Here is a 144179-nt window from a genome sequence, read left to right on the forward strand (position 1 = left end):
CTGCAGCTCAATTCTGGTTCCTTTCCATAATCTGTGCTTGGCTGGGCAGTTTTCCCTCAATTTCCAACACCATCAGCTATGTCGCCCAGATCTCCAGTTCTTAATCCAAAACCATGTTGGACCTCCTCATGGGTGGCTGTCAAGAGTCTTTTTCACCCCTGTTTTCCCCACATGATTCTGCCAGCTCCCATATTATCCCCATCATCATGGTGGCCCACCTTTTTGTTTAAATCCTAGCGTGAATCCTCCTCCATAACCCCATTTCTGACTTCTTCCACAATTGGATACACCTGCTAGCACTGCATAGTTTCTGCATTTCTCAGCTGCCATAGTTAATCCAGGCAGGCCTGGCCCTGTAATGCAAAAGCTGCCTCTAAGCTGATATCACAGGCTCAGAAAGTCTCTCTGGTACATTGCATCATAGCTTAGAGTCATACCCATCTCTCTGGCTCTGCCAAGGCAAAGTTTTAATATTATTACCACACTGGTGAAGTTACCCTGTTATACTGGCACAACAAAATCTTCACCATAGACCCTGTCAAATGAGTAATGCTGAGAATTACCAGTGTGAAGTGTCCACACATCAGTCTCTTCAAATTATATGTAATAGATGAATGAAACACCTCCCTCTTCTGCGTTATTGAAGTCAGAATTTTTTTACAATATTAATAGATTTTTTTGGTTGAGGTGGAAAATCCTTAGAAGACCTTCACTGAATCAATAAATACTCAAAAATATGAGCCGACATTGTCAGTATTGTTGACAGTGTCAACAATAAAGTCATATTCGACACCAGATTTGGCCCCTGGTTCCTCTAAGATGATCTTCACTATGGCAGTGACACTGTTTCTCCAAGGACAAGCAGTGGTCTTGAGATGACTGGTAGGAGCACATGACAAGCTCACAGGAATCTGAGTTCAGACCCTCCTACTTGTGGATGTGTGAAGGGCACCTGCACACAGTTTTAAACAATGGAAATGGACTAAAGGAAATGGACTACCACTCATGTGGTAGTTACAAAGATCTTTGTCTCAATATTTGATTTCCCCTCCAAATTTTCTAGTCTGTCTATTTCTGTTTTCACAGCAACAGAATTATTTGAATGAGTTCAACATGACTCTGTCCTATTTGTTAATAGGATATAATTGCAAATTTTCTTAATACAACTAAGACTTTGGTTTCAATGTCCTAGTTAAGAACAATGGCCACATAATTACAAAGGACATCACCCTCTAAAAAGCTAAGATTGACCTGATTGGTATTTTGATGTCTCTTGGGAGAAGAGGGAATTCCCCAAAGCTATGGAGACTGCAGGTGAAGTGTGAGGGTACTTCTTCCTACCCTCAACAGTAAGTTAAAACTCCCATCTAAGTTTGCATAAAAATAAGTTCTGTCAGAGTACACTATAGGATGACTGTCAGTTCCTGTGTAGTTAAGTAACAAATCAGGGGAAATCCAGTGTCACCAGCCATGTTGTAGAATTAAAAATTCTCTTCTTTCTTGGACATGACATTTGATCAAAGGGAAAGTCACCATAAAACAAAATTTAGTGTTTCTATGAAAAACTTAAGAAACATAGCTTTCTGGAAGATCAGAACTTGCCTCTCACATATTTTTGAACCTGTTTATTAATGGCTGTGAATTTGCAACTCTTCATACATTGCAGGAATTCATGGAAATGCAAACTGGGTCTTGGCTGAAAGAGATTTAGTTGTGTTTTTCGACACTGTGTGAAAAGAAGTTTTGTTATGACCTAGAGGGCTTAATATTCTCTCAGATTCACTAATTGTTTGAGAAGTTCCTTCTGACTACAGGCCTCTGACTTCCTTTTTCAGAGCATTTTCTTTGGAAATGTACATGCAATCTGTAATTGCAGGCTCTTCTCTGTCCTTCTGAAGTGCACACAAATATCCTCTAAAGCTTCTTCCCAGTCTATCTGTCTAGAAGGTTTAGATTTATTCTTCTGAAATAAATTCTGCTGGTGACCCTGTGTCCCAGTCTCTGAAAAATATAGAAGCTTAAATTGTATGAGAAACTTTATAACCAAGATACAAAATGACCTCATGTCAGGGTTACATGAGAAATTTTATTTGTCTTTTGTGTAGAGCCAGTTAAGAAACACAGATGCCTATGCTTTCTCCTCTCCTTAAATTTATTCTAGGCTTCTGGTTTAGAAATTTTGAGTTCATTCTCACTGCCACATTGACTGGGCTTGAATAATATATTTCTTGCATTTTTTAAATTGGTTTTACTCCTGTTAAACTTGGGCAACACCTACCTGCAATTAGCTAATTCTGTCATCTTGCTCACTGTATCAATCCTTCCCATATTTTTCAAACTTCCAATTAATTATATTAACTGGCTACAATCTTTCAAATAAATAATTTCCATTTTCTTCCTTCACCTTTGACTTGGCATCCACATCAGGAGATATCCTGACTTCCCACATTCTTCTGCAGCCTAAGGTTTCCTCAAAGAAGCCTTGGTGCCAGAATCTGAGAAGAGGCAGATACTGTAAAAGGTGCATCTCCACAGCAGACTAACCATCAATAGTGTTCTCATTTGACATCCATGTTCACTGCACTTTCAAGGAGCAAGATTACAGGGATTTTAAACACTATTCTGTTGCAAAACTCAACAAATCTAGTAAACATGTATGTCCCTGTCTTGTCAGCTGTGCACATGCCCCAAGTGGGTGACCCTGGTTTGATTGCTCTCTCTCTCCTAGAGTTTAGGACAGACATCAGTGTCATTCTTTTGTTGGTGGTGGTGGTGGTGGTTTCACAAACCACATGTCTGTCCTTAGATAGTTCACAACCAGAACCTGGAAAATGGGAAATAAATCTCTCCTTTTTTTAATTTTCTTTCCTGCTTGTCATCACTTTGGGGCATTTGGATGAAATTCTTGGAGGTGCAGCCATAAGAGGATTGTGGAAAAGCAGAGGTGAGTAAAAATAGGGGCTATCGGTGGAATGACCTTCAGAGTCAGGATTAGAAATTGTAAAGCCTGAAGGGTTCAGAGATTTTAGGCATTGCATAGGTTCAATGGGATGAGGGGATGGTATGCAAGAGTTTTTCTGAGGGATCAATTCATGGTTGAAAAATATGAATGAGGAACTGAGTACCTGTTGATGGAGGAGCAACTGAAGCTGGTGCAGGAAAGTGGAGGAGCCAATCTTGCAGACTTGGATGGTGTGAGGGGTGAGACAGTTTTTAAGTACTCAGATAAGTGCCCTGATACTGGGTCAAAAGAAAACACTGAGTGTACATGGTAGCAAGCATCATGGGACAGAAGACTTAGGATAAAGGAGAGGAAGAAAAAATAGATGAAAATCCAGTGGGGATGAAGTACTAGTCTTGAAACTGATGAAAGGTTGTAAGATTGGAACCAACATGAATGCAGAAGGTGAGCTGAGGTACTGTAGATATTTGTGTCAGGAAGAAATTTTGAGTGAAGATGAGTCAGACTAGAAAAAGGGTAGAGGTGAAGCCTATGGAAGGCAAGAACAAAGGCCAATCCAGGAGGTAAAAACCACATGAATGGCTAGAATGTCCAGTCTCCTGTCCAACACAGTAAGGACATGTGAAGCTGACTTGGAAAGTGTACTCTGGAGAAACAGGTTCCACAGGGCCTGTGAGTGCTGTAAAAAGCCCAATTTAATTCCTGTACCACAAGGTGTGTGTTGGTTGAATCAACAATTTTCCCAGGTCTTAGGGAATTTGTGTGTCAGTGACTAGAGCTGACTAGAAATCTGGGGATAGGCAAGGGAGTCGCTGAAAGAGTGCATGTAAGAGGGGGTGTTGAGGGCTGTGATGAATTTGGAGTGAGTGGAGTCTTTTATTCCTTTGTTGACTAGTCAAAGGGAGCTTTCTCTGATTCCACAGATAAGGGCTGTATCACAGGGTACAGTGCTGCAGGAGTTGATGCCAAAAAATCTGGACTTCCTGTCCTTGTCTAATCCAGGATATATTATTTTTATCTGTGATGAATACTGCTCTCCCCACCTGATGCTATGTTAGTGGGATTGACAGCAGCCAGGTCATGATGAATAGTTCTAGCTACCGGGTCACATTACCTCCCCCATTCAGAATCTCTATCTTTCCTGAGGCGTAGAAACCAATCTGAAAAGAGGTTTTATTTTTGTAAAGGGCACATCTTTGCCACAATCCTAGAAACCTGCATGTAATTTTTTAAGTAGGTCTCACCAGAGGCTTCACAAATTACTTTCTATTCTTCTATCTGTGATGAGATACAGGTACAAGTACAGCAACTTGTTCTTCAGTCTGAAGGATATGTGCAGCATGACCCAGACTATTGTAGCCATAGTAGGCTCACAGAGGTGGCAGATGCTGGAATGGTCACAGACGAGGGAGTCCCCACAGCTTATGCTTGACTGAAATTGCTATCACTAGAGCTGATTTTATCACTGGTGTCACTGTCATAACTGATGTCATAGTTTTATCCCTTTGACAGAATCAGGCATTTGCTTGCAACTTTTGGAACACATGAGCCCTACTAATGCATTTAGATAACTTATTTTGTTCATCTTTAGTGGTCAAGTCTCTAGTTGTTTTTTTTTTAAGTCTGACCCTCAGGCTGGATGTGAAATATCTTTGATCTTCCTCCTCTGTCATTCAACTCTAAATAAAATTTTGAATTTTAAAATAAACGTGTTGATAAGGTAGAAAGTTTTCAGAATTTTTGCATTTACTCAATAAGCACTAAAAAGCGTAAGATAATTTGTCATGGAACTAAACAGCTCTAACAAATAAGCTGCTTCCTGTCACCTCAGCCACATGTGGGCCTGCACTTCAAAGCCCCTATTTTGGGGCCTCCATGCCATGCAGCTCAGGCCAGATATCAGTGTTTTATTCTTTGTTGTTTTTACACACTCCACATGCCTGTCCTTAGACTGTGCACAACCAGACCATGGTGATTGGAAAGAAATTTCTCCTCTGGTTCTGTTTTCACTTCCTTCCTATTGTGGCTTCTGGGATATTCAGTGGAAATCACTGAAGACCCAACCAGAGGTGGATTGTTGGTGAGCAGAAGTATTCATAGAGGGGAACTGTGGAAGGATGGTCTTCTACATAGAGTCAGGGAGGCTACATAAACACAGGGAGGTTAAGAGTAGTATGGGTAATGGAAAAGCCAAAGAACTTATATGTAGGACCCATGGACATGAACTAAGGTGGGGGAATGGTGGTGGGAATGAGGGTACAGAGTGGAGGTAAATAAAGGGGAGAAAAAATGGGAAAACTGTAATAGTATAATCAATAAAATATATTTTAAAAAGAAGGGCTATAGGGCTCTTAGAATAAGGCTAAAAAGTTGAGTGAGGGGCTGTCATTCCTGCTGAGGGAAGACCCATGGGGCTTGTGCTCTGAAGTGGGGGGAGCCATTTGTCCAGATTTGGGTGATCATGAGGGGTGAGACACAGTGTTGGGACAAAGCATAATTTCTTGAAGACTCAGATTGCTTCAAAGAATGGCAGTTTTGCACCTTATCTTGTGCATTGCAATTAAAGGAGAAAGCATAAAGGGTTACACGAATTTCATTGATTATACAATAGATTAAGGAGGTGGTATAGAGCAAAGCAGGAAAAATTCTCTTTTTTTCCACATTCTTTTATTGTTGTTCAAATACAGTTGTCTCCACTTCCCACTACCCCTGCCACCCAAAGCAGGAAAATTTCTAAGACTAGGTAAATAGTAAAACAAACAGACACATAATTGTTTTAGATTGGGTAGTAGAGGATACATAGTTAGCAGTTAACAATGAACATGAAACAATAATGGTGAGGGGTTTTGTGATATCTGCTCTGGTGCAGTGAAGGGTCTGGAAGAAAAATTACAGTGATATTCCAAAGGTAGGTTATTGTAGATACAAAAAGTCAATAGACAGACTCAGTTAAGGTAAGACAATAGACAGATTCAGTTAAGGTAAAGATTGACCTTTGTCAGAGAAGATACCAGCCAAGGACAGGACTACCTACCATAACTCACTTTTAGTTAGAAAGAATTTTGGACCATCCTGTGTGGTTACTTTTGGTCTCAGAATTTGCATGGCCATCGTGCAGGCCTTTCTTGGGCTTGTCAAGTATGATACATGGCCCCTTTGTCCACACTTTCTAAATCAATCCAAAAGATGCCTCAGTGACCAGACTTTTGTTTGCATAATGGACTCTCATGGTGAAAAGAAGACTCATTTATCAAAAGTCTTAGTGTCAGTGTTTGTCTTGCTGAACAAGGTACTATTGGGGGTGGGGTAAGACTATGACCTTGGACGGAAGTCAAGGCCAGGTTTTCTCAAAATTTCAGAGCAAGTAGATGGAAGGCAGTCAGGTCCCACAGGTCTTCATTAAGAAAAACACTCTGGACAATTTCTAGCCTATAAGCCATCAGGATCAAGGTTTTTCTCACTGTCTCATTTCCTTACATTCTATACCTAGTAAAATATTTACTTATAGTTTAGGGGTACACTATCAACCTCTTTACTCTTCATGATCGGACCATAAGATGAGTAACCATGTACCATGATTCATTTACATCCTGTTGGAAACAGCCAAATGTCGTTCATTACTAATCTGATCCTGCTACTTGTACAGTTTGGAACTGTAACCTGAACGTTTCTTTGGGGACAAGGCTGTAAGAAAACAATGTTGTAAATCACAATTATCATCTAAATGTTTCAGAGGCCAGGAGTTCAGCGAGAGACTCAGAAGTGGGTATCTCATGCCTCGGGAGAAGTTATGCAGGCCCATGTTTCACAGCTATTTCAACTTCCATTTGAATTAATGGAGTTAGTCTCCCCTTTTGGGTTTAGGTTTGAGCACATGTCCAAAATTAGGTTCTAGCATTTATACACAACATTTCTTTCTCAAAACTTTTTTCACTTACCTCCTTGTTTTTCTTAGTTTGTCTCTTTTTACTCATTCAAAAATGACCAAATTATGACAAAATACTTACTTTTTGTTTTCCTTAAAAATACACATGTCACTGTCCTTTCTGCAATAGCACTGCATTCTTCCAAATTTCAACAGAGAAACCATAAAATGAATATTATTGACAACACAAATGTATACACCTTCAGCAATTACGAATAGTTGGGCTATATATACAAAGTTAGAGAAAATCTCCCCAAACTAGTATACTTATTATTGTGACTAATAAGAGCAGACAGGCAAAAACTATCTCATTAGGCTCCACATTATTAGGCTCCACATCAATTGTGTAGGTAAACAGGCCTTGTTGATGTCTTTGGATTGGTCAGTAGCTTCACATCCTAAAGAAGTCCTTGATCACTATTCGTGGAGGCAAGTGTCAGAAACAAGGGCAGCTGTCCAATTGTGGCTGGGCACTGGATAAGTTGTTTTCTAACAATGTTGAAGAGAGTCTTTAATTGATCCCCTTTTCCAATGAACAAAGGAAGCCATGGTCTTTGAAGTGTTCATCTCCTGGAAGTGCACTTGTGAAATATCAGTAATTTCTCAGTCCCTATAAATTGGTTAATAAGTTCTTAATAATAATGCAGAGTTTTTAGATACGTTAAACACCTCTGGCCATGCTTGGAGCCAGGGGGATGAGAGTCACTCCCTGCCAAGATGTAACTGGGGGGCAAGTCCCTCAAGTTGCAGTGCCTGCGGGAGCTTAGAAAAGATTGGCTCTAGGACATGGGGCCATGCCTGCCCAGACTCATGATGGCAGCCCAGTAAACTCGCAATAACATAGAAATACTGGCAGGTGTAACTGATTGTGGGAGGAGTTGGAAATAGGGGTACAGAGGAAGATTGGCATGGGGATTTAGACCCAGACATGGCAGCCACTGGGGAGAGAGCCATACGGTTTTAACAGAGTGGGGACCCCTTTTTAGGAAGGTTGCTCCATTCCCCCCCCCATCTAGATGCATGGATGACCAGGAACTCTTCAATGAGGAGAAAAGCATGTGCTTACCAAGAGACGTAGATTTCACGTTGAGGAGCACTATAAAAAGAGCTTGGACAAGGGAGATTAGAAGCCTCTGAAAATTTAGCTGGTTGAGTGTTACTTGTACTATTTGCATGTGCCACAAATCCAGAAAACTCGGTTGATAGACATAATGAAAATACTTCACAACTGTGTCAAATACTACCAATGGATTGTATTATTTACCCAGCAAATGAGCCCCTCAGTCACTATAACTGAGAGGGAATCTCTGTTGGGAATTCGTTTGTTCCATTAATAATTTACCTTTCAATATTGTTGTTGATCTCCTGGAAACACTGCCTCAACTCAGCAGGAAAAAAAACATAACAATCATAACTAACACATATTTGTATTCTTGAAATGGTGACATTGATATAAAATTAAATGCCCGTACCTTAAATGTATCCAAAAGAACTGGAAAACATTTTGGGGGCATATCAAATGATTTTCCAGGGTTATATTTTGACAGAGAACATTCACTATACATTTTACCAGCTACAGTAAGAGGAAGTTCCCAGTAATATTTATTTTATGAAATTACTTACTAGGACCCCAGTCTGTCAGCTCATGTGCATGTTAAAATATTGGGACTTGTGTCCCTATAGATAAAATTGGTTTCTGATGGAAACTGTATCTGTCAGTCTGGGTCAAAGTTTCCCTTTTTTGTTGTCATAGCCTCATTTCTTCTTTTGAAGCTATCCATTAGAATTGTGAAAGCCAGTCTTTTCTTGCTTTAACGGGAAGAAGAAGCATCCCCGGGTCATGATAATTTGAGTGTTTACTACTCCAGCTGCCTCCTTCAGCTAAATGATTTCCTTTGGCTTTGATGTTTGCAGCTAGAGGATGTTCTGAAAGTTTGAATCATTGCCCATTGTTTCAATTTCTGTATGACATCTAATAATTCTGACACCTATTTTCTTTCTTTAATGTATTTTATGGTTGTGCTATTACAGTTGTCCCATGTTTTTCCCCCTTTATTTCCCTCTGCCCTGCACCTACCTCCCACCAGCATTCCCCCACCTTAGTTCATGTCCATGAGTCATACATATATGTTCTTTGGCTTCTCCATTTCCCATACTATTCTTAACCTCCCCCCTGTATATTTTGTACCTACCATTTATGTTACTTATTCCCTGTACCTTTTCCCCCTTTCTCCCCCCTCCCCTGCCCCACCAATAACCCTCCCTGTCATCTCCACTTCTTTGAATCTGTTCCTGTTTTGACACTCAGAATAAATCCATAAACTCACCACTTTTTTCCACACTGGTTCCACCACCTTCACCTGTCACCTGGTTGACTGCACTGGCCACCTCATTGGGCCCCCTACCCCCAACCCAGCAGCCACGTGGATCCTGGCTAATGTGGAAACTGAAAAAAAAAATTAATGCTTTTTTTTTCACCTCTGAATTCTTCTGGCTGGGCTAATTATTAAATTAACAGAGACAGATTAGCAGGAGAAAATCAGTGTGTTTTTTTTTCTGGATGCATAATCACAGACTTTAATCAGCTTCTTAGCTGTATGTATCTTTATTACATGCCCCTGTAATTTTCCTATAATTTTTCTTTAAAAATATTTTATTAAAATATTCTTTGTATTAGGGTTTCTTTTTGTTGTTGTTCCAGTACAGTTGTCTCCATTTTCACGTGAACACACCCCCACCCCACCCATCCCTGCCGCCCAACCTCAAACCTACCCTTTTGGCTTTGTCCATGTGTCCTTCATACATGTTCCTTGATGGACCTGTTACAGAACAGAGGTCCAAGGCAGAGCAATATTTGGCCCAAACAGGGATGCCAAAAACTGTTGCAGAACAGATACACCAGGGCCCGGACTCCAGAGGATGGTATACTAATACCGTATGGACCACCTACAGGGCCCGATCATCCGCCACCAGTTGGAAAGACATCTCTCAATGCCAGAGATTTGTGAAAAGGAAACAAAATGTTTATTTAATGCTATACAGACCTAACATAGTAACCTAATATCTTCATTAAAATATCAGAGTCCTTTAGGATATCCACCTACACACAGCGCTCCCATTCTCCCCCTGCCCTAATTTGGGATACCGTAACTCAGGAAAAGAGCACACATCTGTGTGCAGGCCACTGGCACCATCAGCTATGTCACCATCCAGGCAGAATCTCTAATTAATCCAAAGTCATGTGGCACCTTCTCACAGTCCACTGGCAAGAGTTCTTTGCACCCATTTTTCCAGGCAAAGTCTCTCCTGCTTCCCAGGCCAAAGGGAGCACCCCAAAACCACGTGGGCCACTTCTACCAAAGCTGCAGGGGTCCGCACTCTGCCAAAAGTGCGTGTCTTTCTTCTTCACCTGCCTGCAGGGGTCCCCACTCTGCTAAAACCGTATGGCTCTCTCCCCAGTGGCTGCCATGTCTGGGTCTAAATCCCCATGCCAATCTTCCTCTGTACCCCTATTTCCAACTCCTCCCACAATCAGTTACACCTGCCAGTGTTTCTATGTTATTGCGAGTTTACTGGGCTGCCATCATGAGTCTGGGCAGGCATGGCCCCATGTCCTAGAGCCAATCTTTTCTAAGCTCCCGCAGGTACTACAACTTGAGGGACTTGCCCCCCAGTTACATCTTGGCAGGGAGTGACTCTCATCCCCCTGGCTCCAAGCATGGCCAGAGGTGTTTCACGTATCTAAGCAACCTGCCAAAGGCTATAAATATGTTAAACGACCATGCCATGGATTAGGTTCAAGGCAGTGTCTGTACAAAACAGCCCTGCATGTTCCTGCTCCATGTGTCCCTTTCCCAACTCACATCTGTGGGGGAAGGGGGGAGAACATCTTATATGTCTCTCCAGTAATTTCTATACACTGTGAGCTCTGGACACCATTCTAAATCCCTTTTGGGGGCCCCCCTCTTGGCTGTACCCTGTAACAGACCTTCCTCTATTCCCCCCAATTTCCCTCTCCCGCTCCCCTCTGGTTACTGTCAGTTTGTTCTTTGTTTCACTGTCCCTGATTGTATTTTGCTTGCTTGTACGTTTTGTTGATTAGGTCTCCCTGTGTTTGAATTTTTTTGTCCTTTTTTTTCATTTAATTATTGTTCAAGTACAGTTTTCTGTCTTTTACTCCCATCCCAGCCCACCCCCCAGTGATCCCCACCTTCCTTTCATTTCCACCCCCCTTAGTTGTTGTCCATGTGTCCTTTATACTAGTTCCTGTAAATCATTCCCCTCTTTCCCCTGAAATTCCCTCCCCTCTGGTCACTGTCCCCCTGTTCTCTATTTCAGTGTCTTTGGTTTTATTTTGCTTGCTTGTTTGTTTTGTTGTTTAGCTTCCTGTTAAAGGTGAGATCATATGGTATTTATCTTTCACCGCCTGGCTTATTTTGCTCAGCATGCTTTCCAGTTACATCCATGCTGTTGCAAAGGGTAGGAGATCCTTCTTTCTTTCTGCTGCCCAGAATTCCATTGTGTATATGTACCATAATTTTTTGATCTATTCATTTACTGATGGGCACCTAGGTTGCTTCCAGTTCTTGGCTATTGTAAATTGTGCTGCTATGAACATTGGGGTGCATAGGTTCTTTTGGATTGGTGTCTTAGGGTTTCTAGGATATAATCCTAGCAGTGTAATTCCTGGGTCAAAAGGCAGGTCCATTTTTATTTTTCTGAGAAAATTTCATACTGTTTTCCACAGTGGTTGTACCAGTCTGCAATCCCACCAACAATGGATTAGGGTCCCCTTTTCCCCACAACCTCTCCCACACTTGTTGTTTGTGCTTTGTTTATGATGGCCATTCTGACCGATGTAAAGTGGTATCTCATTGTGGTTTTAATTTGAATCTCTCTGATAGCTAGTGATATTGAGCATTTTTTCATGTGTCTCTGGATGTTCTATATGTCCTCCTTAGAGAAATCTCTGTTCAAGTCCTTTGCCCACTTTTTAATTGGGTTGCATGTGTTTTTAGAGTGGAGTCATGTAAGTTTTTTGTATATTTTGGAGATTAAACCCTTGTCTGAGGTATTATTGGCAAATATGTTTTCCAATACAGTTGGTTCTCTTTTTATTTTAATACTGTTTTCTAATGTGAATTTGCTAATCAACAAAATCAAGTTTTTCATGTATGAGCATGGGCAGTTCACATAAACATTAAAATTCCAAAGACAGTGAGACAACATTTGGTATATGAGACATTTTGGGCAAAAAAAGAAAAAAATAGAAAAAATGGGGTCTTAAATTTCAGAAGCCAGAGTGGAGACCTTATAGACAGTTGAGAAAAGCAGAAGATACAAGGCAGGAAATTTTTTTCTAGGTGGTACAAAAGGTATAACTAGCTAGCAGGTACCAGCTGACGTTTTTTAAAAATACTTATGCAAATTAGGTTAAGACAACTATCCGGATTATTCTCGTGAAACAAATTTTTCCAACTGAATCTCTGGGCAGGGATATGGGGGGGGTCAGAATTTCTCTGTGAGTGTTGTTTCTGCATAAAGATCTTTGAGTCACCATCCCTGAAAAGGAACATCAGGGAGGCAGGCCCCCCTTCACTGAGCACAGATCACTCACGTCCCACTGCTGCTCCCAGCCTTCCAGGGGCTCCACGCTTCACTCAGAGGAGAGCTCAAGCTCTGGCCAGTGGTCCCTTTGTGTCTCCCTTCACCCCTTCGCATCTCCTGCTCTGTCTTCTCCATCCAGTTCTCCTCTTTCTCGCTGCTCCAACATTTTTTCAATTAAATGAAAACAACTTAAGCATGCTTTATTTTCATCCTGCTGCACTATAACACGTTATTATTATTATTATTATTTTATTATTATTATTATTCTAGCTGTTTGGTTCATTATGAGACTCCCCCAACAGTACATTGAGCCTATGAGGACATGGGTTTTGTCTGTTGTATGTCACAACCATGTCCCCAGTGCTTGGGACAGTGTCAAGAAGATGATGGGCACTTGTTTAGTGTTATTTGTTTGTTTATTTATTTTAAACATTTTATGTATTTTTTAGAGATGGGGGAAGGGGAGGAGAAAGAGAGGGAAAGAAACATCTATGTGTGGCTGCCTCTCAAGTGCCCCCTACTGGGGACCTGGCCTGAAACCCAGGCATGTGCCCTGACTGGGAATCAAACTGGCGACCCTTTGGTCTGTAGGCCAGCACTCAATCCACTGAGCCACACCAGCCACAGCTGATGTTTTTGATAAAGGAGTAATAAAATTACACATGTGGTAATGATTGAAAGAGTTTTACTACCTCACATAACTGGTATTCTGACCTAGACTAAAGAACAAAGGAAAACTTCCCTGAAGAGGAGCACCTAATAGAGAATGAGCCCAGACTACCCTAGAACTCACAAGGGGGCAGGAATGAGAGATGCAGGCAGAGGACACAGCATGTGCAAAGGCCAGGAGGTGGGAAAGTTGAGTGAAGTAAACAAGCTCAACTGACTCGTTTAGGTGATTAAATGAGCTAATGTGCTTGAAGTGCCCAGCACACAGTGAGTACAAAAAGAATAAAAAATTTTAAAGCCCGCTGTTGTCAAATAAGGAAATGTGTCCCCTTGCGATCAGCAGTAATAGAAGAACAATATTCTCTCCTTCTCACCACAAAAGTAACTCATGACATCAAGCCTTGACTACAGCTTGACTGGGTTTAAGTGACAGACAATCAACCACACATATGTGAAATGCACCAGCTGAGGAGTATTGACCTTCATACACACTCCATGTGTATCTTCCCACCCAGAAGTTTCTCTTGTGCCTCTGTGATCCCTCCCTCTGCACTGCACCCCACCCTCCCAGACCTCAGGCAATCACCTGTCTTCTGTCTTTCTCAACAGATTAGTTTGCATTTTTGAGAATTTTATTTGAATGAACTAACATAGCATGTCTTTTTCTGAAATCTGGTTTCTTTCATTTAGCATAATTATTTATATAAATTAGAGTCCATATAAAGTTAATCATTTTAAATATTTTATTTATTTATTTATTTTTAGAGACTGGAAGGGAAGGAGAGAAAGAGGGAAACACCGGTGCATGCTTGCCTCTCAAGTGCCCCCTACTGGGGACCTGTCCCACAACCCAGGCACGTGCCCTGAGTGGGAATCAAACCTGTGACCCTTTGGTTCATAGGCAGGCAGGCAGTCCATTGAGCCACACCAGCCAGGGCACAAGTTAATCATTTTAAAGTGAACCATTCAGTGGCATTTAGTGTAGTCAATATGCTGTGCAGACACCGCGTGTACCTAGAACTAAAACACTTTTATCACACCAACCCTGTGCCCACTGAGAGGTTGCTCCTCATTTCCCCATCTCCTAATACCTGGATCACCTCTCACCTGAATTCTGTCTTCTTCACTTCCCATCGTCCCCTGTTTTAGGTTTCTTGTCCTGTGTACCTTGCCTTGCCAGCCTGTACATCTGGTGCTTCCACTTGTCCCTCTGTCAGCAAACTAATCTGACTCTTGAAGACACTATTCTTTCTCCCAACACTGTGTTTTACCCCTCACGTCTACCCAAGTCTGGGAGAACAGTGCCCCCTTTTGCACGGCACCAGCTCCAGAAGCTCCTCCCTAAAATCGTAGGTCAACCCCTCACTCATATTCTTCAGCCTCATTCTGAGACTCTTTTTTTTAGAACTAAAACAAATTTTAATCAATAAATAGGGTTAAACATGAAGGAAAAACATCAATAAAGTTTGAGAGATTTAATGAACAAATAAAAGGAAATGGCATATTCTGTGCTGTAGAATATAAAACCTATGAACTATAAGTCTTAAAGAGTAAAATGATAATATCAAAATCACTTTCTGTCATCTAGATCTGAAAAAGCTGAGCTTTGTCATCAACTATTAGAAATAAATAATAAAATAATAAAACTTCATTCTGAGACTCTTAAAGGAGCCCTCCTGCATGGCACTCCCAGATCCTTTGGAATACATATAATGCCTAAAACCCTCCATAGCCTCAAGCTTTACAATTTTTTAGCCTTATTTTGAACAGCTTCCATTTCTCCAGGGCTTCCCTACAGGCCCACCCCTGCTTACACACAAGCAAAGTCTGACCAGGTTCCCGAAGATTTCAGACAAACACCTCACAGGATACAGAGAAGCAGGAGAGGAAACAGAAGCAGGGGAGAGATTTATTTCCCATTTTCCAGGTTCCGGTCTCAGGCTCTTTTAAGGACAGACACAAGGACTTTGGACAATCAAAAGGACCACAAAGAACAAGGACACGGGTGTCTTTCCTGAGCACCAGGTCACAGAGGGACAGAAACAGGTCACCCAGTGCAGGTTGGGAGGTGGCCAACATGGTGTCCGCCTGCTTGTTTACTAGAGTAGTTGAGTTATATGACAGCATAGTGTTAAAACCCCTGTGATCTCGTTCCTTGAAGAAACACTGGAAGCAGATGTGGAATGAGAACACTGACAACGGCTAAGCCTCCGGGAAGGCGCACCCTTTCACGATGATGTGTCTTCTCCGATTCCGGGACAAAGGCCGCTGCAAAACATCCTACGGCCCCTGAAAAATCTAAGCAGTCAGGTCACCTGCTGCTGTGGCTGCCAAGTCAGAAGAGACAGAGGAAAACATGGAAACATTTATTTGGAGGATTGTAGCCAGATTAGGAGAGAAAATTAGAAAGGTTTAAAATATATTAAGGATTCACACTGTGAGTAAGATGACCAGACCCACTCATTGGAGGTAGTTGATGTCAAAGTAAAACATGCATCACACAAATTTAAAAAGCCAAAAAAGACCATATTAAGGACCATGCAATAAGGCAGCAAGAATATACTCAGCACCCCTGAAACAAAAATCTGGTGAGATTTTACAAATAGGAGAAAAAGCATAGGTATGTATGTTTTCTAACTGGCTTTACACACAAAAAGTGAAACTTCTCATAAAATATGACAAAAGCTCATTTTTTTTTTTTGGTTGTAAATGTTCCCACCTAAGTTAGGAGCCTGCCTTTCCTCAGAGACTGGGACCCAGAAACATCGGGAAGATTAAATTTAGAGAAACCAGACCAAGCCCCTGAGGCAGATATTCCCTAAGAAATTAACACTGGCATAAAGCTCTCTTTTAAAATTTATAGTTACTTTTCAATTCCCCCCCCTTTTCCCCTTAAGCAGAGAACTAATGTATACTTCAAAATGCAGATAAAAGGATCTATCCTTACAAATTGCAATTGTGTGATTAAAGAAAATACTCTAAGGTATTTTCTGGAGGTCAAAGGTCTGCAGTCAGGAAGAACCTGTTTGAAGTTTAGCGACTCTGAGGGAACTTCAAGGTCTCTGAGTCATAACAAAATTGCTTTCTGCCCAGGGGAGGAAAATATAACCTAATCTCTTTCGGCCAAGAATCAGTTTGCATAGCCATCGATTCCTAAAGTGTATTAAAAAAAAGCACAAATTTCCAGCCATTTTGCAAAGCAGCTGGGAGTCCCCAAACAAGGCAAAGATCTCATCTCCCAGAAGGCCGTGCTTCTGAAGTTTTCCCTGGAGACATGACATTTCTTTCTAAAGTTACATCCCTGTTGATCAAACATCATATCCAAAGAAGAGTATTCTTGATCCTATAATATAACTGGTGTCACTTGGTTTGGCCTGATTAGTTAGGTGCAGAGGAGCTGATATTCACCTCATAGTTTGCTCTGATGAAGGTCTTTCTGTGAAACCTGAGATGAGGGTTTGAACAGCCTCCTGAGGCTAGGAAGCCTCACCTACACACTTCACCTGCAGTCTCTCTAGCTTTGGGTGATGTCCTTTTTTCCAAGAGACACCAAAAGACCCATCAGGACTAAATTAGCTCCAAAAAGGGTAAGGTCATTTCTAATTCTGTGGGCATCAGTCTGAACCGGGACATTTGAGTCAAACCCTTGGTTGTATCACCAACATTTATAGTTATGTATGATTAGCAATAAAAACAGAGTCATGCTAAATTTATACAAATACGCTTATCGATATGAAGTAAGAATACCCAAGAAAGCTTTAAAAATTTTTTGAAAGAAGTTGAACAAGGAAAAAAATAAGTGTTGTTATTCCCAACACTTATTAACTATTTGAGTGTCCTTCTGTTCATTCCTGTTGCCCACAACAGTGTCCAGGTGCCCTCCGCATGGCCTTTGGAAGAAGTACGGGGCTCGAATTGTTGCAAGTTCACCAGGTGCTCCCACGGGTCATCACAGGACCCCTACTCATCCTCTGAGGGATGAGGCGCCACCCACACTGTGGACACAGTGCAACTGGAACAAACCAGCAGTGGGATCTGGCAAGGAATGTGACCTTAAGTCAGCAATAATGACAATGTTAGTTCATATATTTCCTATTTCATAAATTTATTGACTCAAAACAAGCCTTCTATATACTTTTCACCTTCCAACAAATTTATTTTAAAAGTGCAAGAAATTATTCACAGTTTGGTAACATAGAGGAGGAGCAAGGGTCACTGGTATTTTATACCCAGCTTGATGGGCTTGCTTTCAAAGAATCTGATGGTGGTACTTACTTCAACTGTGGTCAAAAATGAGAAGATACCCGCTTTTTCATTGTTATGTTATTATGCCGCATTTTAATTCATTCATTTGTTAATAGATGCGTGAATTGTTTTTATATCTCCAGTTATTGTGAATAATGCTGGAATAAACATCAAATGCATATATGTTGTCAAAATAGGGTTGTTATTTTTTTTTAATTACTTACCCCTAATGTCAAAAAAGAGAGAGAGAACAGGTGAGTCTTCCTCATAGGTCATACGCTTAACGAGTCAAGAAGTTTGGGCTTCTTGGAGGAGTATTAATAGGTGCATAAGGCTTACACAGAGTAAGCATTTCATTTTCAGGTGAATCACCGAAAACCCGCAGAGGTTTTAACTCCCCCTCCTTCCTCCTATTGGGTGGGAGTTCCCACCTTCCTCCTGTTGGGTGTTCTCTCCTGTATTTGTGACAACACTAGGTGTTGCTGTGCTGAGCTCTGCATTTTGCCAGAGTCATGCAGAGAGCATCTGCCCCAAACAGTGGCAGTTCCTTCCCCAGGATGAAACTAAAGTCATCTCAGAATGGTTTGAGGTGATTTTTCACTGACCTTTCACATTACGTGTTACCTGAAATAATCTGTCTTGAAAGATGAGGACTCAGCTGGCTTCTACCTCATCACTACACCACACACACGTTCTTCCCATCCCATCTTGCCAGTATTTGCCTAAGACCAATATTTAACGTGGACTTTATCTCTATTTTAATGCTATTTACATTTGATCCAACAGGCTGTGATTTTTCCCATTTCCCTTGAATTGTGAAGTCAAAAAATTTCATCTCTGAGCTACATCAGGGCTGGAGAATATTTCCTGTCTAAGCTGGGGCTTTGGAGAAGAAAGTTACATAGTTCCCTGAGAACACAAACAAAATAGGAAAAGCCGATCTCCTCACAGACAGCGACCATGGCTCACCTAGTTACCCGGTGTCGTGCTGCCCCCTGGTGGCTAGAGTGCATATTGAACCTGCTGATGGCACACATTCCTTCCCTTTTTTTTTTTTCCGTTTCCCTGACATCTCCTTAGGCAATTTATTTTTTTATTGTTCTCAAGTACAGTTGTCTCCAGTTTCCCTCCACCACTCTCCCAACCCCACCCACCCCTACTTCCCACCCTCAATCCTTGCCTCCTGTGGCTTTGTCCATGGGTAAACAGGAGTCCAGCAATTATGCGAGGTCAGTCTTAAAGCCAGAAGCAGCTACATAAATTTCAGGTAGAAGCAAAGGTAATCTGGAAATTAAGGACACCATGTTTAAAACTAAGAATTAAAAGCAGAGCATTAACCCTAGCACAGGCCTCTCTGAGTGACGATGTGACCACACAGATTGCCAGCCCAGGAAGCCAGCCCAGCCTCAAGGGACAAATGAATGAGCTTCTCCTTCCTGTGAACTGCACATTGTCCCAAGCCATGAAAACCCACAGAAATGGAAATCTCTGAGTGACTTAAATACCCAGTTGAAAGGTTCTCTTTCTTTAAATATTTCATATTTGGGGCTCTTTCATTAAGTAAGTATTTTGCTCTGATCAAATCCCTGACAAAATTTGAGATGATTTTAGCATCAACATCAAATAAGGATTTACAGGAACAAGTATAAAGGACACATGGACAAAAACTAAGGGGGGTGGAAATGGGAGGGAGGTGGGGAGCACTGGGGGGTGGGCTGGGCTGGGAGTAAAAGACAGAAAACTGTACTTGAACCATAATTAAATAAAAAAAGATAAACTAAACACATTGACTGTATTAAAAATATAATAGCTCTACAAAAGAAACCCCAAAAACCATCCCCTGAACATCCCCCACTAGAGGTGACAGCACCATCACCGTATTCTGGAAGTCATGGTTTCCAGGGAAAGTGTCCGGCCTGGGTCCTGTTTCCTCAGCAGGAACCAGTGTCCAGGGGTGAGGAAAGCCCCTCTGCACAGGAGGTGTCACCATCTGAATGCAGGATGGATGAGCGAGTCAGGGACGGTCCTTGTGCACCAAATGAGCCAAAGGGGCTCAGACCAGAAACAGGGTGACCGATGCAGCAGTGGAACTGGGGATGTGACACCCCCCTGGATGCTTAGGTTTCTCCTCAATTCCCACAGGACCTGCAAGGCCATGAAGGTAGTACCAGGAGACAGAGTTGTCTGTACTGAAAGATGGTCTCTGTTGTCCTGAGGGGTCAGTGCATTACATTCCTGTGGCAGCCACAATAAATTTCTACAAACTAAATGGCTTAGAAGATAAGAAGCTCGTTCTCTGACATTCTAGAAGCCAGAGATCCAAATCAAAGTACGGGCAAGGCCTCATTTTCTCCACAGGCTCCAGAGCAGATTCTGTTCCTTTTTTCTTCATCTTGGGTGGCTGCCGGCATCATTGCCATCTCTGCCTCCCTCTTCACGTGGAATTCTCCTCTGTGTGTCTTCTCGTCTTCTGTTTCTTAGAAGGAACATATCATCAGATATTGGACTCATGCAGGTAACCCAGTATAATCTCATCTCAAAATCATTATCTCCTTCTTGTCCTTTTTTAAATTGTTGTTCACATCCCAAAATCATTATCTTAATTTCATCAGCACAGAACCTATTTCCAAATAAAGTCACATTCACAAGTTCCAAACGCTCAGATGTGAACATATTTTGGGGAGAATCTGAGCTCAGCCCTGTATGGGAAGCCTGAGTATGTTGCCCAGTCCCTGCTGTTTTGGGGTCGATTCAAGTGCTGCATCCATGGGAGCTCCCCTGAAGTCTGCAGTGACCCCCACTGAGTTTAGGCTTCACCTGCCATTTACAGAAGTGGGAGACATGGACAGGAGATGAAGAGATGCCAGGATAAAAATCCAAGAAATAACCAGACAAGGACCCTCAAAGACCACCAGCCTAGGCTCTACCTAAAGTCGAGTTTGCAGGAAAAGGACGGCTTTCTAGACTAATGCATGTGCACTGTGAGATTCTTGCTTAATCATGGCTGTAGAGATGTCACAAAATATATCGAGAACAAGCACAAAAGTGAAAAAAGATAAAGTGGACCTCATTAATACTTAAAAGTTTGCTTCCCAGGATGTCAATACAAAAGTAAAAAGAAAACAACCCACAGAACAGGCAAAAAATCTGCCAATTGCCCTGGCTGGTGCAGCTCAGTGGACTGAGCGTGGGCTTGCAAACCAGAGGATGGCGGTTCGATTCCCATTCAGGGCACATGCCTGGGTTGCAGGCCAGTTCCCAGCAGAAGATGCATGAAAGACAACCATACATTGATGTTTCTCTCTCTCTCCTTCCTTTCCTCTCTAAAGATAAATAAATAAAATCTTTTTTTAATTAATTTTATTTAGTTATTTTTCTTTTTTTTTAAATTTTTTTATTGATTATGCTGTTACAGTTGTTCTATTCCCCCTTTATTCCCCTCCACCCCTACCCCCCATCCCCACCATCACCCCCCTTTAGTTTATGACCATGTGTCTCAAGTCCTTTAGATTCTATATTTCCTATGCTATTCTTGCCCCCCCCCATCTATTTTCTATCTACTGTCTATGCTACTTATTTTCTGTACCTTCTCCCCCCTTCTCCTCCTCCCACTCCCCTGTTGCTAACCCTCCTTGAGATCTTCATTTCTATGTTTCCACTCCTGATCTAGCTGTCCTTTTAGTTTGCTTTCGTTTTAGGTGTGGTTGTTAATAACTGAGTTTGTTGTCCTTTCACTGTTCATGTTTCTTTAACTTCTTTTTCTTAGATAAGTCCCTTTAACGTTTCATAGAATAAGGGCTTGGTGATGATGAACTCCTTGAATTTGATCTTATCTGAGAAGCACCTTATCTGTCCTTCCATTTTAAATGAAAGTTTTGCTGGATAGAGCAATCTTGGATGTAGGTCTTTAGATTTCATGACTTGGAATACCTCTTTCCAGCCCCTTCTTGCCTGTAAGGTCTCTTTTGAGAAATCCGCTGACAGTCTGATGGGGACTCCTTTGTAGGTGACTGTCCCCTTAGCTCTTGCTGCTTCTAGGATTCTCTCCTTCATTTTAATCTTGGCTAATGTAATTACGATGTGCCTTGGTGTGTTCCTTCTTGGGTCCAACTTCTTTGGTACTCTCTGAGCTTCCTGGATTTCCTGGAAGTCTATTTTCTTTGCCAGATTGGGGAAATTCTCCTTTATTATTTGTTCAAATAAGTTCTCCACTGGTGGCTGTGCCTTTCCCCCTTCTGGTACCCCTATAATTCGGATGTTGGAGCGTTTAAAGATGTCCTGGAGGTTCCTAAGACTCTCCTCATTTCTTTGAATTCTTGCTTCTTGACTCTTTTCTGTTTGGCCATTATTTGCTTTCTTCTGGTCCACTCCATTGATTTGAGTCCCAGTTTCCTTTTCATTGCTATTGGTGTCCTGTGCAATTCCATTCATTTCAATTAGTTTCGCCTTCATATATTTGTCTAATTTGTCCGTATAATCAACCAGTTCTGTGAGGATCCTGATCACCAATTTTTTAAACTGTGCATCTGAGAGTTTTGCTATTTCTTCATCGCTTAGATTTATTTCTGGGGCTCTGAGATCCTCCTGCGCCATTCTTGGTCTGTTCGGGCCCTTTAAGTGTGAGAAGCGGTGGCTTGGATTCCCAGGTCGCTGGGTTGTGACGCTGTATGTGGGGGCGTGGTCAGAGCAGGGAAATGGCAACCCCCTCTGCCGCTTCTCACAGCTGGGCGCGGAGGAGCAGTGCCTTAGGTGGTTCACCTGGGCCGGGCCACTCAGAGTCGCTGGGTTATGACGCTGTATGTGGAGGTGGGGTCAGAGCAGGGAAATGGCGGCGCCCTCCACTGCGGCTTGCCGTGGGGACCTGCCAGCCCGGTCCAACCACCCACTCCCTCGCCTGTCTACCCTCGCACAAATGCGCGACCTCAGTCAACACGCAGCCCCGGGCCCGGCTGTCTCCCCCGAGGTCGCTCGCCTGGTTGCTCGCTGGGTCGCTCACCAGGTCCGACCCTGCGCCTGGATTCTGTGGGCCTGAGTGTGTCTGGCCGAGTTTTCCTGCGCAACCCCTGCTCCGCCAGCCGCTGGTTTCGCCCCTTACCGGTCAGGCTGAAGAATTTGTTGTTAACGGGCTTCCGAAAAGTTCAATTTTCCGTGTTCTGGCTGTGTTTTCTGTTGCTAATATTTAGTTTTCTCTAATCTTGGTTGTGGGAGAAGGTACGGCACATCCACCTATGCCTCCATCTTGGCGGAAGTCCTATTTTTCAAGTACAGTTTTTTGTCTATTTTTCCCATCCCAGCCTCCCCCGCCCCTTACTCCCCACAATAAATAAAATCTTTTTAAGAATCTGCCAATCACATATTGGATAAGGAACTTTTATCTAGAATATAGGGTAAACAATATACACAACTAGTAGTAAAAAAAAAAAACCTCAAATGTCTTGATTTAAATATGTGAAAAGCATGTGAATAGACCGATACCCAAATAAGATTTACCCATAACCAATAAGCGTGTGACAAGATGCTTTATGAGGATGGGGGGTGTCAGCCTTCATCCCATGGCCCACATGCAGTCCAGGTTGGCTGTGAATGCAGCCCAACTGGAAACTGTGGATTTACTTAAAACATTATGAGATTTTTTTGTGATTACATGTTGCAATGTATTTAACATGTAGCCCGAAACAACTTTTCTTCTTGCAGTGTGGCACAGACATGCCCAAAGGTTGGACGTCCCTGCATTCGTCAGAACTAAAATGCAAGTAAAAACTACAAGATACCACTGCATACCCTCTGAATTGGCCAGAATCACACACAGATCATAGGCAATCCTCCTTCACTTCCTGTATGAGCTGCTTAGATGATGTTCTGGAGGATTCTCTCACTGTTCAGCAGAGTCGTTATAGAATTCAGCAGCTCCCCCCAAGCATATGCCCAAGAGAAAGGAAAACAGATTTCCCTCCAAAACATGTACATCACACATTCATAATGGGCAGAAAGTGAAGAAAACCCAAGTATCCATCAACTAGTAAATGGAAAATGGAAAACCACACAGTGGAATACTATTCAATCACATAAAAATGGAAAGCTGTACATATTAAAACATGGGTGGACTTTGAAAACTACGCTGAGTTAAAGAAGCCACACACAAAGGTCACATACTACATACATGATTTGTCATAGGAATAGGCAAATCCAGAAAACAGAGTGAGGATTCATGGTTGACAGGAACTGGAGGGTGGGAAGATTGGCATGTGACTAACACTGGGTTTAGAGATCCTTGGGGGCCATGAAATTGTTCCCATCAAGGGCAGTGAGGGATTCACCACTGTGAATGTACTGAGATGATTAAATGTGCACTTTATGAGGTGAGCTATATCTCCCTCAAGCTGTTAACACACAGTCTAACAGTCTCTCGGCAAGGTGGATGTATTGGTTCTCTATTGCTGCTGTGACAAATTACCACCAACTAGGGAAGAAGTTTGAATGCGAACTGGGTGTGAGGTGACCTGAGCGAATGGCTGTTCTGTTAGGTGAGCGAGCGGAATGTGGTTATGCAAAGAGATTCTCACCTTCCAAAGACAAGCACGTGGAAGAACTAAGTACAGAGTTTTGTATGTCTGTGATTAATTTGTAAATGTTGCAGAAAAGACCTGATTAAAAAATTAAAAGCTACAGAGATATAAACAGATAGGTGGAAAATATAACCAAAAATATGAAAAAAATATCTCTGCGGTGAATATATAAGTCTTATTCTTTCTGTTTGTATGTTTAAAGTTGACATAATGAAAAATCAAAAGAAATATTTGTTTCTTATTTATATGAGGTAAACATATGTGTTGTATATGACTTAAAGACATAAACATCAGTTCTAGCGACTACAAAAACCCAAAGTAAATAAGCTTTGGGCACATCATCAGGTGCTAACACACACCTCACACTCGATGCAGTGTAGATACCCCAGAGTATCTGATACTCTTCTTAAAGAGGATTTACCTCTTCAGGAGAATCTGCAGGTGCCCACCTCAGACCCCTGCTCTGCAATGCGTGTTCGCCCCCTTCAGATGCCATGTGCTGAACAGGTCTGCCCTCTGCTGGCCAGCCCTTGAATTTAACTCAGTCAGGCTCATTTCACACTCAGATGCCCAGAGCGGTGACCTACTCCGTGGGTGTGTGGGTTTGTCACCACATGTGTGGTAGTTTGTTTAAAAAGCCACGGGAAACTAAGACTCCCCTTGATGAGAGACTTTGCAGAGTTTCCAAGGAAGCAGGTGTCTTACAAGGCGGTGCTTCCCCATCCAGTTGGCCCGTATCGAACTCTGGTCCAGAACCACAGCAGGGTCATTGTGAGTGTACCCGAAAATAGGAATTAGGGGTTGGCAAAAAAAAAGAAAAGAATAAATAAACCTCAAAAGAGCTACAGCATCCAGCTAATTTGCACAAATGGGGCCAAAGAGTATGTCTGTGAGCCAGATCAAAGGATTCTGGGGGTGATGGACCACAAACCTGAATCCGGGAGAGTGGGTCAGCACAGGGCACGGCCATGACACACGGAATCCGCCTTAGTGCAGGAGCCTTTGGATATTGTTCTGGGACAATGCTGACATGCCTCTTGGGTCACTGGAACAAATTAATCCCACATGGAGTAAAGAGACCCTGAACTGCAGATTTCGGGGTTGCAAAATAAAGAAACTCTCTGCTCATTGTCTCTGATCCCGGGTAAATGACATGAAATTCTGCAACCTTGGAATTTGCTATGTAACACAACTGTCTACAGTATTCGGGAGCTCCTTTGACCTACACTGACTTTGACTTAGTATTTCTCCCTTTTTCTGCTTTTTAAAATGTCTTCTTTTTTTTTAAGAATAAAACTGGAATCACAAGTGTAGCAATTTCCTGGGGTGTTTTTGTGTGTGTGTGTGTGAGTCATGCTAGCAAAAATCTAACCACAGTGGATATTAGGCACACCCAAACCAAGTGGGTTAGAAGCATGCAATAACTGGGAATTCCAAACACTCTGCAAGTGCTCGCTTTGAGGGGAGTGTCATGGACAAATTTGCCCTCCATCGGTAAAGAGTCTGTACTCACTCTCAGTGGGTCGGGTCAGAGTGGAGGCAGAAGAGAGTAGAATTGTGCTAAAAGACAAATGGAGACAACTGTCCTTGAACAGCTGTGAAAATAGTAAAAAGAAGACTGGGTTGGTGGCTCCAGGGAGAGAGCTGAAAGAACAGCTGCCAGGATCCCCGTGCTGAGTCCCTCCCCCACACCACAGAGGCCCTCATTCTTGGGTGGAGCCCTCCCCTCTATATGGAACCTGCATGGGAGAAAGCAATGGCCCCACCCTCTGGGCTCCCTGTAGTCCCCCATCTGTGGATCTGCACCCTGCTGAGGAATCAGCTTTCTGGGCTGGTGTGTAGAAATCTGGGCAGACTCAGGGGTATCAGTGACTGAGCTGTGTGGCTTTGAGGTGGGTGTCGCGCCCCCAACCTTTCCATGAACCTGATTGGCACCTGCCCACACACACAAGAGAGATCCTCTAGCACCGCCCTCTAGTCTCCCAGCAGTTTTACCTTCCTGACTCCTTGTGGAGATGCCCTGCTGAGGTCTGGGAAGAATCCACAACAGACAGTTATGTGGATCTAAGGCAGGGGCTATTTGTCCCATCTTCCCCCCAAGACTGGTGGTCACCTTCCTTTCATGGGAGCTCCACCAGACCCATCTGATTCTCCCAACACCTGGCAGCCCCACCCGGGTGAGATCAGTCTCCCAGCAGAATATGAGACTGACTGAGCTGTGTGGTTCTAGGATGGAGGTCGCTTTTCATTCACATGTCCAACTGGTTCACAGCCCCCCAGTCACACAGCCAAATCTTGATGTGTTAGACTCTGCTGGCCTCACCTTGATGATCTCTGAGATGCCCATCCCACCACAAAGGCATGTGTGCACCCAGCAGGTGGCAGCTAGACTTGGTACACCCTGGGACATTTGTTGAGTAACCTCGGACTCAGCACTGGAACAGAGTTTACACCTGTGTCAGTCTGGTATATACCATATGCCCCTACCTGGTGACTCACTAAGAACCTACCACTTGCAGCTTCAGTACTGCCCTAAGCTTTCAGCGACCAAGCCTCACAGATAGCCAAGAAGCACAGTCAGACAAAGGTGAATCTTGGGTGCTTTGGGAATTTTGCTGACCTGCCCCCACACCCACTTTTAGTAAAACCTAAGATTTAGACAATCTTGTGAATGTTAGAATACAACCCGACATACTGTTTTTATGAGGTGATAACACCCTGAAGAATTCAAAGAGGAGAGTGTGGCTCCCTCACTCCCAAGAAGTAGGGAATGTTAAAGTCCTGGTCTTAAGGAAAGCACACCATCTCCTCTTTATTCTCTTCCCCAGCTCACTCCTGCACTACACCTTCAACTACCAAGATCCATGGAATTCTGATGCTGAACTTAGATTTCATTGCCATACCAACTCCACCTCCCTGAAAAGAAAGCCACCTTGAAATGAACTGAATAGAAGATTTAGGCACCAGAAATGCGGTGTCCTTGAGGTTCTGTGGTGACTTCCTTTACATTTGAAGGACAAGTCCCTGGCTTAGGTTCTGAAAAGGGGTGGGGTCCCAAAAAGGAGGGAACCCCACAGGGGTCAAGAGAACATCTCATGGCCCAGGAGTTGTCTGAAAGGTGAGCCTTCTGGGGATTTAGCAGAAAGAGAGGTGTCAAAGTCAACTTCTACACTCCAGTTCTCAGGATGCTACAAAGACCTCATCCATCAAACAGAAACACAGGAATTGACTTTGAAAACGGACTGAGAGAATCCAGATGGGAAGTGGGAGGGGATAATGAGGAGAAAAGTTAAAAGGTTTTTAGGAACATGTATAAGATTCACATGCACTAAAACAAAGAGGTGTAGGGTCAGGCGGGGAAAATGAAGATGGGTGGAAAGTGAAGAAAAGGAGTTGTTCGGGATAAATGGAAACAAATAGACTGGAAATAAATTGAAAAAATGTGAGGAAAAAAACACAGCCAGCTTCTGTATGGAAAGCAAGGGGAGCTGGCCATAACTTCAGTTCCCTGCCCTGGGAAAGGGAATTTCCACAATTGCATAAGACAACATGAAATGGCTGCCTCCGGGAGGCAGATACACCCAGGGCCCTGAGCAGCTTCTTAGGAAAGTAAGTCTCAAGGGACAGGTGAGCATCAAGAAGGGGGGAACATGAAGCACTATGATTCAGAAACTACCATCAGACGTGTAAGCACAGACCTTGGCTGGGGAACACTGTGGAGCTCACAAGCCCCACTACCATCCCAAAGGGACCTTTCAGACCTTCATGTCTAACAGGGTAAGACTCCACTAACCCCACTTCTGGTCTGAGCAAAGAAAAGTGTGCACAAGCAATGTCAACCCCTGAAAAGTGACTCCTAACACTGAAATTCACCTGCCTGACTTGCCCTCTCTTCATCTTTCCCCCCTTATTTGACCAATTCTTACCCACCCACCCTTCCCAGGTTCCTCTGGGCTCTCCACTTTTGGGAACCACCCTGCCTGATTTCAGCAGCTGTAACCTCCCATGGCTATGACTCAGTGAGTTCCCTTAAGACCATAAGCCACTATAAGAACAAAGCTTATCTCCCTGGAAAGAGCTAAGCCTGCCAGGCCGCTCCAAGTCTCCCCACCCGAGGGACTAGCCATGCCATTCCTCTTCCTCCACAGGACTCAGTAGTCTGTGTGAATTTACCTCGTGGCTCATCAATGATGCCACAGGCACTGAGGGTCCATGTCTGTGTCACCGCACAGTCAAGAACACTTTGCCGTTTCTCTCACACCCACCTTATCTGCCTATATTCTCCTGGGCAGTGCACATCCCAAACTCTTCTTTCACCCTCAACACCCACCTCTTCACTCTCTGCCTTTTGCACAGTGATCTGGTTTCTCACAGCCCAAGATTTTTAGGCTTCAGCACCCTGCCCCAAACCACAAATGTTCTACAAGCTTGGAGGCAATGCACACTACACTCTACACTCATCCTTGGTTTGGGTCCACTGAGCCTGCCCCTGCAACCATTTTTAAGTTCACCTAAGCGCTGAACACTCCAAAGCCTTTCCCCCAGCACACCTGCCCTTACACCTCACCTTTCACAGGCCTTTTCTTCAGCCTTCCAACAGGGTCTCCGAAAGGTTTCCTTCCAGAGGTCAACATCTGCTTACATGAAATTGGCTGCACTGCTACTAGGAAATCGGGGTTTGACATTGCCTTTTTGACCCACAAAGAGAAGCATTGCAATCACCAGACCCAGACGCAGCTCCTAGCTGTTGTGCAGTCTCAGCCAGTGAAACACTGAAACTGGGACGCCTGCCCAGCCTCCTGAAAGAACTGTGTTTGAGGCTCCTTTCTGCCACCTCCCACAGCTGGTCATTGGCCATTCTCCTCCCGTGGCAGTTCAGGAAACCACTTCAGCTCCAAACAATAACACATGACTCACAGTCTGCTTTTAAAGTTTGCTTTTGCTTTTGTAGTTCTTTTTAAAGAAAAGCAGTTCAACTGCCTTTTAGTTTTTACATTTGTCATTGTTGTTCAAGAACAGTTGTTCCAATTTCCTTCCGCCACTCCCCACACAACAGTCATCCTAACTTCCCACCCACTGGTATTGTCCCTGGTACCTTTTCCATATTCCTGAAAAACCCTCTCTCTTTTTCCCCAATATCCACGCCCACCTCCACTCTTGTTACTGTCAGTTTCTTCTTCATTTCACTGTCTGGGATTGTATTTTGCTTGCGTGTTTGCTTGTTGATTAGGTTCCACCTATAGTTGTGATCATGTGTCATTTGTCTTTCCTGGCCTCGCATATTTCACTTAACACAATCCTCTCCAGACACACCTGTGCTTTCACAAAACATAGGAGTGCCTTCTTTCTTTCTTTCTTTCTGTTGTGGAGTATTCCTTGGAGTAAATGGACCCCAGTGTTTTGATTCATTCATTCACTCATGGGCACTTAGGTTTCTTCCAACACTTGATTATTGTAAACTGTAGTACTATGAACAATTAGACCTCCCGAGGTCATTTGGTCCGTGCATTTTTGACACAGACAGGGAAGAAGAGAAGGCAACATCAATGTCAGAGAAAATCACTGATGGGTTGCCTGACCAAGAATCATAACCACACAAACCACCTGTGCAACCAACAAACTTTTAGAATTGGGACAATGCTTCTACCAACTAGTCCACAGTGGCCAGGGTGACTCACTTCCTTTTCAGAACTGGATCACTCACTCAGCTCAAGCTGTTTGTCTCCCGAGACCTCATGTCATTTTTCAGACTTTGCTCAATCTATAAATCTCCAGCCTTGGCTGAATCACACTCCCCTTTTCACCTATGCTTGCTGATCTGCCTCATTTAGCCTGTCCATCAGGACCACCTGCCTGAGTCCTGAGCTTCTCCCTGTGCCCCTAGAAACAGCAATTTTTTGACGCGTGTGCCAAGGCACACTACAGTGCCGATATGGCCTTGGGAGCTCCTACCCAGCCAAAGGTGCTTTTCCACTTCTGGTCAGGCTAAATGTGAGACAAGATCTCTAACATCCTCACATGATGCTGACACCTGTTCATCTGGACACAGCTCCTTTCTCATAAACATAGCACTTGGATGAGAAAAACCATTGCACTCCACCTCTTGCTAGTGTATCCAAACACTTCAGCATGAACTGATGAGTCACTGAATTCTTTTTCATGTTTGGGAGCAATGGCAAACAGAAGAAGGCATCAGTGAAGGTAGACCATGGAGTTAGTACCTCCAAAACCATGAATCATTCGGTTCAAGAAAGGGGACAAATATATGGCCCACCAACAACCTTCACCTCAAATTCTATGAATTAGAAACAGTGTTGTTTTCAGTGAGACAAGTGACATGCCTTGGAAACACTTCAGCAATCTAATACCTACAGCAGGAACCAAGCAGTGTACTTCCACATGAGATTAAACAAAGATGTACTGAGTGAGGCATCACAAAAGGATTTGCCGAGAAGATTATTTCATCAGAGAATAGGTACTGCTGTTCAAGCATGAAAGTGTCTTGAAAACAATACAAGGTGTCAAAGAAGAGACTCTGACAAGATTTCATGTGAAACAGAGGATTTCGTTTCCTTCAATCCAGCTGATGCAGGACTTGAACAATTCCCTGAACTTCTAAAAGAGAACCCAAAAGCCAAGAGAGCAAGAAGTTGAGGTCTTTGGTTTTTGGCGTGTTTTCACACATTGAAGAAATTTAATGGCCACATGAGGAATTAGAGACAGAAATATGGACACGGAAAACAGTGTGCTTTTGAGGGGAGGCACGTGGGGGAGGCATAAAATAGGTGGAGAGGACACGAATGGTGGTGGGAGGAGACTCTGCTTGGGATGGCAGACACACAACACAACACACAGAGGACACACTGTGGGTTGGTAGACCTGACAGCCATGCTACTTTACTGACCAAAGTCACCTCAGTTCATCCCATTTAGAGACATGACATGAGTACCTCAATAAACAACGTTTCTGGAGTGAGAATTCTATTTTTCTAAACACGGCACAAATATGCGCCCATGAAATGTTCTGTTTCTAACAGTTATCACGTTGATTCGTGTATTTGCTGACCTAAGGAAGCTTAAGGGCTTCCTTGTCAGATACATGTCCCAAGAGATGAAAGCACCTCAGAGGAAAAAATTTAAGTACAGTCGAAAAGACACTGTATGTTTTCAGTAATTAAAGGTCTATGGGAAGGAAGCCCATGTGCATTAAGAAAACTGCAGATGAATTGCATAGCTCCCAATATGGCAAGTTCTGAAAGAGTTAAGTGGAGAGAGACTGACAAAGATGAGAAAATGTGTCAATGTTTGGTGGTGAGGAATTGTAAGAAACAAAAATTTACATATGGTTAAGTTGGATAACGCATATGATGATAAAATACAAATATCAAATACTCAAATATCAAAAAAGAACTGAAAAGACTGACGATTGCATTTTTCTTTTTTTTTTTTTTTCATTGCAGTGAGGAAGTTTCGATGTCCGTACAAGCTTAGAAGCCAAATCCTATGACCTCTGCAAAGAAAACAAATAAACAATGTTTAGAAACCTCTGTTCCTGAAGCAGTTTTAGAAAACAGCTCTCCCTGGGTGACGTGGAACACACACATTGCTCAAATTCTATGTTTTGTGAAAAGAATCCTATGTTTTGTGAAAAGAACCACGTGCCAGTGCAGCTAGGTTTAGAAAACCTCCCTTTCTGTGGGACGTGGCACACACACTTCCTCAACACTTCTGGTGAAGCATAAGTGCATCCACAGCTCCCCTCTCCACTATTAAAGGCTGACTTCCTCCTACAGGGAGGGCATTGCTTCCACCAAGAGCTGAGGAAGCAAGTGTTACATTGTTTATTGGAACCTGCTGAGTTAGTTTAAAATGGACCCAGGCATGAAGAACGAAGTGCGAGCCTTCATTCAACCTTATGCAAAGGAGATCTGGGATATTGTAAGACATAAATTACAGGAGAATGGAATGCACCGAGCCGTTCGTGTCTTGGACCCACTGGGTCCACGTCTAATCACTGAGTTAGTGCTTTTTGTCCTCAACAAGATAGCTGCAGCTGTGTCCAAGCTGGTCGATGTGAAAGCTTTAAAACGGAACATCAAGTATTATTTTAGAAAATGGATTCGGCAGTCCAACCCGGCACCAGTTTTTGTGGTTTAATCTCTGCCCGTGTTTTTACACAATCTTGTGACTACTTACAAGACAAAGGAGCACAACATTTTTATTCAATGACTCCCCATGAGGAATTAGACAGTAGATTGTTGCTTCCTCATCACATACAAATGTGCTATGTTACAATAATGGTCTTCAGGGGGCTCACAGTCTCCCTTTCATGGCTTTCCCAACCTGTTCCTGCCAGGCACCTTCAATTGCCAGGAAGCACAAAATTTTGCTACTGAACGAGGCTTCCTTTACCACACCACCTCCACCTCCCTGGCATGAGAGGCACCTTTGAAGCCAAGGAAATAAAAGAACGGTGCAAAAAGCCTGTGGTGTCCTTGCTGTTCTTGGTGACTCACTTCCCATTAGTGGGGTGAGTCCCAGGCCTGGGTTCTGAGCAGGGGATGGGTGCGGGTGCTGGGAGGGCTTCTCTGTGGGGCAGGAGGATTATGCACCGAAACCCTTCTCAGTATTTTTAAACTAGAGAAGTTTCAAACATTACGGTCTAGAGTCTAGTCCTCAAGAGGCTTTAGAAGCCTCCTGCTTCAGTGTGGAGAGCAGAGGGTGTGGCCAGGAGTGCACACCCTGGTGCCTGTGAAGGGGGATTTCCACACTGACAGGACCGGGACCACGAGATGGAGGGGCCGGCCCTAAATGGCCCCCATGGGGAAGCAGGAGACACCCATGGGGCCACGAGCAGGCTCTTGGGGCAGAAAAAATCAAGGAACAAGGTAAGGTCAGGAAAGGGGGAGCATGAGGCTCTGAGTTTCTCCACCGCCCCCTTCCCCTACAACTCTTAGGACAGCCCTTGGCAGGGGAACTTGTGGACTTGACAAACCCCTCTGCCCTCCTGAATGGACCTTTCAGACCTACCGTTTCCAAAGAGGGGGACTCCGCTGAGGCCCCTTTGTGAAGGAAAGAAACGTGTGGACAAGCAGTGTCAACCCCCGCAACGTTCCTTATTCCTACCCTTCAGATTCACCTCCGCGGGATTCTTCTGCGCCGCTGGCCCCTCTCTTCCTCGTCTCTTTGCCCCTCACTTCAGACAGCCTTCCCCTCCCGTCCTTTTCAGGTTCCCCTGGCTCCACCACAGCCAAGGACCCTCTGCCCCTCCTCTCACACTCTCCTCATCTGTCTAGATTTTCCTGGGCTGCACACTGCCCAAACTCTTTTCCGTCCCTCAAAACACACAACTTTACTCTCTGCCTCTTCCAGATGGATGAGGTTCCCTCACCCCCAGGACCTGTGGGCTTGGGCACCCTGCTGTAAAAATTTCTACCAAGGTCCAGGCTCTTCACACTGCACTCCACACTCTTCCTCCTTTTCCCCCCAGGGCACCTTCCCTCTCTCTCCATTTGGGGGTTACTCCTGGCACTGAACACACTAAGGCCCTTTACACATCGACCCCTCCCCAAAGACCCCTCACCTTGAAAGGGCATTTTCCTCAGCCTTCCTTCAGGGTCCCAGAAGGATTCCTCCCAGCTGTCAACATCTGCTTCCATGAAAAATTGGCTGCAATGAGGCTTGAAGCTCTGAGGTTTAATGGCCTTTCTGAGGCAAGAGTGGCACTGCAATCACCACACCCAGACCCAGCTTTGAGTAACTGTGAAGTCTCAGCAACTGAAGAACTGAAACTGAGAACCCCACCCCAGCTCCAGACACTGATATATAAGCCTTGCCACCACATCCTCCTGCTTCTCATTGGCCATCGTTTCCACGTGGCTTTTCAGGAGACCTCTTTGGCTCCCAAGAGTTACACTTTACTCACACCCTGCTTGCTACTTGAGCTTGGGTTCTGTTTTGGGGGATGGCAGAGCTCGAGCACTTCCCTCAAGTTCTTCAAGAGAATAAAATGACAAAGGGAAGGAGGAGCTGAGGTCTTTCCTTGATGGGCTGGAGGATTCTAGTGATAACGGAAGGACTTAGAGAGAGAAGCTGGGACTCGAGACAGCAGTGCGCTGACTGTGGAAGGACAGGCGGGTGGGCGAGGGCAGGCAAGGGTAGAGAGCACACAGGGTGGTGGTGGGAGGAGACTCTGCTCGGGATGGGGGACACAAAACACAGCCCACAGGGGACACACTGGGAACTGGTCACCCTGACAGATGTGCTGTTGTTTTGGCCCCTGTCACCTCACTTCATCCCATTCAGAGCAACTGAACAACCTTCTCGGGAACTAGAGTTTTAAGCACAAAAATTGTGTGTCTTTAAACCTTGTGCGTGTTTTGGCCAATGGCAGATTCTGTTTTGAAGAGTAATGATGTTCAGTCCTTCTTTTACTAACCTAAAAAATTTTCATTGCTTACTTGTTAGGTGACCTCAGAGACTAAAGGGCCTAAGAGCAAAGAATTTCAATGACTTCCAAAAGAAACTATACATTTTGAGTAATGGAGCTTTCTAACATGATTCTAAAACTTGAAGGGAAAATGGACTCTTCTGAACAACAAAACATCTCCATTAACTGAACAATAAACCACATGTGTTTAGCATAGAATTTTCAAACATTGTCTTCAAATTGTTTATTGTTGTTCAAGTACACCTGTCTCCACTCCCCCCCCCACAACTACTCCCACCACCCCCATGAAGCCCACTTCCCAGCATTAACCTACCTTTCTTTAGTTTGGCCCTCCTGTCCTTCAAACCTGTTCCTCAAACACCCTTCTTCCTCCCCACCCTTCATCTCCCCCCACCTCCCCTCTGCCTACTCTCAGTGGGTTCTTAAATTCAGTGTCTCTGCTCATACTTTTGCTTCCTGCTTCTCTTGACTCCGTTCCACTTATTTTGACTACTGGAACTGAAAATGAACTGTTAACATTGTTTTAGGGTTGAAGACAGAATGGACAGTTCTAAAGAAAAAAATATTCGTGAAGGTAATAAGACACCATATGTGGTGTCTTTTGAACAATATCCCTTTGAACATTTCTTTTTCCATTGAGGGGAAAATGGACAGATAACAGTCTTTGAAAAACTAAGGAAAAAGTGGACTGTTTGTTATAAAGAGTCCTGAATTTCAAATAAGTTAAATACACCCAGCATAATTTTAGTAATACAAATGTTTAATAGTTTTTTTTTAATTGAAAAACACACAGACAGTTAACTTTGTTTTAAAACTTGAAAAGAAAATGGACTTTTCTAAAGAGGAATGAATTTCACTTTACTTAAAAAAAACAATGCGTATGTATTTAGTGATAGAAATTGGTGATGTTGTTCTAAATATCTTATTGCACAGGTCAACGGGTCTCCATGTTCATCCCACCACGCACCCCCACCCCCATCATCTCCACTTCTTAACTTCCCTCCCTCTATTTTCTCCATGTGTCCTAGATAGATGGTCCTCAAAACCCTTCCCCATAACCTATCTGAGGAATCTTCTCCCATCTCTCCTCCAGGTTCTTTTGCTTTTTTCTTAATCTCAATGTCTCTGCTTGTGTTTTGCTTCCTTCTTGGTCTTCAGGATCAGGTTCTAGTAGTTTTGAATAATGGAAGGGAAAATGGATTATTAACACTGTCTTAAAACTTGAAAGATAAGAGACTTTTCTTTCTGTTATTGTTGGTGGTAGTAATAGCACTGTGGTATCGTTTTGATTTGTTTCATTTTTATTTTATTTTGCCAATATTTCTTTCTGTTTCTCTCCAAGTTCAAATATTTATCGTGCTAAAAACAATTTTTCTCACTTATTATTTAAAAAGAGGCTATCTTTCTATTTTACATATTTCCTCTTTTTGGTCACTACCTGTTTCTTCACTACTCAGTGCTAAATTTCATATATCTAAACTATAGTTAAGACTTGACTTGAATATGGGTGTATCTTTGAAGAAATTCCTAATGTGAAGTTTATTGTGTTGTACAATGTTCTACTTGACTTAACAATGGTTGACTTTATCCAGTGAAGTCTCAATCTCATTTTCAAAATCAGCAGCTCTTGCAAGTTGGTCCATTCAATCAAATTTTAGTACTATGGAACAAAGAAAAGTATTTAGTATCTAACCCTCCTTTTGAAGAACATCACATTTTTCTCAGAAATATATAAAAGAACAGAAGGAAACTTCCATTATAAGTAAATAAGAGGATGTCATACTTCTTGCATGAAACGATTGTGCTAGATTTTCTGAAGGGAATATTATAGTGCAGTGAAAGTGCTTGTTTCTCAGCTGTAATTATAAAAAGTTAGCATGAGTTTATGTAAGCTCAGAACACACGCATATAATATTCATACATATCTTATTGAAAATAACCACACCTAATCAAAGAATGATTAAGCAAAGCCATTCGAGTAACTAGGAAGCTTTAAAATCTAACAGGATAGGCTTTAAGAGTGTTGCTAGGGGTACAGCAAAAAATTACTGAGGGACTTAACTGCACTGAAAATTTCATTAACAAAAATCAGGTATACAAGTACAAGTTAATTTCAAGAAGCAAAAATATGACTTTGAAAATTGTTTAAATTCTTAATATCATCTTCTTACCCTGGATTTCTACTTACCTTGTTATACATTTTATACTTGTATTCAAAGTATTATTCTGCCATTACAAAAAAAAAGAAGAAAAGACACTCTTCTGAAGAGCAAAAAGTTTCAATTATGATAAAAAAAAAAATACACCATATACTTTTACGATTACTGTTTTTTAACATTTTGAGAAAAAGAAGGGGTAACGGACTTTCAGGGTTTTTTTGTTTGTTTGTTTTTTAATTAATTTTATTTAGTTATTTTTCAAGTACAGTTTTGTCTATTTCTCCCATGACTTTCAGATTTTGATTCCAAGAGGTACTTGACTGACTGCTCTATACAGCCCAAACCTTCAATTAACAAAAAGTAAAAAAAAAAAAAAAAAAAACCACAGAATGTATTAGGTAATAGCGTTATTGAACATTTTTTTAAACACCGCAGAAGAAAATGGACTGTTAACCTTTCTAAAAATTGAGGAGAAGTTTAGAGAATGTTCTACATTTGGTTATTTCTAAGAGATTGATGAAGAGACACACTGAGGAAGATGAGAAAAGCAGTGAAAGGGGTGCAGGGTTGCTGGCGAGAAATTTCAAGAAAGACAGTTTTCCCTGTACTCAAGCTGAATACTAACTTTGATAACATAATTTTGTGCAAATATCAAGAGTCCACTGAGAAGAATTCGACAAGGCTCCCCTTGCTTCCATTAAAAGTAGCATGTTCTTCGAGTACCAGCTTAGAAAACAGAGATTACAGGTTCTTCAGAGTTTTTGTCAGAGGAAACAGACTCAAGACAACAACTGTTCCTTGCTGACCTGGCACACACATTCATTGGTCAAGACTTCTAGCCAAGGAGGAGCTTGCCCAGGATTCCCCTATAAAATGGCCAACTCTCCTAGAACAGTCATTGCTTCCACCAAGAGCAGAGGAAGCAAGTGTTACATTAGTTTTTGGGATCTGCTGAGTTAGTTTAAAACGGACCCGGGCATGGAGAACAAAGTGCAGGCCTTCACTCAACTTTATGCGGAGAAATTCTGGGATATCAGAAGACATAAATTACAGGCGTATGAAATGCACTGAGCACCTTTTGTCTTGGAGCTACTGTGTAAATTTGTAATCAGTGAGATGCTGGGTTTTGTCCTTGACAAGACAGCTGCAGCTGTGTACAAGCAGGTCGATGTGAAGGCTTTAAAAAAGGAACATCAACTATTACCTTAGAAAACGGAATCTGCGGTCCCACCTGGCACGAGTGTGTGTGGTTTATTCTCTGCCTATGAAGCCAGCTTTTGTTTACACAATCTTGTGATTGCCTACAAGACAAACCCACATAGTATTTTTATGTGACATCTCCCTGTGGGGAGTTCAAATAGGAGAGTGTGGCTTCCTCATCACATATAGATTTGCTATGTGACAATAATGGTCTTTTGGAGGGCTCACAGTCCCCTTTTATCAGCTTCACTGACTTATTCCTGCACTCCCCCTTCATCTACCACGGACCATGGAATTTACAGTTCAACCTACCTTCCACATTTATACCACCTCCACCTCCTTGGCATGAAAGGCACCTTGAAGCCCATAAAAAAAAAAAATGGTGCTAAAAGAATGTGATGTCCTGGCTGCTCTTTTGTAACGTTCTTTCTATTTGGGGTGAATCCCATCCTGTGATCTGAGAAGGGAAGGGTTCCTGATCTTGAGTTATCTCCCAGGGTTGGGAAGCACACCTCCATTAGACAGGAGTGGTCTGAATTGTGAGTCTTCAGAGGATATAGGAGAAAGAGAATTTTCAAAGTCAGCTTCCAGAATACAGTCCTCAGGAGGCAATAAAATCCTCCTGCATCATAAGAGGTCCAGAAACATTAAATTTAAGAGAGACTGACAGTATTTAGTAGGAAGGTGGGAATGGATAATAAGAGGAAAAGGTTAAATTGTTTTTAGGAAATGTGTAAGGTACACGTGAATGAAGCCAAAGGTGGGTAGGATCAAGGGAGGGGGCTCGAGATGGGTGGAATGAGAAGGGGAGAGGATGTTGGAGAGGAAATGAACACAACTATACTTTTCAAAAATAGAAAAAAATGTAAAAAATAAAAAATCCAAAAGCTCCAGAATGCAGAGAAAAGCAGGTGGCCATGAGTCAAGATCCCTGGCCTGGCAAAGGGGATTTCCAGACTTGCAGAAAGACAAGAGCAAGATGGACAAGTGGACATGAAAGGGCTGCCTCCGGGAAGGCAGATACACCCAGGGCCCTGAGCAGCTTCTTGGGAAAGTAAGTCTCAAGGAACAGGTGAGCATCAAGAAGGGGGGGAACATGAAGCACTATGTTCGAGAAACTACCAGCAGACGTGTAAGCACAGACCTTGGCTGGGGAACACTGTGGAGCTCACAAGCCCCACTACCATCCCAAAGGGACCTTTCAGACCTTCATGTCTAACAGGGTAAGACTCCACTAACCCCACTTCTGGTCTGAGCAAAGAAAAGTGTGCACAAGCAATGTCAACCCCTGAAAAGTGACTCCTAACACTGAAATTCACCTGCGTGACTTGCCCTCTCTTCATCTTTCCCCCCCTTATTTAACCAGTACTTACCCACCCACCCTTCCCAGGTTCCTCTGGGCTCTCCACTTTTGGGAACCACCCTGCCTGATTTCAGCAGCTGTAACCTCCCATGGCTATGACTCAGTGAGTTCCCCTTAAGACCATAAGCCACTATAAGAACAAAGCTTATCTCCCTGGAAAGAGCTAAGCCTGCCAGGCCGCTCCAAGGCTCTCCCCACCCGAGGGACTAGCCATGCCATTCCTCTTCCTCCACAGGACTCAGTAGTCTGTGTGAATTTACCCTCGTGGCTCATCAATGATGCCACAGGCACTGGGGGTCCATGTCTGCGTCACCTCACAGTCAAGAACACTTTGCCGTTTCTCTCACACCCACCTTATCTGCCTATATTCTCCTGGGCAGTGCACATCCCAAACTCTTCTTTCACCCTCAACACCCACCTCTTCACTCTCTGCCTTTTGCACAGTGATCTGGTTTCTCACAGCCCAAGATTTTTAGGCTTCAGCACCCTGCCCCAAACCACAAATGTTCTACAAGCTTGGAGGCAATGCACACTACACTCTACACTCATCCTTGGTTTGGGTCCACTGAGCCTGCCCCTGCAACCATTTTTAAGTTCACCTAAGCGCTGAACACTCCAAAGCCTTTCCCCCAGCACACCTGCCCTTACACCTCACCTTTCACAGGCCTTTTCTTCAGCCTTCCAACAGGGTCTCCGAAAGGTTTCCTTCCAGAGGTCAACATCTGCTTACATGAAATTGGCTGCACTGCTACTAGGAAATCGGGGTTTGACATTGCCTTTTTGACCCACAAAGAGAAGCATTGCAATCACCAGACCCAGACGCAGCTCCTAGCTGTTGTGCAGTCTCAGCCAGTGAAACACTGAAACTGGGACGCCTGCCCAGCCTCCTGAAAGAACTGTGTTTGAGGCTCCCTTTCTGCACACCTCCCACAGCTGGTCATTGGCCATTCTCCTCCCGTGGCAGTTCAGGAAACCACTTCAGCTCCAAACAATAACACATGACTCACAGTCTGCTTTTAAAGTTTGCTTTTGCTTTTGTAGTTCTTTTTAAAGAAAAGCAGTTCAACTGCCTTTTAGTTTTTACATTTGTCATTGTTGTTCAAGAACAGTTGTTCCAATTTCCTTCCGCCACTCCCCCACACAACAGTCATCCTAACTTCCCACCCACTGGTATTGTCCCTGGTACCTTTTCCATATTCCTGAAAAACCCTCTCTCTTTTTCCCCAATATCCACGCCCACCTCCACTCTTGTTACTGTCAGTTTCTTCTTCATTTCACTGTCTGGGATTGTATTTTGCTTGCGTGTTTGCTTGTTGATTAGGTTCCACCTATAGTTGTGATCATGTGTCATTTGTCTTTCCTGGCCTCGCATATTTCACTTAACACAATCCTCTCCAGACACACCTGTGCTTTCACAAAACATAGGAGTGCCTTCTTTCTTTCTTTCTTTCTGTTGTGGAGTATTCCTTGAGTAAATGGACCCCAGTGTTTTGATTCATTCATTCACTCATGGGCACTTAGGTTTCTTCCAACACTTGATTATTGTAAACTGTAGTACTATGAACAATTAGACCTCCCGAGGTCATTTGGTCCGTGCATTTTTGACACAGACAGGGAAGAAGAGAAGGCAACATCAATGTCAGAGAAAATCACTGATGGGTTGCCTGACCAAGAATCATAACCACACAAACCACCTGTGCAACCAACAAACTTTTAGAATTGGGACAATGCTTCTACCAACTAGTCCACAGTGGCCAGGGTGACTCACTTCCTTTTCAGAACTGGATCACTCACTCAGCTCAAGCTGTTTGTCTCCCGAGACCTCATGTCATTTTTCAGACTTTGCTCAATCTATAAATCTCCAGCCTTGGCTGAATCACACTCCCTTTTCACTCTATGCTTGCTGATCTGCCTCATTTAGCCTGTCCATCAGGACCACCTACCTGAGTCCTGAGCTTCTCCCTGTGCCCCTAGAAACAGCAATTTTTTGACGTGTGTGCCAAGGCACACTACAGTGCCGATATGGCCTTGGGAGCTCCTACCCAGCCAAAGGTGCTTTTCCACTTCTGGTCAGGCTAAATGTGAGACAAGATCTCTAACATCCTCACATGATGCTGACACCTGTTCATCTGGACACAGCTCCTTTCTCATAAACATAGCACTTGGATGAGAAAAACCATTGCACTCCACCTCTTGCTAGTGTATCCAAACACTTCAGCATGAACTGATGAGTCACTGAATTCTTTTTCATGTTTGGGAGCAATGGCAAACAGAAGAAGGCATCAGTGAAGGTAGACCATGGAGTTAGTACCTCCAAAACCATGAATCATTCGGTTCAAGAAAGGGGACAAATATATGGCCCACCAACAACCTTCACCTCAAATTCTATGAATTAGAAACAGTGTTGTTTTCAGTGAGACAAGTGACATGCCTTGGAAACACTTCAGCAATCTAATACCTACAGCAGGAACCAAGCAGTGTACTTCCACATGAGATTAAACAAAGATGTACTGAGTGAGGCATCACAAAAGGATTTGCCGAGAAGATTATTTCATCAGAGAATAGGTACTTGTTCAAGCATGAAAGTGTCTTGAAAACAATACAAGGTGTCAAAGAAGAGACTCTGACAAGATTTCATGTGAAACAGAGGATTTCGTTTCCTTCAATCCAGCTGATGCAGGACTTGAACAATTCCCTGAACTTCTAAAAGAGAACCCAAAAGCCAAGAGAGCAAGAAGTTGAGGTCTTTGGTTTTTGGCGTGTTTTCACACATTGAAGAAATTTAATGGCCACATGAGGAATTAGAGACAGAAATATGGACACGGAAAACAGTGTGCTTTTGAGGGGAGGCACGTGGGGGAGGCATAAAATAGGTGGAGAGGACACGAATGGTGGTGGGAGGAGACTCTGCTTGGGATGGCAGACACACAACACAACACACAGAGGACACACTGTGGGTTGGTAGACCTGACAGCCATGCTACTTTACTGACCAAAGTCACCTCAGTTCATCCCATTTAGAGACATGACATGAGTACCTCAATAAACAACGTTTCTGGAGTGAGAATTCTATTTTTCTAAACACGGCACAAATATGCGCCCATGAAATGTTCTGTTTCTAACAGTTATCACGTTGATTCGTGTATTTGCTGACCTAAGGAAGCTTAAGGGCTTCCTTGTCAGATACATGTCCCAAGAGATGAAAGCACCTCAGAGGAAAAAATTTAAGTACAGTCGAAAAGACACTGTATGTTTTCAGTAATTAAAGGTCTATGGGAAGGAAGCCCATGTGCATTAAGAAAACTGCAGATGAATTGCATAGCTCCCAATGTGGCAAGTTCTGAAAGAGTTAAGTGGAGAGAGACTGACAAAGATGAGAAAATGTGTCAATGTTTGGTGGTGAGGAATTGTAAGAAACAAAAATTTACATATGGTTAAGTTGGATAACGCATATGATGATAAAATACAAATATCAAATACTCAAATATCAAAAAAGAACTGAAAAGACTGACGATTGCATTTTTTCTTTTTTTTTCATTGCAGTGAGGAAGTTTCGATGTCCGTACAAGCTTAGAAGCCAAATCCTATGACCTCTGCAAAGAAAACAAATAAACAATGTTTAGAAACCTCTGTTCCTGAAGCAGTTTTAGAAAACAGCTCTCCCTGGGTGACGTGGAACACACACATTGCTCAAATTCTATGTTTTGTGAAAAGAATCCTATGTTTTGTGAAAAGAACCACATGCCAGTGCAGCTAGGTTTAGAAAACCTCCCCTTTCTGTGGGACGTGGCACACACACTTCCTCAACACTTCTGGTGAAGCATAAGTGCATCCACAGCTCCCCTCTCCACTATTAAAGGCTGACTTCCTCCTACAGGGAGGGCATTGCTTCCACCAAGAGCTGAGGAAGCAAGTGTTACATTGTTTATTGGAACCTGCTGAGTTAGTTTAAAATGGACCCAGGCATGAAGAACGAAGTGCGAGCCTTCATTCAACCTTATGCAAAGGAGATCTGGGATATTGTAAGACATAAATTACAGGAGAATGGAATGCACCGAGCCGTTCGTGTCTTGGACCCACTGGGTCCACGTCTAATCACTGAGTTAGTGCTTTTTGTCCTCAACAAGATAGCTGCAGCTGTGTCCAAGCTGGTCGATGTGAAAGCTTTAAAACGGAACATCAAGTATTATTTTAGAAAATGGATTCGGCAGTCCAACCCGGCACCAGTTTTTGTGGTTTAATCTCTGCCCGTGTTTTTACACAATCTTGTGACTACTTACAAGACAAAGGGGAGCACAACATTTTTATTCAATGACTCCCCATGAGGAATTAGACAGTAGATTGTTGCTTCCTCATCACATACAAATGTGCTATGTTACAATAATGGTCTTCAGGGGGCTCACAGTCTCCCTTTCATGGCTTTCCCAACCTGTTCCTGCCAGGCACCTTCAATTGCCAGGAAGCACAAAATTTTGCTACTGAACGAGGCTTCCTTTACCACACCACCTCCACCTCCCTGGCATGAGAGGCACCTTGAAGCCAAGGAAATAAAAAGAACGGTGCAAAAAGCCTGTGGTGTCCTTGCTGTTCTTGGTGACTCACTTCCCATTAGTGGGGTGAGTCCCAGGCCTGGGTTCTGAGCAGGGGATGGGTGCGGGTGCTGGGAGGGCTTCTCTGTGGGGCAGGAGGATTATGCACCGAAACCCTTCTCAGTATTTTTAAACTAGAGAAGTTTCAAACATTACGGTCTAGAGTCTAGTCCTCAAGAGGCTTTAGAAGCCTCCTGCTTCAGTGTGGAGAGCAGAGGGTGTGGCCAGGAGTGCACACCCTGGTGCCTGTGAAGGGGATTTCCACACTGACAGGACCGGGACCACGAGATGGAGGGGCCGGCCCTAAATGGCCCCCATGGGGAAGCAGGAGACACCCACGGGGCCACGAGCAGGCTCTTGGGGCAGAAAAAATCAAGGAACAAGGTAAGGTCAGGAAAGGGGGGAGCATGAGGCTCTGAGTTCTCTCCACCGCCCCTTCCCCTACAACTCTTAGGACAGCCCTTGGCAGGGGAACTTGTGGACTTGACAAACCCCTCTGCCCTCCTGAATGGACCTTTCAGACCTACCGTTTCCAAAGAGGGGGACTCCGCTGAGGCCCCTTTGTGAAGGAAAGAAACGTGTGGACAAGCAGTGTCAACCCCCGCAACGTTCCTTATTCCTACCCTTCAGATTCACCTCCGCGGGATTCTTCTGCGCCGCTGGCCCCTCTCTTCCTCGTCTCTTTGCCCCTCACTTCAGACAGCCTTCCCCTCCCGTCCTTTTCAGGTTCCCCTGGCTCCACCACAGCCAAGGACCCTCTGCCCCTCCTCTCACACTCTCCTCATCTGTCTAGATTTTCCTGGGCTGCACTCTGCCCAAACTCTTTTCTGTCCCTCAAAACACACAACTTTACTCTCTGCCTCTTCCAGATGGATGAGGTTCCTCACCCCCCAGGACCTGTGGGCTTGGGCACCCTGCTGTAAAAATTTCTACCAAGGTCCAGGCTCTTCACACTGCACTCCACACTCTTCCTCCTTTTCCCCCCAGGGCACCTTCCTCTCTCCATTTGGGGTTACTCCTGGCACTGAACACACTAAGGCCCTTTACACATCGACCCCTCCCCAAAGACCCCTCACCTTGAAAGGGCATTTTCCTCAGCCTTCCTTCAGGGTCCCAGAAGGATTCCTCCCAGCTGTCAACATCTGCTTCCATGAAAAAATTGGCTGCAATGAGGCTTGAAGCTCTGAGGTTTAATGGCCTTTCTGAGGCAAGAGTGGCACTGCAATCACCACACCCAGACCCAGCTTTGAGTAACTGTGAAGTCTCAGCAACTGAAGAACTGAAACTGAGAACCCCACCCCAGCTCCAGACACTGATATATAAGCCTTGCCACCACATCCTCCTGCTTCTCATTGGCCATCGTTTCCACGTGGCTTTTCAGGAGACCTCTTTGGCTCCCAAGAGTTACACTTTACTCACACCCTGCTTGCTACTTGAGCTTGGGTTCTGTTTTGGGGGATGGCAGAGCTCGAGCACTTCCCTCAAGTTCTTCAAGAGAATAAAATGACAAAGGGAAGGAGGAGCTGAGGTCTTTCCTTGATGGGCTGGAGGATTCTAGTGATAACGGAAGGACTTAGAGAGAGAAGCTGGGACTCGAGACAGCAGTGCGCTGACTGTGGAAGGACAGGCGGGTGGGCGAGGCAGGCAAGGGTAGAGAGCACACAGGGTGGTGGTGGGAGGAGACTCTGCTCGGGATGGGGGACACAAAACACAGCCCACAGGGGACACACTGGGAACTGGTCACCCTGACAGATGTGCTGTTGTTTTGGCCCCTGTCACCTCACTTCATCCCATTCAGAGCAACTGAACAACCTTTCTCGGGAACTAGAGTTTTAAGCACAAAAATTGTGTGTCTTTAAACCTTGTGCGTGTTTTGGCCAATGGCAGATTCTGTTTTGAAGAGTAATGATGTTCAGTCCTTCTTTACTAACCTAAAAAAATTTTCATTGCTTACTTGTTAGGTGACCTCAGAGACTAAAGGGCCTAAGAGCAAAGAATTTCAATGACTTCCAAAAGAAACTATACATTTTGAGTAATGGAGCTTTCTAACACGATTCTAAAACTTGAAGGGAAAATGGACTCTTCTGAACAACAAAACATCTCCATTAACTGAACAATAAACCACATGTGTTTAGCATAGAATTTTCAAACATTGTCTTCAAATTGTTTATTGTTGTTCAAGTACACCTGTCTCCACTCCCCCCCACAACTACTCCCACCACCCCCATGAAGCCCACTTCCCAGCATTAACCTACCTTTCTTTAGTTTGGCCCTCCTGTCCTTCAAACCTGTTCCTCAAACACCCTTCTTCCTCCCCACCCCTTCATCTCCTCCCACCTCCCCTCTGCCTACTCTCAGTGGGTTCTTACATTCAGTGTCTCTGCTCATACTTTTGCTTCCTGCTTCTCTTGACTCCGTTCCACTTATTTTGACTACTGGAACTGAAAATGAACTGTTAACATTGTTTTAGGGTTGAAGACAGAATGGACAGTTCTAAAGAAAAAAAATATTCGTGAAGGTAATAAGACACCATATGTGGTGTCTTTTGAACAATATCCCTTTGAACATTTCTTTTTCCATTGAGGGGAAAATGGACAGATAACAGTCTTTGAAAAACTAAGGAAAAAGTGGACTGTTTGTTATAAAGAGTCCTGAATTTCAAATAAGTTAAATACACCCAGCATAATTTTAGTAATACAAATGTTTAATAGTTTTTTTTTAATTGAAAAACACACAGACAGTTAACTTTGTTTTAAAACTTGAAAAGAAAATGGACTTTTCTAAAGAGGAATGAATTTCACTTTACTTAAAAAAACAATGCGTATGTATTTAGTGATAGAAATTGGTGATGTTGTTCTAAATATCTTATTGCACAGGTCAACGGGTCTCCATGTTCATCCCACCACGCACCCCCACCCCCATCATCTCCACTTCTTAACTTCCCTCCCTCTATTTTCTCCATGTGTCCTAGATAGATGGTCCTCAAAACCCTTCCCCATAACCTATCTGAGGAATCTTCTCCCATCTCTCCTCCAGGTTCTTTTGCTTTTTTCTTAATCTCAATGTCTCTGCTTGTGTTTTGCTTCCTTCTTGGTCTTCAGGATCAGGTTCTAGTAGTTTTGAATAATGGAAGGGAAAATGGATTATTAACACTGTCTTAAAACTTGAAAGATAAGAGACTTTTCTTTCTGTTATTGTTGGTGGTAGTAATAGCACTGTGGTATCGTTTTGATTTGTTTCATTTTTATTTTATTTTGCCAATATTTCTTTCTGTTTCTCTCCAAGTTCAAATATTTATCGTGCTAAAAACAATTTTCTCACTTATTATTTAAAAAAGAGGCTATCTTTCTATTTTACATATTTCCTCTTTTTGGTCACTACCTGTTTCTTCACTACTCAGTGCTAAATTTCATATATCTAAACTATAGTTAAGACTTGACTTGAATATGGGTGTATCTTTGAAGAAATTCCTAATGTGAAGTTTATTGTGTTGTACAATGTTCTACTTGTCTTAACAATGGTTGACTTTATCCAGTGAAGTCTCAATCTCATTTTCAAAATCAGCAGCTCTTGCAAGTTGGTCCATTCAATCAAATTTTAGTACTATGGAACAAAGAAAAGTATTTAGTATCTAACCCTCCTTTTGAAGAACATCACATTTTTCTCAGAAATATATAAAAGAACAGAAGGAAACTTCCATTATAAGTAAATAAGAGGATGTCATACTTCTTGCATGAAACGATTGTGCTAGATTTTCTGAAGGGAATATTATAGTGCAGTGAAAGTGCTTGTTTCTCAGCTGTAATTATAAAAAGTTAGCATGAGTTTATGTAAGCTCAGAACACACGCATATAATATTCATACATATCTTATTGAAAATAACCACACCTAATCAAAGAATGATTAAGCAAAGCCATTCGAGTAACTAGGAAGCTTTAAAATCTAACAGGATAGGCTTTAAGAGTGTTGCTAGGGGTACAGCAAAAATTACTGAGGACTTAACTGCACTGAAAATTTCATTAACAAAAATCAGGTATACAAGTACAAGTTAATTTCAAGAAGCAAAAATATGACTTTGAAAATTGTTTAAATTCTTAATATCATCTTCTTACCCTGGATTTCTACTTACCTTGTTATACATTTTATACTTGTATTCAAAGTATTATTCTGCCATTACAAAAAAAAAGAAGAAAAGACACTCTTCTGAAGAGCAAAAAGTTTCAATTATGATAAAAAAAAAATACACCATATACTTTTACGATTACTGTTTTTTAACATTTTGAGAAAAAGAAGGGGTAACGGACTTTCAGGGTTTTTTTGTTTGTTTGTTTTTTAATTAATTTTATTTAGTTATTTTTCAAGTACAGTTTTGTCTATTTCTCCCATGACTTTCAGATTTTGATTCCAAGAGGTACTTGACTGACTGCTCTATACAGCCCAAACCTTCAATTAACAAAAAGTAAAAAAAAAAAAAAAAAAACACAGAATGTATTAGGTAATAGCGTTATTGAACATTTTTTTAAACACCGCAGAAGAAAATGGACTGTTAACCTTTCTAAAAATTGAGGAGAAGTTTAGAGAATGTTCTACATTTGGTTATTTCTAAGAGATTGATGAAGAGACACACTGAGGAAGATGAGAAAAGCAGTGAAAGGGGTGCAGGGGTTGCTGGCGAGAAATTTCAAGAAAGACAGTTTTCCCTGTACTCAAGCTGAATACTAACTTTGATAACATAATTTTGTGCAAATATCAAGAGTCCACTGAGAAGAATTCGACAAGGCTCCCCTTGCTTCCATTAAAAGTAGCATGTTCTTCGAGTACCAGCTTAGAAAACAGAGATTACAGGTTCTTCAGAGTTTTTGTCAGAGGAAACAGACTCAAGACAACAACTGTTCCTTGCTGACCTGGCACACACATTCATTGGTCAAGACTTCTAGCCAAGGAGGAGCTTGCCCAGGATTCCCCTATAAAATGGCCAACTCTCCTAGAACAGTCATTGCTTCCACCAAGAGCAGAGGAAGCAAGTGTTACATTAGTTTTTGGGATCTGCTGAGTTAGTTTAAAACGGACCCGGGCATGGAGAACAAAGTGCAGGCCTTCACTCAACTTTATGCGGAGAAATTCTGGGATATCAGAAGACATAAATTACAGGCGTATGAAATGCACTGAGCACCTTTTGTCTTGGAGCTACTGTGTAAATTTGTAATCAGTGAGATGCTGGGTTTTGTCCTTGACAAGACAGCTGCAGCTGTGTACAAGCAGGTCGATGTGAAGGCTTTAAAAAAGGAACATCAACTATTACCTTAGAAAACGGAATCTGCGGTCCCACCTGGCACGAGTGTGTGTGGTTTATTCTCTGCCTATGAAGCCAGCTTTTGTTTACACAATCTTGTGATTGCTTACAAGACAAACCCACATAGTATTTTTATGTGACATCTCCCTGTGGGGAGTTCAAATAGGAGAGTGTGGCTTCCTCATCACATATAGATTTGCTATGTGACAATAATGGTCTTTTGGAGGGCTCACGTCCCCTTTTTATCAGCTTCACTGACTTATTCCTGCACTCCCCCTTCATCTACCACGGACCATGGAATTTACAGTTCAACCTACCTTCCACATTTATACCACCTCCACCTCCTTGGCATGAAAGGCACCTTGAAGCCCATAAAAAAAAAAATGGTGCTAAAAGAATGTGATGTCCTGGCTGCTCTTTTGTAACGTTCTTTCTATTTGGGGTGAATCCCATCCTGTGATCTGAGAAGGGAAGGGTTCCTGATCTTGAGTTATCTCCCAGGGTTGGGAAGCACACCTCCATTAGACAGGAGTGGTCTGAATTGTGAGTCTTCAGAGGATATAGGAGAAGAGAGAATTTTCAAAGTCAGCTTCCAGAATACAGTCCTCAGGAGGCAATAAAATCCTCCTGCATCATAAGAGGTCCAGAAACATTAAATTTAAGAGAGACTGACAGTATTTAGTAGGAAGGTGGGAATGGATAATAAGAGGAAAAGGTTAAATTGTTTTTAGGAAATGTGTAAGGTACACGTGAATGAAGCCAAAGGTGGGTAGGATCAAGGGAGGGGGCTCGAGATGGGTGGAATGAGAAGGGGAGAGGATGTTGGAGAGGAAATGAACACAACTATACTTTTCAAAAATAGAAAAAAATGTAAAAATAAAAAATCCAAAAGCTCCAGAATGCAGAGAAAAGCAGGTGGCCATGAGTCAAGATCCCTGGCCTGGCAAAGGGGATTTCCAGACTTGCAGAAAGACAAGAGCAAGATGGACAAGTGGACATGAAAGGGCTGCCTCCGGGAAGGCAGATACACCCAGGGCCCTGAGCAGCTTCTTGGGAAAGTAAGTCTCAAGGAACAGGTGAGCATCAAGAAGGGGGGGAACATGAAGCACTATGTTCAGAAACTACCAGCAGACGTGTAAGCACAGACCTTGGCTGGGGAACACTGTGGAGCTCACAAGCCCCACTACCATCCCAAAGGGACCTTTCAGACCTTCATGTCTAACAGGGTAAGACTCCACTAACCCCACTTCTGGTCTGAGCAAAGAAAAGTGTGCACAAGCAATGTCAACCCCTGAAAAGTGACTCCTAACACTGAAATTCACCTGCGTGACTTGCCCTCTCTTCATCTTTCCCCCTTATTTAACCAGTACTTACCCACCCACCCTTCCCAGGTTCCTCTGGGCTCTCCACTTTTGGGAACCACCCTGCCTGATTTCAGCAGCTGTAACCTCCCATGGCTATGACTCAGTGAGTTCCCTTAAGACCATAAGCCACTATAAGAACAAAGCTTATCTCCCTGGAAAGAGCTAAGCCTGCCAGGCCGCTCCAAGGCTCTCCCCACCCGAGGGACTAGCCATGCCATTCCTCTTCCTCCACAGGACTCAGTAGTCTGTGTGAATTTACCTCGTGGCTCATCAATGATGCCACAGGCACTGGGGGTCCATGTCTGCGTCACCTCACAGTCAAGAACACTTTGCCGTTTCTCTCACACCCACCTTATCTGCCTATATTCTCCTGGGCAGTGCACATCCCAAACTCTTCTTTCACCCTCAACACCCACCTCTTCACTCTCTGCCTTTTGCACAGTGATCTGGTTTCTCACAGCCCAAGATTTTTAGGCTTCAGCACCCTGCCCCAAACCACAAATGTTCTACAAGCTTGGAGGCAATGCACACTACACTCTACACTCATCCTTGGTTTGGGTCCACTGAGCCTGCCCCTGCAACCATTTTTAAGTTCACCTAAGCGCTGAACACTCCAAAGCCTTTCCCCCAGCACACCTGCCCTTACACCTCACCTTTCACAGGCCTTTTCTTCAGCCTTCCAACAGGGTCTCCGAAAGGTTTCCTTCCAGAGGTCAACATCTGCTTACATGAAATTGGCTGCACTGCTACTAGGAAATCGGGGTTTGACATTGCCTTTTTGACCCACAAAGAGAAGCATTGCAATCACCAGACCCAGACGCAGCTCCTAGCTGTTGTGCAGTCTCAGCCAGTGAAACACTGAAACTGGGACGCCTGCCCAGCCTCCTGAAAGAACTGTGTTTGAGGCTCCTTTCTGCCACCTCCCACAGCTGGTCATTGGCCATTCTCCTCCCGTGGCAGTTCAGGAAACCACTTCAGCTCCAAACAATAACACATGACTCACAGTCTGCTTTTAAAGTTTGCTTTTGCTTTTGTAGTTCTTTTTAAAGAAAAGCAGTTCAACTGCCTTTTAGTTTTTACATTTGTCATTGTTGTTCAAGAACAGTTGTTCCAATTTCCTTCCGCCACTCCCCACACAACAGTCATCCTAACTTCCCACCCACTGGTATTGTCCCTGGTACCTTTTCCATATTCCTGAAAAACCCTCTCTCTTTTTCCCCAATATCCACGCCCACCTCCACTCTTGTTACTGTCAGTTTCTTCTTCATTTCACTGTCTGGGATTGTATTTTGCTTGCGTGTTTGCTTGTTGATTAGGTTCCACCTATAGTTGTGATCATGTGTCATTTGTCTTTCCTGGCCTCGCATATTTCACTTAACACAATCCTCTCCAGACACACCTGTGCTTTCACAAAACATAGGAGTGCCTTCTTTCTTTCTTTCTTTCTTTCTTTCTTTCTTTCTTTCTTTCTTTCTTTCTTTCTTTCTGTTGTGGAGTATTCCTTGGAGTAAATGGACCCCAGTGTTTTGATTCATTCATTCACTCATGGGCACTTAGGTTTCTTCCAACACTTGATTATTGTAAACTGTAGTACTATGAACAATTAGACCTCCCGAGGTCATTTGGTCCATGCATTTTTGACACAGACAGGGGAAGAAGAGAAGGCAACATCAATGTCAGAGAAAATCACTGATGGGTTGCCTGACCAAGAATCATAACCACACAAACCACCTGTGCAACCAACAAACTTTTAGAATTGGGACAATGCTTCTACCAACTAGTCCACAGTGGCCAGGGTGACTCACTTCCTTTTCAGAACTGGATCACTCACTCAGCTCAAGCTGTTTGTCTCCCCGAGACCTCATGTCATTTTTCAGACTTTGCTCAATCTATAAATCTCCAGCCTTGGCTGAATCACACTCCCCCTTTTCACCTATGCTTGCTGATCTGCCTCATTTAGCCTGTCCATCAGGACCACCTGCCTGAGTCCTGAGCTTCTCCCTGTGCCCCTAGAAACAGCAATTTTTTGACGTGTGTGCCAAGGCACACTACAGTGCCGATATGGCCTTGGGGAGCTCCTACCCAGCCAAAGGTGCTTTTCCACTTCTGGTCAGGCTAAATGTGAGACAAGATCTCTAACATCCTCACATGATGCTGACACCTGTTCATCTGGACACAGCTCCTTTCTCATAAACATAGCACTTGGATGAGAAAAACCATTGCACTCCACCTCTTGCTAGTGTATCCAAACACTTCAGCATGAACTGATGAGTCACTGAATTCTTTTTCATGTTTGGGAGCAATGGCAAACAGAAGAAGGCATCAGTGAAGGTAGACCATGGAGTTAGTACCTCCAAAACCATGAATCATTCGGTTCAAGAAAGGGGACAAATATATGGCCCACCAACAACCTTCACCTCAAATTCTATGAATTAGAAACAGTGTTGTTTTCAGTGAGACAAGTGACATGCCTTGGAAACACTTCAGCAATCTAATACCTACAGCAGGAACCAAGCAGTGTACTTCCACATGAGATTAAACAAAGATGTACTGAGTGAGGCATCACAAAAGGATTTGCCGAGAAGATTATTTCATCAGAGAATAGGTACTTGTTCAAGCATGAAAGTGTCTTGAAAACAATACAAGGTGTCAAAGAAGAGACTCTGACAAGATTTCATGTGAAACAGAGGATTTCGTTTCCTTCAATCCAGCTGATGCAGGACTTGAACAATTCCCTGAACTTCTAAAAGAGAACCCAAAAGCCAAGAGAGCAAGAAGTTGAGGTCTTTGGTTTTTGGCGTGTTTTCACACATTGAAGAAATTTAATGGCCACATGAGGAATTAGAGACAGAAATATGGACACGGAAAACAGTGTGCTTTTGAGGGGAGGCACGTGGGGGAGGCATAAAATAGGTGGAGAGGACACGAATGGTGGTGGGAGGAGACTCTGCTTGGGATGGCAGACACACAACACAACACACAGAGGACACACTGTGGGTTGGTAGACCTGACAGCCATGCTACTTTACTGACCAAAGTCACCTCAGTTCATCCCATTTAGAGACATGACATGAGTACCTCAATAAACAACGTTTCTGGAGTGAGAATTCTATTTTTCTAAACACGGCACAAATATGCGCCCATGAAATGTTCTGTTTCTAACAGTTATCACGTTGATTCGTGTATTTGCTGACCTAAGGAAGCTTAAGGGCTTCCTTGTCAGATACATGTCCCAAGAGATGAAAGCACCTCAGAGGAAAAAATTTAAGTACAGTCGAAAAGACACTGTATGTTTTCAGTAATTAAAGGTCTATGGGAAGGAAGCCCATGTGCATTAAGAAAACTGCAGATGAATTGCATAGCTCCCAATGTGGCAAGTTCTGAAAGAGTTAAGTGGAGAGAGACTGACAAAGATGAGAAAATGTGTCAATGTTTGGTGGTGAGGAATTGTAAGAAACAAAAATTTACATATGGTTAAGTTGGATAACGCATATGATGATAAAATACAAATATCAAATACTCAAATATCAAAAAAGAACTGAAAAGACTGACGATTGCATTTTTCTTTTTTTTTTTCATTGCAGTGAGGAAGTTTCGATGTCCGTACAAGCTTAGAAGCCAAATCCTATGACCTCTGCAAAGAAAACAAATAAACAATGTTTAGAAACCTCTGTTCCTGAAGCAGTTTTAGAAAACAGCTCTCCCTGGGTGACGTGGAACACACACATTGCTCAAATTCTATGTTTTGTGAAAAGAATCCTATGTTTTTGTGAAAAGAACCACGTGCCAGTGCAGCTAGGTTTAGAAAACCTCCCTTTCTGTGGGACGTGGCACACACACTTCCTCAACACTTCTGGTGAAGCATAAGTGCATCCACAGCTCCCCTCTCCACTATTAAAGGCTGACTTCCTCCTACAGGGAGGGCATTGCTTCCACCAAGAGCTGAGGGAAGCAAGTGTTACATTGTTTATTGGAACCTGCTGAGTTAGTTTAAAATGGACCCAGGCATGAAGAACGAAGTGCGAGCCTTCGTTCAACCTTATGCAAAGGAGATCTGGGATATTGTAAGACATAAATTACAGGAGAATGGAATGCACCGAGCCGTTCGTGTCTTGGACCCACTGGGTCCACGTCTAATCACTGAGTTAGTGCTTTTTGTCCTCAACAAGATAGCTGCAGCTGTGTCCAAGCTGGTCGATGTGAAAGCTTTAAAACGGAACATCAAGTATTATTTTAGAAAATGGATTCGGCAGTCCAACCCGGCACCAGTTTTTGTGGTTTAATCTCTGCCCGTGTTTTTACACAATCTTGTGACTACTTACAAGACAAAGGAGCACAACATTTTTATTCAATGACTCCCCATGAGGAATTAGACAGTAGATTGTTGCTTCCTCATCACATACAAATGTGCTATGTTACAATAATGGTCTTCAGGGGGGCTCACAGTCTCCCTTTCATGGCTTTCCCAACCTGTTCCTGCCAGGCACCTTCAATTGCCAGGAAGCACAAAATTTTGCTACTGAACGAGGCTTCCTTTACCACACCACCTCCACCTCCCTGGCATGAGAGGCACCTTGAAGCCAAGGAAATAAAAGAACGGTGCAAAAAGCCTGTGGTGTCCTTGCTGTTCTTGGTGACTCACTTCCCATTAGTGGGGTGAGTCCCAGGCCTGGGTTCTGAGCAGGGGATGGGTGCGGGTGCTGGGAGGGCTTCTCTGTGGGGCAGGAGGATTATGCACCGAAACCCTTCTCAGTATTTTTAAACTAGAGAAGTTTCAAACATTACGGTCTAGAGTCTAGTCCTCAAGAGGCTTTAGAAGCCTCCTGCTTCAGTGTGGAGAGCAGAGGGTGTGGCCAGGAGTGCACACCCTGGTGCCTGTGAAGGGGATTTCCACACTGACAGGACCGGGACCACGAGATGGAGGGGCCGGCCCTAAATGGCCCCCATGGGGAAGCAGGAGACACCCACGGGGCCACGAGCAGGCTCTTGGGGCAGAAAAAATCAAGGAACAAGGTAAGGTCAGGAAAGGGGGAGCATGAGGCTCTGAGTTTCTCCACCGCCCCTTCCCCTACAACTCTTAGGACAGCCCTTGGCAGGGGAACTTGTGGACTTGACAAACCCCTCTGCCCTCCTGAATGGACCTTTCAGACCTACCGTTTCCAAAGAGGGGGACTCCGCTGAGGCCCCTTTGTGAAGGAAAGAAACGTGTGGACAAGCAGTGTCAACCCCCCGCAACGTTCCTTATTCCTACCCTTCAGATTCACCTCCGCGGGATTCTTCTGCGCCGCTGGCCCCTCTCTTCCTCGTCTCTTTGCCCCTCACTTCAGACAGCCTTCCCCTCCCGTCCTTTTCAGGTTCCCCTGGCTCCACCACAGCCAAGGACCCTCTGCCCCTCCTCTCACACTCTCCTCATCTGTCTAGATTTTCCTGGGCTGCACTCTGCCCAAACTCTTTTCTGTCCCTCAAAACACACAACTTTACTCTCTGCCTCTTCCAGATGGATGAGGTTCCTCACCCCCCAGGACCTGTGGGCTTGGGCACCCTGCTGTAAAAATTTCTACCAAGGTCCAGGCTCTTCACACTGCACTCCACACTCTTCCTCCTTTTCCCCCCAGGGCACCTTCCTCTCTCTCCATTTGGGGGTTACTCCTGGCACTGAACACACTAAGGCCCTTTACACATCGACCCCTCCCCAAAGACCCCTCACCTTGAAAGGGCATTTTCCTCAGCCTTCCTTCAGGGTCCCAGAAGGATTCCTCCCAGCTGTCAACATCTGCTTCCATGAAAAATTGGCTGCAATGAGGCTTGAAGCTCTGAGGTTTAATGGCCTTTCTGAGGCAAGAGTGGCACTGCAATCACCACACCCAGACCCAGCTTTGAGTAACTGTGAAGTCTCAGCAACTGAAGAACTGAAACTGAGAACCCCACCCCAGCTCCAGACACTGATATATAAGCCTTGCCACCACATCCTCCTGCTTCTCATTGGCCATCGTTTCCACGTGGCTTTTCAGGAGACCTCTTTGGCTCCCAAGAGTTACACTTTACTCACACCCTGCTTGCTACTTGAGCTTGGGTTCTGTTTTGGGGGGATGGCAGAGCTCTGAGCACTTCCCTCAAGTTCTTCAAGAGAATAAAATGACAAAGGGAAGGAGGAGCTGAGGTCTTTCCTTGATGGGCTGGAGGATTCTAGTGATAACGGAAGGACTTAGAGAGAGAAGCTGGGACTCGAGACAGCAGTGCGCTGACTGTGGAAGGACAGGCGGGTGGGCGAGGCAGGCAAGGGTAGAGAGCACACAGGGTGGTGGTGGGAGGAGACTCTGCTCGGGATGGGGGACACAAAACACAGCCCACAGGGGGACACACTGGGAACTGGTCACCCTGACAGATGTGCTGTTGTTTTGGCCCCTGTCACCTCACTTCATCCCATTCAGAGCAACTGAACAACCTTCTCGGGAACTAGAGTTTTAAGCACAAAAATTGTGTGTCTTTAAACCTTGTGCGTGTTTTGGCCAATGGCAGATTCTGTTTTGAAGAGTAATGATGTTCAGTCCTTCTTTTACTAACCTAAAAAATTTTCATTGCTTACTTGTTAGGTGACCTCAGAGACTAAAGGGCCTAAGAGCAAAGAATTTCAATGACTTCCAAAAGAAACTATACATTTTGAGTAATGGAGCTTTCTAACACGATTCTAAAACTTGAAGGGAAAATGGACTCTTCTGAACAACAAAACATCTCCATTAACTGAACAATAAACCACATGTGTTTAGCATAGAATTTTCAAACATTGTCTTCAAATTGTTTATTGTTGTTCAAGTACACCTGTCTCCACTCCCCCCCCACAACTACTCCCACCACCCCCATGAAGCCCACTTCCCAGCATTAACCTACCTTTCTTTAGTTTGGCCCTCCTGTCCTTCAAACCTGTTCCTCAAACACCCTTCTTCCTCCCCACCCTTCATCTCCTCCCACCTCCCCTCTGCCTACTCTCAGTGGGTTCTTACATTCAGTGTCTCTGCTCATACTTTTGCTTCCTGCTTCTCTTGACTCCGTTCCACTTATTTTGACTACTGGAACTGAAAATGAACTGTTAACATTGTTTTAGGGTTGAAGACAGAATGGACAGTTCTAAAGAAAAAAATATTCGTGAAGGTAATAAGACACCATATGTGGTGTCTTTTGAACAATATCCCTTTGAACATTTCTTTTTCCATTGAGGGGAAAATGGACAGATAACAGTCTTTGAAAAACTAAGGAAAAAGTGGACTGTTTGTTATAAAGAGTCCTGAATTTCAAATAAGTTAAATACACCCAGCATAATTTTAGTAATACAAATGTTTAATAGTTTTTTTTTAATTGAAAAACACACAGACAGTTAACTTTGTTTTAAAACTTGAAAAGAAAATGGACTTTTCTAAAGAGGAATGAATTTCACTTTACTTAAAAAAACAATGCGTATGTATTTAGTGATAGAAATTGGTGATGTTGTTCTAAATATCTTATTGCACAGGTCAACGGGTCTCCATGTTCATCCCACCACGCACCCCCACCCCCATCATCTCCACTTCTTAACTTCCCCTCCCTCTATTTTCTCCATGTGTCCTAGATAGATGGTCCTCAAAACCCTTCCCCATAACCTATCTGAGGAATCTTCTCCCATCTCTCCTCCAGGTTCTTTTGCTTTTTTCTTAATCTCAATGTCTCTGCTTGTGTTTTGCTTCCTTCTTGGTCTTCAGGATCAGGTTCTAGTAGTTTTGAATAATGGAAGGGAAAATGGATTATTAACACTGTCTTAAAACTTGAAAGATAAGAGACTTTTCTTTTCTGTTATTGTTGGTGGTAGTAATAGCACTGTGGTATCGTTTTGATTTGTTTCATTTTTATTTTATTTTGCCAATATTTCTTTCTGTTTCTCTCCAAGTTCAAATATTTATCGTGCTAAAAACAATTTTCTCACTTATTATTTAAAAAGAGGCTATCTTTCTATTTTACATATTTCCTCTTTTTGGTCACTACCTGTTTCTTCACTACTCAGTGCTAAATTTCATATATCTAAACTATAGTTAAGACTTGACTTGAATATGGGTGTATCTTTGAAGAAATTCCTAATGTGAAGTTTATTGTGTTGTACAATGTTCTACTTGTCTTAACAATGGTTGACTTTATCCAGTGAAGTCTCAATCTCATTTTCAAAATCAGCAGCTCTTGCAAGTTGGTCCATTCAATCAAATTTTAGTACTATGGAACAAAGAAAAGTATTTAGTATCTAACCCTCCTTTTGAAGAACATCACATTTTTCTCAGAAATATATAAAAGAACAGAAGGAAACTTCCATTATAAGTAAATAAGAGGATGTCATACTTCTTGCATGAAACGATTGTGCTAGATTTTCTGAAGGGAATATTATAGTGCAGTGAAAGTGCTTGTTTCTCAGCTGTAATTATAAAAAGTTAGCATGAGTTTATGTAAGCTCAGAACACACGCATATAATATTCATACATATCTTATTGAAAATAACCACACCTAATCAAAGAATGATTAAGCAAAGCCATTCGAGTAACTAGGAAGCTTTAAAATCTAACAGGATAGGCTTTAAGAGTGTTGCTAGGGGTACAGCAAAAATTACTGAGGACTTAACTGCACTGAAAATTTCATTAACAAAAATCAGGTATACAAGTACAAGTTAATTTCAAGAAGCAAAAATATGACTTTGAAAATTGTTTAAATTCTTAATATCATCTTCTTACCCTGGATTTCTACTTACCTTGTTATACATTTTATACTTGTATTCAAAGTATTATTCTGCCATTACAAAAAAAAAGAAGAAAAGACACTCTTCTGAAGAGCAAAAAGTTTCAATTATGATAAAAAAAAATACACCATATACTTTTTACGATTACTGTTTTTTAACATTTTGAGAAAAAGAAGGGGTAACGGACTTTCAGGGTTTTTTTGTTTGTTTGTTTTTTAATTAATTTTATTTAGTTATTTTTCAAGTACAGTTTTGTCTATTTCTCCCATGACTTTCAGATTTTGATTCCAAGAGGTACTTGACTGACTGCTCTATACAGCCCAAACCTTCAATTAACAAAAAGTAAAAAAAAAAAAAAAAACACAGAATGTATTAGGTAATAGCGTTATTGAACATTTTTTTAAACACCGCAGAAGAAAATGGACTGTTAACCTTTCTAAAAATTGAGGAGAAGTTTAGAGAATGTTCTACATTTGGTTATTTCTAAGAGATTGATGAAGAGACACACTGAGGAAGATGAGAAAAGCAGTGAAAGGGGGTGCAGGGTTGCTGGCGAGAAATTTCAAGAAAGACAGTTTTCCCTGTACTCAAGCTGAATACTAACTTTGATAACATAATTTTGTGCAAATATCAAGAGTCCACTGAGAAGAATTCGACAAGGCTCCCCCTTGCTTCCATTAAAAGTAGCATGTTCTTCGAGTACCAGCTTAGAAAACAGAGATTACAGGTTCTTCAGAGTTTTTGTCAGAGGAAACAGACTCAAGACAACAACTGTTCCTTGCTGACCTGGCACACACATTCATTGGTCAAGACTTCTAGCCAAGGAGGAGCTTGCCCAGGATTCCCCTATAAAATGGCCAACTCTCCTAGAACAGTCATTGCTTCCACCAAGAGCAGAGGAAGCAAGTGTTACATTAGTTTTTGGGATCTGCTGAGTTAGTTTAAAACGGACCCGGGCATGGAGAACAAAGTGCAGGCCTTCACTCAACTTTATGCGGAGAAATTCTGGGATATCAGAAGACATAAATTACAGGCGTATGAAATGCACTGAGCACCTTTTGTCTTGGAGCTACTGTGTAAATTTGTAATCAGTGAGATGCTGGGTTTTGTCCTTGACAAGACAGCTGCAGCTGTGTACAAGCAGGTCGATGTGAAGGCTTTAAAAAGGAACATCAACTATTACCTTAGAAAACGGAATCTGCGGTCCCACCTGGCACGAGTGTGTGTGGTTTATTCTCTGCCTATGAAGCCAGCTTTTGTTTACACAATCTTGTGATTGCTTACAAGACAAACCCACATAGTATTTTTATGTGACATCTCCCTGTGGGGAGTTCAAATAGGAGAGTGTGGCTTCCTCATCACATATAGATTTGCTATGTGACAATAATGGTCTTTTGGAGGGCTCACAGTCCCCTTTTTATCAGCTTCACTGACTTATTCCTGCACTCCCCCTTCATCTACCACGGACCATGGAATTTACAGTTCAACCTACCTTCCACATTTATACCACCTCCACCTCCTTGGCATGAAAGGCACCTTGAAGCCCATAAAAAAAAAAAATGGTGCTAAAAGAATGTGATGTCCTGGCTGCTCTTTTGTAACGTTCTTTCTATTTGGGGTGAATCCCATCCTGTGATCTGAGAAGGGAAGGGTTCCTGATCTTGAGTTATCTCCCAGGGTTGGGAAGCACACCTCCATTAGACAGGAGTGGTCTGAATTGTGAGTCTTCAGAGGATATAGGAGAAAGAGAATTTTCAAAGTCAGCTTCCAGAATACAGTCCTCAGGAGGCAATAAAATCCTCCTGCATCATAAGAGGTCCAGAAACATTAAATTTAAGAGAGACTGACAGTATTTAGTAGGAAGGTGGGAATGGATAATAAGAGGAAAAGGTTAAATTGTTTTTAGGAAATGTGTAAGGTACACGTGAATGAAGCCAAAGGTGGGTAGGATCAAGGGGAGGGGGCTCGAGATGGGTGGAATGAGAAGGGGGAGAGGATGTTGGAGAGGAAATGAACACAACTATACTTTTCAAAAATAGAAAAAAATGTAAAAATAAAAAATCCAAAAGCTCCAGAATGCAGAGAAAAGCAGGTGGCCATGAGTCAAGATCCCTGGCCTGGCAAAGGGGATTTCCAGACTTGCAGAAAGACAAGAGCAAGATGGACAAGTGGACATGAAAGGGCTGCCTCCGGGAAGGCAGATACACCCAGGGCCCTGAGCAGCTTCTTGGGAAAGTAAGTCTCAAGGAACAGGTGAGCATCAAGAAGGGGGGAACATGAAGCACTATGTTCGAGAAACTACCAGCAGACGTGTAAGCACAGACCTTGGCTGGGGAACACTGTGGAGCTCACAAGCCCCACTACCATCCCAAAGGGACCTTTCAGACCTTCATGTCTAACAGGGTAAGACTCCACTAACCCCACTTCTGGTCTGAGCAAAGAAAAGTGTGCACAAGCAATGTCAACCCCTGAAAAGTGACTCCTAACACTGAAATTCACCTGCGTGACTTGCCCTCTCTTCATCTTTCCCCCCTTATTTAACCAGTACTTACCCACCCACCCTTCCCAGGTTCCTCTGGGCTCTCCACTTTTGGGAACCACCCTGCCTGATTTCAGCAGCTGTAACCTCCCATGGCTATGACTCAGTGAGTTCCCTTAAGACCATAAGCCACTATAAGAACAAAGCTTATCTCCCTGGAAAGAGCTAAGCCTGCCAGGCCGCTCCAAGGCTCTCCCCACCCAAGGGACTAGCCATGCCATTCCTCTTCCTCCACAGGACTCAGTAGTCTGTGTGAATTTACCTCGTGGCTCATCAATGATGCCACAGGCACTGGGGGTCCATGTCTGCGTCACCTCACAGTCAAGAACACTTTGCCGTTTCTCTCACACCCACCTTATCTGCCTATATTCTCCTGGGCAGTGCACATCCCAAACTCTTCTTTCACCCTCAACACCCACCTCTTCACTCTCTGCCTTTTGCACAGTGATCTGGTTTCTCACAGCCCAAGATTTTTAGGCTTCAGCACCCTGCCCCAAACCACAAATGTTCTACAAGCTTGGAGGCAATGCACACTACACTCTACACTCATCCTTGGTTTGGGTCCACTGAGCCTGCCCCTGCAACCATTTTTAAGTTCACCTAAGCGCTGAACACTCCAAAGCCTTTCCCCCAGCACACCTGCCCTTACACCTCACCTTTCACAGGCCTTTTCTTCAGCCTTCCAACAGGGTCTCCGAAAGGTTTCCTTCCAGAGGTCAACATCTGCTTACATGAAATTGGCTGCACTGCTACTAGGAAATCGGGGTTTGACATTGCCTTTTTGACCCACAAAGAGAAGCATTGCAATCACCAGACCCAGACGCAGCTCCTAGCTGTTGTGCAGTCTCAGCCAGTGAAACACTGAAACTGGGACGCCTGCCCAGCCTCCTGAAAGAACTGTGTTTGAGGCTCCTTTCTGCCACCTCCCACAGCTGGTCATTGGCCATTCTCCTCCCGTGGCAGTTCAGGAAACCACTTCAGCTCCAAACAATAACACATGACTCACAGTCTGCTTTTAAAGTTTGCTTTTGCTTTTGTAGTTCTTTTTAAAGAAAAGCAGTTCAACTGCCTTTTAGTTTTTACATTTGTCATTGTTGTTCAAGAACAGTTGTTCCAATTTCCTTCCGCCACTCCCCACACAACAGTCATCCTAACTTCCCACCCACTGGTATTGTCCCTGGTACCTTTTCCATATTCCTGAAAAACCCTCTCTCTTTTTCCCCAATATCCACGCCCACCTCCACTCTTGTTACTGTCAGTTTCTTCTTCATTTCACTGTCTGGGATTGTATTTTGCTTGCGTGTTTGCTTGTTGATTAGGTTCCACCTATAGTTGTGATCATGTGTCATTTGTCTTTCCTGGCCTCGCATATTTCACTTAACACAATCCTCTCCAGACACACCTGTGCTTTCACAAAACATAGGAGTGCCTTCTTTCTTTCTTTCTTTCTTTCTTTCTTTCTTTCTTTCTTTCTTTCTTTCTGTTGTGGAGTATTCCTTGGAGTAAATGGACCCCAGTGTTTTGATTCATTCATTCACTCATGGGCACTTAGGTTTCTTCCAACACTTGATTATTGTAAACTGTAGTACTATGAACAATTAGACCTCCCGAGGTCATTTGGTCCGTGCATTTTTGACACAGACAGGGGAAGAAGAGAAGGCAACATCAATGTCAGAGAAAATCACTGATGGGTTGCCTGACCAAGAATCATAACCACACAAACCACCTGTGCAACCAACAAACTTTTAGAATTGGGACAATGCTTCTACCAACTAGTCCACAGTGGCCAGGGTGACTCACTTCCTTTTCAGAACTGGATCACTCACTCAGCTCAAGCTGTTTGTCTCCCCGAGACCTCATGTCATTTTTCAGACTTTGCTCAATCTATAAATCTCCAGCCTTGGCTGAATCACACTCCCCTTTTCACCTATGCTTGCTGATCTGCCTCATTTAGCCTGTCCATCAGGACCACCTGCCTGAGTCCTGAGCTTCTCCCTGTGCCCCTAGAAACAGCAATTTTTTGACGTGTGTGCCAAGGCACACTACAGTGCCGATATGGCCTTGGGAGCTCCTACCCAGCCAAAGGTGCTTTTCCACTTCTGGTCAGGCTAAATGTGAGACAAGATCTCTAACATCCTCACATGATGCTGACACCTGTTCATCTGGACACAGCTCCTTTCTCATAAACATAGCACTTGGATGAGAAAAACCATTGCACTCCACCTCTTGCTAGTGTATCCAAACACTTCAGCATGAACTGATGAGTCACTGAATTCTTTTTCATGTTTGGGAGCAATGGCAAACAGAAGAAGGCATCAGTGAAGGTAGACCATGGAGTTAGTACCTCCAAAACCATGAATCATTCGGTTCAAGAAAGGGGACAAATATATGGCCCACCAACAACCTTCACCTCAAATTCTATGAATTAGAAACAGTGTTGTTTTCAGTGAGACAAGTGACATGCCTTGAAAACACTTCAGCAATCTAATACCTACAGCAGGAACCAAGCAGTGTACTTCCACATGAGATTAAACAAAGATGTACTGAGTGAGGCATCACAAAAGGATTTGCCGAGAAGATTATTTCATCAGAGAATAGGTACTGCTGTTCAAGAATGAAAGTGTCTTGAAAACAATACAAGGTGTCAAAGAAGAGACTCTGACAAGATTTCATGTGAAACAGAGGATTTCGTTTCCTTCAATCCAGCTGATGCAGGACTTGAACAATTCCCCTGAACTTCTAAAAGAGAACCCAAAAGCCAAGAGAGCAAGAAGTTGAGGTCTTTGGTTTTTGGCGTGTTTTCACACATTGAAGAAATTTAATGGCCACATGAGGAATTAGAGACAGAAATATGGACATGGAAAACAGTGTGCTTTTGAGGGGTAGGCACGTAGGGGAGACATAAAATAGGTGGAGAGGACACGAATGGTGGTGGGAGGAGACTCTGCTTGGGATGGCAGACACACAACACAACACACAGAGGACACACTGTGGGTTGGTAGACCTGACAGCCGTGCTACTTTACTTACCAAAGTCACCTCAGTTCATCCCATTTAGAGACATGACATGAGTACCTCAATAAACAACGTTTCTGGAGTGAGAATTCTATTTTTCTAAACACGGCACAAATACGTGCCCATGAAATGTTCTGTTTCTAACAGTTATCATGTTGATTCATGTATTTGCTGACCTAAGGAAGCTTAAGGGCTTCCTTGTCAGATACATGTCCCAAGAGATGAAAGCACCTCGGAGGAAAGAATTTAAATACAGTCGAAAAGACACTGTATGTTTTCAGTAATTAAAGGTCTATGGGAAGGAAGCCCATGTGCATTAAGAAAACTGCAGATGAATTGCATAGCTCCCAATGTGGCAAGTTCTGAAAGAGTTAAGTGGAGAGAAACTGACAAAGATGAGAAAATGTGTCAATGTTTGGTGGTGAGGAATAGTAAGAAACAAAAATTTACATATGGTTAAGTTGGATAATGCATATGATGATAGAATACAAATATCAAATACTCAAATATCAAAAAAGAACTGAAAAGACTGACGATTGCATTTTTCTTTTTTTTTCATTGAAGTGAGGAAGTTTCGATGTACGTACAAGCTTAGAAGCCAAATCCTATGACCTCTGCAAAGAAAACAAATAAACAATGTTTAGAAACCTCTGTTCCTGAAGGAGTTTTAGAAAACAGCTCTCCCGGGGTGACGTGGAACACACACATTGCTCAAATTCTATGTTTTGTGAAAGGAATCCTATGTTTTGTGAAAAGAACCATGTGCCAGTGCAACTAGGTTTAGAAAACCTCCCTTTCTGTGGGACGTGGCACACACACTTCCTCAACACTTCTGGTGAAGCATAAGTGCATCTACTGCTCCTCTCTCCACTATTAAAGGCTGACTTCCTCCTACAGGGAGGGCATTGCTTCCACCAAGAGCACAGGAAGAAAGTATTTCATCACCGCTGTGCATCTGCTTACTTCATTCACAATAGACCCAGGCATGGAGCACACAGTGCGTATCCTGACTCATTATTACTCAACTGACTTGTGGGATGCAGTAAAACTACAATTACAGGCATATGGAATGGGGCAAGCCCTTGATTACTTGGATCCAGTGTGTCCATATCTACTCAGTGAGATGCTGGCCTTGGTAGCTTGCAAGATACTGTCAGCTGCCTACAACCACGTAAATGTGCCTGATTTAAAAAGGAGCATCCTGAACTATTCCAGAAAATTGATGGGTCGTTGCAACCCGGCACAAGAGCCTCCAGTTTAATCTCTGCCTATGAAACCAGCTTGTCTTTACACAATCTTGAGAATGCTTACAATACAGCCCGACATACTGTTTTTATGAGGTCATACCCCCTGAACAATTCAAAGAGAAGAGTGTGGCTCCCTCACTCCCAAGAAATAGAAGATGTTAAAGTCCTGGTCTTAAGGAAGGACACAATCTCCTCTTTATTCTCTTCCCCAACTCACTCCTTCACTACACCTTCAACTACCAGGGACCATGGAATTTTGATGCTGAACTTAGTTTTCATTGCCATACCAACTCCACCTCCCTGACAAGAAAGCCGCCTTGAAATGGACTAAATAAAAGATTGAGGAAAAAGAAATGGGGTGTCCTTGTGGTTCACTGGTGACTTCTTTCCCATTTGGGGCATGAGTCCCTGGCTTATATTCTGAACAAGGGTGGCATCTGTATCAGGAGGGAACGCCCCAGGGATCCAGAGGACATTTCCATGGGGCAGGAGTTGTCTGGATGGTGAGCCTTCTGGAGATTTAGCAGAAAGAGAGGTGTCAAAGTCAACTTCTACACTCCAGTTCCAGGCTACAAAGATCTCCACCGTCAAACAGAAACACAGGAATTGACTTTGAAAACGGACTGAGAGAATCCAGATGGGAGGTGGGAGGGGGTAATGAGGAGAAAGGTTAAAAGGTTTTTAGGAACATGAATAAGGTTCACATGCACTAAAACAAAGGGGGGGAGGGTCAAGTTGGGAAACTGAAGATGGGTGCAATGGGAAGGACAGGAGAGGTTGGGGGTCAATGGAAACAAATGTGCTTGCCATACAATGAAAAAAATGTGAGAAAAGATTTTTTAAAAACCCGCCACCTTCTGTATGGAGAGCAGAGGAGCTGGCCATGACTTCAGTTCCCTGTGCTGGGTAAGGGAATTTCCACTCTTGCATAAGACAACAAGCAATGGCTGCCTCGGGGATTCAGATGCACCAAGGGCCCTGAGCAGCTTCTCACGACAGTAGGTCTCAAAACACAGCGTACCATCAAGAAGGGGGGAACATGAAACACTATGTTGTACTGTAGCAGAAGTTTAAGCGGAGACCTGGGCTGGGGAACAGTGTAGACCTGACTAGCCCCTGTATCATTTTAACAAGACTATGAAACTTTTAGAGTACCTGAAGACATTTGGGACCTTCATAGTCACTGGAGAGTCCCTTGTAACTTTTCAGACCCAAGTACTAAAACCTCACTTCCTGTGTCACTTAAACCACACACATTGCTCTGTTCAACACATCTGGTGATGAATAAGAGCATCCACTGCTCCTCTCTCCACTATTAAAGGCTGACTTCCTCCTACAGGGAGGGCATTGCTTCCACCAAGAGCACAGGAAGAAAGTATTACATCACCGCTCTGCATCTGCTTACTTCATTCACAATAGACCTGGGCATGGAGCACACAGTGCGTATCCTGACTCATTATTACTCTACTGACCTGTGGGATGCAGTAAAACTTCAATTACAGGCATATGGAATGGGGCAAGCCCTTGATTACTTGGATCCAGTGTGTCCGTATCTATTCAGTGAGATGCTGGCCTTGGTAGCTTGCAAGATACTGTCAGCTGCCTACAACCATGTAAATGTGCCTGATTTAAAAAGGAGCATCATGAATTTTTCCAGAAAAATGATGGGTCATCGTGACTTGGACCAACAGCTTCCAGTTTAATCTCTGCCTATAAAACCAGCTTGTCTTTACACAATCTTGAGAATGCTTACAATACAGCCCGACATACTGTTTTTATGAGGTCATACTCCCTGAAGAATTCAAAAAGGACAGTGTGGCTCCCTCACTCCCAAGAAATAGAAGATGTTAAAGTCCTGGTTTTAAGGAAAGCACACCATCTCCTCTTTATTCTCTTCCTCAACTCACTCCCTCAATACACCTTCAACTACCAGGGACCATGGAATTTTGATGCTGAACTTCGATTTTATTGCCATACCAACTTCACCTCTCTACAAGAAAGCCACCTTGAACCGGACTAAATAAAATATTGAGGAAAAAGAAATGGGGTGTCCTTGTGGTTCAGTGGTGACTTCTTTCCCAATTGGGGACAAGTCCCTGGCTTAGATTCTTAACAGGGGTGGCGACCTTATTAGGAGGGAACGACCCAGGGGTGGGGAGGACATTTCCATGGGGCAGGAGTTCTCTGAATGATGAGCCTTCTGGGGATTTAGCAGAAAGAGAAGTGTCAAATTCAAATTCTAAACTCCAGTTCTCAGGAGGCTACAAAGACCTCCTCTGTCAAACAGAAACACAGGAATTGACTTTGAAAACGGACTGAGAGAATCCACATAAGAGGTGGGAGAGGATAATGAGGAGAAAGGTAAAAAGGTTTTTTGCAACATGTATAAGGTTCACATGCAATAAAACAAAGGGGGGAGAGTCAAGTTGGGAAACTGAAGATGGGTGCAATGGGAAGGACAGGAGAGGTTGGGGGGTAAATGGAAACAAATGTACTTGAAATACAATGAAAAAATGTGAGAAATTATTTTTTAAAAAAACGCCAGCTTCTGTATGGAGAGCAGAGAAGCTGGCCAAGAGTACAGTTCCTTATGCTGGGGAAGGGAATTTCCACTCTTGCATAAAACAACAAGCAATGGCTGCCTCTGGGAGTCAAATCCACCAAGGGACCTGAGAAGCTTCTTGGGACAGTAAGTCTCAAGGAACAGGGTAGCATCAACAAGGGGGTAACATGAAACACTATGTTCAGAAACTACCAGCAGAAATGTAAGCACAGTCCTGGGCTAGGGAACAGTGTGGACCTGAAAAGCCTCTGTGTCATTTTAAAGGGACTATGAAGCTTTTAGAGTCTCTGAAGACTTTAGGGAACTTCAGAGTCCCTGGAGAGTTTCTTGAAACTTTTGAGATCCAAGTTTCTAAAACCTCACTTCCTGTGTCACTTAAACCACACACATTGCTCTGTTCAACACATCTGGTGATGAATAAGAGCATCCACTGCTCCTCTCTCCACTATTAAAGGCTGACTTCCTCCTACAGGGAGGGCATTGCTTCCACCAAGAGCAGAGGAAGCAAGTGTTACATTGTTTATTGGAATCTGCTGAGTCAGTTAAAATGGACCCGGGAATGAAGAACCAAGTGGGTGACTTCATTCAACCTTATGCAGAGAAGATCTGGGGTATTGTAAGACATAAATTACAAGACTATGGAATGCACCGAGCCCTTCGTGTTTTGGGCCCACTGGGTCCACATCTAATCACTAAGATGATGGTTTTTGTCCTCGACAAGATAGCTGAAGCTGTGTCCAAGCTGGTCGATGTGAAAGCTTTAAAAAGGAACATGAAGAATTATTTCAGAAAATGGATTCCGCAGTCCCACCCGACACAAGTTTTTCTGGTTTAATCCATGCCTCTGTGTTTACACAATCTTGGTACTGCTTACAAGACAAGCTCACATAACATTTTTATTCAATGACTCCCCATGAGGAGTTAGACTGGAGACTGTGGCTTCCTCATAACATACAAATTCCCTATGTTACAATAATGGTCTTCAGGGGGGCTCAGAGTCTCCTTCAAATTGGCTTCCCCAACTTATTCCTGCTCCGCACCTTCAGCTGCCAGGAGGCACAGAATTTGGATTCTGTACTTAGCTTCCTTGACCACACCACCTCCACCTCACTGGCATGAGAGGCACCTTGAAGCCAAGGAAATAAAAGACTGGTGCAAAAACCCAGTGGTGTCCTTGCTGTTCTTTGGTGACCTCCTTCCCATTTGGGGGCGGGAATGTGAGACCCTGGCCTGCCTTCTGAGCAGGGGATGGGCCCGGGTGCCCGGAGGGCCTCTCTGTGGGGCAGGAGGTTTCTGCGCTGACACACTGCTGGAGATTTGTAGATTAGACAAGTTTCCAAGGTTAAGCTCTAGAGTCCAGTCCTCAGGACACTTGAGAAGCCTCAAGCTTGGGTGTGGAGAGCAGAGGGTGTGGCCAGGAGTGCGCACCCTGGTGCCTGTGAAGGGGCTTTCCACACTGACAGGACCAGGACCACGAGATGGAGGGGCCGGCCCTAAATGGCCCCCACGGGGCCACGAGCAGGCTCTTGGGGCAGAAAGACTCAAGGAACAAGGTAGGATCAGGAAAGGGGGAGCATGAGGCTCTGAGTTTCTCCGCCACCCCTTCCCCTACAACTCTTAGGACAGCCCTTGGCAGGGGAACTTGTGGACTTGACAAACCCTTCTGCCCTCCTCAATGGACCTTTCAGACCTACCGTTTCCACAGAGGGGGACTCCGCTGAGGCCCCTTCGAGCAGGAGGAAAGAAACGTGTGGACAAGCCGTGTCAACCCCCACAACGTTCCTTATTCCTACCCTTCAGATTCACCTCCGCGGGATTCTTCTGCGCCGCTGGCCCCTCTCTTCCTCGTCTCTTTGCCCCTCACTTCAGACAGCCTTCCCCTCCCGTCCTTTTCAGGTTCCCCTGGCTCTGCCACAGTCAAGGACCCTCTGCCCCTCCTCTCACACTCTCCTCATCTGTCTAGATTTTCCTGGGCTGCACACTGCCCAAACTCTTTTCTGTCCCTCAAAACACACAGCCTTACTCTCTGCCTCTTCCAGATGAATGAGGTTCCTCCCCTCCAGGCCTTGTAGGCTTGGGCACCCTGCTCTAAATATTTCTACCTAGGTCTAGGCTCTTCACACAGCACTCTGCACTCTTCTTCCTTTCCCCTCCCGCGGGCGCCTTCCTCTCTCTCCATTTGGGGGTTACTCCTGGCACTGAACACACTAAGGCCATTTCCACCCCCACCCTTACCCCGAGTCCCCTCACCTTGCAAGGGTGTTTTCCTCAGCCTTCCTTCAGGGTGCCGGAAGGATTCCTCCCAGCTGTCAATATCTGCTTCCATGAAAATTGGCTGCAATGAGGTTTGAAGCTCTGAGGTTTAATGGCCTTTCTGAGGCAAGAGAAGCACTGCAATCACCACACCCAGAAACAGCTTTGAGCAACTGTGAAGTCTCAGCAACTGAAGAACTGAAACTGAGAACCCGACCCCAGCTCCAGAGACTCTGTTACACAATCCTCGCCACCACCACCTCCTCCTGCTTCTCATTGGCCATCGTTTCCACGTGACTTTTCAGGAGGCCTCTTGGGCTCCCAAGAGTTACACTTTACTCACACCCTGCTTGCTACTTGAGCTTGGGTTCTGTTTTGGGGGATGGCAGAGCTTGAGCACTTCCCTCAAGTTCTTCAAGAGAATAAAATGACAAAGGGAAGGAGGAGCTGAGGTCTTTCCTTGATGGGCTGGAGGATTATAGTGATAACGGAAGGACTTAGAGAGAGAAGCTGGGACTCAAGACAGCAGTGTGCTGACTGTGGAAGGACAGGCGGGTGGGCGAGGCAGGCAAGGGTAGAGCGCACAGGGTGGTGGTGGGAGGAGACTCTGCTAAGGATGGCGCACACACAACACAGCCCACAGGGGACACTCTGGGAACTGGTCACCCTGACAGATGTGCTGTTGTTTTGGCCCCTGTCACCCCGCTTCATCCCATTCAGGGCAATTGGACAACCTTCTCGGGAACTAGAGTTTTAAGCACAAAAATTGTGTGTCTTTAAACCTTGTGCGTGTCTTGGCCAATGGCAGATTCTGTTTTGAAGAGTAATGATGTTCATTCCTGCTTTTGCTAACCTAAGAAAATCTTCATTGCTTCCTTGTTAGGCGACCCCAGAGACTAAAGGGCCTAAGAGCAAAGAATTTCAATGACTTCCAAAAGAAACTATACATTTTGAGTAATGGAGCTTTCTAACATGATTCTAAAACTTGAGGGGAAAATGGACTCTTCTGAACAACTAAACATCTCCATTAACTGAACAATAAACCACATGTGCTTAGCATACAATTTTCAAACATTGTCTTCAAATTTTTATTGTTGTTCATGTACACATGTCTCCACTCCTCCCCACCGACGACCACTCCCACTACCTCCCCCCCCACCCCCCCACCCCCCCCCCCCACCCCCCGTCGAGCCAGCTTCCCAGCATTCACCTACCTTCCTTTGGTTTGGCCCTGTGTCCCTCAAACCTGTTCCTCAAACACCCTCCTGCCTCCCCACCCTTCATCCCCTCCCACCTCCCCTCCGCCTACTCTCAGTGGGTTCTTACATTCAGTGTCTCTGCTCATACTTTCGCTTCCTGCTTCTCTTGACTCGGTTCCACTTATTTTGACTACTTGAACTGAAAATGAACCGTCAACATTGTTTCAATGGTTCAAGACAGGATGGACGGTTCCAAAGAACAAAAAAATGTTCATGAAGGTAAAAAGACACCATATGTGGTGTCTTTTGAACAATGTTCCTTTGAACATTTCTTTTTCCATTGAGGGGAAAATGGACAGGTAACAGTCTTTGAAAAACTAAGAAAAATGTGGACTGTTTGTTGTAAAGAGCCCTGAATTTCAAATAAGTGACACACACAGTATGATTTTAGTAATACAAATGTTTAATGGGTTTTTTTTCCAATCGAAGGACACACAGACAGTTAACTTTGTGTTCAAAGTTGAAGAGGAAATGGACTTTTCTAAAGAGGAAAGTATTATACTTCAGTGAAAAAACAATCCATATGCATTTAGTAGTAGAAAATGGTGACATTGTTTTAAATATCTTATTGCACGGGTCAACGGGTCTCCATGTTCGTCCCACCACTCACCCCCACCCTCATCATCTCCAATTCTCAACTTCCCTCCCTCTGTTTTCTCCATGTGTCCTGGATAGATGTTCCTCAAAACCCTTCCCCATAGCCACCTGAGGAATGCCCTCCCATCTCCCCTCCAGTTTCTTTGGCTTCCTTCTCATCTCAGTGTCTCTGCTTGTGTTTTACTCGCTGGTTTGTCTTCAGGATCAGGTTCTACTAATTTGGAACAGTGGGAGAAAAAATGGATTGTTAACACTGTCTTAAACGTTCAAAGAAAAGAGACTTTTCTGTAGAGCAAAAGCTTTCAGTTTGTTAAAAGCACACCATGTATCTTTACTAATAGTCATTTTTAACATTTTGAGAAAAATGGAAGGGGCAAGCAACTGTAAGGTTTCTATTTCAAGATCACTTGATTGACTGCTCTATGCAGCTCAAACATTCAATTAAGTAAAAATAGAAAGAGGAACAAAACCCCGCACAATGTATTTAGTAATAGCATTGATGGACATTTCTTAAACACAGAAGACAAAATTGACTGTTAAGCTCTCTGACAATTCAAGACAGAGTGGGCTGTCCTAAGTTTGTTTATTTCAAGAAACGGGGTTTTCCCTGTGCTTGAGCTGTGTACTAACCCTATGAAATATTTTGTGCAAATGTCAAGAGTGCACGGATAGAAATTTGACAGGGCTCCCCCTGCTGCCATTAAAAGGAGCACGTTTGTGGAGTGCTACCTTAGAAAATAAGGATTCTGGGTCCTTGGAAGACATTGATCAGATGAAACAAACTCAAGACAACAACTGTTCCTTGCTGACTTGGCACACACATCCATTGGTCAAGACTTCTAGTGAAGGAGGAGCTTGTCCAGGACCCCTCTATTAAAAGGCCCACTCTGCTAGAAGGCTGTCATTGCTTCCACCAAGAGCAGAGGGAGCAAGTGTTACATTATTGATTGGGATCTGCTGAGCTAGTTAAAACCGGACCCGGGCATGAAGAACAGAGTGCGGGCCTTCACTCAGCTTTATGCGGAGAAGATCTGGGCTCTCGCAAAACGTAAATTACAGGCGTATGGAACGCACCCAGCCCTTTGGGTCTTGGACCCACTGGGTCCTTTGGTAATCAGTGAGATGCTGGTTTTGGTCCTTGACAAGATAGCTGCAGCTGTGTACAAGCAGGTGGCTGTGAAGGCTTTAAAAAGGAACATCAAGTATTATTTTAGAAGATGGATTCGGCGGTGCCACCCGGCACCCGTTTTGGTGCTTTAATCCCTGCCTCTGTGTTTACACGATCTCGGGACTGCTTACAAGACAAGCCCACATAATATTTTTCTGCAATGTCTACCCGTGAGGAGTTCAAACGGCAGACCGTGGCTTCCTCGTCACACATAAATTCCCTATGTTACAATAATGGTCTTCGGGGGGGTGGGGGGGGTGGGGGTTCAGAGTCTCCTTCGAATTGGCTGCCCCAACTTATTCCTGCCCCGCACCTTCAGTTGCCAGGAAGCACGGAATTTGGATTCTGCACTTAGCTTCCTTGACCACACCACCTCCACCTCCCTGGCATGAGACGCACCTTGAAGGCAAGGAAATAAAAGAATGGCGCAAAAACCCAGCGGTGTCCTCGCTGTCCTTTGGTGACCTCCTTCCCATTTGGGGGCGGGGGTGTGAGACCCTGGCCTGCCTTCTGAGCAGGGGATGGGCCCGGGTGCCCGGAGGGCCTCTCTGTGAGGCAGGAGGTTTCTGTGCTGACACACTGCTGGAGATTTGTAGATTAGACAAGTTTCCAAGGTTAAGCTCTAGAGTCCAGTCCTCGGGACACTTGAGAAGCCTCAAGCTTGGGTGTGGAGAGCAGAGGGTGTGGCCAGGAGTGCGCACCCTGGTGCCTGTGAGGGGGCTTTCCACACTGACAGGACCGGGACCACGAGATGGAGGGGCCGGCCCTAAATGGCCCCCACGGGGAAGCAGGAGACACCCACGGGGCCACGAGCAGGCTCTTGGGGGCAGAAAGACTCAAGAAACAAGGTAGGATCAGGAAAGGGGGAGCATGAGGCTCTGAGTTTCTCCGCCGCCCCCTCCCCCACGACTCTTAGGACAGCCCTTGGCAGGGCAACTTGTGCACTTGACGAGCCCTTCTGCCCTCCTCAATGGACCTTTCAGACCTACCGTTTCCACAGAGGGGGACTCCGCTGAGGCCGCTCGGTGCGGGAGGGAAGTAACGTGTGGACAAGCAGTGTCAACCCCCGCAACGCTCCTTGTTCCTACCCTTCAGATTCACCTCCGCGGGATTCTTCTGCGCCGCTGGCCCCTCTCTTCCTCGTCTCTTTGCCCCTCACTTCAGACAGCCTTCCCCTCCCGTCCTTTTCAGGTTCCCCTGGCTCCGCCACAGCCAAGGACCCTCTGCCCCTCCTCTCACACTCTCCTCATCTGTCTAGATTCTCCTGGGCTGCACACTGCCCAAACTCTGTTCTGTCCCTCAAAACACACAGCCTTACTCTCTGCCTCTTCCAGATGGATGAGGTTCCTCCCCGCCAGGACTTGTAGGCTTGGGCACCCTGCCCTAAAAACTTCTACCTAGGTCTGGGCTCTTCACACTGCGCTCCGCACTCTTCCTTGTTCTTTCCCCAAGGCGCCTTCCTCTCTCTCCATTTGGGGCTTTCTCCTGGCACTGAACACACTAATGCCATTTGCACCTCTACCCCTGCCCCGAGCCCCTCACCTGGCACGGGCGTTTTCCTCAGCCTTCCTTCAGGGTCCCGGAAGGTTTCCTCCCACAGCCAACCTCTGCTTCCATGAAAAATTGGCTGCAGTGCTGCCTGAAGCTCGGAGGTCAACAGGGCCTTTCTCAGGCAAGAGAAGTGCGGCAGCCACCAGACCCAGACCCAGCTTGGAGCAACTGTGCAGTGTGGCCCACTGAAGGACAGAAACTGAGAAGGCGGACCCAGCTCCAAAAACTTCCTCACAGAAGCCTTGCCACCCCCTCCTCCTGCTTCTCATTGGCCATCGTTTCCACGTGGCTTTTCAGGAGGCCTCTTTGGCTCCCAGGAGTTACACTTTACTCACACCCTGCTTGCTACTTGAGCTTGGGTTCTGTGTTGGGGATGGCAGAGCTCGAGCACTTCCCTCAAGTTCTTCAAGGGAATAAACTGACAAAGGGAAGGAGGAGCTGAGGTCTTTCCTTGATGGGCTGGAGGATTCTAGTGATAACGGAGGGACTTAGAGAGAGAAGCTGGGACTCAAGACAGCAGTGTGCTGACTGTGGAAGGACAGGCGGGTGGGCGAGGCAGGCAAGGGTAGAGCGCACAGGGTGGTGGTGGGAGGAGACTCTGCTCGGGATGGCGCACACACAACACAGCCCACAGGGGACACTCTGGGAACTGGTCACCCTGACAGATGTGCTGTTGTTTTGGCCCCTGTCACCCCGCTTCATCCCATTCAGGGCAATTGAACAACCTTCTCGGGAACTAGAGTTCTAAGCACAAAAACTGTGTGTCTTTAAACCTTGTGCGTGTCTTGGCCAATGGCAGATTCTGTTTTGAAGAGTAATGATGTTCATTCCTGCTTTTGCTAACCTAAGAAAATCTTCATTGTGTCCTTGTTAGGCGACCCCAGATACTAAAGGGCCTAAGAGCAAAGAATTTCAATGACTTCCAAAAGAAACTATACATTTTGAGTAATGGAGGTTTCTAACATGATTCTAAAACTTGAAGGGAAAATGGACTCTTCTGAACAACAAAACATCTTCATTCACTGAACAATAAACCATATATGTTTAGCATACAATTTTCAAACATTGTCTTCAAATTGTTTATTGTTGTTGAAGTACACATGTCTCCATTCCGCCCCCTCCCCCCCCCGACAACCACTCCCACCACATCCACCCCACCCCAGCCCGTCAAGCCAGCTTCCCAGCATTCACCTACCTTCCTTTGGTTTGGCCCTGGTGTCCCTCAAACCTGTTCCTCAAACACCCTCCTGCCTCCCCACCCTTCATCCCCTCCCACCTCCCCTCTGCCTACTCTCAGTGCATTCTTACATTCAGTGTCTCTGCTCATACTTTCGCTTCCTGCTTCTCTTGACTCGGTTCCACTTATTTTGACTACCGGAACTGAAAATGAACCGTCAACATTGTTTCAATGGTTGAAGACAGATTGGACGGTTCTAAAGAACAAAAAAATGTTCTTGAACGTAAAAAGGCACCATATGTGGTGTGTTTTGAACAATGTCCCTTTGAACATTTCTTTTTCCATGAGTGGAAAATGGACAGGTAACCGTCTTTGAAAAACTAAGGAAAAAGTGGACTGTTTGTCGTAAAGAGTCCTGAATTTCAAATAAGTGAAACACACACAGTATGATTTTAGTAATACAAATGTTTAATAGTTTTTTTTTTCCAATGGAAGGAGACACAGACAGTTAACTTTGTGTTCAAAGTTGAAGAGGAATTGGACTTTTCTAAAGAGGAAAGAATTATACTTGAGTTAAAAAACAATCCATATGTATTTAGTAGTAGAAAATGGTGACATTGTTTTAAATATATTATTGCACGGGTCACCGTGTCTCCATGTTTGTCCTGAAGCTCGGAGGTCAACAGGGCCTTTCTGAGGCAAGAGAAGTAGGGCAAACACCAGACCCAGACCTAGCTTTGAGCAACTGTGCCGTCTGGGCCAGTGAAGAAGTGAAACTGTGATCTCTGCCCCAGCTCCAAAAACTGTGTTTGATGTGTATTTCTTCCACCTCCCACAGCTGGTCATTGGCCAATTCCCCTACCCTTCCCCCACCATGGCAGTTCAAGAAACCTCTTTAGCTCCAAACAATAACACTTGAGAGAGTGTAATGATGCTTGAAGAATAACATAAAGATAACAGAATGGCAGTTGGGGAGGTAGAAAAAGGACAGAGAGGAAATGAATGGTGGTGAGAGGAGACTCTGTTTGGGATGGTGGACACATGACACATTGTAGAGTGGTCTACTGACAGCTGTATTATTTTATTGACCAACATCACCTCTTTTATTCCATTCAAAGACATTAATAAGTACATCAGTAAAAAATGTTTTTTATTTTTTTTAAATTATACATATATTTGCCAATGAAAGAAGCTGTTTTTAAGAGTTATGATAATCATACATTTACTAAACTAAGGATCTGAATTGCTTAATTGTTAGGAATCCCTAGAGATTAACGCACCTAAGAGCAAAGTATTTGAATTAAGTTAGAAATAAACTGTGTAAGTTTAGTAATAGAAGGTATAATGTAAGGAAATATATTTTTTAAAGAAAACTGAAGAGAAAATGGACTGTTCTAAATTTGCTTATTTCTAAGTGACTTAAGAAGAGACAAACTGAGCAAGATGAGAAAAACTGTAAACCATTGGTGATGAGAAATTTCAAGGAACAAAATGTTATGTATGGTTAGGCTGAATAATAAATTTGACTCTGTAAATTAGTTTAAATAACAAAAATAATCTTATAAAAATTTGAGTTTGGTTCTTCTTCCTTCCACTAAAGGGAGAATGTTTTTCATATATCGGCTTAGAATGCAAAGGCCCTAGTTTGTTAAAATAGTTCTGTGTCAGCAGAAACTAGCTCAAGGCAACAAGTGGTTATTGGTTATGTGGCACACACCCATTGGCCAAGACTTCTTCAGAAGGAGGAGCTTGTCCTCATTCCTCTATAAAGAAGGCTGACTCACCACAGTGATGTCATTCCTTGCAACGAAACCTGTGGAAGGAAGGGTGACATTCTTCGTCTGGAGCTGTGAACTTCATTTGGAAAGGACCCAGGCATGGAGAACGCAGTGTATATTTTGGCTACATTTTTCACAGATAAGATCTGGGATATTGGAAGACGTAAATTAGAGGCATATGGAATGGAGCAAGCCCTGATTGTCTTGGACCCACTGTGTACCTCTCTAATCAATGAGATGTTGATTTTTCTACTTCGCAAGATAACTTCAGCTGCGTACAACCAGGTGAATGGGACCGTTTTACAAAGGAACATCACCCATTATTTTAAAAGGATAATGGGTCGTCACCATCCAGCACAGGTGTTTGTGGTTTAATCTCTGCTAAAGAAGCCAGTTCCTGTTTAGATGACCTTTGTGAATGCTTAGAAGACAACCTGACATATTATTTTTATAAGATGACACCCCGTGAGGAATTCAAAGAAGAAAACTGTGGCTTCATCACTACACATGAATTTGGTATGTTAAAATAATGAACTTCAGGAGGACACACAGTCTGCTGTATTGGCTTCCCCGATTTATTCCTGCACTGAACTTTTAACTACCAGGGACCTTGGCATTTTGCTTCTCAACTTAGCTTCCATCGCCACGCCGCCACCACCTCCCTGACAAGAAAGACAAGCTTGAAACCAAAAAAATGAAACACTGTCCTACAAGAATGTGGTGTGGTTACTGTTCCTGTGGTGACTTCCTTCCCATTTGGGATCTGAGTCTCTGGCCTGGGCTCTGAGCAAGGGACGGTCCCGAAACCCAGGGAACCCACCACCAGGAGCTGGGACGGCACCACTGTGGGGCAGGAGGTGTCTGCACTGTGAACCCTCAGGGGATTTACCAGAGGAAGAAGTTTCAATGGCAAAACTATGCAGTCAAGTCCTAGAAGACTTTAAAAACCTCCTGCTTCAAAATGGAGAGCAAAGGGCGTTGGCTGTGAGTACAGATCTCAGCACTGGTAAAGGGGATTTTCACACTTGCAGAAAGACAACAACAAGACGGAGGAGCTGACAGGAAGTGGATGCCACAGGGAAGTCCGCGCAATAAAGAGGGCCCTGAGTAGGTTCTTGGGGCCAGAAGACTTCAAGCAACCAGCTAAGGTCAGGAAAGGGGGAATATAAAGCTCTGCATTTAGGAACTGCGCCCCCCCCAGACGTGTAAGGAAAGACCTTGGCCATGCAATGGTGTGGACTTGACAAGCCCCTCTGCCCTCCTAAAGGGATCTTTCAGACCCATGTCTTCAACACTGTGGGATTCTACTGAGGCCACTTTTTGCACAAGGAAAGAAGAGTGTGGTCAACAGTGTCAACCCCTGTGGTTATTGCTATCCTTGGGATTTTCCCCTCTGATATTCTATAGCACTTGTGCTCTCTTCATCTTTCCCCCTTACTTTATTCCTACATCCCCACTTGTTCTTTTCAGGTTCTTCTGGGGTCCCCAAGTCAAGAACCTTTTACCACTTGATCTCACATCAACCTGATATGTCTGGATTGTTCTGGGATACACACACTCCAAACTCTTTTTTTGTCCCTCAACACCCATATCTTCACTCTCTGCATCTTCTAGCTTAAGCCCAGGACTTTTAGACTTCGACACCCTACCTGTGACCACAAGCCCCAAAGTTTACTTTGGAGCTCTGCACGTTACACTCTACACTTTTCCTAGATTTTGACCCACTGTTGCCAACCCTCTTCCCATTTTTAGGTTAATCTTGGTTCTGAACACTCTAAGGTCTTTTCACCCTCCATCCCTGCCCCGACCCCTCACCTTTCACAAGCATGTTTTTCAGCTTTCCTACAGCATCTCCATAAGGTTTCCTTAGAGATGTCAACATCTGCTTACATGAAAAATTAGCTGCATCATGGCTTGAATCTTGTAGGTCAACATTGCCTTTCTGACCCAGAAAGAGAAGTAATGCAATCACCAGACCCAGACCAAACTTCCAGCAACTGTGCCGTCTTGGCCGGTGAAGAACTGAAACTGAGAAGTCTGCCCCAGCTCCAAAAACTGTGTTTGCTGCATCTTTCTATCACCTCCACCAGCTTGTCATCAGCCATTTCCTCCCCCAAGGCAGTTCAGGAAACCTCTTCAGCACCAAAATATAACACTTCACTCACATCCTGCTTTTAAGTTTGCTTCTGTTTTTGTTATTTTTTAACTTCCCTGAAGACATTTTGTCCGTGCATTTTAGAGAGGAGGGGAAAAAGAAAAGAAAAGAAGGAAACATTGATGTGAGAGAGCAATATTGATGGGCTGCCTTCCATATGCACCTGGACCAAGAATCACAAGCACAAGAACAGGATATCCAGCCAACAACTTTTCATTATGAGGACAAAGTTCCTACCAACTAATCCATGTGGCTAAGGCAACTCACTTTTTTTTTTTGGGGGGGGGGATTGGCTCTGACACTCAATTCAAGCCTTCTGTCTCCCCAGAGACCTCATGTCATTCTCCATTCATTGCTCAATCTATAAATCTCCAGACTTGGCTGATTCTGAATCCCCTCTTCACCTTATGCTTGCTGCTCTATCCCATTTGGCCTGTCCATCAGGACCACCTGCCTGAGTTCTGAGCTTCTTTCTGTGCCCCTAGAAGCAGCAGTTTTCAACCTGTGTGCTGAGGCACACTGCAGTGCCACTATGGCCTTGGAGACAATTACCAGGCCAAAGATGCTTCTCCACTTTTGGTCAGGCTAAATGTGTGAGAAGATCTCTGACATCCCTAGATGATTTGGACATCCACTCATCTGGAGATAAAGTTAGTTCTCATGAAGATAGCATTTGGATGAGAGAAAGCATTCCACTGCAAATCTTTGTAGGGTATCCAAAAACTTCAACATGAACTGATGAGTCACTAAATTCTTTTTTATGTTTTGACTCGAGGGGAAACAGAAGAAGAAATCAATTAGAGAAGATCATGGAGATATTAGCTCCAAAATCATTAAGCAGTCTGTTCAAGAAAGAGCGAAGACAGTCGCCTCATCAACCACGTTGACCTCATATTTTATGAGTTGGAAACAATGTTGCAGTGAGGCAAGGGAATTTGCTTTGAAATGTGTCAGCTATCTAATACCTAAAGCATCAAACAAGCAGTCTACTTCCACATCACATCAAACAAAGATGTAATGAATGAAAGATACCAAACACATCAAAAACTCTGGTGTGAAACTGCCCCACAACCGGAATTTGCTGAAGAACTTCAAAAGTATGAACGTTTTTTGGAGAAAGGTGAAAAACTGCTGTTCACACATGAAACTGTCTTCCGGAAAATGAAAGATGTCAAAGAAGAGATTCTGACAAGATTTCAGAATATGGAAGGGATTTTGTTTCCCGCCAGCCACCAGATGCAGAATTTAAGCCCTCCCCTGAAGTTCTTAAGGAGAAATAAAACACGAAGAAAGCAAGAACCTAAGGTCTTTTATTGGACATATTCAAAGATTTTTACCATAACTTGAAGAATAATAGAAAGAAACATGGACACAGACAACAAACAGTGTGCTGATTGCTGAAGAAAATGTGGGTCGAAGAGGCAAAAAGTATGTACTGTGGAGATAAATATTTAGGGAAGGGGACTTTCCTTTGAATGGTAGAAATGCAGTAACACATAGAGGGGCTATATTGCAGAGTGGTCTACCTGAAACCTGTATTAATATAGTGACCAACATCACCTTGATTCATTCCATTCAAAAAATTAAATGCATACATTAATATATAAGATTTTAAAAACAAATATTATGTTCCTTGAAAAATTGTCAATATATTGGCAAAGGAATGATGTTGAACCTGTGTGCTGAGGCTCACTTGAGTGCCTCTTAAACTTTTGATTCTTGTTAGCATACTGATTCTGGTCTCAGAAAATATAAAAAATTTTTGACTAGTATCGATTAGCTTTATTTAATTTGTTTATTTCTTGCATGTGTCTGTATTTTTGCTCTAGACTGTGTCTTCAGTGTGTTTTCTGCTTTGGAGCCCCTTATTGACCACTCATGGAACCTTGCAGAAGAAGGGGCATGTGAGGTTTTCAAATCAGTCAGGAGTGATGGATGGGGGAGCAGAGACTGTTCTGTGATATGGCCACTGCCTGTCCCCCAGGCTAGATCTTGGCCAATACAGACATTGCTCCCATAAATCCCCTAGGAGTCTCTGCTTTACCTCCCCCTTATTCTCAAAAGCATGTTGACTCTTGTAACAGGCTGGATCCTTGCAAAGAAATAACATGAAAAATGTGTCCTTTTTATCTGGGCTGGGTTTCAGAGCAATACCCATATTCATTCTGCCCTGTTCTACAGAATTCTTAAGTTTCTGCTAAACTAGTAGAATTCTGGAGTTGTCAAACTTCATTATTTGGTCTACCAAGCCCAGGAAATTTTACCAATAATTTGTATTCAGGATTCTTTGGATTCCATCTAGCTCATGTTAACAATACAACTCAGGATGGAGACTGGTCACTTAAAACATGAACCATGTGGTTAATAGATTGGGCTTTCAGCAAACCTCACATCCAGATAAACAAGTGGAAATAGAGACTGAATTCAATATCATTGCCCATGTCAATTACAACTGCCTATGCAATTAAACCCAATAAACATTCTGGACACTAATGATCAGGTGAGCTTTTGGTTGTTAAAGCCTTCAGTGTGGCTGAGCATGGTATGTCCTGCCTCCTTTAAGAGAAGACACTGGCTAATTTGCCAATGGAATTCTCAATGACAAAGCTCTATATGTCTCTCTTTTTGCTAGTACCAAAGTGTATTACATTGCTGTAATATAACTATAGTCATAAATATGGAATTTTGTCGAGTTCTATGAGTCATTTTAGAAAAACATCCAACCTGCTGGGGTGCGGGAAGTGGCTCATTGGACAAAAGTGTGGGTGGCCTTGGAACTCCATATGTGTGGCTAGTGTTGATATCAGGGTAGTCTTATGAAGGAAGTTTCTTTTAGCCACTGGAAATTGTGCTGACTCTGATGGTGAGCTTCAGAACTGAATTGCAGGACACTTGTTGGGAACCGCCCTGCCTGGTTTCAGAAGCTGTAACCCCCACACACACACACACACATGTCTAAGGCTGAGTGAGCGACCTTCAAACCATAAGCCAGTGAGGAGACAAAGCTTATCTCCCTGGCAGGAGCACCACCTCTGCTCTTTTTACTTCACCCTGCCTGGTCCTTAATGCTTGGTCGGTTAGCCAATGACGGGTAAGATTCCTCAAGGGAGGAACAACCTAAGACAGGCACGATCATGTGGACTTGGGGAGCTATAGCAAAAGGGGGTGATGGACCCTCACCCCTCAGCTTTGACATAGCCTGAGTCCTCATTCTGTCCGCAGGAAGGCTCCTAATCTCTTGGCTGCCTTACATTCCCCACCTGACTTAAGCCTGAAACAATGACAGAGGGTGGTGCAGCCCTGTGCTGGAAAGGGTGGGTTCCCCAGGTGATCAGGCCTAAGAAAGAATGCATAAACTCCTGTGAAAACTGCTTTGTTTAGAATGCTCTCAATTAAATGATAAGGGTCCAACCAGGAAATGAGTTTGTTTTCCAAAGTTTTGTAGCCCTTTAGCTAACAGACCCTGACTCAGAATAAACCCTAGTAGTTCCTCCCATGTGTTATCTATTCTTTGATCCTTACTGCCTGACAATGATTAATGAGCTTTACATGTATTCTTGTGCAAAATGAACCTAATAAAAGCCCATTGAGGAAAAGGCTCTTGGCCCTTCTCCTTTGAGAGATTGGCCACCTTTCCTCCCCAAGCAGATCATGTCTTGGTAGACTTATTCTCATCCACAGTGGACGGGGGGGGGGGGGACCTCTAAGGGAAAAGCTCCCCCACAGACACTCTTAAAGTGATATTGGGAATCAGAAACTTCAGAAAAGGGGACATGCTGAGACGCATCTTCTATATTAGTTGGAAACCTTAAACCCAAGTAGGAGCTTCAGGTGTGCTGTTGAGGTCCACACTGGTGAAGAAACATTGCATCACTGAAATGCACATGGTGGGTATCCTCAAGAGATCAGAACTGAAAACAGGAGATCCTGTTACAGAACAAAATTTTGTAGTAGCAACAGGGGTGATAGGATCTGAGAATTACAGAGGCCAGCATGTAGCCATCAAAAGCATAGTGGGAGTAATAACCCTAATAAGTTGCACTATAGAATGCAAGCTGGCGTGCAAAGATGTAAGAGACAGCTCTTAACACAGTGTCTCTAGAAACGAAGGCTCTGAAAGGTTAACGATGGTGTCACTAACAGACATAACCAAGAGATAAGGAATCAAAGATCCAGGGGGATTCCTCCAGAGGTTCAGGTCATGATGCTGGAGTAGGCAAATACTGGGCTTTCCTCCTCCTACAACCATATCCAAACTACAAGCAAATTATAGAGCAATAAAGCTAAAAACCATCTGAAGACTAGTTGACAAAACTGTAACATAACTATGGATATAAAAAAGTAACCAGACCTAGACTGATAGGCCTAATGAAAATATAAAACAGACTGGTCCCCAAGCCATGTGTGGTGGTTGAGAATCAGGAAGAATATCTCAGCTGCAGAATTCCTCTAGGGAGTGAATGATCCTGGGCCCACAGAAAGCTCCGCCACCTAAGGCCCCAGTACAAGGAATAGGAGTCTTCACAGCAGCTAGCTGTGAAAGTTGGTGGGGATTCTGTCCCAGTGAAGTGCAGGGCTGTTGGAAACATATGTGTCCTCCCAAAGGACCCACACATAGACACTTGCTCACAGACACTCACTCTAAGTTCCAGCAAAGGGACAGTAGCCCATAAGGGACCAGAGACATTAGGGAAAAACCTGAGTTGGGTGGCATAACGGCAAGGGTGGCCAGTGTACCTGTGTTGAGCCTGGCCACCAAACAGCATGCAGGCGGGCACCAAATCTAAATCTGCCTTAATCTGGTCAACACTGCTCATCCCACCCTGATGATTCCCTGAGACCCCACCCCATCTGACTCAGCAGGGACTCCAACCAGGTGAAACAGCAGGCTTCGGGAATTCATGTCTCCTTTTAAAAAGCCTGTTCGCAGACTCATTTACAAACACTCAGTGTGCTTTTCTCTTTTACTGAGCGGTCCCAGGCCCAGTGCTGGTGGCAGCTAGCCTTGGGTCGCAGCATGACTTCTCTGACATTCCCCAAAGCCCAGAGAAGCAGCTACCATCTTGGTATCACATTGTAGCCCAGGTGGGCCTGGACTGGGCACCAAAAGTGCCAGAGTCCCTGCAGGTATCTGAGATCCTGAGTCCACCACCCTCACTCACTTTTTTTTTCAATTTCTTAAGCTCAGCAAACTTCAAGAACATCCTGCCTCACTCTCCTTCCATCAGTTTCCACAACCCCTACCACCAGGCTGCTCCCTGGCCTCCACTCTGTGCCCTTTATGCCTTTTTTACAGGCACTTACAGCCAATTGCAGCCTTAGGGTCTGAGGTCTTAGGGTACTGGAGAGGTAAGATCTTGTGTTTCTAAGGTGTTTTCAGGCCAAAATGAAACGGCTGGACCCAGACCCACCTTGGGGAACAAGCAGCACCAGTCTCCCCCTAGCCAGAGCCAGTCACTGAAAACCCTGGCCTGCAATCTATGATAGAAACCAAGATCCCTGGACTCTGGCTTGCACACTTCCCTCAACACCAATCCACCCCCCTTTCCCACTGTTTTCCCAGAATAAAGTTTTAAAACCCTCTTCAGATCTGACATTTACTCCCAGAATTCCTCTCTCCTTGGAATCTCCTCCTGCTTCTTCTGCTTCAGTTTACCTGCAGTTTTTATACACTCTCATCTGTCCTTGCTTCCCAGGCTCCTGGTCCCTCAGTGGCCTCCAGTCTCCCTCTCACACCTCTCCAAAGGCCTTGTTGCCCCTTACCTGGGACTACAAAGTCCTAAAAGGCAAGTTCCTGCACTCCCACAGTTTGAGCCCACATGTGTCTCTGGGTACCTCTGTTGAGGGACACATTCTCTCCTTCCACTCCCAGCACTACTACAACCCCAACCCTGCTCAACTGGTGTTTTTGTTTTGTTTTGTTTTGTTTTGTTTTGTTTTGTTTTGTTTTTTGACAGTTTCTTGTTTTATTTTTACCTTCATCTATAGGAGTTAAGGCCCCCTCCATGGACTCCCCTAATTAAGCGTTTGGTCCCAGTATCAAGGGAAGTCCTCTGAGCCTCCAAGTACCTTATTATTTCTTTCAAAAAGCCATTCTGCCTCTCATGACCATGACCATATCTGGAAGAATAGCTGCCTCTTCTTTTCCACCTCCCTCAACCAGCTCCAATGACTCTCTTCTCTGCAATTGGACTGTGACCTCTCCTTCATTTTAGAGTTCTCAGCCTTTTCCTGAAAATCTGCCCTTCTCCCTCTTCTCTCTATATCTTCATTTGAAACCAGGATTACAACATATACACTTCCTCTCATTTCTGCTTTTCCAATCATTAAAATTTCACATCTAATTCTCTCTAAGACCTTACCTATTTCCTGGCCTCCTGAAGGTCCTTTTGTTTCAAAATGGCATCCAGCCTGAATGTCTCTCTAAGATTTTGCTCTATGCTCAGGAGACAACCAGAGCCAACAAAGCCCAACAGAACCAGAAGGTAGTGTCTACTTTCCAATACCCTATTTCCTGTTTGTGGACTCTTTGAAACAGGCACACAGAATTTATGCAAATGATAAAAGCCAAAAATGTCTCCTGTGTTTCAAATGCACTCCAGGAGTCTCCTGGTGATCACAGGACACAGAAGGAATTGGTTCCCCATGCCCAAGATCTGGGGCCTTCACCCCAATGCCCTCTTAAGGAGTCCATACACCCCCCACACAGTCAAGAATCTGTGAGAAGTGTTTGCTTCAGCAGCACATATATTAAAATTGGAATGATACAGAGAAGATTAGTATGGCCCCTGTGCAAGGATGATGCACAAATTTTTGAAGCCTTCCATATTTTTGGACAGAAATAATTGGAAGGATATACCATGTTTGTGAATTGGAAGAACCAACATCACCAAAATGTCCACACTACCCAAAGCAATTTATAGATTCAATGCAATTCCTATGAAAGTACCAATGACATAATGCAAAGATATAAAGCAAACATTTCAAAAATTTCTATGGAAAAATAAGTGACCCCAAATAGCTGCAGCAATATTGAGAAGAACAAAATAGAAAGAATCACAATATCTGACATCAAAATACACTGCAAGGCCATGGTAATCAAATCAGTCTGGTATTGGCATAAGAACAGACACATAGATCAATTGAACAGAATAGACAGCCCAGAAACAAACCCAAGTTTCTATGGTCAATTAGTATTCAACAAAGGGGGCAGAAGCAAACATAATATTGAGCAAAAATAACCTCTTCAACAAATGGTGTTGTAATATCTGGACAGCTACATGTAAAAAAATAAAACTCAATCACCAACTTACACCATACACAAGAATAAACTCAAGGTAGATAAAAGATTTAAATATAAGTCATGACACCGTTGCACCCACCAACGCGAGAGACAAATTGTCAGAAACTTTCAGGATTCAGAGATGTTATTTTATTGGCCAAAGTTTTAACCTGCACAGGGGCAGACCCTCAGAGTGTCCGGAGACACGGTGCTCATAAAAGCTGCAAATGAGAGCCACCCTAAGCGCTTACAGCTAAGTCTTTTTATAGACGCGAGCAAGCAAGCATTGTATAGAAGCAAATGTGGCTGTTAGCTACTGGCTACTCGGGTGGCGCGAGCATGACCTAAGCTTTCTGGGTTTTGAGTAATGGAAAAATTTTAACCTAGACACTTGAACAGGTGGTCCTCTACTTTTCAGCCCCACTGGTTTTGTAGTTCCACCTTCTCCACTCCCTATGTTCTTTCTTAACTTCCTTGTGGTTTCTGCATCCAGGCCAAATCTCTTTAAGGCAGTCCCTGTTTTATTCCCTATTTTTCTGGTTTCAACAGACACCATAAATGTCCTAGAGGAGAACATAAGGAGAAAATTTTCAGATATTCCACTTGGCAATATTTTCACTAATGTGGTCCCTAGAGCAGGAGTGATAAAGAAAAGAATAAATACATGGACTTCATCAAATTAAAAAGCTTCTGCATGGCTAAAGAAAACATCAGCAAAATGAAAAGAAAACCAACGATATGGGGAAACATATTTACAAATGATACCTCCAACAAGGGTTTTATCTCCAAAATAGATAAAGAACTCACATGACTCCACTCCAGGAAGACAAACAACCCAGTTGAAAAAATGGGGAAAGGACATAAACAGACACTTCTCTAAGGAGGACATAGACAGGGCCCAGAGACATATGAAAGGTTGCTCAGCATGACTAACCGTTAGAGGGATACAAATTAAGACCACAATGAGATACCACTTCACACCATTGAGAATGGCCATCACAAATCAACAAAAAACAAGTGCTGATGAGGTTAGGGAGATAAGGAAACTCTAGTGCACTGTTGGTGGGAATGCATACAGGTGCAGCCACTGTGGAAAATTATGGAATTTCCTCACAAAACTAAAAATGTAATTGCCTTTTGACCCAGAAATTCTACTTCTGGGATTAAACCCTAAGAATCATGAAACACCAATCTAAAAGAACCTATGCACCCCAATGTTCATAGCAGCACAATATACAAGAGCTAAGTGCTGGAAGCAACCCAAGTGCCCATTAGTAAGAGAGTGGATCAAAAAATTATGGTTCAGAAGAAAGAGGCATAGATAGACACATTGTGCCTTCTTGCACAACCAAAAAAAACAACAACAAATTTATTTTTTAAATTTTTTTATTGATTATGCTGTTACAGTTGTTCTATTCCCCCCTTCATTCCCCTCCACCCTACACCCCCATCCCCACAATTACCCTCCTTTTAGTTTATGACCATGTGTCTCAAGTCCTTTAGATTCTATATTTCCCATGCTATTCTTGCCCCCCTTCTATTTTCTATCTACTGTCTATGCTACTTATTTTCTGTACCTTCTCCCCCTTCTCCTCCTCCCACTCCCCTGTTGCTAACCCTCCTTGAGATCTTCATTTCTATGTTTCTACTCCTGATCTAGCTGTGCTCTTAATTTGCTTTTGTTTTAGGTGTGGTTCTTAGTAACTGTGAGTTTGTTGTCCTTTCACTGTTCATCTTTTTTATATTCTTTCTTGGGTAAGTCACTTTAACATTTCATAGAATAAGGGCTTGGTGGTGATGAACTCCTTGAATTTGGTCTTATCTGAGAAGCACCTTATCTGTCCTTCCATTCTAAATGAAAACTTTGCTGGATAGAGCAATCTTGGTTGTAGGTTTTTGGATTTCATGACTTGGAATACCTCTTTCCAGCCCTTCTTGCCTGTAAGGTCTCTTTTGAGAAATCTGCTGACAGTCTGATGGGGACTCCTTGTAGGTGACTGTCCCCTTAGCTCTTGCTGCTTCTAGGATTCTCTCCTTCATTTTAATTTTGGCTAATGTAATTATGATGTGCCTTGGTGTGTTCCTTCTTGGGTCCAACTTCTTTGGGACTCTCTGAGCTTCCTGGATTTCCTGGAAGTCTATTTCCTTTGCCAGATTGGGGAAATTCTCCTTTATTATTTGTTCAAATAAGTTTTCCACTGGTGGCTGTTCCTTTCCCCTTCTGGTACCCCTATAATTCGGATGTTGGAGCATTTAAAGATGTCCTTGAGGTTCCTAAGACTCTCCTCATTTCTTTGAATTCTTGCTTCCTGACTCTTTTCTGTTTGGCCATTATTTGCTTTCTTATGGTCCACTCCATTGATTTCAGTCCCGGTTTCCTTTTCATTGCTACTGGTGTCCTGTGCAATTCCATTCATTTAAATTAGTTTTGCCTTCATATATTTGTCTAATTTGTGGCTATAATCAACCAGTTCTGTGAGGATCCTGATGACCAGTGTTTTAAACTGTGTGTCTGAGAGTTTTGCTATTTCTTCATCGCTTAGATCTATGGGCTGTGGGGCTTTGAGATCTTGTGACATTTTTGGTCTGTTTTGGCCCTTTAAGTGTGAGAAGCAGTGCCTTGGACTCCCAGGTCGCTGGGTTGTGATGCTGTATGTGGGAGCGTGGTCAGAGCCGGGAAATGGCGGCACCCTCTACTGCGGCTTGCCGCGGGGACCCCCCAGGCCCCGGTCCAACTGCCCACTCCCTCGCCTGTCCGCTCGCGCACAAACGGGCGACCACAGTCAACATGCAGCACCGCTTCCCCGCTGTCTCCTCCGAGGTCGCTCGCCTGGTGGCTCGCTCGGTCGCTCACTAGGTCCAACCCTGCTCCTGGATTTCGCGTGTCTGGATTCCGCGCCTGAGTGTGTCTGACCGAGTCCTCCTGTGCAACCCCTCACCAGCCGCTGGTTTCGCCCCTTACTGGTCAGGCTGAAGAATTTGTTGTTAACGGACTTCCGAAAAGTTCAATTTTCCGTGTTCTGACTATGTTTTCTGTTGCTAATATTTAGTTGTCTCTAAACTTGGTTGTGTGAGAAGGCACGGCACATCCACCTATGCCTCCATCTTGGCGGAAGTCAACAACAACAAATTTAAAAACAAACAAAAAACAACCAGAACTGACAGAAAATCAAACTATATGGAAGTTGGACAACCAATAAGTTAAAAAAGAAACATTCATCCAGACCAGTAGAAATGGAAGAGATGGGCAGCCAGGCAGAGAGGACTTGTGGCAAGGCAGCACGTGAAGGATGGGAACCAAAGGGTTGGTGACTAGAAGAGTGGGTGGTCCCACATTTGTGTGCATATAAACAGGGAGGGACAATTGGGGAGCAAGATATACCATACTACCCAGGATTCCAACACAAGGAAATAAAGCCTCAAAACCTCTCACCGAAAAAAAAACCTGTGAGGGTTGAGGCAGCAGAAGAAATGCCCAGCCTCATGGGAGAGTTCATTAGAGAGACACACAGAGTCCTAGAACACACACAAAACCACCCACCTGAGAATCAGCACCCAAAAGGCCCAATTTGCTTGTGGGCAGTAGGGGAAGTGACAGAAAGTTGGCAGAGAGTGGAGCAAGTGGCATTGTTCCCTCTGTGATCTCTCCCCCATGTACAGCATCACAACACAGCTATCTGGGTTGCCCTACCATGGTGAATATTAAGGCTCCTCCACTGACTACATAACAGGTGTGCAAAAACAAACAAAAAACATGACCCAAATGAAAGAACAGATCAAAGCCCCAGAAAAAAAATACAACCAAGCAAGGAAGAGATAGCCAACTTATCAGATGCACAGTTCAAAACACTGGTAATCAGGATGCTCACATAATTAGTTTAGTATAGCCACAAAATAGAGGAAAAAATGAGGACTATGAAAAGTGAAATAAAGGAAAATGTACAAGGAACCAACAGTGAAAGGAAGGAAACTGGGACTCAAATCAGTGGTTTGGACTAGAAGGAAAGATTAAATAGTCAACCAGAACAGAAGAAACACAAATTTAAAAAAAAAAAAATGAGGAGAGGCTCAGGAACCTCCAGGACAACTTTTTAAATGTTCCAACATCTGAATCATAGGGAAGCCAGAAGGAGAATAGAAAGAGCGAGAAATTGAAAACTTATTTGAACAAATAAAGAAAAAGAATTTCCCCAGTCAGGCAAAGGAAATAGACTTCCAGGAAGTCCAAGAAGCTCTGAGAGTCCCAAAGAAGTTGGAGGCAAGGAATCACACACCAAGACACATCATGATTACATTACCCAAGATTAAAGTTAAGGAGAGAACCTTAAAATCAAAAAAACAAGAGAGACTTCCGCCAAGATGGAGGCATAGGTGGATGTGCCGTGCCTTCTCACACAACCAAGTTTAGAGACAACTAAATATTAGCAACAGAAAACATAGTCAGAACACGGAAAATGGAACTTTTCGGAAGTCCGCTAACAACAAATTCTTCAGCCTGACCGGTAAGGGCGAAACCAGCACCTGGTTAAGCAGGGTTGCACAGGAGGACTCGGTCAGACACACTCAGGCGCGTGGATCCCAGGCGCAGGGTTGGACCTAGTGAGCGACCAAGCGAGCCACCAGGTGAGCGACCGCGGGGGAGACAGCAGGGGAGTGGTGCTGCATGTTGACTGTGGTCGCGCATTTGTGCGCAGGTGGACAGGCGAGGGAGTGGGCGGTTGGACCGGGCCCGGCAGGTCCCTGCGGCAAGCAGCAGTGGAGGGCGCCGCCATTTCCCTGCTCTGACCCCACCTCCACATACAGCATCATAACCCAGCAGCTCTGAGTGGCCCAGCCCAGGTGAACCACCTAAGGCTCTGCTCCTACCCAGCTCTGAGAAACAGCAGAGGGGGTCACCATTTCCCTGCTCTGACCACGCCCCCACATACAGCGTCACAACCCAGCGACCTGGGAGTCCAAGGCACTGCTTCTCACACTTAAAGGGCCAAAACAGACCAAAAATGTCACAAGATCTCAAAGCCCCACAGCCCATAGATCTAAGCGATGAAGAAATAGCAAAACTCTCAGACACACAGTTTAAAACACTGGTCATCAGGATCCTCACAGAACTGGTTGATTATAGCCACAAATTAGACAAATATATGAAGGCAAAACTAATTTAAATGAATGGAATTGCACAGGACACCAATAGCAATGAAAAGGAAACCGGGACTGAAATCAATGGAGTGGACCATAAGAAAGCAAATAATGGCCAAACAGAAAAGAGTCAGGAAGCAAGAATTCAAAGAAATGAGGAGAGTCTTAGGAACCTCCAGGACATCTTTAAATGCTCCAACATCCGAATTATAGGAGTACCAGAAGGGGGAAAGGAACAGCCACCAGTGGAAAACTTATTTGAACAAATAATAAAGGAGAATTTCCCCCAATCTGGCAAAGGAAATAGACTTCCAGGAAATCCAGGAAGCTCAGAGAGTCCCAAAGAAGTTGGACCCAAGAAGGAACACACCAAGGCACATCATAATTACATTAGCCAAAATTAAAATGAAGGAGAGAATCCTAGAAGCAGCAAGAGCTAAGGGGACAGTCACCTACAAAGGAGTCCCCATCAGACTGTCAGCAGATTTCTCAAAAGAGACCTTACAGGCAAGAAGGGGCTGGAAAGAGGTATTCCAAGTCATGAAATCCAAAAACCTACAACCAAGATTGCTCTATCCAGCAAAGTTTTCATTTAGAATGGAAGGACAGATAAGGTGCTTCTCAGATAAGACCAAATTCAAGGAGTTCATCACCACCAAGCCCTTATTCTATGAAATGTTAAAGTGACTTACCCAAGAAAAAGAATATAAAAAAGATGAACAGTGAAAGGACAACAAACTCACAGTTACTAAGAACCACACCTAAAACAAAAGCAAATTAAGAGCACAGCTAGATCAGGAGTAGAAACATAGAAATGAAGATCTCAAGGAGGGTTAGCAACAGGGGAGTGGGAGGAGGAGAAGGGGGGAGAAGGCACAAAAAATAAGTAGCATAGACAGTAGATAGAAAATAGAAGGGGGGGCAAGAATAGCATGGGAAATATAGAATCTAAAGGACTTGAGACACTTGGTCATAAACTAAAAGGGGGGTAATTGTGGGGATGGGGGGGTAGGGTGGATGGGAATGAAAGGGGGAATAGAACAACTGTAACAGCATAATCAATAAAATTTTTTAAAAAAAGAGAGAAAAGAAGATAGTTACCTACAAAGGAGTGCCTGTAAGATTGTCAGCTGATTTCTCAAAAGAAAGCTTACAGACAAGGGGCTGGAAAGAAGTATTCAAAGTCTTGAAGAGCAAGGACGTACATCTAAATTTACTCTATCCAGCAAAGCTATCATTTAGAATGGAAGGGCTTCCCAGATAAGGTCAAATTAAAAAAGCCATCATCACCAAGCCCTTATTATATGAAATGTTAAAGGGACTTATCTAAGAAAAAGAAGATCAAAACTATGAACAGTAAAATGACAACAAGCTCAAAACCATCAACAACTGAACCTAAAAAACAAAAATAAAAATAAACTAAGCAAACAACCAGAACAGTAACAGAATCACAGAAATGGAGATCACATGGAGGGTTACCAGCAGGGGAGGGGGTGGAGGAGAAAGGGAGAAAAAATACAAGGAATAAGTAGCATAAATGGTAAGTAGAAAGTAGACAAGAGGAGCTTAAGAATAGTAAGGAAATGTAGAAGCCAAAGAATTCATGGGTATGACCCATGGACTTGAACTAAGTGCAGGCGGGGAGCATAATGGAATTGGAGAGGGTATGCAGGGCAGTAAAGGGAAGAAAATGGGACAAGTGTAGTAGCATAATCAATAAAATATATATTTTTTAATTATGGTACATTTACACAATAGAATACTACGCAGCAGAAAGAAAGAAGGATCTCCTACACTTCACGACAGCATAGATGCATATGGGGAGCATTATGCTAAGTGAAATAAGCCAGACAGTAAAAAACAAATACCATATGATCTTACCTGTAAGTAGAACCTAATCAGGAAAACAAACAAGCAAGCAAAATACAACCAGAGACATTGTAATAAAGAACAAACTGACTGTAACCAGAGAGGATGGGGGAGAAACATAATAGGTGATAATAGAGGAAGGGGCATTAAGGAACATGGCCCTTGTCCATATGAAGAACACATGGACACAGCCAAAGGGCGTAGACTGGAAGGTGGCAGATGTGGATGGGCGGGGCAGGGGACATGGTAGGGTCAAAATGGAGACAGCTGTTCTTGAACAACCATTAAAAAAAAGGAAAGAAACATCAACTTAAAATTTGTTTCCATTAAAAAAACACACAAGCAAGCAAAATATAATCAGAGACAGTGAAATAAAGAAAAAACTGACAGTAACCAGAGGGAACCAGGGAAGGGATAACGGAGAGAAAAGGAGGAAGGTTCATCAAGGATCATGTATAAAGGACACATGGACTAAGCCAAAATGGGTTAGGATCAAGAGTGGGAGGTGGAGATAGGTGGGGTGGGAGGAAGCAATGGGGGGAAATGGAGACAACTGTACATGAACAACAATTTTAAAAAAAGATTCTATAGGAGGATATCTTTGAAAGGTTTGTGTATCTACTTCCTTACAAGTAAAGTGAAAATGTATGTGAAATTGGAACACTTGGTGGTTAGGGTCTTTCCAGGCCTCCACCAAATCGTTGGTTATTTACTAGACATGTTATTTGTTCAGTGTTCCCACAAGTGTTTGTGAGGACACCTTAACTATTTTCTATGGCCTAATGGGCCATCCTACGGAAGCTGTGGAGGAAATTTCAGACAAGGAACTAAGGACTGAGCAGGTGGTCATCTGGATGTCTCCAACGTGCATCTGAGGAAATAAGGCATTCATTCAGTCTTGGGGACCGGAAGTCTGAAATGGGCCCCCCTGTGCTGAAATCACTCTGTGTGTCATCAGGACCCTTCTTCCTCATCAGACTCTATGGGGGAATCTGATTTTGCCTTTTCCAGTTTCTGGGGATGTTCTCATTCTTGGCTCATGTTTTTCTATGAGAACACATGCCTTCCTTCCCCTGCACCCACAGTCACAGCTGCTCTTTTTCAATGTCATTTAATCTCTCGCTCTCTCTCTCTTTCCTCTCTCAAAGAACATTTGAGATTACATGGAGGGACCATCTAGAAAATCCAGAGTAATTTTTTCATCTCACTACCTACAACTTCATCATATGGACAAAGTGCCTTTTGCCAAAAAAACATAAGTCACAGGTTCGAGGCGTAAAACTCAGAGTATCTGCGAGGAGCAGTGATAGTGCCTACCACACTTTAGAAACACTTTACAATGTTCTCTTTTCTCACTTTAAAAATATTTTTAAAAGCTACCTCATTACAGTCCTAGGTACTTGCACAGGGTAAGTGTGGTGCCCACAGTTGTAGCTGCTCATGGTTCGAGTTCTGGAGGAGGGTCCTACTACCTCTACCCTCCTTGAGCATTTCCGTTGTCAGACATCCTTCCAGATGATTTGGCTCCAGGGTGGTGACACTGGAAAAAAATGGGGCTGGGCACCAGTGAGCAGGGTCCTTGGTTAAAAGCACTTCCAAGGGCTATGGATTCTGCTCAGGTCAGACCTGTGACCCTGGAAGAAGCCAACTTTGCAGGTCTAAAGTCATTTCTGGGATTGAGGCTAACAGACACCCTCACTCTGTCCTCCAAGAATTCAGCTACTTCATGTATGAAAGGCAAAGTTTTCAAATTTTTAATAGACCATTGACTATATTTCTTCTGGATGACTTTCAAATATTTCTGACAAGTAAGGGGTGTGTCCAGTTAAGCCACTGGGAACCTTCTTAAAACAGGTGTTTTCTATTGGATACATTTCTTAGTGGCACTGGGCAGAATTGTTCCTATGTGCTCAGTTGTCAGAAGAAAAGAGGATGGACCACAGAATAGAGGCCCCCATGGAATTAACACATAGCTAAACTGGAGAGAAAAAAATGGAAGGAGCAGGGAAAGAGTCCAGCTTGCTCAGCCTCCTCACACAGCCTCTGGATGTGACAGCTTCCAACCCCTGTCCTGTCCTGTCCTGTCCTCACCTCCATGAGAGACCAAGTGTGGCGAAAGTGGTTTTAGTACAAAAATATCACAGGGAAGGAAACCAGAGCAACTGCTTCTTTGAAAATCCAGTCTCATAAATGACAAAATCATAGGTTGGAAGCTTTAGTACTATTAAACTGCCCATGCTACCCAAAGTGATTTACAGATTCAATGCAATGTACTGCAATCACAATGATGTTTAAAAAAAATAGAAAATAGTCTCAATTTATGTAATATCTTCTGGGACCCTGAGGAACCAAAATAATCTTCAAAAAGCAAAATTAGTGGCTTACAATTCTTGATTTAAAAACACATTGCAAAGTTAAAGTTAAAATAGAGCATTGCTGTCCTAAACACAAACACATAGACCAATGGAACAGAACAGAGGGCCCAGAAATAAACCTTCATCTACATGGTCAAATGATCTTTAATGAAAGTGCCCAGACCACCCAATGGGAGAAAGATAGGCTTTAACAAAAGGTGTTGGGAAAACTGGATATTCACATGTAAAAGAATATTATACCACACACAAAAAAAAACTCAAAATAGAATAAAGATCTAAATGTAAGAACTAAAACTATACACTTACTGAACACAGAAGAAAACCTTACTGATACTGGTTTTGGCAGTGATGTCTTGGATAAGACACCAAAAACTCAGAAAACAAAGAAGATATAAAATTAAGAGTACACCAAGCTTAAAAACAATTGCTCATCCAGTGAGTATAATGGAAACTATAGAATAAAAAAAATATTTACAAATCACATATATCTGTCAAGGGCTAACATCTAGGACATATATAGAAACCCTGCAATTCAACAACAAAAAGGTTAAATTACATGATTAAAACTGATAAAAACACCTGAATAAAATTTCTACAAACAAGACAAGCATATGCACAGATGTCCAACATCTCTAATTTTTAGGGAAATCAAATCTGAACAACAATAAAATGTTCCCTCGCACCCTTTAGAATGGTCACTATCAAAAAAACAGAAAGTCTCGCTCCCACACCTTCCTCCCCTCCCTTCCCACAGGGAAAGGCAACCATACATTGATGTTTCTCTCCCTCTCTCCTTTCCTTCCCCTCTAAAGAAATAAATAAAATCTTAAAACAAACAAACAAACAAACAGAAAGTAACCTAGGTTGCCAAGATGTGGAGAAATTGGAACACAAGCCCAGCTGACGAAAATGCAAAATAGTATGGCTATTGTAGAAAACAGTTTAGAGCTTTCACTACAAATAAGAAATAGACTTATCAACCATGGCCTCAGAGCTCAGTTGGTTAGAGGTCTGTTCTGCTATGCCAAAGTGGCAAGTTTGATCTCATGTCAGGGCACATACAAGAAACAACTGCTGAATGAATGCATCAGTAAGTGAACATCAAGTTGATTCCTCTCTCTCAAAAGAAAATCAGTCAATCAGTAGACTTACCATATGGTCCAGCAATCTCACTTCTGCTTTTATGTCCAAGGACATGGAAGAAATATTTGCAAATTTGTTTTTATTGCACCATTATTCACACTAACCTAAAGGTAGAAACAGCCCTAGAAAGAATAATATAAAAAATATGGTATGTATATGTGTATATATATGTACATATATAACAAAATATTATTTGGCCTTAGAAAAAGATAATTCTAGATTTGCTAAGTGAAACTAGACAGTCACAAGAAGACAAGAATGGTATGTTCCGCTTATAACCGTTATCTCAAATATCCTAATTTATAGAAACAAAGCAGATTGGTCATGGCAGAGAATTTGGGGGAGGAGGAAATGATACCCATTTTTCAGTGGGTACCTATCTTAAATTTCACTAATGACAAGGTGCTAGAGGTCTGTTTTATAAATATGAGCATATATATAACACTACGGAACTGTACCTGAGCTCTTGGTTATGATGGTAAATTTAATGTTATGGGTTTTAATACAATTAAACAGATTTTTTAAAATTTTATTGTTGTCTCCATTTTCCCACCACCACCTTTCCCCACCCACTCACCCTCACCTCCAACCTCAATCCTTCCCGGCTTTGGCTTTGTCCATGGCTCCTTTATACTTGTTCCTTGGCGACCCTTCCCTTTTTTCCCATTTATCCCTCTCCCCTTTGGTTACTATCCGTTGGTTATTTATTTCAATGTCCCTGGTTATATTTTGCTTGCTTGTTTGTTTTGGTGATTAGGTTAAAATCCATTTAGGACAAATACCATATGATCTCACAGATTTTTTAAGCAAAAAAGAAAAGTTTAGGTTCAAGAACCTAACTTTTGAACATATCCTATGTTAACAGCAGAAGTTCTGTACACAATTAATACAAAGAGTGTGGTTTGTGGGTTTATTTCCTGTTTTTCAGCACCTTTTTTTTTTTTTTCAGTTTCAGGTCGTTGGTCTCGGGGCCTCTGAGCCTCTCAGAAGCACATGGTGGAAAAGGGGGTCCAAAGCTCCCATGACTCTCAGTAGCTGAAGAGAATGGGCAGGAGGGGAAAGTCTAGCGGGGTTGCGAAAACTGGTCAAGGAGACCAAGTCTGGAGAGGTGGACAAACCAAAGACTTAAGCGAGCTGAACACTCTAAGGTGTAAAATACAGGACCCATGAGAACAGGGGTGATGAGGAGAGAGACACATCCTAGGTGAGCAGTGGTGGGGACTTGTCAAGTCAGCTGCCCTGTGTGGTCGCTGACGCTTTCCTTGTGTTTAAGAAATGTTTGCTTTTCTGAAAATATTAAACTGAGGTAGTGCCCTAATGTTGAAATCTACATAGTCTACAGCAGAAGAGGAGGAAGAAGAAGAGTTACTTGTGGCATTAAGAGGTGGTTAAGGCAGAAGGAACAATTTTAAGGGGCAGGAACAATGTCTCAGTTGATTAGATTAACTTCCTCCCAAGAGCAAGCTTCAGGTTAGGGCAACGATGCACCCTCTCAGAACATCTGAGAGCTGTGAAGTCACAGAACGGAAACCAAGCCACCATGTCTTTAAAAATTAACCACTCTGGCCACCAAGAGAGCCAAACGATGCACTTAGGATGGTCTTCATTCTGTATGTGACAAAAGCACTAACATTCATATTCAGAGACAAAATATGTAAAACTGGTTATGCTGATAAAATACACATAACAAAATGTTCTGCTTTGAGCCCTTTAAGGTGCAGTTTAATGGTATTAAACACACTCATATGGTTGTGCCACCTTCTCCATCACCTGTCTCCACAACTCCTTTCTCCTTATAAAACCAAAACACTACCCATTACATTTTTCAAAAATCTTTACTCTCTTTCCCTCCAGGCCCTGACAACCACTATTACTCTTTGTGTCTCAGTGATTTTGATTAATCTGAGTACCTTGTATAGTTGGAATTATAAAGTAGCTACATTTTGTGCTTGATTTATTTTACTCAGGATCACAGCCTCAAGGCTTATTCATGTTACAGCCTATTACAGAATTTTCTTTATTAAAGGCGGAGTAATATTCCATTGTCTGTTTATACCACATTTTGCTCACCCATTCATCCATCAGTAGACACTAGGGTGGCATTCTCATTTTAGCTATTGTGAATAAATCTGCTAGAAACGTGTGGGTGCAAACATCTATTTGAGAACCTGCTCCCAGTGCATCTGAGTGTGCACCCAGAAGTGAGATTGCTGACTCACATGGTAATTCTCTGTGTAACTTTTTGAGAAGTGGTCATACTGTTTTCCAAAGCAGCTGTGTCATTTTGCACTTCCACCAATGGAGCATGAGCATTCCAACCTCTCCTCATTGACGCCAACATTTGCCATTTCCTGGGTTTTGGTGATAGCCATCTCAGTGGCTATCTGTCAGGTGACAGTAAGTCCTCTAAAAGACGATAAAGCAGAATGATGGAGACAGAAAGCAGGTGCATTGGTGGCTACTGTCTTATGTGGGATGGTCAGGGAAAGCCTCCGTGACTATGTATCATTTTAATGAGATTGAGAAGAAGGAGAGAGGTGCCATGGAGGTCTCTGGAGAAAGAATACTTTAGAGAGATAAAAGGACCCCTGCAATGGCCCTGGGGCAGAAGGTTGCTTGCTTGCCATGTTTAAATGTCAAAAAGCCATTGTGGCCAGATTAGATGAGGTGAAGAGAATGACACAAGAAGTATAGGTGTAGGCTGGGACCAGATTTGGGGGGGCAGTGCTATCACAGGTGGTCTGCAAGGTGAGCTAAAGAGTGCAGCACCAAAAGTAAACCAGCCACCTAACTCAGCATCCTGCTTATTTCAGCTGCCATGGCTTTCAGAGAAAGTTTTCTCAGCCAAAGCACTGAGATGTTTGACGTTTCGGTGGAAACTCCCTGTCTTGTGCATACCAGCCCTGTGAGCAGCACTGATGTGGGACACTGTGGGCTGTGGTGAAGACATGGATTTGGTGTGATTGCTGTGGAGCCACAGGAGGGCTTTCAGAAGACAAAGGATGACCTGAGTTGAGTTGTTTTTTAAGATTTTATTTATTTATTTTTAGAGAGAGGGAAAGGAAGAAGAGAGAGAAAAACATCAGTGTGTGATTGCCTCTTGAGTGTCCCCTACCAGGGACCTGGCCCACAGCCCAGGCATTTGCCCAGACCTGGGGATCAAAGTAGCGACCCTTGGTTCACAATCCCATGCTCAATCCACTGAGCCACATCAACCAGGGCCTGACTTGAGTTTTAAAAGAATTCATCACTGAAGAATCATTGGCCCATCCTACACTTGGAAAATGGATATAAACTGACTCAAAAAGGTGGCAGGAAGACCAGTTAAGAGTCTATTACAATGACCCTGTGTAGCTGTAATGGTGGCTGGGACCTGAGGGCTTGAGTTCTCTTTATGCTTTTCAGACCACCCTCAGGTGTACCACTGGGTTAGAGAGTACTGCAAGAGAAAGAAAGGCATGAAATTCCAACAAGATTTTTGACCTAGGTATCTGAAAAGACAGAGTTGACAGTTATTGAGAAGAGAGTTTCTGAGAGGATCAGGTTGGAAAGGGGGAAGAATAAAGATCTCAACTGTGCACATTACATTAGAGGTGTCCCTATAATGTCTAGGATACATACCCCAGATTGGCTTACCTCCCTTGTTTCAAAATCCTTTGAGAAAAATACTGAGAAGCTGAAAACAGCAATTCCCAGCATCTCTGACAACAGATTTAATGTGTGAGTTCAGGGTGAAACAAGTGGTTTTGTGAGGTGCTGGTTGTGCCTCTCCCGGCACTCAGGGCCATGAAGCTGGTTCGTCCTAGACTGTTGCTTCAGAGGCTGCAGAGGGGCTGTGGCTTGAATCCAGTGCAGCCTGTGCATTTCCCAGGGTTTTCATTCAGGAAGTAGCGGTGTGGTCTTTAGTGAGGGAAATCTCCAGTCCTGCCTTTGGAGATCATTCTGGAAGGTGTAACTTCAGTCTGTTTTCAAATGCATAAAAATAAAAACTTCAGTAATACTTTTCTACAAAAGAAAGGCAGACATTTTTGGATTGGTTCATTAAACCAAGATAATGATTTTTAATGCAATGCTCCGGACATTTTTAAAAAATGAACACAAAGGATATGTCAGTACCCATTAGATTTCATTCAGAAAAGCCAAGAAGTGTGGGCTTCCCAAACAAATCTTAGTCCATTTGTAAGGCCAAGAGGCGGCATATTATTTTGCTGCGATCACTCACAACCCCAAAGTGGCTTGAACATAAAATAGTTATTTTATGTTATATGTTCACACTGTGAGTAAAGCCAGGTCATGGTTGATTCCTGTTAGTTATTCACTCTTATATCCATGACAGCACTGAACTTGGCTGCAATAAGCTCTGGGTCTCTTTGTTTTCTGTTCAAAGTGATCACAGGGAGGTTCAAGCTTCTCTCTCTGGGTCCTGCTGAATACACTTGCCCAAAATAATGACAGCTTCCCCAGATGGAGTTGTTCTTCCCTTGTTAGAGGAAATTGGCAGGTATTTTATTTTTGATTTTTAAAAAATGTTATTTAGTTATCTTTCAAGTACAGTTTTCTGTCTATTTCTCCCATCCCAGCCCACCCCACCCCATGTTCCCCACCTCCCTCCCCTTTTTTCCCCCTTAAATCCCCCCCTTTCCCCTCTGGTTGCTGTCCCCTTGTTCTCTATTTCAGTGTCTTTGTTTTTATTCTGCTTGCTTGTTTGTTTTGTTGTTTAGCTTTCTGTTAAAGGTGACATCATATGGTATTTGTCTTTCAACACCTGGCTTATTTCACTCAGCATAATGCTTTCCAGTTTTATCCATGTTGCTGCAAAGGGTAGTAGCTCCTTCTTTCTCTCTGCTGCATAGAATTTCATTGTGCATATGTACCACAATTTTTTGATTCATTCATTTACTGACGGGCACCTAGGCAGGTATTTTAAAACATAGGACAGCACCCAGGGAATGACTAGTTTATGACTTATTTTTTTTCCTTTGTTTCTTGATTGCCCCTGTGTGCTAGAGATAATGTTTCGCTTCTTGCTTCTTGCTTCTGTAAGCTGCTTCATGCTTTCACACCAGAAGTAACGGTCTAAGAGACAGACAGCCCCTCAACCTATATAAGCAATTGCTCCCGCTGATCAGGGCCCAGAATTTGGAGACTGATTCCTCTGGGTCCGCATGTGTAATGAAGGTTTCACTTCGCTTCCTCCAGTGTTCGGTTTGAGTCTTTCCCGTAATACCCTAAGTAACATTTTTGAGGCTATTTGCTGGTGTTTCACTTTTAGGCACTTTCTAATTTAAGGCCTTTACTGTTGGAAGATGAAAAATCAGCTGCATTCTTTCATATCAACACACACACACATGCACACACACATTCTTTCCATCCATATCTCCAGTATTTTTCTGAAGACCGATATTTAGTGTAGTCTTTGTGTCAATTTAATGCTATTTACATTTGAGCCAACTAACTGTGAGTTCTTTAAATCTGAATCTTTGATGTACATCAGAGATGGAGAACAATCATTCTGTTAGCTACAGAGGTGGGGAAGAGATGGTTCTGCTCATTAGACACTAGTAATGAGAAAAACAGCAAAGAGAACGCCAAAAACTTTTCCACATCTGTTCACAGTCCCTCCTGGATACTTTGCATTGATGCTGCCCTCTGGTGGTCACAGTACAAATTGCACCTCCCAATAGAGTCAAACCACTTTTTTGTCACAGGGTCACTCCTAAGGACAGAAACAGAAAAAGTTAACATCAAATGAGGGTTAACTTCAAAAGTTACTAAGAATTTTAAGATGGTAAAAGCAGGGTACTAAATTTACTGCAGGTTTTTCTAAGTAGCTGCACGGATTTTGAGCCCATAAAGCCAGCCCTCCCTCGCAGGGCAATGGATATGTTCACTCTCTAAGTCAATTCCACGTAAAAATCAAGTTAAATAAACCTGTACAGACCTACACCTAATGTCATCCTTAATGGTGAAAACTAGGGATTTTCTCACTGACAATGAAGAGTTTTCTAACTGCCTTAGAAAGACACATGTGCTCCAAAAACTGAAAGTGGTGCCTGCTCACGTGGATGCTCTAAGACAATGACATCAGTGAGGACAGTGACACCAGCGATTAAACCAGCTCTAGTGACCAGCAGTTTAAGCAAAGCATGAGCTGTAGGGACACCCTCATCTGTGGCCATTCAGGAATCTGGCACATCTATGAGGCTCTTCTGGTTCCAATAGTGTGGGCATTGGTAGATGTACCCTTCAGAGTGAAGAACAACTTGCTTTGTTTTACCTCCATCTAATTTATGTTAGATGAATAAGAGGTGTTTTCAAAGCCTCTGGTGAGACCTAATAAGAGAATCACATGCAGATTACAAGGGTTTGCATCAAGGCTGTGCCTTCTACAGCCACAGAACAGCAACTTCTGATGGCTTCCAGGCCTCAGGAGAAATGGAGGGTCTGAACACAGACTGTAATGTGCCCAGATAATCAGACCTCCTCATTGTGACCTGGCTTCTATCACATCCACTAGCACATAATCAGGTGGGAAGAGCAGCATCCATCACAGATAGAGTGATACATCCTGGATTAGACAAAGACAGGTGGCCCACACTATTGGCACCTAGCCTTCCATCACTGGGACTTGTCACAGAGTTCTTATGTGTAAAATCACAGAAAGTCCACTCTGATTAATCAACAAAGGAAGAGAAGATTCCACTCACTCCAAGTTTATCCAGACCCTCAGTACCCCTCCCCTCCACACACACCGTCAGCCACTCCCTGGCCTGTCCCCAGGCACCTAGGTCAGCCTTACTTGCTGACAAATCCCCTGGGACATAGCTAACTTGTTGACTATGATGAGACATATCTTGGGGTGTGGCAGGAAATACTTAGTTCTTCAGCTCTACAAGGCCATGTGGAAACTGCTTCCCCAGACCGCACTCTTTGAAAGCCAGAAGAATACATATTTACTGGGTCAGAACTAGAGACTGGACACCTCTGGAGTGCAATTTAATCCTCGCCCTCAAGCCTGACCTGCATCCCCAACCTTCCTCAGGCTCCATCCCCAAACCTTTGCTGGTCTGACTGCCTCACTCTGCTCCTCTCTTCCTGACCAAGTTCCCCAAACTGCTTTGACTCACCTCTTGTATCCATGGTGTCCCCAGTCCCATTGCACAATCCCTCATTGCCCTCCAGACTCCTGGCCCCCACTGGATGCTCATCTTTGTTCTCCCTCTTGTCTCCATTCCCATGTGACCTGTGCCATGTCCTCTTGTCTCGTGTACATCAGATGCTTTCTCTTGTCCCAATATCAGGGCAGTAAGCTGAGTCTTTTTTTTTTTTCAAGGTCTAAATTAAAATTTTTTTAATTTATTTTTTAAATTGATTATGCTGTTACAGTTGTTCTATTCCCCCCTTCATTCCCCTCCACCCTGCCCCCCCATCCCCACCATTACCCCCCTTTAGTTTATGTCCATGTGTCTCAAGTCCTTTAGGATCTATATTTCCCATGCTATTTACCAGACAAAATTGTTCCAGTTGAGCTAGAGTTGGGAGGGGAAAAAAGGATGGACCACAGAATAGAATAACCCATTAGGTTATCCAATAGTTAAATGAGATAGCAAAACTGGAAGGAACATGAAAAGATTCCAGTTGGCATAATCTCACACAGTGCCTGGATCTAAAGTCTTGGAGCCTCCTGTACTGTTCTCACCTCAGGGAGTCACCAAGTGGGATGGGAGAGGTGTGTGAACCCCAGCAGAATGATGACTACAAAGAAATTGCAGGAAAGGGAACATGAGCAACTGCTTCTTTAAGAGTCCATCCTCAATATCAATAAAACCACAGATTCAAAGACTTAATAGTGTTAAACTGTCCATACTATACAAAGATTCAATGTAATATATTACAATCTCAGTGACAGTTTTAAATATAAAATAATGTTCTCAACTTATAGTACATCTTAAGAGACCCTGAGGAGCCAAAACAATCTTCAAAACAAAGCAAATATAGAAGCTTGCACTTCCTGATTTCAAAATACAAAGCAAAAGTAAAAATAGACTGTTCTTGGTATAAAGACACACATGAAGATCAGTGGAACAAAACAAAGATCCCAAACATAACCTTCCTTGTACGTGGTCAGATGATCTTCAAAAAGGGTGCCAAGACCACTCAGTGGAGGAAAAATAGACTTCCACAGAAGATGTTGGGAGAACTGAATATTCTCATGTAAAGGAATCTTAGACCACATACAAAGAAAAGTAACTCAAAATGGATAAAAGATCTACATGTAAGACCATGTAACACTCACAGGAGAAGGTTTTGTGAGATGTGAGTTATACCTCTCTTGGCACTCAAGGCCATGGAGCTTTGGAGCCTTAGACCTACTACAGAGGCTGCAGAGAGGCTGTGGTCCAAGACTAATGCAGTGTGTCCATTTCCAAGTTTCATTTTGTTTTGTTTATCCAGGAAGTAACAGCAGCTTCTTTAGTGAGGCCAATCTCCACTATTGCTTTGGAGATGATTCTGGAAGCTGCAAACTCAGTCTATTTCCAACTATATAAAAAAGAAGTTAAATAAGTAATACTTTCCTACAATAGAAAGGCAGGCCATTTATGGACTGGTTCATGAAGGAGGGGTGATTATTTTTAGTTCTATGTTCCTGATATTAAAAATCAAAACAAAAAGAAATACAGAGAACATGTCTGAGCCCATCAAGTATCATTTGGACAGAAAGCCAAGCAGTTTGCTTTTCTGGAACAAATCTTAAATCACTGTGTAAAACCCAGAGTGGGATATATTGTTTTGATATGAACGTCTATGACTCCAAGGAAAGTTTAACTCCTACTGCAGGTGAAACATCAAATTATTATTCAAAGTCTAATATTCACACTGTGAGCAAAGCCAATTCAGAGCTCGTTCCTCGTGGATGTTCCTCCTTGCATTTGTGGGACACTGGATGTTGCTGTGATAAGCATCAAGTCTCCATGTGTTCACCATGACCATGGGAAGGTCCTGGCTTCCCTGTCTCAGACATAATGAGGACATCGGCCCCTAAAAATAACAGATCTCCAGGATGGAAGTGAAGTCTTCCCTAAATAACATGCCTTGAGACATATCTAATCCAAGGCCTTCCCTCTTGGAAGGGGAGGACTCAGCAGTTTTCTTTACCATCACCACCACCTTTTCCCCATCTCATTTCTCCAGTATGTTCCTGAAAAACAATTTTACTGTGGATTTAATTGTGTCTGTTTAATGCTGCTACTCACATTTGAGCCAACTAGCTGCGATTTCTTTAAATTTGAACCTCTGAAGTGTATCAGAGAAAGAGGACCTTCCTTCTGTGATCTACAGAAGTGGGGGTGAGGTGGTTCTGCTCTTTAAACACTGGTAACGATACAAATATAATAGAAACAGCTTAAAACTCCACATTCCTTCACACCTCCTCCAGGTTACCGTGGGGTGGTGCTGCCCTCTGGTGGTCACATTACTAATTGTGTCTCCCAATGGGGTTAAACCTTTCTTTCCAATGCAGGGTCACCCCTAGGGACAGAACCAGGAAAAGACGTTGTCAGGTGCAAATCCAGGGCTCTTTCTATGAAAGACATTAATAATTTCAGGATGGCAAAAGCAGAGCATTAACCCTACCTCAGGTCTTTCTAAGTGACTGCACAGTCTGTGAGCCTGTGAAAAGCCAGCCAGCCCTTCCTACCAGAGCAAATGAATGTGTTTATCCTCCGAGTCAATTTCAGGCCAAACTTAAGTCATAAATATCTTACAGGCCTGTATTCAATGCCATCCTTAATGGTGAGAACTAGAGGTTTTCCCACTAAAGATAAACAAAACGGCAAGTTTTCTGAAAGCCTTAGTGAGACACATGTGCTCTGAAGGGGTGCAAGTGGATGCCTGTTCATGTGGATGCTCTAAGACAAGGACATCAGTGAGGACAGTGATACCAGTGACATCATCAGCTCTAGGGGTAGCAATTGTATCAAAGCATGAATTGTAGGGACATCCACATCTGGAGCCATTCAGGGATCTGCCACACAGTCTGGCCTATGCTGGACGTACCCTCCTGAGTAAAAGACATGTTGTTGTGTTTCTATCTCCATTCAGTTAATGTTAGAAGGATGAAAGGTGCATTGTGAGTTTCTGGTGGGACCTAATGAGGTAACGACATGCAGACTCGGGGTTTGCAGCACGGCCGTGCCTTCCACGGCAATGGCACAATAGCTCCTAACTGGCTTTCAGGCCTCAGGGGAGATGGAGAGTCTCATTGTGGGTTGTAATGTGACCCGGTAGCCAGACCGCCTCATCACAACCTGGCTTCTATCACACTCACTAACATATGGACAGGTGGGGAGAGGAGCATCCATCACAGGTAAAAGTGATACATCCTGGATTAGACAAGGACACATGGCCAAGACCATTGTCACCAACCACTTAGTGCTGTGCCCTGTCACAGAGCTCTCAGCTGTAGAATCACAGAAAGTTCACTCTGACTAGTCCGTCAATAAAGGGGAAAAAAAAAGCTCCACTCACTCCAAGTCTATCCCAGCCCTCAATCTCCGCCCCACACGCACAACCTCAGCCACTGCCTTGACTGTCCCCAGGCTCCTCATCAGCTTTACTCACCAACACACAAGTCCCCTGGGACATGGCTAACTTGTGGACCCAGCTGAGGCACGTCTTGGGGTATGAAGGTAAGGCCTGGCTTTTCACAGCTCTCCCAGGCTCCATTGAAACCACGGCCTTCCAACCACACTTTGAGAGCCAGCTGCACACATCTCTACTGGGTAGGCACTAGAGACTGGACACCTCTGACCTCTGTCTGGTCCTCACCCCCAACCCCGCCCTGCATCTCTCACCTCTCCCAGGCTCCACCCCAACCACTTTTCCACTCTGAGTACCCTGCTCTCCAGCTCCTTTCCTGACTCAAATCCCCGAACTCCCTCGACTCATCATCTGTGTTCATGGTGTCCCCATCTCTACAAATCCTCACTGCTCTCCAGACTCCTGGCCCCACACTGGATGCCCTTGTTCTTCTTGTCCCCTCTCCCACGTCCCATGTCCTCTGTCCTCTGCCAGCCTGTACATCTGGAGCTCCTTCTTATCCCAATATCAGGGCACTATTCTGAGTCTCTACAAAACTTGTTCTTTCCCCCAACCATTTCTCACCACGCTTGCTCACCCAAGTCTGGGAGAATGGTGCCCTCACTTCATTGCACCAGCACCAGTGGCTCCTCCCTCAACAGGTAAGTCAGCCCCTACTTCATTTTTCTCAACCCCATCCTGAGACCCTGCAAAAAGAGCCCTCTTCTGAGGCATCCTTAGGTCCCCTTGAGCCCATACAGTAGTGCTTAATACCCCCAAATACACAAGGCTTTGCTATTTCTTATCCTGATTCTAAGCAGATGCCATCCTTCCTAGGCTTCCTTTGCTTACCCGCAATTCACATCCAGCCAGGTCTCCAAGTCTTTCAGGTAAATACCCCAAAGACCACAAGGAGCAGAAAAATAAATACAAACAGAGCCAGGGGAGAGATGGACTTCCTGTTTCCCAGATTCAGGTTCTGGGCTCTCTCAGGACAGTCATGAGGAGTTTGTGAAAACTGCAAAGGCAAAGAATGAGGACAATGACGTCTGGCCTAAGCTCAGTGTCTCAGTGAAGCCCTGGCCGATGTGGCTCAGTTGTTTGGAGCGTCATCCCTTAACCAAATGGTTTCAGTTTTGATCCCCAGTCAAAACACATATTTAGGTTACAGGTTTGATCCCCAGTTGAGCCATTTATGGAAGGCAAGCAATCGATGTTTCTTTCTCACATCAGTGTTTCTGCCTCTCTCTCTCTCTCTCTCTCTCTCTCTCTCTCTCTCTCTCTTCATCTCTCTCTAAAGGCAAAGCTTGGTGAAGATAAGAGAAATTCTAAAGTGCAGTGAAAATGCATGTGGAATGAGAACACTGTTGATGGTTACATCACTGTCAGGTATGACCTTTCATGCTGGCATGTCTTCTCAGATTCCAAGAAAAAGGCCACACAGAGGCCACCTGGGCTTCAGAAGAATCTGGGCAACCAGGTGATATGCTGTAAATACCAAATCAGAAGGGAAGCAGGGGAATTGGAAATATTTATTTTTAAAATTGAAGTCAAATAAAGAAAGAAATTGGAAGATTTGAAAATATGGCACAGATCAACACTGGGAGCAAGATGACAGGGTCAGCTGGTTACAGGTGGATGATGTCAAAGTAAATCATGCATCACACAAATTTAAAGGGGCAGGACACACTTTATTCAAGACCATGCAGCAGGGCAGTGAGACTGAACTCAACACCCCTGGAACAGAAGGCTGGGGAGATTTTAAAACAGCAGAAAATTCAGTAGTTGGCTTCATGCAAAAGTAAGACTTCTCATGAAATCCTGGAAAAAAAGGTTGTTCTATACCTTGGCTCTCTCCACAGCCCAGTTGGTTGTGAAGGTCCCCACCCAAGTTTGGCTCCTACCCTCCCTCATAGATTGAAACCTAGGGACACCAGGAGTATTAAATTTTAAGGGATGTCCTCAGGCCCTTGCTACAGATATTCTCTGAGTCATAAAACTGGCAAGAAGCTTTTTAAGAAGACTTATGTATATTTCAAAAAAAAGCAGAGAGAGTATCTGCAATTACAAGTTGCAGTTACATTTCTAAAGGAAGTTTCATCTAAAGCATTTCTTAGGCTGAATGGATCTTTGTCTCTTGCCTCCACAGGTGAATTAAATCTCTAGAGAGAAGTGGTTATGGTTTTAATAAAAGACAGGGGCTGTAGAATAAAATAAAACCGCTACTCAGCATGGTAAAGGCCACACATAAAAACCCACAGCTGACACAAAATTTAATGGAGAAACACCAAAAATATTACCAAGATCATGAACAAGACAAAGATGCTGCTTTCTCCACTTATTCAAAATAGTACCAGAACTTTGGCCAACAATTAGGCAAGAAGATGAAATGAGTTATTCGAATTGGAAAGAAAGAAGAAACAGCAAAATTAACAGACAGCAAAATTTTATCTGTCAAAAACTAAATATCCTGCCCCCCCCCACACACACAAAGAAAACACTGACAAATTGAACTCACAAATAAAATGACATTGCAAGAGACAAAATCAACACTCGGCATCATTTCCGTTCTTTGCAACAACAATAAACAATCATAAAATTGAATTAAAAAATAATTCCCATTACAACAGCATCAGAAAGGATAGAACACTTAGGAACAAACTTAATCGAGGAAGTGGAAGATGTGTACACTGAGTACTATGAAATGTTTCTGAAAGAAAGTAAGGAAGAAACAAATGGATGAAAAGACACCTATGTTCATGGACTGGAAGACCCATAACTATTTACATATTTGATAAAACCCCTGTCAAAATCCCAATGACTTTTGGGCAGAATAGAAAACTCTGTTCTAGAATGCATATGGAACTTTAATGTACCTTCAAATGGTTGCAACTATCTTAAAGAAAGAAAATGTATGAAATTGGAGGTCTTACACATCTTACTTTCAAAGCTCACTACAGAACTAACGTAACCAAAGTACTGTGACACTGGCACAAAACAACTTCCATTCATGAAAAGAAACAGTTAAATTGTTTCAGAAAAGAAGCCAAGACTGTTCAATGGAGAAAAGATCATTTTTTAACACATGGTGTTGAACAGCAATATCCACATGCAAGCAAATGAAGTGGACTGTAGCCTCATACCATACACAAAAATTAATTCAAAATTAAGTGAAACCTAAAACTAAACCTACAAGTATAAAATCCTTAAAATATAGGGGGAAGCATTATTACATTGAATTTGGCAATGATTTTTTTGAATATAACACTAAGAACACAGGCAAAATTAGAAAAATTGGATGTTGTCAAAACAAAAAAAACTTCTATTCAAAAGAACACAATCCACAGAGTAAAAGATGATCTGAAAAGGGGGGGAAATAGTTTGCAAATCATATCTATATATGATATGGTATGAGAGGGTTAATATTCAGAATACAAAAAGAACAACAATGAAACTAAATAACCTGATTTTAAAATGCACAAAACACTTGAATAGACATTTTTCCAGAGAAGATATACCAAAGGCCACAAAGCCCATGCAAAGATGCTAGACATTACTATCATTACAAAAACGCAAATCAAAACTCTCAGAGTCAGAGTTGTTGCTTGTGATGCTGGGTGTGGGTAACTCTGCTGTGCAGGTGACAGAGAGAACAGTGCCCTGGATGGTACCTGTGATTGCTCCAAAGGCTTCTGCAATCAGAGTCATCACCTCTCACCGCTCAGCCAACTTCGGCCTTTGAAAGGACAAGGCAGGTCTGTGTATCACAAGACAAATGCATGAGGGCCTGAGCACTCAGAGAATGTAAGTCCTCCAGCTCTGTGTCTGGAATGAAGCACAGACTTTCTCAGTGTCAGTTTAGTGTCAGTGTTTGGTGGTAGAAAGACACAGACCAGGAGTTAGAGGCATGCTGCCCTTCTCCTGGTCCCTCACTGACCAGCTGACTGGCCTGGTTGACAAGGCATTATTCCTTCAGGATGCACAGCCCTCCATCACCCAGCTGAGGTGTGTTTCTATGAGGCACCATCCCCTAGGACATCCCAGAAACTGGGGTTTGAGCAAAAATAACACATGAGCTCCAGGAGCAAGCCAGTGTTAGTTGACTACTCAGGCTCCTGGGCCAAAATGTAGAGGCAGGACTAACCAGTGAGTATGAATGAATTGAGCCAGTGAGCCAATAAATGACAGAGAAGAGTCCAAGGAATGATCTGGAATAGAGTGAGGGGAATAGGCAGGAGCTGACTATGGCAGCAGAACCAGGTGCTCTGCCCAAGGTCATTAATGTCATTCTACCTCTGCTGAGGGCAGGTGAGGATGCGTGCAAGTGCAGAAGGGGTAACAGAGGGCAGGAGTGGTGAACAGACTTGCTGAAATTCTTGCCCTTGCTAACCATTTGTGTTTGGTGGTTATAAGATAAAATATTTTAAAAGAAGTTAAAATGTTTGTATATGTGAAACTTATTATCAATACCCCACCGCCTAAGACCAATTGCAGGAAGCAATGTTTCTCTAGAGAGCAGCAAAGGGTCAAAGACAGGGGTCTCAGCTCCTGGAAGGACAGGGAGCCTGTCCCATGTGGCCTGAATTCAAAGGACTCTGCATTCTGGTTCCAGTCCATGAAGAGATTTTTGATCATTTATTCATTCATTCATTCATTTACCATTTATTTCTTTCTAATTCATCAAAAGTACTAAGTGTTTGTTACAGGTTAGTCACTAAGCTGGTTGCAGCTACAGAGTGGGAAGGGACATGGGAAAGTCCTTTTCTTCATATCTATGACACTGACACATTGGTAAAACAAAGAAGTGATCTCAAGTCCAGGACAGGGAGGTGGGATCAGCCACCTTACGGGGAGGCCTGGGCATTCCCAGGACTGACTTCGCAGGTGCTTTGCAGGTACTTTGGTTCTGCAGTAAAACCATATCAATTCTCCATTTCCTTTCACTTCCCAGGCCAGAACCTCTCCCTCTGAGCTGAAGACGCCTAAGAAGAATGGATCCAAGCCAGTGGTTGGTCTAGAGAACCACAGACACATAATAAGGTACCCAGTGCAGAGAAGCGGCCAAGGCTGTAAGTGCTGACAGACCTGAGGGACTCTGACCAGCTGTCCATGGTCTGTGTGACTCTGCCTTAGAGACTGTGCCACCTGTGGCTGTTTCCCCTCAGGGAAGGAGGATAAGTATTTGGCCAGGTTGTCAGTGTATTAACTGTAAAATATTCAGTCTCTGACCTAAATCTTGGGATAGAAAATTGCTCAAATAAGAGGCACCTATTTTTTAAAGATTTATTTATTTGTTTGTTTGTTTGTTTATCTTTAGAGGGGAAGGGAAGGAGAGAGAGAGAGAAATATCAATGTATGGTCACCTCTTGTGTGTCCCCTGCTAGGAACTGGCCTGCAGCCCAGGCATGTGCCCTGACTGGGAATCAAACCACGATACTCTAGTTTGCAGGCCCGCACTCAATCCACTGAGCTACACTAGCCAGGCTAGGAGGCACCCATTATTGATCAACTCCAAGAGAGAATCCCCTGGGCTGATCCCTGGTGGTCGAGGGACTGCCAGGACCATCTTTTCTCCTGTTTTTCCCTGGGCATGCTGACCTGCTTCTGGACTCTCCTATGGCCTTCTGTGTTGATAAAGATGGATTCCCTAAAAATGGTTCTGGGACAGTATGTGCAAGGAAACAGAAGGACTTTCATCACTAGTGGGGATGGGGGTGTTCACATGGTCTCAAAGCTTCAACTCACAGATTATGTATGAACTAGCCCAAAATGCAACAAAAGGATGTTAAAATCCCCATGTGATGCACTAGGAAAGACATAATGTCCCTCATGTAGGAAAATAATTTAAATGAATCATTAAGCAAAAAAATACACAAACCAATAGGAAAGGAGGAAACAAAACTGTCACTGTTTGCAGATGACATGATAGTGTACACGGAAAATCCCATAGACTCTACCAAAAAAAACTGCTCGAACTAATTAATGAATTTGGCAAAACAGCAGGATACAAAGTCAATATCCAGAAATCAAAGGCATTTTTGTATACCAACAATGAATCAGCAGAAGCAGAAATCAAGGGGAAAATCCCATTAGAGATAGCAAAAACAAAAATAAAATATCTGGGAATAAACCTAACTAAGGAGGTAAAAGACCTGTATGCAGAAAACTACACAGCACTGAAGAAACAAATCAGGGAAGACACAAACAAATGGAAACATATACCTTGTTCATGGAGTAGAAGAATTAACTTCATCGAATTGTCCATTCTACCCAAAGCAATTTACAGATTCAATGCAATACCTGTTAAAGTACCAATGGCATATTTCACAGACATAGAACAAACACTCCAAAAATTTATATGGAACCATAAATGACCCCGAATAGCAGCTGCAATTTTGAGAAAGAAGAACAAATTAGGAGGGATCGCAATACCTGATACCAAACTGTATTACAAGGCCACTGTAATCAAACAGCCTGGTACTGACATAAAAACAGGCACATAGACCAATGGAACAGAACACAGAGCGCAGAAATAAACCCAACTCTCTACAGTCAATTAATATTCGACAAAGGGGGCAGTAACATAAAATAGAGTAAAGGTAGCCTCTTCAACAAATGGTGCTAGGAGAACTGGACAGCTACATGCAAAAAAATGAAACTTGAGCACCAACTTACACCATACACCAAAATAAATTCAAGGTGGATAAAAGACTTAAATATAAGCCTTGACACCATTAAAGTCCTAGAGGAGAACATTGGCAGGAAAATCTTAGATATTTCACACAGCAACATTTTTACTGATATGTCCCCTAGAGCAAGGAATATAAAAGAAAGAATAAACAAATGGGATCTCATCAAAATTAAAAGTTTCTGCGTGGCTAAAGAAAACAGTATTAAATTAAAAAGACAACCAACTGTATGGGAAAACATATTTGCCAATGATACCTCAGACAAAGCTTTAATCTCCAAAATATACAAAGAACTTACACAACTCCACTCTAAGAAGACAACCAACCCAATTAAAAAATGGGAAAAGGACTTGAACAGACACTTCTCCAAGGAGGACATGCAGAACATCCAGAGACACATGAAGAAATGCTCAATATCGTTAGCTATCAGAGAGATACAAAGTAAAACCACAATGAGATACCACTTTACACCCGTCAGGATGGCTATCATAAACAAAGCAACAAACAACAAATGTTGGAGAGGTTGTGGGGAAAAGGGGTCCTTAGTCCCCTTAGTCCCCAATAGGGTCCCACTATTGGTGGGATTGCAGACGGGTACAACCATTATGGAAAACAGTATGAAACTTTCTCAGTAAAATTAAAATTGACCTGCCTTTTGACCCAGCAATTCCACTGCTAGGATTATATCCTAAGAACCCCAAAACACCAATCAAAAAGAACCTATGCACCCCAATGTTCATGGCAACACAATTTACAATAGCCAAGAGTTGGAAGCAACCTAGGTGCCCGTCAGTAAATGAATGGATCAAAAAATTATGGTACATATACACAATGGAATTCTATGCAGCAGAGAGAAAGAAGGAACTACTACACTTTGCAACAACATGGATGGAACTGGAAAGCATTATGCTGAGTAAAATAAGCCAGGGGTTGAAAGACAAATACCATATGATCTCATCTTTAACAGGAAGCTAAACAACAAAACAAACAAACAAGCAAAATAAAAGCAAAGACACTAAAACAGAGAACAAGGGAACAGTGACCATATGAGAGAGGGGAGGGAATTTAAGGGGAAAAAATGGGAGGGATTTAGAGGAACAAGTATAAAGGACACAGGGACAATAACTAAGGGGGGTGGAAATGGGAGGGAGGTAGGGTGCATGTGGTGGGGTGGGCTGGGATGGGAGAAATAAACAGAAAACTGTACTCAAAAAATAACTAAATAAAAAATAAAAAAATACACAAACCTAGGATGTGGGACATTATACATGGAATGTGCCACAGAGTGGGAACCCTTCTGAACTGAAAAAAAAAGCCACAGAAACAAGACAAACCAGGGGAGTTAGTGTGTGACCCCTGACCAAAAATGAAAACAATGTGAAGGATGTTGTTGGTGCAGAAGAGGAAAATTGAAAATGTACCAAATATATCACAGTATTGTACCCGTGTAAATTACTGGGGTATAATCCTGGACGTGGGTCTACATGGCATTTCCAGGTCTTTATTTATAAGGGTCTCTATTCTAGTTGCCGAAGCACTTAGCAGTAAGAGTCACAGTCTACCATTTGTTTTTTTAATTTAAAAATATTGTAAAACTGTGTGTGAACCAACACAGCAAAATGATAACCAGCAGTGAATCTAAGGATATGAGTGTCCTTGAACCTTTTTGGTGGGTTGGATATTTTTGTAAATAAAAACATTAGGGAACAAACAGAAATAACCCTTTGAAGGCAGGTAGACCTTCTGGACGCTCCATAGCCCTCCTGTGTGGACTGGGGCCTGTGTGTTGTCTCCCTCGGGGCTTAGAGATGAGAAGACAGATGGGACCAGTCACTTCCCAGGAAGATTAGGGCAGTGACAGAGGTGAGGGCTGGACCTGGGGAAACCCCAAGGAGAGGTATTTGCTCCTTGAGTCACTGAGGGAATCTCAAGGAGAAGTGTGTTTGCTGGAGTGAAGTGTGGGGGCAGCCCCATGGAAATGCTAAAGAACCGGGCTTTGTCCGGTGTAGGTAAATCCTGAGAGAAAATTCTGGCCTGACCCAGCCTTCTGCTACCTAGTGAGCCCAGTGGCCAGTGAAGGAGGAGAAAGCACAATGAGTTTGCCAAAGTGTGAGCTGAGGGGCCCAGATCCGACTCTCCCTTGGACACAGCCTGACCTAGAGGCCTTGGCTGGCTTCTTTCCCTCTGTTGGTGTCTGGATCCTCTTCTCTATAGAACAGGGAGTTGTTGCCATTGTTTCACCCAATGAAAAGGAAAGAAAGGAAAGAAAGCTGTCCTGGCAGTGCTGGGTGAATGCATTAGAGCTCTTAACTATGGCACTCTATGCAGTTGGTAATGTAAGGTAGCATTTGTCATTGTTTGTATTTCTGTTCTTGTGGTGAAGTTGGTATTCCTAGAAATTCACAGAAGATCCCTATGCAGGTGTCATGGTTAGGAGTCAGCCCCTGGGGTCAAATGGTTCTCAGTCCTTGAGTGGATGTACCATGTCCTACCCACATGCCCTTGTCTAGCTGGGTTGGGCTGACAACAACTTAGAGCTGCCCCTTCTCTCAAGAAATTGACCCCACTCAGTGGGAGCTAGTAACCACACACCCTTCACTCCCTCCACTTGGGGGCAGACCCTGGCCAATGGCTGATTGGAATGGGGTTGTAAAAGGATGGTATTCTTTCATGGCTGATCCAACTCTGTGGTGATAAGTGTAGGATCAAACTAAAGTGTGATTCCAGCCCAGACCCTCTGTCCTCAGTCTCCCTGCCCTCCCAGCCTGCTTCCCTCACTCCCCTTCTCTTGAAAATGCTCCCTCAGGAAAGCATTTAAAGAAGCTGCTCTGTCTCAGACCGTGCTTCTAGAACATCTATCTCAAGGAAAACACTTCCTAGCTGCATGTCATGCATTAGAAATTCTACTTGCTACAACAAATACATCATCAGATTAAATTTGTGTGCTTTAACGTAAGGATATTTCTTTCTCACTTGTAGCATGTCTACTTGGTGGAGCATTTGGCGGGAGGGAGGTGTCTTCTCCCCTACTCACTCTCAGGGACTGAGGCTGCTGGAGGTTGTGCCACAATCTGAGTCTGGCTCCAAGGTCACCCTTGAAGGCCATATACATGGGAGAAGTCACTCCTCAGGCTCAGAATTGACACCCATCATTTCTGCTCTTGTTCCATTGGCAGAAAATAGTCACATGGTCCACCTACAGGCAATGGTAACTGAGATGTGTAGTCTTTACCTGGGCAGTCATCACTTAGTAAGAGCTCTGCACCCTGAAGGGGGCAAAGATCTTTGATGGGTAGTTATCTCTGCCACACTCCATGACTTGAAGCAAGTTATTTTACCTCTCTGGACTTTAGTTTCTTTACATATGTAACTGGACAATTAATAAGATCCTCTCATAGTTGTGGGCATGAATCAATGAGTTGAAATATACACAGTGGTTGGACGAGGGCTTGGACAGAGTAAGGGCTCATAATATTACCTATTTTTTTTATCATTTGCAGAGAGTCCACTCTGGGTTACATAGAGATAATTCTCCATGCATGACGTGCAGATAATCATTACGCCTATATGACAGAGGAGAAGAAAATTCAGAGAAGGGAAGTGAAAATCCTGAGATTCCATAGTCAGGGGCAAACAGAATCAGCCCAGGTAGCCAACAGAATTTTACACCAAGAACTGTCAGACTTTTTGCTAAACAGCGCCACAGGCAGACTTTGCATTTGCCATTTGAAAGATTCAGGATCCTACAGGGAACTGGTCTGCATGGCAGTGGCAAATGTATCTCAGCCCTGGTTCAAAAAACCAACAGGCACAAAGTGGCACATAGGAGCCAGGCCCACAGATTGGCTTTCCCGTGGGAGGCCAGGCCTGTATTATATCAAGGCTGCCTGGAGGCTTGCTTTTGCTAAAACTACTTCACCCTGAGTTAAGGCAGAAAATGTTTAATGCATATCTTTAAGGTAACACCCTAAAGTCTGTGCTAAGCCACCTCAAAGATGGAGTGTAACCAGATCGATCACTTTTATCATTCCCTTGCATTTGCAACATTCTTTTCTTTGTTATCTGTAAGAAGTAAAACAAACTTGAGCATAATGAATGAGAACCTTCTTTGATGTAATGCTCCCAGAAAGCAATAAAAACCTGTCTAGGCAAGGGTCGGGCACTCTCTCACTCAGAGAGTGGACACGCTGTCCCTTTTCTCCGCAGGACTTCTGCAGTCTGTGTGGAGTTTGTGTTTGTCACACCCACAACACCACAGACACCACTGGCCAGAGTCCGCATCAGGATCCCAGGAAGGGTGCTGTAATGTCGACTTAGTCTACCTGGCTGAACCCCCACCATCCTTTCCCCTCCCATCTTCTATCACTCGCCCTTTAGCAGTGACACTCCAGCCCTGCTTTCTTTCTAACCCTCACAAAATCCAAGCTAGACCTCACCTCAGGGCCTTTGCAAATGTTCTCCCCTCTGCCTTGAATATTCTTCCCACCTGTCTTTCCATGGCAGGCTCTTTCTTTTTATTCTGCCCTCAGCTCAGTGTTCTCCTCCTCAGGGAGGCCCTTCCTGCTCACAGTTCAGTCACTTACTTTCACATCACCCAGGACCATCTAAGATTTTTTTGGGCTCACGTATTTGTTTAATGTCTGTCTCTTTTCTTAGGCTGTGAGCTCCACAAAAGCAGGGAGACCTACATTCTCATTGGCCTTCTTGTATCCCCAGCAACTGAAAGAGTGCCTGGCACAAAGTCCAGCCTTAGTAAATATTTGTTTACTAAACCAAGAAATTAATGGACAACCTGATAGCTTATGTGTCCCTTTGTCACCTTCTTTCCCCTGTTCTTGCAAGGATTGCTTCAGGCCATGCACAACTTCAGAGGGTACCATTCACACAGCAACAATGTGAGTTGGGGGGGAAGGGGACATTGTTTGAAAAGTGCACAATCTACACGAGTGTAGTGCCATCTTAACCTCCTCTTCATTCTTTCATTCATTCACTCAGTCTCTCACTCAATCAGTAAATATCTACTGAGCACCCATGATACGCCAGTTAGTGGTGCAGACTCAGTGGGAGATAGAATATAGTAATATGTCTGTGTGGCACATCTGAAAGTCGCAAATGAAATAAAAACAGAACATGTAAAAATGTAGAAAATATACATACCATTGCAAATTACACATTCACTTGTTTTTCCTTCTACTGTTGTTCTCACCCTTTCTTTTCTCCTTTTCTAGCCTCTGCATTCACTGACAAATGCTCTGTATCTTTTCCTGTCTCCCTCCTACCCAGTGGGTTAGAACTGATTAGCACACGCCAGCGAAGTCTATTGTTAATTATTTAGGGTTTGGCAAGGTCATTGTTAATCTGTTGGTGGCTTCAAAATCAGGGTTTGTTGATGCTGTTTTTCTGAAAAGCTGCTTTTCCAGCACATCACTGTTCCCATCTGTTTCTAGTGGAGAAACTTTGCTTTGTCAAGGAATATCCTAGTTCTTCCCAGGCTATTCCTCTCTGTGTGATACCTCAGCTCCCTTCTGGACTACAGGAACCACAATCTCTAAGCCTGTGTTGTGCTGGTAGGGAGAGAACAGAAGGAGAATAAGAATCAGAATCAGAGCCCTGGCTGGTGTAGCTCAGTGGATTGAGCGCGGGCCTGCGAACCAGACAATCGCGGTTCAATTCCCAGTCAGGGCACATACTGGGGTTGCAGGCAGGTTCCCTGCAGGCCAGTTCCCAGCAGGGGACACATGAAAGGCAACCATACATTGATGTTTCTCTCCCTCTCTCCTTCCCTTCCCCTCTAAAGATAAAATAAATAAAATCATAAATAAAATCTGTAAAGAATCAGAATCAGGAGGAGAATAAAAGCACGAACAAGATCATAAAAAGGGGGAATATAAAGAATAGCCATAATAGAAGAAATGAGAAAGAAAAGAGAGGTATTTATCTGTGAGAGGCAGAGGTTAGGCTAGAAAAGCCATAGGGACCAACCAAGACCCACCACTCATGTCCTCACAGGCAGTTGGGTCATTTCCCCCACCCAGGGCCAGAAGGTGGCCTGGTTGCCTGGAGAAATGAAGAAACTGCCTTCACAAACTACGCTGGAACAAGGTCGGGGTGGGGACCTGCACAACTGGGCTCAGGAGGAAAAAGGGCTGGTGATCTTCACCAATGGGGGCTGGGGGTCCCTCAGTTTTTAAGTGTTCAGGGGTCTGGGTTCTGGACTCTTGGGTCTGAGTGAGGAGGAAGATTGGACTTCTGCACCTGAGAGAGAAGAGGGCTGGGAGGCTGGACTCACGGGACATAAGGAAGAGGAAGGACTCAGGTTTCTTGGCCTTTCAGCTGGTGAGACTCAGAGGATAGGTCCAGGCCAACCTTGGCAAGGTCATCCACTCCGCACCCTTTCCTGGCTGCCTTGGGCAAAGAGAGGTATAAAAGAGCTCAGTTTCCTGGGAGAAAGAGCAGTAGCGGGAGAGTTGTAGCAGCCTTGACCATGAGCCCTACTCTGCTGCCAGCCCTCCTGGGACTCACCCTCATGCTGCCCCGTGAGTGAAGACTCCAACTTGGGAGGGGATTTTCTGGGAGGATGAGCTAAGATGGATTTGCTGTTCTCATCTCAGGAGCCCAGGCCCTGACCTGTCAGTCAGGAACTCTGCTGTCTGTGAAGAATGTGACAGAACTGCCCTTTCAGTGGACAGCAGATAAGAAGATCTGCAGCGAGGGCTGGGGTTGCCAAGACACGCTGATGCTCCTTGAGAATGGTGAGATGGACCCCATACACCCCAGGCATGACCACCACTCTCACATGTGCAGGGATCTCCCTCCTCCTCCTGACCAGTCCTACCTGTGTTCTGTGTGGAGACTCAGGAGACCCCCTCCCTCATACCAGCAGCTGTCCCCTCCTTCAAAGGAGGAAGACTTGGGAACCCAGGTACCTCCTCTCTAGCCTCTCACCCCAGCTACAGACCCTCCATCTAGGAACCCAGAATCCCGATCCTCACCCAGCTTGACCCCTCTGTCATTCAGGACCTCAAGTGCTCCTAGTGCTCACCAAGGGCTGTACCCAGGAGAAGGATCAAGAGGCCTGTATCACCCAGCACCGGGCAGGCCCTGGCCTCTCCATTGTCTCCTACACCCGTGTGTGTCGCCATGAGGACCTCTGCAATGACCTCTCTACCACCGGCCCTCTCTGGTCCTCACCCCCTCCTGCAGGTGAGACAAAGAGGGAGAGGAGAGAAGAGAGGGTATAGGGAGGAGGGAAGCACAGAGGGACTGTTCGCTTAGACCCCTCCTGGCCACCCAGCCTGTCCACACTCCCCAGGACTCCCTCCCCTGGCACAGCTTCCTCTTGCAGTCCTGGGGCAGCAAACCAGACTGCACCTCAGACTCTGGCGACAGCCTGAACCTGGGCCGTGCTCCCTTTTCTATGCTGTTGGGCATGGTGCACTCATGTTTCATTTAGGGCTTTGGTATTTCCTCTTCTGAAGTTAACTTGGCCATAGCTTTTCACTAATTTTGTGTGTATCCTAAATGGGGTTTGGGGTGATGATTTGCCTTCTCTTTCTTTCAGGCATCCTGTTGGCTGGGACTATGTAGTGGATGTGTGGGTGAACTCTGCCCTGGTTCCTCCCAGGGCACCCCTCTTGTATCAGTCCCTGGTGCCCCTCCCAGATCTCATGCCACCTCTTGGTCTCTCCCCAACCACATGACACCAATATCCTGCACCCCAGGTCAACATGAGAGAGACCTGAGCAGGGCAAGTCTGGGAAGACTGAGGAGGTTAATTCTGGGGTCAGCAAATAGGATTGGGTAAAAGGCACCAGATACAAACGCAGAGGCAGCTCAGTCTTCCCTTCTGCCCTCTCACCTCCCAGTCCCAGGGTCCGTGCGGTGCCCAGTCTGCTTGTCTACAGAAGCTTGTGAATCTGCAACAGAGGTGACGTGCCCCATTGGTCAGTCACACTGCTACAATGGGATCCTCCAGTTCCAGGGAGGTGAGCTGGGACATGGGGGTCCCTGCAGGCATTGAAGTCAGGGAGGGTAGCTGGGACCTGGGACTTGGAGGAGGGTGGGCCTGGCTTCTTAGGGTTGGATGGTCCCAGTGGTGGCACCTCACCCTCTTACTCTGCCTGGGCCCTTTTTACAGGGGGAATCAGCAGCACACTGAGAGTCCAGGGATGCATGTCCCAAGCAGCCTGCAACCTGCTTAATGAGACTCGGGAGATCGGGTCCTTGTCTGTGAGTGAAAAATGTGGTACTGATGGTGAGTTCCATGCCCTGAAAACAATTCTGTGACCAGCCCTGAAGCCTTAGGATACAATGACCCTTGTGAAAGTCCTACATCCTGCACATCCCACCAACACTAGCACCCACAAGTAATGAAGAAGTTTATTCCTCACTCAGACAGTGTAATGTGAGGGATTGTTGTGGTAGGTGCTTTGAGATAAAGGTACTCATAGGAGGCTTCCACCTGAAGGGGAGAGGATGCGCGGTCCAAGGGACCAATATAGGACAGGACCTCGCTGGTGTGTATTTTAAGAGACACCAGGACTGGTCAACTAAGTGAGGGTAGACTGTCCATGTGGGAGGGAACACAGAGAAAGGTCAAGTGGAATGCAGGGCTGGCTGCTTTGAATTCTGCTTCATCCATTGGATGTAGAAGGGAGTGCAAAGTGCCTGGTTTTCATGCTGGGAGTGACTCATTACCTTTAGTTCTATGCCCCCACACTCTTGACCTTGGGAAGCCTTGCATCTCTCACCTCTTCTCAACCAGCCTACCTCCCCCATCCTCATCTATCCCCCACCCATGGTACCAGAGCACCCCAGCAGTGGTGCTGTAGAGGAAGGAAGGTCAGAGAAAACTGAGGGTGCTTCAGCTGTTTTAGGGACAGCATAAGCCAAGCAGGGACATTGAAAGTGTCCCCACTCACCCACACAAACACAGCCCAGTCATGCGGGAAGACTGACAATGGCCTGGAGTGTCTGAGGAGAAGCACAGGAGTCAGGGAGGGGAGCGGGGACTTAGCAGAGTGGGAAGAGAACCTTCTTTGTCCAAACCTCAGTTTCCTCATCTGCCCATGGCATCCAGCCCTTAAAGCTTCAAGAAGAACATTGAGTGGATTCAGCAAACAGTCCTCAGTGCTTGGATCCCTCTGGATAGACTGGCAGTGTTGAGCACAAGGTTTGGAGGTCACCAACAACAATGTTTATAGCCTGAGGCAGCACCAGGGCTAGCACAGGGTGAAAAGTCAGTTTGTGTAGGATTCCAAGGTCTCCTGTGGGGACTGCAGAGGACTCAGACCCTGTCCCTGTCCTAAAGGGCATCTAGGACAAGGAGATAAGACATCACAAATGCAGATGGTCACAGAGCTGTGGTGAAGGGGCCCTGGGGAGCTGTGAGCAGGGAAATAGTAATGTCCTGGGGGGTGGGTGTCAGGAAGGTCTTCACAGAGAAGGTGACCTGTGAGCTGTGCCTCAAAGATTAGCTGCAGTTTATTAGTAGAAGAGGAAGAAGACATGAACAAGCAAAGGAAACAGCATGTGTATAGGCCTCGAGATGGGAATGAGCCTGCTGTTTTCAGAAAGGGCCCCTCAGCTCAGTCTGAGAGGTCTCATCAAGAGGATGGGTGCAACTGGGACTGGGAGGTGATTACCAGTTGTTCAGGTAGACAAGATGTGTGTGGACAACCTCAGAAGAGGTAATCCAAGCAGAAGGATCAGTGGTGCAAGGCCAGGGAGGCCAGACCTGATCTGGAGCACGTCTTGGGAATGGATATTGGTGCTGGTGTGGGGAGGGAGGGTGGCGCAAGGGTTCACATTTCTCCTGGGCCAAGGGAAAGATGGAAAGGTATTGGCCACATAAGAACAGTCTGAGTCCCTCTTTTTTATTAATTCTTGTCAGTTGTCTGGCCCTCATCTCTGAGACTAGGAAACATTCTTAATCCACAGGGCATTCCTGAAACAAATCAAACATAATCCATGCAACCACACAGATACACACACAATACACACTACAGACATAACCAGACTCACAATGCTACATGGACACGACACATCACATACTACACTCATGCCTTTTTATACCTTATAACATATACCACAGACCTCATATACCACATACCACACACAACACACAGATCACACAACACATCACATGCCACATACACCACACATAAACTAAACACAGACACAAAAAACTGATACCATGCTGCACCTGGGCAAAAAACACAACATTCATCATACCCACATACCACACATACTATACAAACCATGAAAACACACTATATACATGTCACACACCTCATACACTCCCCCACATACCATATACAGACACTCCACAAGCCACACACATGCCACATAAAACACAGCTACAATGTCACAAATGAATATTCCTAATGCATAAACTTGTTCTGTTGGCTTTCAATATTGGAGTTAGATCTTAGGGGATGTGTCTGCCCTCCATGGTTCAGTTCACTTCAGGAGTTTAACAAACATTTATTGAGCAACAGTAAGACCAGGCATCCGAAGTTGAGGTAAAAACAAGACATCATGGAGGAAAAAGAGCATTCCAGGGTGACAGACAGCTCCCAGGAAGACCTGGGGCCAGGGGATGGCTGGGTGTAAGAGCACAGGTTGCCCAAAACAGGCCATGGCAGGAGCCCATTGAAGAACAAAGAGCTGGAACATGAATGGCCTTGGCTGCTGCCCACCCTTAGGCACTGGGCTATAGTGCTAGTAAGGGCGGTGGGTCTGCACAGTCAGGAGGAGAACAGCAGCGAAGAGCTTAGGTCTCAATCAGGGAGATGTGGGTTCCTGTCTGGGTTGTGCCACTGAACCAGCTTTGGAGGATCACCACCTCTGTGAGCCTCTTTCACCAAACTCAAGGAGGAGTGGGTGATTCCAGACAGTCAAGAGCAGAGGGGCACATACCTGGGGTGGGTGGGGGCCTGCTGAGGGTTCAAAAAAGAGCTCAGAGGCCAGCGTAACTTCAGAAGTGTGTTCAAAAGAGAGCAGATCAGGACATGTGGATGGAGAGGCAGGGCCTCTGGGGCCAAAGAGAAAATTTTATTATGAGTGTGGTGGGAAACTATTCAAATCTTCTGAGCAGAGGAGTGATATGAATCAACCAACCTTTTATGGAGATTCTACTGGCTTCTGAGTAAGATATAGAGTAAGTGGGAGGTGGGTGTGGGGTAGAGACCCCCAGGGAAACTCAGAAAGAAGCAGGTGTGAGCCAATAGGGTCTCGAACACTGGTGGAAGCAGCTGAGGTGGTGAGAAATGGCCAGGATCTGGAGTCATTCTGTAGCTCAAGCCAACAGGATATCCTGATGGGTGCAACATGGGGTGTAAGACATAGAGATTGTTAAGAGTGACAGCAATGTTCTCAACTTGAGCGACTGCAAGACAGGAGATGCTGTTGACTAGCATGTGGAGAGTGGGGGAGGGGCGAACGGGAGCCAAGCTGAGAGGAGGGCAGCAGGAGCCATGATGTTGTGGTCTGTGAGGTGAGGGAATGAGTGCTCCTGCTTCATGAGGCTGCTGTGAAGGTTGCACATGTTGGTGGATGCTGTGTCATCAGTGCAGGAGTTCCTGCATCACATGACACATCCCTGCTGGTGATACAATGGCTGTAAGTGAAGGTCTAGGCTACTGGGTTTCACACTGGACCCCTGAGGACCTCAGAGTCCAAGGTAGCCAAGCAGAGTTATCAAACCCTGTCTTCTCCATCACTAGCTCAGGGAGCCCAGCTTGGCTAATTATTAGTGATAGGACATGGGGAAGTCTACTTCACAACTCCTCTGCCTCTGTTTTTTATCTTGAAAATGGGGAGCAGTAAATAACTTCACCTACTCTGGTGGTCACTGTGAGAAAATGAGGTAACCTGGATGAGAGAGCGCCTTGGGAACTTTAAAGGGGCTACTCCCCAGAAAGCAGTCTCCACAGCTGGGCACATAGTAAATGCTCAGTACGCACACTAAGCATTGGAGGAACTTTGGGACATAGGGTTTCTCAGTTAAAAGAACATAAGGTGTCAGTCTACACTCCTTGTTATCCAGATGAGGATCTTGAACCCCAGCAAGGGAAGCAGAGATGGCTCAGGTTAAAAAAGATCCATCTTTCTCTGCCACACCCCAGGGGAGGATCAGACTTCAGGGGTGTTGAGCAAGGTCCCTGCAGATGCTGGAGCAGAAGTGGTGGTGTAAGGAATAGGGGCGGGCACAAACATCACAGGTCTCTTCCCCACGTGAGATCAAGTGACTGTGTCCAGGTTACCTGAGAGTGACTGAAGAATGTGATCACCTTCCCAAACACGGGATCTGGAGGGGGAGACATGGCTTGTTCCTGGGCTGACACAAATGCTGGTGATTTCTTCTTTCCAGCTTCTCGGACCTGTCAACAGGGGATCACGCATCAGATTAAACCAAATCTGGCTAAGGAACCCATGGAATGGAATGCAATTACAAATGTGACATGTGATTTGGAGGAGGTGTGTCAGGAGACTCTTCTGCTCATAGATGTAGGTGCGTGGACTGTGTACCAGGGTGGGACCATGGCATGGCATCCTGAGTCTCCCATCCTGGATTCTGTTCCCTGAACTTCCTACCTACTTCAAATGCCTGGAATTCTACACCTCACTCTTTCTCTTTCTGCACCTTGCTGTCCCCTTCTGATAACTAGGTGCTAAATGTTACTACCTACTGTGCTGGGACGTCATGAGGATATATCTGATGGTCCATGCAGGTCTGAGAACAGAGCTGGTACACAGTAACTTCAGTGACTTTAAGCCTTGCTAAGCATGTGTTTTCTGCCAGGCTCTGTAGATCCTATTGGGTCTGCCTTCCTGCAGCTCTATGCACCAGTGGGGAAGCAGAAAACCCAGAAGAGAAAGGAGACAGGGAGAGTAGGTGAAGACTGGAATTTGGAAAAAGGGAAATCAGGGAAGGCTCTACTGAGGTGGTATCTGAACAAGAACTGAGAGGGGACAGAGCTGAGGGGAGGACCCAGGCTTAGGCTCCAGTCTTGGCCCTGCCTGCAATCACCCATGCTCTTGTACTCAGGGAATCTACATTCACCATCTGCCTGCTAAGCATCCAGGAATCCCTGGCTCCTGTCTCCCTCAGAGCCTCCCCTAACCTCACCCACCTGTCACTCTCCCCCCCACAGGACCCACATCACTCATTGTGGGGAGCAAAGGCTGCATCAAGACTGAGACACCGAATTACCAGACTGTCTCCATCTACTCAGGGCCCCCTGGAATGTTCATTGCCTCCTATGCCCATTTCTGCTCTTCCAACGGGTGCAACAGTGCCAGCAGCACCAGTGTCCTGCTGAACTCCCTCCCTCCTCCAGGTAGGGGAGCCAGGGGAAGGGGGAGAAAAGGGGCATGAGGAGATGGTACCCCAGAGACAAGAATCTTTGGGTTCAAGGAGGGTGCCTGCAGCTTGGAGAACTGTGCACCCCAATGTTCCCTTTGCTCCCCAGCTGCCCCTGTCCCAGGAGACCTGCAGTGTCCCACCTGTGTGCTGCTTAGTGGAGTCTGTACAGACTCTGAAAATGTCATGTGCCCTAAAGGTACCACTGATTGTTATAACGGTTACATCGGTCTGGAAGGAGGTGAGTGCTGAAGGCCAGGTCCCAAGGATGAAGGTACTTATCACTGCTGCTATAGAGGGAGGGTGTTTGAGACCCTGGCTCTTGGGCTTCAGAGTAAGGGTGTTGAGTACCCAAAGTTTTAGATCTGAAGGTGGGGAGGCTGAAGAGCCTGATCTGCTGGTCTGAGGGGGGAAGTGTTAGGGTCTGGGACTCCCGGGTCTTAGGAATTTAAGTGTGCACTACTTTAAGACCCTTCTGACTCTGTCTTCACTCTCTAGGTGGGCTGTCCTCTGCGCTCAGCATTCAGGGCTGCATGGCCCAATCTTCCAACTCATTGCTAAACCACACCAACATGATTGGACCATTCCACACAGTTGAGTTCCCTCAGGCTGTCAATAAAGATCGCCAAAGTGGAGCTGCTCCTGCCCCCTGCCTGGCTTGGGTGGTGGGGCTGGGGCTGTCTCTAGCTCTTTGTTGTGGGATGACTTCCATGTTCACTCTATTTCCCTGTGATTCTTAGTCCCTGCTGACCCCTAAACCAAATCCTCCCTGTGACCTCACAACCAAATGCCGGGTTATTTTACCATCTTCTCCATGAGTTCTCATCCACACACACAACCACACATTTTGTGACCTGGTAGCAACATATGGAAGGGCCTGGGAGCAGCTGAACTGGCCCTGTGGGAGCTGGACACTCCAACAGTGGCCACATGTGTCTGATGAATAAAGGCATTGTCTTTTCTCCCAGTGTGGGGCTTCTCTATGGGAGGGGAGGGCAGGGCTCACAGAGATCTGGGGTGGGGAGGAGACAAATCCGGAGAGAGATTCACCATGTCAGGCTCATCCTTCACTGGTCTGGTGCACGTCTCCATCCCAGCTGGGGAGGTAGCAGAGCCTTCGGGGTTCTGCAGCTGCAGGTCATCACCATGACCTGGGAGGTGAAGGTGCACTTTGACCTATGAGGCTTCTACTTAGGAGGCAGGTCCCCTGCCTAATCCCACCTGAATCACTCGACCTATGGGCTTGTATGAAGTGGGAAAACAAGAGGGTGTGCACAGTTTCCTGAGGCTGATGTCACAGGTCCTGTTACCATCCTAGGTGAGATTTTCAGGCATCTCCTTTTGAAGGGCTCCACACACCAATATACTCAGACTCATTTTCTCTGGGCTCCAGCATTGAGGCAGCAGCTTGAAGGATACCAGTGGCATACAGGGAGGAACTGAAATGTCTGGCATCAGGGTGAGAGGTAGGGGACACCTTCCTCCCTGACAGAACTGCAGGCAGTGGCCATTGTTCCTTTTCTGAGCCCTCTCCCACACAGAGACACAGAGCAATGGCACCATATCTGAGGCTCCATCAGTCTGGCTCACACAGTTTGCCCTGTCCTGGTGATTAACTAAGGCTTCACCCCATACAACTTAGGGGACCACACAAGCTGATAACAGTAGCTTTTTCATATGAAGGGCTCCACTAGGTACAGGCTTCAGAGCTTCCTAAATCCACTCAGACAAGCAATAGCTGAACCCAGTCCCTGTACTTCTTGCAGAGTAGCCACAGGTCTGTCACTACAAGCAGCCATCTGCAGATTGCTTTATAGCTTATGCTAGGTGGCCCCAGACAGAACACAGGTGGTAGGTGACCTTGGCCTCCACTGCTCAAGGAACCCCAGAGCCTGTGCACCCGGCAGACATTTACAAACCATGTTGGAGCACCACAACCTCTACATATTGTTGAGGGGGGTGATTGGTAGCCACTGTAAAACCAGTTCTACCAACTGGTTGAATTGGGTAAATTCCTCCCATTGACCTGCCGACAACAATCAAGACTCAACTACAAGGGGAGGTTGAATTCAGCATACACGTGGGCTCATCTCAAGTACCCAGGCTGAGTGGTAGGGGAGGCTGTGCCACTGGACCCTACAGGACACCTACTACCTTAGGCCACAAGACCAAGACAGGGAGTCAAAGTAGCTCTACCCAATCCATAGAAAAAGACACAGAGTGGCTGCCAAAATGAGTAGACAAAGAAACATGGACCAAACAAAAGAACAGCTCAAAACTCCAGAAGAAGAACTAAACAAAATGGAGATGAGCAATTTATCATATGCAGAGTTCAAAACGCTGATGATAAGGAGGCTCAAGGAATTCACTGGGTAGTCAACAGCCCAAAAATGATCCAATCAGAATGAAGGATACACTAGTTTAAATAAAAAACAATTTACAGGGAATCAACAGTGGAGTGGATAAGGTCGAGAATCAAATCAATGACTCAGAACATAAGGAAGCAAAAGGCATCCAATATGAACAGCAAGAAGAAAACAGAATAAAGAGACTTCCACCAAGATGGAGGTGTAGGTGGAAGCACTGTACCTTCTCGCACAACCAAATTTAAAAACAACAAAGTTTTAGCAACAAAAACGCAGCCAAACCACAGAAAATTGAACTACATGGAAGTCTGACAACAATGAACCCTTCAGTCAAACTGATAAACCGGTGAAGGAGCAAGCAGTGAGAAGGACCGCTCAGACCCCAGCAGCAGGAAGCGGCAGAGGGAACCGCCAGTGTCCCTCTCTGACCCTGCCCCCACATATAGCATCATAAACCAGCTACCTAGGTGGCCCCACCCTGGTGAGCAACTAAGGCTCTGCTCCTCATATGTAACAGGCACGAACAGATCAAAACATGGCTCAAGAACAACTCAGAGCCCCAGAGCCGATAAATCTAAGCAATGAAGAAATAGCCAAACTTTCAGATGCACAGTACAAAACACTGGTGATCAGGATGCTCACAGAACTGGTTGATTTTAGTCACAAATTAGAGGAACATATGAAGGCTAAACTAATTGAAATGAAGGGAAATGCACAGGAAACCAATAGTAATGGAAAGGGAACTGGGACTCAAATCAAAGGAGTGGACCACAAAGAGGAAAAAAAATGACCAAACAGAAAAGAATGAAGAAACAAGAATTCAAAAAAATGAGGAGAGGCTTAGGAACCTTCAGGACATCTTTAAACATTCCAACACCTGAATTATAGGGGTACCAGAAGGGGAAGAGGAACAGCCATAAGTGGAAAACTTATTTGAACAAATAATAAAAGAGAATTTTCCCAATCTGGCAAAGGAAATAGACTTCCAGGAAATCCAGGAAGCTCAGAGAGTCCCAAAGAAGTTGGACCCAAGAAGAAACACACCAAGGCACATCATTACATTAGCCAAGATTAAAATGAAGGAGAGAATCCTAGAAGCAGCAAGAGATAAGGAGACAGTCACCTACAAAGGAGTTTCCATCAGACTGTCAGCTGATTTCTCAAGAGACCTTACAGGCAAGAAGGGGCTGGAAAGAGGTATTCCAAGTCATGAAATCCAAAAACCTACATCCAAGATTTGCTATCCAGCAAAGCTTTCATTTAGAATGGGAGAGCAGATAAAGTGCTTCTCAAATAAGATCAAATACAAGGAGTACATCATCACCAAGCCCTTATTATATAAAATGTTAAAGGAACTTATCTAAGAAAAAGAGGATAAAAAGTATGAACAGAGAAAGGACAGCAAACTCACAGTTATTAAGAACGACACCTAAAACAAAAGCAAACTAAGAGGACAGCTAGATCAGGAGCTGAACCATAGAAATGAAAATCACATGGAGGGTTAGCAACAGGGGAGTGAGAGAAGGAGAAGGGAGGAGAAGGTACAGAAAATAAGTAGCATAGATGGTAGGTAGAAAATAGATGGGGGGAGGGCAAGAATAGTATGGGAAATATAGAATCTAAAGAACTTGAGACACGTGGTCATAAACTAAAGGGGGGATGGTGGGGGAGGGGTGTGCAGGGTGGAGGGGAATGAAGGGGGGAATAGAACAACTGTAATGGCATAATTACTAAAATATATTTTAAAAAGAAAACAGAATAAAAACGTTAAGATAGTGTAAGGGGCCTCTGGGATAACTTCAAGCATACCAACATTCACATCAGAGGGGTGCCAGGAGGAAAAGAGAAAGAGCAAGAAATTGAAAACCTATTTGAAAAAATAATGAAAGAAAACTTCCCTAATTTTGTGAAGAAAATCGTCATACAAGTCCAGGAAGCACAGAGTTTCAAACAAGATGGATCCAAATGGGACCACACCAAGACACCCCATCAGTAAAATACTAAAGGTTAAAAGTACAGAGAAACTCTTAAAAGCAACAAGAGAAAAGCAGATAGTTTCCTACAAAGGATTTTCCATAAGACTGTCAGCTGATTTCTCAAAAGAAACTTTGCAGGCTGCAAGGGATTGGCAAGTATTCAAAGTGAAGAAAAGCAGGGACCTACAACCTAGATTACACTATCCAGCAAAGCTATCATATCTGCCCCTAGAATCGAAGGGCAGGTAAAAATGCTTCCCAGACAAAGTAAAGCTGAAGGAGTTCATCATCACCAAACTATTATTATATGAAATGTTAAAGAGAGTTATTTAAGAAAACCAAGAAGACCACAACCATGAATGTTGACATGGCAATAAATACATAACTATCAGTAATTGAATCTAAAAAGTAAACTAAGCAAATAGAATCATAGATATGGAGAATATTTGGTTGATTGCTGGTTGGGAGGGGGTTTGGGGGACTATGGAAAAAGGATAAGGGATTAAGAAGTACAAATTGGTAGTCACAGAATAGGTCAAGGGGTGTTAAGAACAGTAGAGGTAATGGAGATTCCAAAGTACTTACATTCATGACCCATGGATATGAACAAAGCAGGGGGATTGCCAGAGGGAGCGGAGATGATAGGTGTAGGGGGTCAAAAGGGCAACATTGGGACAACGATAATAGCATAATTAATAAAATAGAATAAAAAAGAAAATTGGAAAATTCGTCACTACCAAACCCAATGAGCAATGACAGGGATTGAATCCTTATGGGCACTTTATTCAGATGGCCGGTGATCTGAGATGGTGAGTTCATACTCTAACAGATCATCTTGTCTTCTCTTTCCAGGCCAGGCTTTTTATTAGTTGGGGGTGGGGGAATAAATAAGGTGAGGTAAGGGCTTTGGGATTCAGAAGCTGCAACATTCTTGTCCTGGGCAGTTAGCTGTTCCCAGGGGCAGTGGTCATCTGCTTTCCCTGGAACACAAAGGTCTGGATGCCTCCACTTGTCCCCAGACAGTAATCTTTAGCAAGAGGTCAGCTGTTTTCCCAGGGGCCAGGATGGGCCTCATCTGTAGTTTCTGAAACAAAAGCTTTAACATACACATTACTTGCTAGACGTATAACTTTTTACCTTAAGCTAAAATTTTCCAAGTCTTGAGCCCCCCATCCGTAGGGGTCTGTGTTGCTTTAGAATCTCAGGAAGAAAAATACCCTGACTGTGGTGAATTGGATTAAAGTCGTGGTTTGTTTGCACTGATAGGGTCCCTGGGGATTAAATTTTCTCCTGTGCCTTCTGTAACAGGGACATTCTGTTACAAAACCTTCAGCAATCTGTCAGTGACAGGAAATCAGCATTGAGACAATATTACAATCTAACCCAAAAACTCTCTTCCAATTTTGTCAATTTTTCAAATAATATCTATATAGCCAATGAAAAAAAAACCAACCCTCAGACAGGGAGGGAAAAGAGAAGGAGGGAATTCCCTTCTCCCGCTTCCCTCACTCTCCCAGGAGGGTCTGCTGAATTTAGGTGCCAGGTGTTTGGATCTCAGTCAGTTTCATTTCGTTTTGTTTTCATGACATTGACATTTTGAAAGAACTTCCAGCCAAGACTCTGAAAGACGATTCGGTTTGGTACCGATGATGTATTCTAGAATTGTACACCTGAAACCTATATGATTTTATTAAGCATCATCACCTCAATAAATTCATTTAAAAAGAAAATGTAAAAAAATGTGCTTTGGTGTTTCTTTGCTATTATTTTCTCACAAATTGATGCCATTCATGTGTTTTGGGCAGAAATGCCACAGAAATAATGCTGTGTTTTTTTTATCATATTAAGAGAGACATGTAGTTATGTCATTATCATTTGGTTTTAATCTCCACAAGGTGTCTGCTCAGTAAGAGCAATTAACCAGTACTTTGTACTTAGTAATGAGAATGAGGCATTGATTAGTGTTTTTCAGAGGCAGCCAAGATGAGAAACTGGGCCATGGGATATCCTGTCCCTCCTCAGACTCGCAGCCACTAGGCTGACAGCCAGCGACGCTCTCACCTAAATCAGCTGGGACTCTAGCGGCTGTCAGAGGGCGATTCTCTGGTTCCATTGTTTCTTCTACTGGATTGGTGATTCACTGCAGAGTCCTGCTTTCTTTTCCATCTGTGTGTGTGTATCTGTCTACAAGGGCTGGTTGATTGAAAAAGCAGACAACCTGTCTTGTTTTGTTGCAGGTGTAAGGAATGATTTGTTTTTATTGGCCTTAAACGTTTTGTTTTTTTTTTTTTAATTTTATTTAGTTATTTTTCAAGTACAGTTTTTTGTCTATTTTTCCCATCCCAGCCTCCCCTGCCCCTTGCTCCCCACCTCCCTCCCATTTCCTCCCCCCCCCCCTTAGTTCTCGTCCCTGTGTCCTTCCTATTTGTTCCTCCAAATCCCTCCCCCCTTTTTCCCCTTAACTTCCCTTCCTTCTCCCCTCTGGTCACTATCCCCTTGTTCTCTATTTCAGTGTCTTTGTTTTTTGGGTTTTTTTTTTCTGCTTACTTGTTTGTTTTGTTGTTTAGCTTCCTGTTAAAGGTGAGATCATATGGTATTTGTCTTTCAGCACCTGGCCTATTTCACTCAGCATAATGCTTTCCAGTTCCATCCATGTTGTTGCAAAGGGTAGTAGCTCCTTCTTTCTCTCTGCAGCATAGAATTCCATTGTGTATATGTACCACAATTTTTGGATCCATTTATTTACTGATGGGCACCTAGGTTGCTTCCAACTCTTGGCTATTGTAAATTGTGCTGCTATGAACATTGTGGTGCATAGGTTCTTTGATATTGATGTTTTAGGATTCTTAGGATATAATCCTAGCAGTGGAGGCCTTAAACGTTTTGAATCACGTGAAATGTCTCTGGAGGTTCCACAGATGCAGCAGGCACTCAGCCAACCTGTTTGTTTAAACGCATCACGAGTTACACCTGCTGACTCTGTATTTAAAGATCTACAAAACTCGATTGCGTCAACTGTCTAAAATTCACAGCTACGTTCTCTACAGAGAGATAAATCCCGTGTCGTCCTGTTTCCAGCTACGTTGAAACCCAACTCCCTCCTTGTCTAATTCTCACACACCAACCCCACCTCTTTTCGGTACCAGCCCCAACTAGAGACCAGCCCTACAGCTCCACCTGCGCCAGCGTTTTCCCAGGGAGACGCCATTAAGCCTGCTGTTCTTTTCTGCCCTGGAGCCATTTCCCCAGAGCCCGCTGGCTCAGCCCCTCCCCCTTCTCCACCACTTCACCCAAATCTGGCTCTACTCCTGGGTCCCTGCCATGTACCCCACGCCTCTCCTTTCCAGGGAAGCTGTGAGTGCTAGAAACTTCTTTTTACCGGCATTGTCCTCTCTGTACTGCTAGTCAGTCACCGTTATACATTAAGACCCAGGCTCAGGAAAGCGTTTACTGTTTCTTAACTGAGCAGAGCCTGAGGCTGACAGTCACAATGTTTTCCAAGGATCTGATCATTTTATGTAGAAAAGCTATTCCCCTGCTATTTCTAGACCATACCCTGGTTTGCAGGGAAATTAGTGAAGCATCTAAAGAATGAGTCAATAACACACACAATGAATCGGCACACACACAACTGAAGGCCGTCTGGTGTGTCTAATGACAGCGATTGTTACTGCTATGAAAAAAAAAGATTTGTCATTAAAACTAAAAATATTGCATAATTCTTAAGAAGAAAGAGCTTTGTGAACCAATGTGTGTGAATACTGTTTAAGAAAATTAAACACATATAACTGATGAATTACACTTGCCTTCTTCCATACTACTTAATGGAAATCTCAGCATACATTCAAAATATTTGCTTATTCTTTCTTTATGTCCCTTGCTCTAGAGGACATATCAGTAAAGATGTTGCTGTGTGAAATATCTGAGATGTTGCTGCCTATGTTCTCCTCTAGGACTTTAATGGTGTCACAGATTATATTTAAATCTTTTATCCACCTTGAATTTATTTGTGTGTATGGTGTAAGTTGGTTCTCAAGTTTCTTTTTTTTTTCTTTGCATGTAGGTGTCCAGTTCTCCCAACACCATTCGTTGAAGAGATTATGTCCTAAGAACCCTGAAACACCAATCCAAAAGAACCTAAGCACCCCAATGTTCATAGCAGCACAATTTACAATAGCCAAGTGTTGGAAGCAACCTAGGTGCCCATCACTAAATGAACGGATCCAAAAACTATGGTGCATTTACACAATGGAATTCTATGCAGCAGAAAGAAAGAAGGAGCTCCTACCCTTTGCGACACATGGATAGAACTGGAAAGCATTATGCTGAGTGAGATAAACCAGGTGGTGAAAGACAAATACCATATAATCTCACCTTTAACAGGAACCTAAACAACAAAACAAACAAGCAAAATATAACCAAAAACACTGAAATATAGAACAGGCTGACAGTGACCAGAGGGGAGAGGGGAGGGAATTTCAGGGGAAAAGGGGAAGGGTTTACAGGAACAAGTATAAAGGACACATGGACAACAACTAAGGGGGGTGGAAATGGAAGGGAGGTGGGGAGCACTCGGGAGGGTGGGCTGGGGTGGGAATAAAAGACAGAAAACTGTACTTGAACAACAGTTAAAATAAATTTTTTCAATGAAAAAAATTTGCCTTTTGAAAATTACTTCTGCAACAACAACCTGCTTACATATTATCCAATGCAACGGATGGAGGAAAAAATAAGAGCATAAACATTACATAAATGTCTTTAGACCCAATGCAGTCTGTGGCCTGTTTCGGTGGTGAAAACTGCATGGTGTCCTTCACGGGGTCTCTGCCTTCGGCCTCAGAGGGCAGCTGAGCTGGCTGGAGAGAGCCCACCAGGTGCCAAAGGGGTAAGGAGAGGATCTCTCGGGAGAAAACAGCTTCCTTCCTGCCCAGGCACTGGAGGCTGGAAGGTGACAGAGTGTGTAAGATTTGGGGAGAGGGCAGGTCCAAAGGCTAAAACTGTCAAGTTTAAAGTCCCGAGTGCCTTTGGCTACCGACTGTCCCATAGGCGAATCTCTGGGAAGGTGGAAACAACACTGAGTGGTTTAAGGGGGCAATCCTTGACCCGAGACAGGGACATGGAAAGGGACCAGAGTAGAAACGAGGGCCTACAGGATACAGTGACCTAAAGCAGAGGTCACAGAGAAACCCCCAAAGCCTTCCTCTTGTTATCTTTTCGGTCACTGGCACCGGGAAGCCTGGATCCGCCCCTTCCTAAATCGCCATCAGCGCCCTTTCAGGTGGCTGCAAGGACGGTGAGCATCACACTCCTGCTGGTGGAAAGTGTTAACAAGCAGACTGATCTGTGCATATTTGGTATAATGCAAAATTTTTTAATTCTCATTGGTTGAGCATCCAGCCAGCCCCTTTGGGAAAGCAGTGCGGTCACGGCTGGGCACACTTAGAGAACACGTGGAGAGCACACTACACGGCACAGGTCCTTTATGTGAAAAAGTAAATAAATAAAACTCTCGAGGAAAGAGACTGAGTCAGGAACTATCCCCCCAACGCCTGGACCCTGAGCTTGTTCCTCGGTTCTTCCCTCCCTGGAAAGAGAAGGATTCAAGAGAGAGACAAACACTAGTAGTGGAAATGAGATAGCAAGTTTTTTTATGAAACACATAGGAGCACAAAGCTGTAGGCAGGCACCCACTGGTCTAAGTGCCCCACGTACAGAGGAAAGAAAGTTGTTAGTGAGTGTGTTCTATGCACTCGAGCCGAGGCTACAAGTGGGTGCTCAGCTAATCTGAGCCTGCTAACTATTGGGGTTCAGGGGTTTATATACTTTAGTCAGCTCCTAGGTTCCTCTCCTTCCCCCCTTTTTAAACCTTGGGAATAAGGCTGCTACAAAAGCTTTCTTTCTCGCTAGTGAAGGCTCTTTGTCTCAGTTAGTGAAGTTGCTTACAGAGGCCCTCTTTTCCAGCCTCCAGCTGCACTGTCTTTGCTTGTGATGTTTGAAACGTCCAGCAACTTGTCAGACGGAGCTCAGGACTGACATTGAGTTAGTTGGTGGCACATGGCTGCCTCTTCGTCCCTGCCTCAGGTCACCACCTATGCCACCTAACAAAACCCTATGAAGGGCTGTGAACCCTGGAAAAAAAAAAACCTGAGCCACGACTACTGTAAGTATCTAAGGTCCTGGGCATCCAACCCCCACTCTGTCCTTTTCTACTCACTTGGGCTCAGCAAGGTTTAAGGAAACCTTGCCTCAACCCCCTCCCACCAGGCTCCCCAACACCCACCAGCAGGCTGCAACTCAGCTTCTATTGGGACTGCTTCGTGGGCACTCATTCCTAACTGAGCCCTTCTGAATTAAAGCTTCAGCATCAGAACACTCGGGTGCTGAGGATGCGATCTTTTGCATGTCCAAGGTGCTTCTGGTTTCAGTTCCAGTGCCAGTCCTGGGGAGCCAGCAGCACCAGTTCTGCCCTGGGGAAAGTCTTACATGGAAAACCCTGGCCTTCAGCAAAGACACCTTGATCTCTGGGCTCCAGCCCACACGCTGCCCCCAACACCCAGCTGGGCTGCCTTGCTCACCCTGTCTCCAGGGCGGAGTCACAACTCCTCCCAAAGCTACCTCAGTGCCTGCTACTTCCTCCCTCCTTGGAATTGCCTTCCTCCTCTGCTCCAGCTATCAGCATGTCTGTGCAAATTTCACGCCCTCCCATTCTCCCTTCCTGGCTCCCTAAACTCTTAGTCCCCCAGTGGCTACTGTGCTCCCTCCCACCCCTCTCCCTGTTTCCCACCACCTGTTTCCCTGAAGCCGTCAAGTTCAAACACTCATGTGCTGGTCACATCAGTGCAAACACCCAAGGCTGCTGTGGTCCTGGGGGTGTGCTGTCCTGCTTCTGGACTACTCCTGATCAGCATCCCACTCTCTCCTCATTTCTTTCCCCACACATCCGCACCCACCCAAGAGATTTGTTTTTCTTTTTAAATGCTTTTCTGAGTGTTGTATTTTGTTCCCTCAAGTGCACACGCTCTTTCGTGTTTGATTCCAGTATCAAGGGCACTCATCCGAGTCTTCAAGTATCTTGCTTCTTCTTTCTGCCACAAAGCCAGCCTGCCCCTCACGACCATGCCCACGTTTGACAGAATGGCTCCATTTCTTCCTCACTCCCCTCCTCAAGCTCTAGTGACTCTCCCCGTGGTGAGTCCGTCCCCCCAACACCACCCCATCTCCCACTTGGAGTCCTCAGCCTATTCCTGAAAATGTTTACCACTCCCCATTTATTTTTTATTCTCTTCAACCAAAACCAAGAAAACGACACATACAGTTTGTCTCCTTCCTGTTTCTTTCATCATTATATATTTTTTCTTTTGATTTTTCCCATAGTCTTGCTCCTTTTCATCCCCCTCTTATGGTGCCTCCTACTTTCAAAAAAAAATCATCTGGCCTGCATGTCTCTCTAGAATAGTGCTCTCTGCTTAGGAAGCTAACTGGGGCCGACAAAGCCCAACAGAACCCAAAGGATAGTGTCTACTTCCAGATGCGTATATCCTGTTTGTGGATCCTCTCTGAAACAGGCACACGGAGTTTATGTGAATGACAGCGAAAGCCAGGGATGTGTCCTGTGTCATGGATGCCTCTGCAAGTCTCTGGGTGATTCCAGGGCGGTGAAGGCATAGGGGGCACACACCCAAAAGCTGGGGGTTTACCTGCTACTTTTTAAGGAGTTTTTTACTCCACACACAGTCAAGGTTTTATGTCAGAATGCCTCTGATAGATTTATGCATCTGCTCCTTTACTTGTGAAGTGAAAATGTGTCTGGAACTAAAACAAAGTTTCCAGTTAGGGTTTTTCCAGCTCTCCAGCCAGTCATTGGCCCTTTACCGCACGTGTTAGTTGCCCAGTGTTCCCACCGATGTTAGTGAGGAGACCTCAATGACTTCCTTTGCCCTGATGGGCCATCCTATGGTGGCTGTGGAGGAAATTTCAGACAAGGGACTAAGGAGTGAGCAGGCGGTCAACGGAGAGTCTCCAAAGCACACCTGAGTGGAGAAAGCATCCAGACTCTCTATTCTCTAATAATCCTGGAGACCAGAAGCCTGACGTGGGCATCACTGTGCTGAAACCACTTTGTGTGTCTGCAGGACCCTGCTCTCTCCTCAGAGGAATCTGTTTCCACCTTTTCCAGCTTCTGGAGGCCATTCCCATTCTTGGCTCTTGTTCCCCCATCACATGTGTTTCTCTCTCCTGCTCCCACGATCACACCTGCTCTTTTCCTTTGATCCTTTAATCTCTTTCTGACTCTCTCTCTCTCTCTCTCTCTCTCTCTCTCTCTCTCGTAAGAACACTGGAGATTACATGCAGGGACCACCCAGAAAATCCAGAGCAGTCTACCCATCGCACCGCCTGTAACTTCCTGACACGTGCAGTGTCTGCTGCCAGAATATGTAACAGTCCCAGGTTCCGGGGATGAAACTTGGGATATAATTAGGGAGCAATGATCATCCCTACCACAGTGTTTAAAACACTTCCAAATGACTCAATTTCATATTTTAAAAAACTTTTAAAAACCACCATCTTGCATTCCTGGGTACTTAAACGAGGTAATTACTGTGTCCAGAGTTGCCATTCCTCAGAGACGCAGCCCTGGATAAGGGTTCCTTCACTTCCCACCCTCCTGGACATTTTTGTTGCCACAAATCATTTCAGACAATCTGGTCTCAGGGTGATGGCAATGGAATGAAAATGGGACTGGGCCCTGGTGACAGACACTTTGGCGGTAAGCACTTCCTAAGGGTGTGAGGTTTGCTCAAAGCAGATCTTTAAAAAGCCAGGTCTGAATTCATTCCTGGGACTGAAGGTAGACATCCATCCTTCATGATTCTTTCCACATTGACAGAACTGGAATTATTAACATTTTACAGACAGTGAAACTAAGGGGAGTGCACCCACTTCCCAATGTGCAGTTGCTCATAGATGAGTTGGTCCCCTTTTTGAATAAGCACACACTCTACACAGGCTCCCAGTGGTTGTAGGGGACACACAAGAGAACGTGACAGAAAATGACCTCATGGAGCTGATATTCTAGTTATGAGGGAGAGGCAATCAAAAAATAAACAAGTGTTCTTTCTTATGATGGTAAGTCCTTTAAAGTTTAATGAAATGCAGTGAAGAAGATTGGCAGTGGGTTGGGGATTACTTGTTTATATAAGATGGTCAGGGTAATTGTCAATGGCTTTGTGACCTTTGAGCAAGACCTAGCAGAGAGAGGGAAATATCATGCAGTTCTCCAAAGGAAAAAAAATCAGGTAAATGGAACGCCCAGTGTCATGGCCATGGGCAGAAGGTTGCTTGCCATGTTTGAATATCAGGAGGCCACTGTGGCCAAAAATAAATGGGAATAGGAGAATGACAGGAGAAGGGTGATCTGCCAGGAGCTAAAGAGCCTGGGGCAGAAAGTAGACCAATCACATCACTAAGTGTCCTGTTTGTTTCAGTTGGCATTGTCTTCATTGCAAGACTTTCTCAGCCAAAGAACTGAGTTGCATGAACTTCTAACGGAAACTCCCTGTCCTGTGCAGACCAGCACTTTAAATAGCACTAATGGAGGGCCTTGTGGGTTAGGGTGAAGACTTGAAACTTAGGTGTGATTGAGATGTCAGTAACAGAAAGGCACTGGGAAGAAAAAGGATGACCTGACTTGGGTTTTAAAAGAATTTATTTCTAAGGATTCACAGGACCTAGTGTGGGGAGATTTATACAAGGTGGGTAAAGGAAGTGGCAGAAAAACTCATAAGGAGATGGTTACAATAACCCCATGTAGGAGAGATGGTGGCTTGGACCTGAGTGTTTGGGTTCTCTCTATACTTTGTAGACCGACTGACTGCAGGTGTCCTGATGGGTTAGAGATTGGTGCGAGAGCAAGACAGACATTAAGGTTATGCCAAGATTTCCAACCTAAACAACTGGAAAGACAGAGTTGATCTTGACTAAGATGAAAAGGGGCTCTGGGAGAATCAGGTTGGGAAGTGAAAAGAATAGAAAAGATCTTGGTTGTGAACATGTTATGTTGGAGGTGCCCAATGATGTCTAAAATAGATATCCCAGATTGGCTTTGCTCATTCTCTTCAAAGCCCCTTTTAAAATACTGAGAAGCCAAAGACAGCAATTGTCAGAATTTCTAATGATCGATTTGATGTGCGAGCTCTGGAAGAGAAAAATGGTTTGTGAGGTGCGGGCCATGCCTCTCTCAGAACTCAGAGCAGTGGACCTGGGGGCTCTAAGACACTGGACGCAGAGGCTGCAAAGGTGCTATGGCTGCAAAGAGCAATGCGGACTGTCCGTTTTCCTGTTTTTCATTCCATAATTTTCAGCAGCTTCTTTAGCAAGGCAAGTCTCCACTCCTGCCCTTGGCGATCATTCTGGAAGCTTCGACTTTAGTCTGCTTCCAAATACATAAAAAGTAATTTAAATACGTATTTGTTTTCTACAAAGGAAAACAGATCATTTATAGACTGGCTCATAAACTGAGGAATATAATTTTTAAGTTATATGCTCCTGACATCAGAAACCAAACAGAAAAAAAGAGAGAACACGTCAGTGCCCATCATGGTCAGGCAGAGAGCCAAGAAGTTTGGGCTTCTCAGACAAATTTTAATCAGTGTATAAGGCATATTGTTTTGACCTGATCACCTACAACCTTCAAAATGTAATAACTCCCCCTGCTGGTGGAACATAAAATTGTAACCTTACATTTGATACTAAAATTGTCAGCAAAGCCAGTTAACAGCTTCCTCCTGTCGGATGCTTTTCTGATGTTTGTGACCACAAAGGACTTGACCGTGATAAGCCTTGTTTCTGCGTGTGTTTCGTTCAAAGTGATTGTAGGAAGGTCCCGGCTTCACTGTCTGAGCCACACTGAAGACGTCTGCCCGAAACAGTAGCAGCTCCCCCGGAGGAACCAAAGTCTTCT

General features: G+C 44.1%; 1 protein-coding gene, 4 long non-coding RNA genes and 1 other non-coding gene across 6 annotated transcripts; 3 read left to right on the top strand and 3 right to left on the bottom strand.

The window, feature by feature from the left end:
* Nucleotides 1–35803: 35803 nt before the first annotated feature.
* On the bottom strand, nucleotides 35804–45007 carry LOC128625910 (uncharacterized). The gene is made up of 3 exons (XR_008389807.1): nucleotides 44810–45007; nucleotides 42711–42737; nucleotides 35804–36083 (listed from the first exon to the last, which is right to left on the bottom strand). It is a non-coding gene; the product is annotated as an uncharacterized LOC128625910 (long non-coding RNA).
* Nucleotides 45008–46790: 1783 nt separating this feature from the next.
* LOC119057195 (uncharacterized) lies at nucleotides 46791–56295 on the bottom strand. The gene is made up of 3 exons (XR_008389806.1): nucleotides 56097–56295; nucleotides 53942–54023; nucleotides 46791–47336 (listed from the first exon to the last, which is right to left on the bottom strand). It is a non-coding gene; the product is annotated as an uncharacterized LOC119057195 (long non-coding RNA).
* Nucleotides 56296–58078: 1783 nt separating this feature from the next.
* LOC128625912 (uncharacterized) lies at nucleotides 58079–70935 on the bottom strand. Its single transcript, XR_008389809.1, has 2 exons — nucleotides 70752–70935; nucleotides 58079–58624 (listed from the first exon to the last, which is right to left on the bottom strand). It is a non-coding gene; the product is annotated as an uncharacterized LOC128625912 (long non-coding RNA).
* Nucleotides 70936–71945: 1010 nt separating this feature from the next.
* On the top strand, nucleotides 71946–75764 carry LOC128625911 (uncharacterized). Its single transcript, XR_008389808.1, has 2 exons — nucleotides 71946–74626; nucleotides 75343–75764. It is a non-coding gene; the product is annotated as an uncharacterized LOC128625911 (long non-coding RNA).
* Nucleotides 75765–87165: 11401 nt separating this feature from the next.
* On the top strand, nucleotides 87166–87272 carry LOC119054445 (U6 spliceosomal RNA). Its single transcript, XR_005083519.2, has one exon. It is a non-coding gene; the product is annotated as a U6 spliceosomal RNA (small nuclear RNA).
* A 34723-nt stretch (nucleotides 87273–121995) lies between these two features.
* On the top strand, nucleotides 121996–129831 carry CD177 (CD177 molecule). Its single transcript, XM_037152280.2, has 9 exons — nucleotides 121996–122047; nucleotides 122123–122263; nucleotides 122529–122714; nucleotides 123377–123496; nucleotides 123649–123765; nucleotides 127885–128025; nucleotides 128669–128854; nucleotides 128987–129118; nucleotides 129376–129831. The coding sequence occupies exons 1-9, from the start codon at nucleotides 121996–121998 to the stop codon at nucleotides 129615–129617; spliced, it is 1317 nt and encodes a 438-aa protein (XP_037008175.2). The 3' UTR covers nucleotides 129618–129831.
* Nucleotides 129832–144179: the final 14348 nt, after the last annotated feature.

The sequence above is a fragment of the Artibeus jamaicensis genome, unplaced genomic scaffold (genome assembly GCF_021234435.1).
Source record: "Artibeus jamaicensis isolate MK-2021 breed Jamaican fruit bat unplaced genomic scaffold, CSHL_Jam_final scaffold_11, whole genome shotgun sequence".
Taxonomy (NCBI): domain Eukaryota; kingdom Metazoa; phylum Chordata; class Mammalia; order Chiroptera; family Phyllostomidae; genus Artibeus; species Artibeus jamaicensis.

Bases quoted from the DNA above. Each gene is read 5' to 3' on its own strand.
- CD177 (XM_037152280.2), top strand. From the start codon at position 121,996: ATGAGCCCTACTCTGCTGCCAGCCCTCCTGGGACTCACCCTCATGCTG. The intron at 122,715-123,376 runs GTGAGACAAAGA...CTCACCTCCCAG, and splicing joins GTCCTCACCCCCTCCTGCAG to TCCCAGGGTCCGTGCGGTGC. The intron at 128,855-128,986 runs GTAGGGGAGCCA...TTTGCTCCCCAG, and splicing joins GAACTCCCTCCCTCCTCCAG to CTGCCCCTGTCCCAGGAGAC.